This window comes from Cannabis sativa, chromosome 3 (assembly GCF_029168945.1).
Source record: "Cannabis sativa cultivar Pink pepper isolate KNU-18-1 chromosome 3, ASM2916894v1, whole genome shotgun sequence".
NCBI lineage: Eukaryota > Viridiplantae > Streptophyta > Magnoliopsida > Rosales > Cannabaceae > Cannabis > Cannabis sativa.
In genome coordinates this window covers 45,959,687-46,103,865 of record NC_083603.1, presented here as the reverse complement: position 1 = coordinate 46,103,865, position 144,179 = coordinate 45,959,687, and the positions used below count along the sequence as shown (strand labels likewise).

At 32.5% G+C, this 144,179-nt stretch overlaps 8 protein-coding genes and 1 pseudogene across 9 annotated transcripts; 4 read left to right on the top strand and 5 right to left on the bottom strand.

Annotated features, from left to right (window-relative positions):
- The first annotated feature begins 50,651 nt into the window (after positions 1-50,651).
- LOC115709915 (large ribosomal subunit protein uL15x) lies at positions 50,652-51,391 on the top strand. Its single transcript, XM_030638170.2, has one exon. It carries the CDS (start codon positions 50,785-50,787, stop codon positions 51,223-51,225), a length of 441 nt encoding a protein of 146 aa, XP_030494030.1. The 5' UTR covers positions 50,652-50,784; the 3' UTR covers positions 51,226-51,391.
- Positions 51,392-52,558: 1,167 nt separating this feature from the next.
- LOC115709485 (DEAD-box ATP-dependent RNA helicase 30) lies at positions 52,559-56,982 on the bottom strand. The gene is made up of 10 exons (XM_030637602.2): positions 56,521-56,982; positions 55,792-56,381; positions 55,503-55,682; positions 55,243-55,404; positions 55,008-55,162; positions 54,544-54,636; positions 54,367-54,452; positions 54,051-54,277; positions 53,055-53,288; positions 52,559-52,957 (listed from the first exon to the last, which is right to left on the bottom strand). Exons 1-10 carry the CDS (start codon positions 56,574-56,576, stop codon positions 52,851-52,853), a joined length of 1,890 nt encoding a protein of 629 aa, XP_030493462.2. The 5' UTR covers positions 56,577-56,982; the 3' UTR covers positions 52,559-52,850.
- A 9,044-nt stretch (positions 56,983-66,026) lies between these two features.
- On the bottom strand, positions 66,027-74,909 carry LOC115708770 (uncharacterized). The gene is made up of 5 exons (XM_030636783.2): positions 74,135-74,909; positions 67,284-67,402; positions 67,061-67,176; positions 66,770-66,969; positions 66,027-66,363 (listed from the first exon to the last, which is right to left on the bottom strand). Exons 1-5 carry the CDS (start codon positions 74,538-74,540, stop codon positions 66,350-66,352), a joined length of 855 nt encoding a protein of 284 aa, XP_030492643.2. The 5' UTR covers positions 74,541-74,909; the 3' UTR covers positions 66,027-66,349.
- A 7,622-nt stretch (positions 74,910-82,531) lies between these two features.
- Positions 82,532-85,703, top strand: LOC133035767 (ferric reduction oxidase 8, mitochondrial). 2 transcript variants are annotated; one of them, XM_061111969.1, is made up of 8 exons: positions 82,532-82,762; positions 82,865-82,955; positions 83,053-83,238; positions 83,325-83,562; positions 83,641-83,968; positions 84,064-84,322; positions 84,408-85,099; positions 85,176-85,703. In XM_061111969.1, exons 1-8 carry the CDS (start codon positions 82,606-82,608, stop codon positions 85,355-85,357), a joined length of 2,133 nt encoding a protein of 710 aa, XP_060967952.1. In that variant the 5' UTR covers positions 82,532-82,605; the 3' UTR covers positions 85,358-85,703. The 2 variants fall into 2 exon arrangements, with proteins under 2 accessions (XP_060967952.1, XP_060967953.1); XM_061111970.1 differs by lacking the exon at positions 83,053-83,238 and having other exon boundaries at positions 82,543-82,762.
- A 918-nt stretch (positions 85,704-86,621) lies between these two features.
- LOC133035390 (L-type lectin-domain containing receptor kinase S.1) lies at positions 86,622-89,092 on the bottom strand. Its single transcript, XM_061111258.1, has one exon. It carries the CDS (start codon positions 88,834-88,836, stop codon positions 86,794-86,796), a length of 2,043 nt encoding a protein of 680 aa, XP_060967241.1. The 5' UTR covers positions 88,837-89,092; the 3' UTR covers positions 86,622-86,793.
- A 3,220-nt stretch (positions 89,093-92,312) lies between these two features.
- Positions 92,313-92,717, bottom strand: LOC133036107 (agamous-like MADS-box protein AGL103). The gene has a single exon (XM_061112593.1). The coding sequence runs from the start codon at positions 92,715-92,717 to the stop codon at positions 92,313-92,315; it is 405 nt and encodes a 134-aa protein (XP_060968576.1).
- A 2,827-nt stretch (positions 92,718-95,544) lies between these two features.
- Positions 95,545-97,898, top strand: LOC115719185 (serine/threonine-protein kinase STY13-like; annotated as a pseudogene).
- Positions 97,899-98,538: 640 nt separating this feature from the next.
- LOC133036106 (uncharacterized) lies at positions 98,539-99,852 on the bottom strand. Its single transcript, XM_061112592.1, has one exon. The coding sequence runs from the start codon at positions 99,850-99,852 to the stop codon at positions 98,539-98,541; it is 1,314 nt and encodes a 437-aa protein (XP_060968575.1).
- Positions 99,853-115,057: 15,205 nt separating this feature from the next.
- LOC133035389 (protein PAL OF QUIRKY) lies at positions 115,058-116,340 on the top strand. The gene is made up of 2 exons (XM_061111257.1): positions 115,058-115,349; positions 115,468-116,340. Exons 1-2 carry the CDS (start codon positions 115,196-115,198, stop codon positions 115,899-115,901), a joined length of 588 nt encoding a protein of 195 aa, XP_060967240.1. The 5' UTR covers positions 115,058-115,195; the 3' UTR covers positions 115,902-116,340.
- The last annotated feature ends 27,839 nt before the right edge of the window (positions 116,341-144,179 follow it).

The window sequence follows — 144,179 nt, the reverse complement described above, 5'->3', positions numbered from 1 at the left end:
GTTTAATGTGTATCTTATTTCCTTATTTATATAAGAAAACTTTGCTAGAAATCTCTCAGGCACAGTAAATATATTTGAACCATCCACAGTTTATTTGAACAAATTTTGATTTTTCTTTTTGGAAATATTTTTAATTTATTCTGTGATTATTTCCTTACTTGTAAAGCACGACCTGTGGTGTATTAATTGAGAATATATTGCTACTCAAGTTGTACTTTTATACGGTAAGAATAAAATGTTTCATTATAAAATAAATATTATATCTATCTATGGTATTTATTTATAATTAATTTGTTTTATTAAGTTTCTATTATGATCTACATTATTTTCTCCCGCTAGCATTAATTCATAGTATCCAAAGAAGAATTATTGGGATGTACTTGGCTTTAATGAAGTCTAGATTCACAATGCTGACTAGACAGATCAAGATTTTGTCTACACCACTTTCCATATCTGTTGAGACAGAATTTTGTCATTCATTGGGTTTTTATAAAAAAAACTAATTAATGACTTCTCTTTGTATTCATACATTTTGAGCTCAATTTTGGGTACCATTTATCATTATAAATTTGATCTAAACCAACAACAAAAGGTTGAACTCTTCTGTTTTTTAATTTCTTATAATTTTAAGAAGAGTGTTTTTTAAAGGATAGTTGTTTTGTTATTTTTAGAAAATTTGTGTCTTTGTAATTAAAATTGTGTCTTTGTGATTGAATTTTATGTTCTTCACTTTAGTATATTTCTGATTTATCAGGTTCGGATTCTATTAGAATAGATTTTAATTCTATTCAAATAATTTTATAATAATTACACATTAATTAAATTATTTATTAATTTCATTTTGTAATCATAAAAATAGAATTTCATGTGTGTGTGAGAGAGATTTGACATATCAGTTAAAAAAAAAAATCGACCAACCAAGAGAAACCAACCCAAAAAAATCATTGTTTCATATATCTCTATATGAAAAAACAAAGTAGAATAATTTCGCATGACATTTTGATTATGTTATCTTCTTAAGTAGAAAAACATGCATTGCATTACATGTATTCCCTTTGCACAAGATCTAAATGAATGTGATATCACAATCACAACTAAATATATAATAATAAAAAGTAAAAGAAATGCTTTGTTAGTAATCATCAGAATCCTTGAATCCCTTTGGTAAATTATAAAGGTAGACTCTCATAAGTCAAATTATGATAAGTTGCACAAAAAGCATGTAAATTAATTAATTAATATAATCCGTTTACTAATTAAAACAAATGGTAATAATGAAATTTATTAATAGTGTCTAAATTTGTTGATGGTGACACACTCTCTTAAGTCCAATCAACATAGGCTTCATTTGTAGTGGAAAGTATAGTGTGGTTGTGATTAGATGCCCACTTGATCATCATCATGCTCATTTTAAATCAAAATCTGACTCATCACCACCTACCCTTTTTTTTCAATTTTTTCTTTTTTTTTTTCCACAACCCAAAAGACAAAATTAGTCAAATAACTAAATTACATTTTTTTAAAAATTTTATTTTATTTATAATATTTTTTAATCAATATGGATCACAATAAACTAGTTGAGCAAATTAACATGACCACAATAAAACATCACATGTAAAAGTCAAATCTAACTCCAACAAAAACAAATAATGAGCTGTTTTAATATTTATGTATTTTCGTTTTACTTATATTTTATTAAAATAAATGTCCTAAACTTTTTCTTCCACTATTGTTTTTTTAACTGATATTTTGGAACGGTATACATTTTCAATAAAAGCTTTGTTCATTGTTATAGAAAAAATGAAGAAAAAAAAAATTGGACTTTTACGGTTTGCATAATTGTAGACTTCTACTATTTTATCGACCATTTAAAATATAATAAATAAAAAATTAATTTCAATATATAAAAGGAAAAATATATAAGTCCGTTTTAAATGAAAATTGATTCTTTTTAATTAATTAATTTATTTTCAAAATAATAATTGGAAAGGTGATTGAATTTTAAATTATAAAAGATGAGAAAATAAATTTAGAATATTTATTTTTATTTATTAATTAATTAATATAAAATAAGAAATGTAAACAAAAATAGAAAATAGATATGATTGTTTAGAATGTTTTTAGACTCGCTATCACCGTCAAATTAAAAAAAATAAAAAATTAGTTTATATTAATAATTATTAATTGATTAAAATAGATTAAAAAATGATAGAAAAGATAAATAAAAAAATATAGATTTAGTGAGAGAAATTTCATTTATTATTTTTTAACAAAAATTCTTATTACAAAAAATACCCCTAATTATTTTATACTATTTTATCCTAATAATTTTCACTTTACCCAAAAAAAAACATCCTTCCTATATTTCAAAACCTAAAAAAATCTCTCTCTATATTTCCCTTCTCATCAGATACCACCTTCCCTCCTCTCCCTATTTCTCCGCCCAAAGGAGTCGTTGTCGTCCTCCATTGAAGCCCAGACCCCTACCTCCTGTCTGTTGTCCCTTCGTTTCCTGACCGTCGAAGACCTGATCCGCACCACCTTCTAATTGAAAGTCGGAGCTCTTGAGTTAATGAGTAAGTATTTTTTAAACTATTTTATTAAAAAATTGTAAAAGTATAGATCTATGTAGTTGTTGTTTGTATTAATTTAGTTTTGATATATTTTTTGTTGAAATCGTGATATCTAATTTTTAGGAGTATTCTATGTGTTCGTATTTTTGTTGACGCTTTTTTAATACGTTCTCGACGGGTTCTCGATGCAAATGTCCCAAGGTCAGAGAAGACCTCTCCTGACAGTTTTTTGATGGGTTCTCCATTATTTATCAAAATGGTGAATGATTTTGCATTAGCAACCATTCTTGACATGTTATCTACGTGTTCTCGATTATTTGTCGATAGTTTTTTGATGGTGTATATATTTGTCTTTTCAAACTTCCTTGCCCATGTTATCGACGATTTCTCGACTGTTTATCGATTGTTTCTCGACGATTGACTGTTTATTATTTCAACAGTTATCAATTACTTTTCGACAGGTTTTCGATTGGTTCTCGACTGTTTGTCGACACTATTTTCCATTATAATTTTTTTGTTATTTTTGTTTTTCTAATTTAGTAGTTTCTGGTTTGTATTGAATTGTAAGATCGCCCGTCTTTTTGTTGTATTGTATGATAGTGTTTGGAGTGTTGAGGGATTTTATTGGGTGTATAAAAGGGAAGGAAGTATGATGTTAATGGTTGAAACTGACACAACCTTACAAAAAATGCGTAACATTTTATATGAAGAGTTAGAGGTTGACCCATTAGAGTATGATTTGAAATTAGTGATAAAATAGTAACACAGTCTCAAAATTGAGGCAACTATGGCGGTTCGGGCCACAACAAAGCCACATGAAAAGCCCATGTTTGAGGCATAGCTCAATTTTACTTGGGGTCCAAAAATATTTAGGTTATATTTAACGCTAATAAAAATTACTATGGTAAAATTTTTAATATATTCTCGATGTTTTTTTCAGCACTTTTAATAATTTAGCTGAAATGCGTTTTTTGATGGCTTCTCTATGGAAAATTGATGTATTCTCGATGATTTTTTGATAATATTTCATGTGAAGGCTCTAGATGCTATCTTTGCAATTTTAAAATTTAACGATGGTGTATTAATATGTTCTTGATGCTTTGTCGATGATTTGTGCGGTCCTTTACAAAATTTAATAAATGCATTTTATGATGTTTTTTCGATGGAAATTTGATGTGTTCTCGATGGTGTTTCGATAATATTTCATATGGAGGCTTCAGATGCTATTATTATATTTTTTAAAATTTAACTATGATAATAAGAAAAAGTTACACTAATTGTCTCTAAATGTATAAAATAATACGAAATATTTTCTAATACAAGGATGTTGTTATTTTAATTTATTCTACTACTTTTTTAGTCTAACTTTTGAAAACATTAGGGTCTTGGGTATCATATTAAGGATGCATCTCATCGACACCCATTTCAATCACTATCTCAACATCATTGTAAGTGATTTTTTTGGCATACGCTTCTTCATATGGGCAAAGAAATAAACCTCTAATAATAATCAACTGCTGTTAAAGAAAGAAAATAGAACAAATGTTAGAATCCTATCAAAAATATATCGACAACTAATCAAAAACCTATCAAGAAATAGACACAGCACAACAGAGGAAAAAAAAACACACCTTATCAATGATATCAACAAAATTTAAACAATACAATAATAACAGAAATAAAATGCAAACTTGACAACAAAAATACAATACTAAATCCTATCGAGAACCTGCCAAAAACCTATCGATAGTAAGTTGACAATCACCAAACATGAAAACTAAAAAACTAATAATTGATCCTATCGAGAACCTGTCAACAATATGTTGATAATTAAGCAACAATAACCAACATAACAACAACGAAATAAAATTTTCACTCTTATCGAGAACCTTTCAACAACCCACTGATAATCAATCGATAATAACTAAATTCTCAAATTTTTTTAGCAAAACTTGAACTATTGATAACATGTCGAGAACTTATCAATAATCAAGCAATAATAACTAACATAACAACAACAAAAATAATTCTCACTCATATCGATAACTTGTTGTTAACACATAAATTCGTTAACAATAATGAAACATTTTTAAATAAAATTAAAATATTAATTATGATTAAATATAAATAAGATAAAAGGAACTTTTATGTGGTTTTGTAGTTAATAACCTACATACTCCATGAGTCAATATTATTTCTAATTATTCTCTTATAGTGTTTCTGAATATAAGATAATATTTCTAAATATTTACTATACTTAATCTGTCAAAGTCTTCTCTCCAAATATCCTCTCCTCTCTATAGGTTCTGTCTCTATTTATAAAATTTTTAGCAGGGACAGTTATGCCATTTCGATCTTATTTAGATAAGTATTCATGAAACATGAACAATCCTCGCGTTTTATGTTTACAACATGTGTAAACTAGAATAACTGTTAATAACGCCCATTTGATCTTATCTAAAAAGTAGTTTCTTTATCGAGATAGGATACCCAAAAATTTGCTTTGCATTCTTTAGTGATGTTAAAAATGGCTAGGCGTATTTTACGAAATGCTAATTTAAGTATCTTCCTCGCTCTTGTCTTCTGAGATGAGTCTCTAGATAGCACTTAGGATTAAATCTTTCGTGTTCTTTAGAGTCAATTATCTCACATCGTTTATGAACATCCCGAGATGGGTCATCTCTTGCTCATATTCCTTAGTCTTTCAACATAATTATGAGTATGTGGATCAATGAGTTGCAAGCTCTTAAAAAACTCGTTATCTACCATTTTCACTCAGCTCATTTCTTCGTGTTTTATACACGCCCTGTTTGCCTCGTTTAAGTTCTGTGATTGCTTATAATGTTGTTATTCTTGCTAATCACTGTATTTATAATGTTATTGCTTTTATTTGATAGCCATAATATAATACAATGTGAGACAATGCCTCATTAATTGTGGCACATCCCGAGGTGGGAAACTTACTTTCATTCCTCACATTTATAGTTTTTTTCAATCTTCAAGACTTATATCCACATGTCATGTTCATATTTAATGTTCGAAATATGGGCGTAACAATCACCCCTTAAAAAGTGTTTTTCTTTTTTGAAAAAGTCTTTTTAATCATGATATCTATTTTTTTGTGTACCGAATAAGTTTATTGAATTTCTTCTTTTGGCAGTTTTGTCTTCCCAATAAAGGGTTAATCATGAGTTTTGCAATAAATATTTATCTTTTCAACTGACTCGTAAGTTAATTACCCTTGATTCAATTCCTATTTAATCAAACGGTCCTTACAATTCAGTTAAAAGGCTGGCATTTTTATCCCTCAGTACCATTTCTACCATTATTGTCCAAGAGAAGAAGAACTTTAAAAATTAGAATTCTCTCCTTTTTCAATTCTCTACATATGCCATATTTGTCCCTTTATTATTATCTTCATGTTACTGAAATCATTCATTCCTAACCTCGATCACACTATATCCCGAACGCTTGGTACCAAAATTTTTGAGTGAGAAATCGTCAATGCCATCAAAGCAACCCAGAATTCGTTGAGTTTCTATTTTTAACCTTTTTTCTCTTTTTTTTTTTTTATTTTCCATGTTCTTGCTTTACATGATTTTGATTTATTAAGACAGTAGGGTAATTATTCTTAGGTATTTTTTATGTAACCCCTTTCCCTTTTTGAATCAAACTCTTTCCATAATTTCATAATCCTTAAGGAATTTCTATTTTGTGACAAAAAATGCCCCTGTTTGATTCTGATTTGAATTTCATGAGTTTTTAGAACATGAAAGCCTAGAGTATCACATCACCTAATCAAGCGAGCCCGTATATCACATTCATAGTATCATTACATTGTCATTGTTTAACCAATCAATCTTTTTATTATATAACAATATTAACTATATCTCAATCTCAATATTAATCAATTCATAACACTATTAATTGTATTACAATACAACGTACTATGCAGAACAATATACTTTTCTTACCTCAAGTTCTGGCTCAGGTATGTTGGCCAACCTACTTGGAGTACGATCGATGATCACAGGCCCTCTGTCATAACAATGATAAACCAATAAGTATATCCCAAAACACTACTTAACAGTTGTAAAGGACAACCTTGGGTTTCCTACCAAATACTATAGTTCAAATGCACTAAAATAAAACTTATATTTTGGCTCTAAAATATACACCATATGGTAGAGCTCATTGCAAGCTTTGAAACAGTATATAAAACCTCCAAAACGGACATTTGAGTAAAAAGTTATGGTAAAAATACGATTCCTGAGTTCTCGAGGCTGTTCGAAACGATAAACTGGTTGGCCAGAACCAGTTGACCGATTTTTCAGGGGTAAAAATGTGATTTTCTAAGTTTACGCACTCACCGAAACGCTACTGGTACGTGCCCAAACCACCCCAAACTTCATAGGGCGCATATATATCATACATACTAATATACTTACGCAATAGAAACTAAAATCGAGCCCTTGATTGGCAAACACCGCTAATGTTCGGACTTTAACTATAAAAAGTTCTAAACTCAATTTCTACTCCAAAATTACCTCAATTTCAGCAAGAAAATATCAGAACTAGTCCCCTGACTACCCGAGATCAATTCTATAAGGTCAAAACTTTCATAACTATTCTAACTCACAAACTCCTATATGAAACCGATTATTTTAAACTTAAAATAGAATTGAACCTTACCTTAAGCTATCCTGCTCTGAGAATTCGCTATTTCGCTACTACCGGAGCTTAGATTGCTAAGTTTCAAGTTGAAAATCAAAGAAAATAGATATAAGGGGGAGAGAATTTCGACAGAGGACGAGGGTTTCGTTTTCGATCGTAAGTTTTGTTTATAAACTTATTATATATATTGATAAGTTTTTACATATATAATAATAACATAATATAATAATAATAATAATAATAATAATAATAATAATAATAATAATAATAATAATAATAAGATTAATAATAATAATAATATGATGATATTAATAAAAAAAATTATTAATGGTTATCCTATTATTTTTTAGCCACTAAGAAATTTTTATTTCTAGGGCATTAAGCCAAATCCTATATACTCCTAATTATCCCAATACCTATATTATTAACTCATCATAATATTCTCATCAATTATATCAATTAAACTCATTATGATATTTTTGGCCCTCGATCGGGTCTCCAAGGTCGCCAAACCAAAAAATATTTTTATTCCACATATAGCTCATCTTACATTCACACATACTATATAAATCTTCGTAATTTATAAATTACGCTTATTTACTCACTTATAGTGAATTTAAAATTTATATTAAACTAGATTAGTAGGATCATAATCCCACTTATTATCTAATTAACCTATAATATAATTATAAACCTTAATTATTTACCATTAGACTTATCACGATATTACACTTGGGGTACAAAGGGCCGAGTTTTACTTGGGTGAATAAAAGACAAGGTATTTCACATGTCCAAGAATAACTAGATTGCTTTGTGTGCAATCAAGCTTGGTCTGAGTTGTATCCTTTAGTCTGAGTGTGTCATGGTAATTTTTTTCTTTCTGATCATTGTCCTATAGTCACTAAACTTGAGAATGTTGTATTACGGAGTCATGAGCGAGTTAAACGACAGTTTCGCTTTGAACCTCATTGGCTTAAAGACAATGATTGTCGATCCATTGTGTTGGAGGCATGGTAAAGATATACGTTAGATGTGGCCGACACTTTGGGACTTCAGAACTCTCTTGAATACTGTGCAAATCGCCTTTCAACTTGGAATAAGTTAAGATTTAGGTCATTATCTAAGCAAGTAGTGGAAACTCAGAAGGAGATAAATAATCTTTTGAATGCTAATGCTCTCAATGTGCGAATGGATGAGGTGAAAACTCTAGAACTTAAATTGGATGATCTTATGTGTTGGACACCACAACACGTGAAAACGTAATTACTTTATTATTGAAAAAGTAATTACACTAAGACTTAGAACACTTTTTATTAGACCACAATACACCAAACACTTACTCTTTTATTTTATCACTAGACACCTTTACTACACACTTTGTGTATAACTCACACTTTTGAAAGACTTTAGGGACACTTTAGAACACACTCCCACTCTTTTGAACACACTTTGAAGACACTCTTGTTGGATGCACAACTTGAAGACCCATGACCCCTATTTATACTACTCAAAAGAAACTAACTATAATATTCTAGATAATTCTAACTAATTGTGTTACTAAAATATTCTTAAAACTTCTAATGACTATTACTCTCTATGATTCTAGAAAATTCTATAATATTATCAAAATGATAGAAAGTTCTAGATACTTGTAGAGTAGGTGTTAATCTTTAAAACTCCCCCTCAACACTGACTCTTCATACTGAGTTGGTCTCTCAGCTTCTGAAATCTCGTTGTGCTAAGTCCTTTAGTGAATAAGTCTGCCACTTGATCTTCGCTCTTCACTTGGTGCATCTCTAATTCTTCCTGAAGTACTTTATCTCTGAGAAAATGGTAATGCACCTCCACATGCTTTGTTCGAGCATGAAATACTGGATTTTCTGCCAAACGAATAGCAGACTGATTATCACAATAAAGTGGCACTGCAGAATCTGTGGATTGGTGTAAATCCTTCATTAGTTGCTTCAACCACGTACTTTCTTGAGCCGCCATTGCTGTTGCTCTATACTCTGCTTCCGTGGTTGACAAAGACATTATTGGTTGCCTTTTGCTACACCAGGACACTACTCCAGATCCAATCTTGAATACATACCCAGTAGTTGATCGTCGGGTATCATGATCTCCAGCATAATCAGCATCGCAGTAGCCAATGATCTTAACCTCATCCCCTTTTTTATAGGAGAGACCATAGTTAATGGTATCTTTGACATACCTCAGTGTTCGTCGTACTACTTCCAAATGTGGCTTCTTTGGTTGCTGCATATATCGACTTACTACTCCAACTGCATAAGAAATATCTGGTCGAGTCAATGTAAGGTAGATTAGACTTCCCACCAGTTGTCGATACATTGCTCCATCTTGCAAGTCCTTCCCAGCATGAGCACATAGCTTAGCATTAGCTTCCATAGGTGTTGAGATGGGCTTGCACTCGAGCATTCCAAATCTTTGCAGCAAACCTTTAGCATACTTTTGCTGACAGAGAAATAAGCCTTCCTCAGTTCGATCAACTTCTAATCCAAGGAAGTGTTTCAATTCTCCAAGCTCCTTCATTTGAAAGCGTACTGATAGGTTCTCTTTTTTTTGATAAATTTCTGCATCATCATCTCCAGTGATAATGAGATCATCGACATATACCAGAACAATTGCGATCTTTGCTTCCTTTACTTTGACGAATAAGCTTGAATCTGCATGTGCCATGGAATATCCGCTTTCTACTAAAAACTCAACAATCTTTCCATACCATGCTCGTGGAGCTTGCTTTAATCCATAGAGTGCCTTTTTCAGTTTGCAAACATAGTCAGGATGTGCTTTATCCTCAAATCCTCTAGGTTGCACCATATATATCTCTCGATCCAGTTTTCCATGTAGAAAGGCATTCTTCACATCCATCTGCCATAGCCTCCAGTCTTTACTAGCTGCAAGTGCTAACATAACTCGCACTGTTGTAATTTTAGCGACTGGGCTAAATGTCTCATCATAATCTAGCCCATATTGTTGAGAGAATCCTCGAGCAACTAACTAAGCCTTGTATCTCTCAATTGAACCATCAGGACGAGTTTTTACCTTGTAAACCCATTTGCACGAAATGGGTTTCACTTCCTTCGGCTTTGGCACCAACTCCCAAGTCTGATTCTTTGCTAGCGCACTTATTTCTTCTTTCATAGCTCCTAGCCACTTGGAGTTTTGGTATGCCTCTTCATATGATTCTGGTTCTTTGAACTTTTCTTCTTCAGCTACAGCAGCATTAGCATATTTTGGATTTGGCTTTCGCGCTCTTGTTGATCTCCGAAGTTCTGGTTGACTATCATCATGTCCTTCTCTTTGATGCACCCCTGTTTGCCATGGATTCTGAGGTGCCTCATCCTCGGTGTTTTCTTCTTCATCTGTATCTTGTGTTGTAGGTAACTCAACAATTTGCTCCCCCATTCTCTTCTGCAATTCGTCTTCCATTTCTTTAGAATCTGGTAATGCTTCCTTTTGCGATGACCACCATGATGATGCCTCATCGAAGACCACATTCCTTGATGTATAACACTTTCCAGTTGTAGGGTCGCAACATCTCCACTCTTTCCGTTGGCTGTCGTATCCCACAAAGATACATCGTATCGCCTTCTTGTCAAATTTTCTACGTAGGTGGCTTGGCACGAATACGTAACACACACAGCCAAATACTCGAAAGTAACTTACTGCAGGTTTACAACCCCACAATTTTTCAAAGGGTGAAATGAACCCTAACTTAGCCTGGGGAAGCCTATTGATTACATGAGCAGCTGTCTTCATACCTTCAGCCCAAAATCTCCCTGAAACATTCTTCGCATGTAGCATGCTTCGACATGTTTCTGCAAGATGGCGATTCTTCCTCTCGGCTACTCCATTCTGTTGTGGCGTATTTGCACATGTAAATTGATGGTGTATGCAGAATTCTCGAAGATACTCAGAAAATTCATCTGAGGTATATTCGCCACCGTTGTCTGTTCGGAGGCATTGGATTTTCTTGCCGACTTCTCCTTCTACTATTTCTTTAAACTCTTTAAATTTTGAAAAAGTTTCAGATTTTTCTTTCATAAAGAAAACCCATACGTACCTTGAGAAGTCGTCGATGAATGTAACCATGTATCGTATACCGCTGATTGATGGTTGTTTGACTCGCCCAAACATGTCAGAATGGACCTGCTCCAATGGTGCTTTAGCTTTGAACTTTGAATCTTCATACGGTAATTGATGCGCCTTACTGTATTGGCAGCCAGCACATACGGTCTCTGTTCTGACCTCGAGTTGAGGAAGACCCTTCAGCATAGACTTCTTCATCATCACCTTGAGTTTATGATAACTGACATGTCCTAGCCTTGCATGCCACAAATATGTTGTTTCATTCTTCCTAGTCTTGTCTACATAAGCAGACTCTGCTGACATTACATAAACAGACTCTAAGCGTCGTCCTCTCATCATCGGTGTTCCAGAGATTTCAAGATCCTGGTAGATCTTGACATCTTGAGGACCGAATATGACATGGTGACCTGTCGTCGTAAGTTGCGCCACTGATAGCAAGTTTTTCTTCATCCTAGGTACATGGTAGACATCCTGGAGTGATACTTCTTTTGGGCTGAATCTTGGCGTGATTGTTGTTTTACCGATGTGCGCGATCGGTAATCTTAAGTTGTTGGTTGTCACCACTACGCGACCACCTTTATATTCTATCATGTCTTGTAGTTTCTCTTCGTCTCCTGTCATATGATTTGAGCAGCCAGAGTCGACTATCCAATCGTTATTGTAGTCGATCTTTCCTGGAACAGAAGCTGTCAAAGCTAATTCTTCTTCCTCCACGGCGAATGATGCTTCTGCGTCCCATTCTTCATCGCTTGTCCTTTCGGCATTTGATGTGGCTGCATTGCCTTCTGCAATTTTCTTCTTGAACCAACAAATTTTACCACGTGGCCATACTTGCCACAGTTGTAGCATTTTCCATCAAATTTATTGTTATTCTTTGATTGACCACCCCGTTTGTCTTTATTCTGAGCTCCCCCTGTTTGGGAGCTCCCATGATGACTATCCTTGTCATCATGTTTTCTAGTATTTCTAATAGTATTTGGTCGGGGTCTTCCTTTCTTATCTCTACTAAAGAGTGATTCTTCGTCACTCTTTAATGAGACTCCAGACGTTTGCTTAGCTAACGCTTCTTGGTCAGCTAGCAAGTTTTCTAACTCAACAAGAGAAGGTTGGCTTGGCCAACCTTGTATTGCAGCAATAAAAGTTCTATATTCTGGCCTTAATCCGTGAATAATAATTCTTCTAATTCTAGCATCTGACATGCCAGCACCAGAGTCTAATGCAGAGATTTCGCGACAAAAAGATTTTACCTTGGTGAAGTATTGGTTGATCGTCATGTCGCGCTGCCTGATTGAGAGAAGCTCATTCTCCAGTAGCTGCAATCTTGTATCATTCTTCTTGGTGAACAGCGATGCAAAAGTATCCCATGCTTCCTTCGGTGTCTTTTCCGACCTGATGTGCTCCAACATCTCATCTTCGACTGTGGTCCGAATCGCAAACATGGCTTTGCCCGCTTTAATCTTCCATTTCTTTAAAGCGGGTGCATCCTCTGGTTGTGTGACTTCATTGCCACCAACGATCTCCCATAAGTCTTGGCCTTGGAGATATGCCTCCATGTGCATCGACCACGTGTTGTAATTTTGGTTGTTAAGTTTCTTAATTCCGCCGACCACTTGAAGGTCACCCATCGTGCAAACTCTATAGTACTAAACCACACACGATCACTCTAAGAAACTCAACAAAGGACTCTTTCGGAACGAACTCGATCCGGCTCTGATACCACTTGTTGGACACCACAACACATGAAAACGTAATTACTTTATTATTGAAAAAGTAATTACACTAAGACTTAGAACACTTTTTATTAGACCACAATACACCAAACACTTACTCTTTTATTTTATCAGTAGACACCTTTACTACACACTTTGTGTATAACTCACACTTTTGAAAGACTTTAGGGACACTTTAGAACACACTCTCACACTTTTGAACACACTTTGAAGACACTCTTGTTGGATGCACAACTTGAAGACCCATGACCCCTATTTATACTACTCAAAAGAAACTAACTATAATATTCTAGATAATTCTAACTAATTGTGTTACTAAAATATTCTTGAAACTTCTAATGACTATTACTCTCTATGATTCTAGAAAATTCTATAATATTATCAAAATGATAGAAAGTTCTAGATACTTGTAGAGTAGGTGTTGATCTTTAACATTATGGATAGAGAGGAACTTTATTGGAAATAGAGATCGAGCTCAGAGTGGATGATGATAGGTGATAGAAACTCTAAATACTTTCATAACAAAGGATCAGTGAGGAAGAAGGAAAAATGTTATTACTAAGATTATGACAGAAAATAGCAAAAGTTGTGTGTTGAGTAAGAGATTGTTGGTGAGAGGTATTTTACGAAGATTTTTCAAATAGCCAATCCGACATATGAGCGAATCCAGTGTGGTACAGATGTGGTTATTTCACATATTTTGGTGGCTAATAATGAACGTCTTATGGCACCATTCACTCGGGAAGATATTTACCATGCTATTACGGCCATTGGCTCCACTAAAGCTCTGGGACCAGACGGATATCATGCTTTAGTTTTTAAGAGATTTTGAGATATTAAGGGTGTGAGGGTCAGCTGAGTATGCCTTGTAATAATAAATGAGGGTGCTTTGTTGTAACAATTTAGTAAGTCAAATGTGGTGTTGATACCAAAAGTAAAAAAACCAAGATTGGTTAAAGAGTATCGACCTATTGCTTTTTGTAATGTAATGTAATGTATAAATTGTTACAAAAGCTTTATCACTGAGGATGAAAAATGTTCTTGGCCCCCATCTCTTCTTTCTAAAGTGCATTTGTCCCAGGATGCTCGATAAATGGCAACATTATGGTTAGTTTTGAGCTACTTTATTCATTGTTTAAAAGAAATAACTCCAGAAGAGGATTTATGGCGCTCAAGCTTGACATGAGTAAAGCATGTGGTTGGGTGGAATGGAGGTTCTTAGCCAGTATGATGCGACAATTTGGTTTTATTGAGGGTTGGATTAGGGTTATTATGGACTGTGTGACGACACTAGAGTAAACTTTTTTAATCAATGGTCGTCCTAAAGGTTGAGTGATTCCAACAAGAGGGTTACGAAAGGGGTGTCCTTTATCTCCTTATTTATTACTTTTTTGTGCAGAATCATTGTCCTCGTTGTTCTATAGAGGCCAGATCTAATCTGATGGAATTTAGGTGTTCTAGGATAGGACCTCGAGTTACTCACTTGTTTTTTGTGGATAATAGCCTTGTGTTTGGTAGGGCTAATAGAGTTGATACTGGAATTATAAAGTGTATCCTTCTAACTTATGAGGTTACATCTAGTCAGAAGATAAACTTTGAGAAGTCTACTATCACTTTTAGTTCGAATGTACAACAGGTGTATCAAGATGGGGTTCTGAGAGTATTAGGGTTGACATCAATGACTACTCATGATAAGTACTTGGGATTGCCTACAGTGATTGGTAGAAACAAAAAGCGGGCATTTGAGGGGATCTGTGAGAAGGTTAGGAAACGTGTTCGCGAGTGGAAACAAAGTTTCTTTTCAGCTGGTGGGAGAGAGGTACTTATCAAATCTATCCAACAAGTGTTGTGAAAATTGTGTACGCAAGTATACGTAGTCAAACAAGTAATAAAGTGATAAGTAAGATCGTCTCCACGGGTATTGCAAACAAAGTTTGATATAAAACCAACTAATTTCAACTTAAAGTAAGAGGAAATAACATGCAAATGGTTGAGTAATGATTCAAAATTAAAAATGACATGAATTAAACTTGCTAAATTCAAAACTACTGCTGCTAGAAAAATTGCTTGCAAGATAAAAAAAAATGTAATATTGTAAAAATGGCTTGAATAGCTAATTCCTTCTAGTCAGGTTTTTTCCTAGGTGTTACAGCATTGGTTCAGCATTACTCTAGCATTCTGCACAGAGATAACAAAAAAATTCCTCTATGCTTGTGAGAATTTCTAACACTCACAAATTTAATTCTACCATTTAGCTCAATATATTCCTATATCAAACCAGCAAGTAGAACACTATTCAAACATTAATTTTGTAAGTTATGGAAGGTAAATGAAATATTCCTATTCTACTTACAAAGAAAAGCCTAAATCTAGGTTTTCACTTGCTCCATTCAAGTTGAACTACTAGATCTAGCCCTTCCGGAACAAGATCTAGCTTAGCAAATTGTTATTAATGGCCAAGAAACAACAATCAAATAAAAATGAAACCCACTTGAATGAACAAAGGCAAAAATACTAAAGTAAGCTTAAAAATTAATCATACCCAACATAGAAGTTCATAGCCACCTCAAAAGTCTAGCTCATATTCAAATCAAAAAATAACATCCAAATTCGAAATAGTTCAATCATGGCTGCTGCCTCTTTTTAGTTCAACAAGTTTCTTCTAATTGCTAAGTACAAACACAAAGAAAAGAGAAGAGAAAGAACAATATTAAGAGGAAGTAAAAGAAAATTCAAACGCAAAAGGTTGGTCCAACTCTCTTCTTTCTTCTGCTGTGTACTTGCTGCAATTACTCCTCTTCAAGAAATATGGCAGCTGCCCGTCCTTGAGGATGATGGAAGATGGAGATGTACTTCCCTTCTTTTCTCTTCTTTTAGGTGTTGGGTTTTTAGGGTACAAAATTTCATACCCCAAAATAGAAGCCCAATCTTTTCCACTTTGGCTCACTAGGTTTAGTCCCTCTCCTTCCACAACAGCCAGCTGGTGTATTTTGAGTGACTTGGCCGAATTTGCTGAGGTGGATAAGTGAAACTCGTGTTTCTACGCCACTGCCAGAATGCTGAATTCGCTTCAACATTGCTTCAGCAATCTGCCTCAATTTCAGCTTATGTTCCACTTCTTCCTTGCTTCCTTTTTCAACAACAAACAAGCACAATTAATTGGAAAATCACACCTAACAATATCAATATTTACAAGACTTGAAAGTTAGCTTACTAAATAGAAAATAACACTAAAACTAACTAAAATTAAGCAAACAAACACATTTTCACTACTCTTCTCACAATACTTTTAGTTTAAAGCATAAAAAATAACTCTGTACCATAGAGTTATCAACAAGCTATTCCAACTTATATGATGAGTGTCTTTAAGCTCCCGACGACAACTTGTGAAAAATTAAAGTCTATTATTAGACAATTCTGGTGGGGTTCATATGGGGATCAAAGAAAGATTTCTTAGATGAAATGGAAAGAGGTATGTCAGCCTAACGCGATGGGCGTGCTAGGATTTTGGGATTTTCAACTTTTTAATCAATCTCTGTTGGCTAAACAAGTGTGGAGATTATTTCTATACCCAGATTCCTTGCCTGCTCAAATTTTTAAACATAAATATTTTCCAAATTGCTCTATCCTAGAGGCCACTGGAAAGAATGGTTCGTCTCATCTTTGGTCAAGCTTGATCTGGGGAATGGATTTGCCTAAATACGGTCTTCAAAGATCCATTGGTGATGGAACACAAGTTTGGGCATTCAAGGACCCATGGCTCCCGCATCAGATGTCTTTTCAGCTAATAACGAGGAGGATTAATGATGCTTGTCACGTGAGTGAATTTATCCTTCCCTCTGGTGCTTGGGATGTGGTGAAGCTTCAACAGGTTTTTTTGTCAATGGATGTGGACATAATTCTGTCTATTCCATTAGCGAGGCGAGAGGTAAAAGATGGATGGTACTAGCACTATGATCGAGACGGGGTTTGTAATGTTAAGAGTGACTACTCATTGGCGTGGTCGCTCTAGGTTGAGGAGGGAGTTGCCAATTTAACCATGCTAATTCGTTGGTGGAATGGAGTAGGGAATCTTGCTATGACACCAAAGGTGAAAAATTTTGTTTGGCGTATGTTCTATTTGGTGTTATCAGTAGCAACACAACTTATCTCCTGGAAAGTTCAGGTACCTCTTTGCTGTTAACAATGCGGAGAAGAAACTGAAACTCCCGAGCATGCTCTTTTTTCCTGTTCGGGTTTGATTCCAGTAAGGCATCGGTTGGGGGTGTGGTCAGTACTCTGTCGATGTGTTCATGGACCAATGCAAGAAATTCTCCTATTTCTCTTTGACATGCTATCTCGTGAGGCTTTTGAATTGTTGATGACAACTCTTTGGTGGCTTTGGTATGATTGAAACTCAGTAGTATTTGGTCACAAGCAATCGAGATTAGATGTTGTCCCAAAGTTAGCCCATAATCACATGTTGGAGTTTAAGGAATATGGTAGACAAGGCCTTCATTTAGGATTGGGCCTTACAAACCCAGTTACAAACCGACCTACTCGATGGATACCACCACTGCCTGATTCCTTTGCTCTAGCGACTAACTTCGGTGGTACCAGAGAGGGGTTTTGTCGGATGGGGGGAGTGATACGGGATGTTGCGGGTGTAGTTTGGGTGGCGTGTTCATCCGGTGTGTTAGGTGATTTCTCTGTTAATGTGGCGAAGCTACTTTCCATTCGTTTGGGCCTGACTCTTGCGCATTAATATGGTTTCAATATCTCCATTATTAATAGTGATTCTACAGTGGCAATTGGTTGGATTAATAAGCTTCACATGAATTTTAGTTTTCAATCTATTTTATTAGATATCTATTTTTTATTAGCTGATGTTGGTGGTTGGTCTTGCAGCGCCATTTCGCGTTCGGCGAATGGTGTTGCCCACACACTGACAAACTTTGTTACTAGTTTAGGGGATTATGTTTGGACAGATGCTTGTCTACGATTTTTGAATTCTTTTATGATAGTGTATTTATCTTAATGAATTATGTTTTTCTAAAAAAAAAAAGGAATTACCCCATATATTATTTTTTTTATTTTTTTTTTAAACTTACGGTTTGAGTTTCTAAAATGGTTGCAACGCTAGTTGCAATAGGAGTTTCTCTACGATTTTTTGTTGCAATTTAGGTTGCAGCGCTAGTTGCAATAGGGGTTTCAATGTAGAATTCTGTAAAAATACAAAAAAAATGTTTAGAAGTGTAAAAATGAAAAAGTTCAAAAAAAAAAAAAAAGTGTTACAATTATTATTTATTTGAGTGTTGGGAATAATTTTATGTTTTGTAAATAAAAAAGATTATTCTATCATAACTTATGTTGTTTTTTAATTTAGGGCGGATTATACAACTAGATTTGACGTAGATTCTAAATATTTTTAATTAGAGTGAATGAGATTTGGATAAATGTTCCAAATAAAGAGGGAGTCATGGACGTTTGTTTTTTATTAAATATACAAATTAATGCTGTCCAAACACATGGACAAAGCTACTTATAACGTACATTTATACATATTTTATACAAATCAATGTCACATACTCACATAGTCACTATCACTAGATAGAGTAGTGGTTGGGTTGGAGAATAAAATACAATAATTAAAAACAGGTTCATAGCTTTGGAAATTTTATTAATTTTATGAGATATTATACTTTTTCTGTATTCAAATTATTATACACTATAATCTATAATATATAATTAAATATGATGTAATTTTTACTTAAAAATTATCATTAATATTAAATAATTTAAGTGTATAAGTTGAAGGTGTGTTCATTGTTAATTTTTCTCAATATATTATTATTAAGGGTGGATAATTGGATAATAAAATGGGAGAAATAGAATAAAAGAGTGGCATAATGGAGACAAAAGCCCTCTAGAGTTGGAAAAAGTCTATAACCAGCTGGAGTACACACATAAAAGATATAGGTTTCTATCGTACACCATTACCATCATATAATTTGATTCATTTCAATTAGGGGTGAGCATTAAATTCAAAAGAAAAGTGAAAAAATCGTTCAAACCGACCTACCGAACACCGTTAGAATCGAAACTGATGAAACCAAAAACCGAAAAAACCGCTAACGAATAAAACTACCATTAAACGGAAAAAACCGAAACCGACCGTCATACATATATATTTTAATTTATTAAGTTTTTTTTTCATGTATTATAGTTACTAATAATATAAAAAAAATACTATATTTTTTTTTATTAATATTAAAGTTAAAAAGAATAAAATAATTAGTTTTTGAACAATTAATTTGTATGTTTATAGTTGTAAAATATAGAATAATATATTTATAGAATAAATTAGATTATTTTTTGAAAAAAAAAAAAATCGGTTTGGGCGGTTTAAACCGACCAAATCGAGGTTCAAAACGGTCAGTTTTAATATAGGTTCTGGATTGGTCAGTCAGTTTTCGGATTGCACCAATCCAAACCGAAAACTGAATTTTAGATTTTTATATAGAAAAAAACCGACCAAACCGACCAATTCTCACCCCTAATTTCAATATTTTTCTACCTAATAAAAGAAACATTCAATAATTAAAAACACCGTAAACAATCTTAATAGTTCAAGGGAAATTTTTAACGGCCAAAAAAGTTCAGGGAGCACGATTTAGTACATGTCAAAGTTCGGGAAAAAAAATTGATAAATTAAACAATAAATTACGCCAATACAACAAAGAAAAACATGCATATTATATATATAGTGAGATATATAATTAATAATGATAGAGAGTAAATGAGTAATGTACTATAATTTTACTATATCACTTTTCATATTTGGCCACCAGTACAGGACTTTTACATCTTGATACATTTTAGTTGTCCCTGGATGTAATAAGTATGGCGTGGTATGAGATTCGTCTAGAATCTCCTGTTTAATACTATCGTCAGCTGGTACACAAACCCTGCCTTTATACCACAATAACCCATCTGATGAAATTGAGAAATCCTTTGCTGACCCAACTTCAAGCTTCTTTTTATACTCTTATAGTTCTGGGTCACTTTAATGGTTTGTCTAGATTCTCTCCAACAAATTAGACTGTAACGTAATATTGGCTTGTTTCCCAACTACAAAATCAATCTTTGCTCTGGTCATATCCTCTGCCAACTCTGGTGAGATCTTTTTCAGTTCATAAACTTGTCCTGGACCTTTTCAACTTAGAGCATCTGTTACCACATTTACTTTTCCAAGATGGTAGAAGATCTCGCAGTCATAGTCCTTAACCAATTCCAACCATCGTCACTACCTCATATTCAAATCCTTCAGAGTGAAAAAAGTATTTGAGGCTTTTGTGATCCGTGTAAATTTCGCATTTCTCGCCATACAAATAATGATGCTAAACTTTCAAAGTGAAAACCACCACTGCCAATTAAATATCATGTGTGGGATACCGTTGTTTATAGTCCTTCAGTTTCCTAGACGCATAGGCAATAACTTTACCAGACTGCATAAAAACACAACTTAACCCTTGTTTTGAAGCATTGCAATAAATCAAAAATTTCTCATCATTGATTGGCAAGGTTAGCATTAGTGCAGTATTTAACCTCTGCTTCAACTCTTGGAAGCTACTTTCACATTTATTAGTCCAAACAAACTTACATTCCTTTCAGGTTAATTCCATTAAGGGTGTAGAAGTTTTGGCAAACCCTTCAACGAACCTTTTGTAGTATCCTACTAATCCCAGGAAACTTCTAACTTCAGTGGCAGACTTGGGTCGAAGCCAATCTCGAACCGCTTCAATCTTCACTTGATCCACCAGGATAGCATCCTTGTTCACAACATGACCTAGGAAGCTTACTTGAAGCAGCCAAAACTCGCATTTCTTAAATTTAGTATAAAGCTTATGCTCCCGAAGACGTTGCAACACCATTCGAAGATGTTTCTCATGTGCCTCTTCTGCATCAGAGAAGATCAAAATGTCATCAATGAAGACAATTACAAAATTGTCTAGAAAATATTTGAAAACTTAGTTCATCAGGTCCATAAATGTCGTCGGAGCATTAGTTAATTTAAAGGACAGCATCAAGAATTCATAGTATCCATATCGGGTACGAAAAGCTATCTTGGGAATATCCTCCTCTCGAATCCTCAGCTGGTGGTAACCAGATCAAATATCGATCTTAGAAAAGACGGTCTTTCCTTGTAACTGATCAAACAAATTATCTATCATTGGCAAAGGATACTTGTCCTTCACTGTCAACTTATTCAATTCCCTATAGTCGATACACATCCTCAATGTTCCATCCTTTTTCTTTACAAACACAACTGGCATACCCCAAGGTGAGGTACTCTGTCTAGTAGATTTCAAGTCCAACATACCTGGTAATTAAACCTTCAACGCTTTCAGCTCTGCAGGTGCCATCTGATATAGAGTTTTAGATACAGGTTTTCCCTCTGGTATCAAATTAATTTCAAAGTCAATCTCCCGCTTCGGTGGTAACCCCAGTAGCTCCTCTGAAAAGACATCTAGAAACTCTTAGACCACCAGAACATGTTCCGATCCCATCAATACTTCCTTCGTGGTGTCCACCACACTGGCTAGAAATGCGACACATCTATTCCACAACAAATCTCTTACCTTAAGCGCTATGATTATTAGAATTTGGGATCCTTGAACCCTGCCCACAAACACAAATGGGTCCTCACCCTTAGGTTCGAAAGTTACCATCTTTCTTTTGCAATTAATGGTCGCGTGGTACTTTTCTAGCCAATCCATTCCCAGTATAACATCAAAATTTTCTAAATTTGATTCAATTAAATTGACTAACAATTCTCTACCTTCTACATACACTGGAAACAAGCTCGAGCTTGATATTCACCCTGATGGCGTCTCTTGCACCTCGGGCACTCTGGATAGGTTCTCCAGTTTTCGTTTCCACCTCGTCGGAAACCTTGATTACCTTAGAATCTCTTGTTAGGACCCGTAACTGGTGGGTCGTTAGGTTTTTTCTTACAATCATTAGAGTTAGCACCCTTACCAGAACTGACATTAGATGTTTGTTTCCACAAATCTCTTCTCATACTGTTTCTCTTCCAAATTTGATCCTCTGCACCCTCAGCAGCAAGGGCTAGCTCAACCACCTGAGCATAAGTTCGAACAACTCCTGGTCGTTTAGCGGCTACAACTACATCCCGAGTGATATGCTCTTCCAACCCCTGAATAAATTTGGCCTTTCTAGCAGCCTCAGTGGCCACTTCATTAGAGACAAACTTTGCCAACCAATCAAATTTGGTGGCATGCTCTGTCACCGTCATGCTGCCCTGAGTTAGCCGTATAAACTCTTCTGCCTTAGCCGCTTGAATGGTTTCATTATAATATTTTTCAGAAAATAAAAATCCGAAAGGCATCCCAGGTCATGTTAGCTAGATTATGATCCTGAGATACTAATTTCCACTAAATACGGGCATCCTTGCACAACATAAAGATAGCACATCCAACCCGATTGTTACCCTTAACACGCATAATGTTAAAGATGGATGCTATCATTCCCATCCATTGCTCCGCCTTAAGTGGATCAACACCACCTTCAAACACTGGCAGATTTTACTTCCTGAACTGCTTGTACAACGGCTTTAGACGATTTCCCACATCATGTGGCACTACTAATGGTGCTAGAGGATTAGGATTAGGATTTAGAGCAGACCGAGCTTGCTGCTCTCTACATTCTCTGATCTGTTCACCTTGTTTTTGGATGGTCTCTTGCATCGCGATGTACATTTGTTCCCAATTTTGCAGTAGTGGTGGATTTGCACCCTCACCGACAACCCCGAGCCAAGAAAGCTCGCGATTGACCCTACTAGATCGCCTTGGGTGCATAATCTAATACACCTGTGACTATAACTTCCCAATATCTAGTATCTTCCATACCAAAGTCAATGCTAATAAGCATTACCGTACATACATATACATATTTAACAATCTTTATCAAAGCCGACCATAACTCATACATTTTGAGTAAGCAAATAACTCAAGCAATTAACAAATAATCTAGTAATCAACTAACAATTGACACTTACTGAACCATGAGTTGAACGAGTCTTCGCAGCCAATGTACATATCAAGCCACTTTTCAAGATTTTTAAACCTTGGTCGCTCTGATACCATGTTGTAACACCTTATCCCGCAGGGACACCGTGTGTGTATTTTTATTAATTAGTTTATAATATTAAACTAACAGTTTTAAAAAAATGTGATTTAATTAAAACTTTAATAAAATAACTTAATTGCATAACTAAAACTTTTCTTACAAAATACTCGAGTTTCGGGAATCCCTTGGTTTATAAACTTTCACAACTAGTTGCAAAACAACTGTTAAAAAATAATGTTACACTTTCAAAATACAACCAAAAGATAAATCATATCCACTGAGAGCCAAACCACGACAACTGATATGTACATTGCCGAGAGACCTCTGACTCATGGCTGGTCCAGCTTTCCTTTACTCTTACCTGCACCATAGAGCACCCGTGAGTCACAAGGACTCAGTAAAAAAAATAAGTAAAATTCAAACATCACATAAAATATAATATCATAACAATGCACAACTTATGAACGCATCACACAGTATAAGGAATTATTCATTTCATAACCAATATCACATAAATAATTATTTGTCTTATATGACAAACCGACTTTGATGCTTCATAAGGCATCATTACCACTCATTGCCCACGAACTACGTATATCACTATCGTTGCCCAATAAAGCAATCGATAAGTAAGAAACCTATCTTTGATTTCAAACGAGTAATTACTCATTCATAATAACGGTAATGACCGTATCTCCACTCATTCTCAATAACGGTAATGACTGTATCTTTACCTGGATCATAATCAAGCCACAGACGATAATAATCATTTCTTACTTAACGTGCTTAGCAGTGCAAATAGTTTTTTATCTCAGTCCAATAATCTAGTGTGCGGGCCAATCTGAGTGGAACAATGTTCGACAATCCAGGGTCCTATATCACTACAACGGTACATCAATAAGTGCTTACTCCAAAACACCGTCTAATACCTGCATATAATCACCTAAAATTTTCTACCGAATCTTATGGTGAAAACATCCTAAAATAAGATACATATTTTTGCTCTAATTTATGTTTCATACAGTAGAGCTCTTCATAAGCTTCGAAATTGTATATAGAATATCTAAAATGAACACCCGAGTGAAAAGTTATGGTCAAAATACAAAAATTGGCGATTCTCAAAAAACTGACCAAACAGAATTCTGGTTGGTACAGCCTTGTACCATCCAGAATTCCAGTTCACTATAACAGAAACTTGAAAAAATTTCAAAGTCCCAAAACTTGCTCCAAACCTAACCAATTGTTCTCAAACTTCACAGAACAGTTCTATATCACAAATACAATGTATTTAAACATTCAAAACATAGAATCACCCCAAAATTACAAATTCACCATAGATGAGTGAATTATTGAGTTCTTGAACTCAATTCACTCCAATCAAACTTAACCGTCAAAGAATTACTCAATACACACTCAAACAACCTTGAATTAAAACTTAAAAGTATGCTTAAACTCTAAAAATTCTTATAGACCTGAAATCAAATAAGAACTCATCAAAACTTAACCTACAACCTAAGAAATCAAAAGGGAAGGATATAGAACTTACCTCCAATCTTGTACAACCCCTAAAGTTGGTTTAATCAGCTAAGGATTGACTGAGTTGTGATGAAAAACTCTGGTTGCAGCTAGGTCTTTAGGGTTCGAAGGTGAGAGGAAGGAAGAAAGATAAAGGTTTTGGTGATAACTCTTATTTTTGTCTTTGTTGACTAACCTTAATTATCAATTTAGTAAATAAACTAAATAATCAATCTAATATTAATAACTTATTTCAGCTAGAAAAATTCACATAAGACAAAAATTTAAAATCTTATCAAATGATTATTCTACCCCTCCAACAATACATAAGCTATAATATAATGTAGGGGCATTTGGGTCATTCATGTGACGCCCCAATATTTTGCCTTAACTACTATTGGATTTTCTAAAATATCAACCATCTGTGGGTCCGCGGAACATACATCCTTAGCCCCCACCTCTATTGGTCTTTCCTTTCACATTGATTTTAACTGATCTTCTAGTTATGTTTGACAACATTAAGTTTAGATATGTGCATGGAATATGGGCCCAATGGAGGCTTGAAGCGGGGACGTTACAAATGGTATTAGAGCCTTGATCCAGCCGGAAGTGTGGTCAACGAGGACGTCGGACCCCGTAAGGGGGGGGGGTGATTGTGACAATCAGTAGTCCTGTGATCCGTAAGGGGAAATACCGGGTAAGCTGTGCAATCCTACACCGCCTGGGGAAGGCCAAGTGGGATGATTCTGACACTGTGTAGGTATGGGACTACACAGTTGAAGCTGGCTTAAATGGATTGATTGGTACTACCTATATCAACAAGGTGCATCTTGTTTTTCGGTAGCCCATCACGAAAGAACTCCACAGTTAAGCGTGCTTGACTTGGAGAAATTTTAGGATGGGTGACCTCCTGGGAAGTTTTCCCAAGATGCGTGCGAGTGAGGACAAAGCACGCTGGAAACACTCGTGTTGGTCTGTAGGGTCAGTCATCAGTCCATGAAGCAGCCAGAGTGACGTACTCGTGTATAAGAGCCATTCGTTCTGTGGGTGTAAGGCCCAATGGAGGCTTGAAATGGGGACGTTACAATTCACTAGCTATCCCGATTAAACCGACAACTCAACTTTCTAAACTAGTCCGGTATATTTCCAATGTATCACATTCCATTGTTGTCGTAATATTTCTTACCAACCCGTCGATTTTCTACGATCGCTAAACCCGAAAATATTTTATTTCAAAAATAGTATATAAAATACCCATATAATCTGATAAAATCTCCACAATTAATAAATTATGTTTTATTTATTCATTTACTCAATATTTCACTAATTAACTCATAATTAGCTTAAGTTAGATCATAATTCTACTCTAATGTCCAAATATTTACATATTTAATAAAATATGTTCAATTAAATATTATTATATCTTTTTGGGATATTACACTCCATTCACTACTAGTTCGGCCCAACACACAATCTTCCAAACAACACAACAAAACTCTTTTCACACTTCAACTTGGCTCGGCCTAATATAGCAATTCAACCAAAGAAAATAAAGGAAGCCCTAATCACTTAACCCTAGATATATAAGGTAATATTTCTAACCTTGAAGCTCTTCTTCCTACAATAATCACTCTTTTCTATTCCAAGTTCAAATCTTTTTAAACTTCTTCTCTATCAAATAGTCGCTCCAAAAAAAAAAAATTAGGGTTAGGGTTCTAATGATTTCTTGGGTTTTATAATGTTTCTCTTCTTCTTCTCATACTCTTGTTGCCGATTCTTTCTAAGGTTGGGGTTCTAATGGTCTCTCTTATTTTCTTTTCCTCTAACAATAGTTGCACACAAGGGTGAGGTTTCTAAGGTTCTCTCAGCCACGGTTCAAAAACTCAACCCGAAAAAACTCACTCACGGTAAAACTCAAACCCAGAAATACAAGGCCACTCAAACCCAAAAGCTCACCCCTAAACTCTCGACAAAACACAATGAACCTAAAAATTTCTTCGCCGAATCTCACCACACCAAACCCAAAACCAAGAACAATAATACAAACAAAATATCAGAGAAATCAAAAAGTTAGGGTTATGAGAAAACAAATAGTGCAAAGACAACACTTAAAATTATTCTAGGAGTTCGCCCAGTAATGGCTACTTCTTCATCAAGCTCTCCTCAAAGTAGTCCTTATCTTCATTCATCAACATATCAAGTAAAGATTACAATTTTGTCTCTTTTTGTTCTCACTGTTTTTCTCTCATTTTACAAGTTACTAACTCTCTCTTTTTCTCTCTTTTGCAAATACACACTGAGAAAATAACACACAAAGTGTTTTCTCTTTCTTACAATGGCTCTCTACTGGAAAAGCTCTCTCTCAACGGCTCTATGTTACAAACTGAAAAAGTGTATCCTTTAAGATCTGTGAACTTATCTATAGCTGTAATTATTTGAGCCCTAGAGATTTCTTATTGTAATTGTTTTTGTAACTGTTGTTTCTTGAATCTGGTTGAGAATGTCTTTGTAACTGTCTTTATGTCTTGTGTTTCTTTTTTGTTGTAAGATGTAATTTGTTGAGGGTAGGTCTGTAATTTCATACTCAAGAATTTGCTTATAAAACTTAGGTTATATTAGAGGATCTAATTTTAACAAATTGGAATTGAAAAGTATTATAGTACGAATTTTTTGCCTAGAAACTCGAGATCAGTCTCCTATAAAATTGACATGTGGATCCAATCCTTAAGGGATGGATGAGCTATTAATTAATGACTTTCCGAGAGTTGGCCTCGCTTAAACAAAACTCGCGAGATGATGCAGCCTTGACAGGGTCTAGTCGCATACTATGCCTTGCGTAGTATAAGATAAGTAGGACCGAGAGGGATTTATACAACCTGTGCATATATCAAAACATATGCGATGACTAAGTAGCCTTCTCCTGCAACTAAGTAAAGATCGCTTCTTTACATAACGATTGGTCCAAATAACGAAACATGTTCGATAAATCGATAAGGACTTGCGCGTCTCATGTTGTCGACACACAAGATGTCCGTCAATGCGACTTAGATAGAATGCAAACATCCTAGTGAGAGGCTCATTAGCCCTTTTAAGAATATAGAACGCACCCAAAGCCTGCGAGCTTGTGCGAGAATATGAACAGGCAACTGGCACCCTATAGGTCGCATACGTTGCTGCATTTATTAGAACGGATTAAATTGTTCTTCATTTATTCTTTTACATTTATTCTGATTTAATATTGTTATTTATTGTAAAACAGTTCTATAACCAATCAGTTATGTATAACTAAAAGGATACTTGCATTCTATATAAAGGAGTGATCCAAGATGAATAAACTAAGCAGACATTATTTACAACAGTAGACTAAGCAGACCGAAATCTAACTAAACTACTATATTTCTTGTGTTTATTTTATTTTTTCAATTGTTCAATTGTTTTAGCAGTTTCCTTTGAATACTCGCCATTCTAAGTAGTAGAGTATTCGTTGTTTCTCTTTTATTTATTTATTATTTGCATACCTTTGGTATTATCCAAATTCTTCAAACTATAAAAAACGTTTACATGTACATATTTGCACATACAAATGAAGTTCTTTATATATAAATAAAGTTTGATATAAAATAAGAATTTATTATAGTAGTGTTCGAAATAGCTACCTTAATTTTTTTTCATTCTTTTGGGTTTTGAGAAAAAAAATAAAATAAAATAAAAAATGCTGTGGTGTGTTGTGTTGTGAAGCTTTAACTTTGTATTTGGGTAACTAAAAGGCGAACCAGGAGCCAGACCCACACCCACCCAACCACCACCCATAATCATCCGCATTAGTCATGGCTGGTCCTGTCTCAGTCTCTATCACTATCACTAACCAACCAAACTAGCTACTAAACATATATGTATATATATATATATATATATAATAAATTGACATATATAATTTCACAAAATTACAAACCCTTTGCTATTCTATGTGTAATAATCTCTCACATTTTTGTCCAAACCTATTACTTTATTTTGTTTTTGTTTCCTAACTCTGTTCCACTGCATGATTTTACTCATTGTTAAGCTATCATTATCATTATCATTGTTTATTGACAGTGATATTTTGACATATTATTATTGAAATTATAATAAAATACCAACTCTTCTTTTTTTTTTTTTTGCAAGAAAACAAGTTCTAATAAAATACCAACTTAAAGGATACATCTAATATCATAATTGCAATGTTCTTGTTGTACTTGTATGAATGTATGATGATTATATAATAAGTTAGTACGTACACAAACATTACTTATCAGTTATCACTTTTGCATTTCACTATAAGTTCAAAAAAAAAAAAGATTCGTTTTTTGTTTTCTTTTTTATTTTACTAGCTCTTTTAGATTCCTACGAAGCGTTTACTCTTTTGTGGTCCAAAACCAGAACCCAACTAGCTTTTGAAAAAGAGTAATAATCAAGGCAGACAAAAAAGTCATTATCTTCATGAAAACTTTAGAAGTTTTCTTCACGGGCCATGATCCAAGGCCAGAAGGCCCTACAAAGCCCAATAATGGCCATCAGAACAGTAAAGGTACAAGTTATGTTTTTTAGTCCTTCTAGTGGGGAAAAGAAGTATTAGTCTTTTTAGTTGTGTCACTTCTATAACACATGTCATAATTTTCTTATAGTTTTAACTTTTTGAATTATGAATCACTGCCTATTTATTTAAGGTAATTTTATACACTTGTGGCATATTGAGAAAAGAGAAAATTGCACTTTATTTTTTATTTTCTCTTTTAATTTTTATTTTATTATTTTTTAATTTATACCCAATTTTATAATTTATATTTCTATTATGTGTTTTTGAGAACTCTAATTTTAATAAGGTATATAATAAAAAGAAAGTATTAATCAATTAAAATTATTTAGAGTTATATTTAGTTAATATGTATTAAAAATAGTAATTTTCAAATTATCCCTATTAAAAAGAGAATAGTTTTTTTTTTTCTAAGGGGCACGCTAACCACCGCCGTACATGGCACATAGTTGTTGGTAGTAGGGGTGGTAATTTGTTCGTGTCGTAGGACTTAGAATTATAAACAAATGTTAAATCTAATCTATTTATAAATTGTATTGAAAATTAAAATCTAATTAACCTAACGAATTTATTAATAGTTAACCTGATCAAACCTATTTAATCCACTTATAAAAATAGAGAAAATTACACTTACTATGGAATTTTAAAAGTTCTTAATAAATATGACACATTTAAGTTTGACTAATTTATATGGTATTTTTTTGTTTTTAGGTCTTTTTGTGGTATTTGATATGCTATATATATGCAATTAGATTTTCAAATCTCATATTTAATATTTTTATTTGTTTAGGAAGTTTTATTTGTCATTGATGCCGAGAAAGTCATCGGAGTTTGCTGTCGGTGCCGGAGAAGTCGTCGGAGTAGCAGTCAGTGCCGGAAAAGTCGTCAGAGTTGCTGTCGGTGCCAGAAAATTCGTAGAAATTGGCATTGTCGCTGGAAAAATAACTGAAAAAATCACCAAGAAACCGGTTTCTTCTTTAGAAACCGGTTTCTTCTTTGTGATTTTTCTGTTGACAATGCCAATTCTAATAACTTTTCTGATGCTAGCAGCTACTCCGGTGACTTTTCCGGCACTGACAGCAAATTTCGAAAAGTCGTTAGAATTGGCATAGTCGCCGGAAAAATCACCAAAAAACTGGTTTCTTCATCAAGAAATTGGTTTCTTGACGAAGAAACTAGTTTCTTGGTGATTTTTCCGGTAATTTTTCTGACGACAATGACAATTCTAACGACTTTTCTGGCGTTGGTAGCAACTCTGACGACTAATACACCATCAGCTACTCTGGTGATTTTTTCAGTACCGTCAGTAAACTCTAGGAAATTCGTCGAAATTGGTATTGTTGTCAGAAAAATCACCAAGAAACTGGTTTTTTTTCTTCATAAAGAAACCAATTTCTTGATGAAGAAACCAGTTTCTTGGTAATTTTTTTTGTATTTTTTTTCTCTATTTGGTTGATTGATGAAATTGGTTTTAATTATTTTCATTGTATATCATTTTTGTTTTGTTTTGTTTTCATAATCTATATTATTGTTGTGTAACAAAATTAGTTCTTTGATGAAGAAACTACTTTCTTGGTGAAGAAACCGGTTTCTTGATGAAAAAACCACTTTCTTGATGATTTTTCTAGTGATTTTGCTGGCAACAATGCCAATTCTGACGACTTATTTTACACCGGCAATAACTCCGGCGATTTTTCCGACACCGACAACTACTCCGGCGACTTTTCTGGCACCGACATCAAACTCCAAAATAGTCGTCGGAATTGGCATTGTCACAAGTAAAATTACCGAAAAAATACCAAGAAACCAGTTTTTTGGTGATTTTTCCAACGACAATGCTAATTCTAACGACTTTTTCGGCGCCAGCAGCAACTCCGACGAGTTTTTCGGCACCAGCGGCTCCGACGACTTTTCCGGTGCCGGCAGTAAACTCTGGTGACTTTTCTGGCACGAGTGACAACTCCAGTGATCACTATAGTTTTATTTATTTTATTTTTTTAAAAAAATAAATATGAAGGGAATTTTAATATTCTTTATAGTAATTTAATTAAATTTTTATTTTTTATGAATCTTAAATTCAGATTTTTTTTTTAATGTTTTATATGGTTTTTTTATATTTTTAGTTTGATTGATTAGATAATGCCATATTTAGTAGCATTTACTCTTTATGCTATATTTATTATAATCTTAATAATTTTACCCATATTTTTTAAAATAGCCCATAAAAATAATTATGTTTAATTTTAATTATAACAAGCTTAATATATTTAGAGTTCATGACACATTTATAAATAATTTCAAATGTTTATATCATATTTAATTAACTTAATATTATTTGCGTATAGTATAATAAATATAAAAATGTACACATATACTTTTAAATAGATTATTATCGTGTTATTTTTAGGTTATGCATGTCAACTCGAAAATGACTTGTTTAATAAGTACACTTGTTATATTAACCCAAAAATAAACCAAACCAAATTAAGAAAAATCCAAACACATTTATTAATTTTATGTGAGTTTCGAGTCATGTTATTGTGTCTGGTTCATTTTACCATCCCTAGTTGTTGGTACATATACAATTGAATATGTATCACATAATTTAAAATAAAATAAAATATGTAAGACCATCTTCAGTGGATGGTGTAAAATTTATGCTAAATTTGGCTTTAAAAATGAGTTGGTGTTATATTTGGTCCAAATTTTATAATTGTGCTCCAATACATTTGGAATAAAATTATTTTTTTTAAAAAAAAAAAAAAATATAGAATTAAGCCATCTCCAATGGTTGGTGTAAATTTTGTGTTAACTTTGGCGCAAAAAAAAGAGTCAATACTATATTTGACGCAAATTTTACAGTTATGCTTCAATACACTTGCAATAAAATAAATCAACAAAAATATTAAATCTCTATTGAAAAAATATAAAAACTATATTAAATATATAAATAAAAGTATAAAAAGTTATATAAGTGGCAAAAAAGTAAATAAAAAAATGATATTTATTATTGTGTAAAATTTAGCCCATGTTACAGCGTAAGATCCTGAGTTTGAGACTTTCTACATCGAAAATATTCTCTTAAATGAGGGTATTCGTGCTTGGATGGCAGCTCAAGATCAGCCTCATAAAAATCTTATGTTCTCTGAAAAGGTTCTACCCCGTGGAAACGCTCTTTAATGGAACTTTAGCTTTAGCTGGTCGTGACCACTAGAGTTCACTTGGTTCTTTCGCTCCTTCCTCGCTAAGCGGCATACCGGAAAAGAGTTAGAAATTTTTCTCCCCAACGACAAGCAAACAAACATTTTTAGGGATTAGCCCGCTCCCCATTACTCAAGAGAGAAAGGAAGAAAGTAAGACAGGAGGCCCGCGAATAAAATATATAATAATAAATATTTTTTTAAATCATTATACTCATATTCTTGCAGGTTGCGATCTTTTATTCTGGTCAATCAATATACAAGGATTAGTGCCATTCGAAATGAATAACCTTCGTTTACTCTCCATCGGTGGATTGCTAAACTGATGAACAACACCAATACTTCACACTGATCGAATCTTGATTCTCGGTTGATGAGCAAGAAAGGGAGGAAATTAGAACAAAAAAGAGATCACGATAAAGAAAAAAAGAAAGAAATTCTGAAACTTCGGGCTCACTTGAAGCCGGAGAGGCTGCGGCATTTTCTGACTTCTATGTGAGTGCCAACTTGATCTTAGTATCCATTATCTGATGAAAAGAAGACTCAGCTGCCCGAACTACCTGAACTGATGTACAAGATCGTTATCCAGTCAACGAGGAGAAAGAGATTTGCTTCCTCTTCTTAGCCTAGCCGCTTCCAGGTAAGGAGAAAGAAGTGAATCCCAATTTGGTGGGGGAAGGAATTGAATATAACAATAACAAGTAAGACCAATGTATATGACCAAAAAGGTCTCCAATGGCTGGTGTAAATTTTGTGCTAAATTTGGTGCGAAAAAAGAGTCAATCCTATATTTGACCTGAATTTTACAGTTATGTTCCAATGTACTTGGGATAAAATAAACTTTATTTTAATAAAAAGTTGTAAAAAAATCAACAAAAATATTAAATTTTGATTGAAAATATATAAAAATTATATAGAATATATAAATTGTAATATCCCATAAATCTAATTATGAGTTATTAGGATTTATTATATATATTATGGATTAATTAGGTAGTAATGAGTAGAATTATGATCTTACTAACTTAATTTGACATAAATTATAAATTTTGCTATAAGTGGATAAATAAGCGTAATTTATTAATTGCGGGGAATTATTTAAAATATGTGGATATGATGTAAGTTATTTGTGAAATAAAAATATTTTCAGATTCGGCGATCCTGGAGATTCGATTAGAGGCTAAAAATATTACAATAGTTTTAGTTAGTAATATTGATAGGATTATTGGGATAAGTTGATTTCAGAATTACCGAAAGTATTTTGAGGTACTCGGAGTTGACCAAATACTCTAGGATAAAATATTTGTTAGTGATTAAAAAATAGCAAGATAACTATTATAAATAAATTTTTATTAATAATATTTATATTATTATTAATAATAACAAAATTTTAAAACTTATTACTTAAGATATATATTTTTTAAAAACATAAACATACGAACGAAACTCTCCTTCTTTGGTGCGACAAAACCCTCACCTTCACTATCCGATTTTTTTTTAATTTTAATTTGTAACCTAGTGATTCTAAGCTCCGGTAGTAACGGGATAGTAAATCATTGAAGATGAAAAGCTTAAGATAAGAATTGATTTTGTTTTAAGTTGAAAACAATTAGTTTTATATAGTGGCTTATGGAGATTCTAACTTCATGGAATTGTTCTTGAGTAGCTATGTGACTAGTTTCGATGTTTACTTGTCGAATTTGAGGTAATTTTGAGTTAGAAATAAAGTTTAGAACTTTTTATAGCTTAAGTCTAAACATTAATGGCGTTTTCTATTTAAGGACTTGATTTTAATTTCTATTATGTTATGATTCTTGTATCTATGGTATATATGTACCCTGTGAAGTTTGTAATGAGTTGGATAGATTTTAATTTCTATTTAATTTCTTGTATCTAGTGAGTGTGAAATTTAGGATTTTTGACCCTTGCCATTACGAATTGGTCCACCGCTTGGTGCAACCGGTTAACCGGTTTGTTGGGAAGCGGTTAACCGTTTCTAAGAATTTCAAGGAAATTAGAAAACGTGTTTTTGTCATAACTTTTCATTCGGGTATCCATTTTAGACGTTCTATATACCATTTTGAAGCCTGGGACAAGCTCTACAATATGGTGTATGTTTTAGAGCCAAAATATAAGTTTTATTTTATTGTATTTATACCGTGAGGTTCGGTAGGAACCCTAGGTTGTCCTTTGCGAATATTAAATAGTATTTTAGGATAAGCACTTATTGAATTACCGTTGTTGTGACATAGGGCCGAGATCATCAAAAATGTTTCTCCACTTGGATTGGCTGACACGCATGAATCTAGAATAAAGGTAAGAAAAATATATTGTATTGCATAGCATGTTATGTTGCAATGCAATTATTATTGTTGAGAATTGATTGATATTAAGATTAAGACACAATTATTATTGTTACGTAATGAAAAGATTGCATGTTAGGTAATGATAAAAAGGTTGTCTTATTAGGCAATGATGTAAAGATTGCCTGATCAAGCAATGTGACATGCGGGCTCACTTGATTAGGTGATGCGATATATGGATGTCAAGCTATGACGTGAGCTTGCCTGATTATGCAATATGATATATGGATACCGAGAGAGGTATTCAGGTTGTGTCTATGAGGCAACCGTTATAAAGTCATGACTATAAACTGAAACTGTTGTTAGGTTTGTTCCTGTTAACAGTGCCTGATTAGGGACGGGTGACAGTAACATGTGAGTGCCACGATACGACACAGACTGAAACCGTTATTAGGTTCTTCCTATGGCAATGCCTGATTAGGCATGAGCGGCAGTGACATGTGAGTGTCAGGCTATAGCATGGGCTCGTCTTATTAGGCGATGTGATACATGGGTGCCAGGTTAAGGCACGCACTAACTTGATTAGGTGATGCAGTTATGCAATATATGGGTTCCAAGCTATGACACGAGCTTGCTTGATTAAGAAATGCAATACAAGATTATCATATCAAAGCATCGACTTGCCTAATTACGCAGTGTGATGTAATAAAGATGGTTACTTTATGAGGTAACATATATAATTATATTATTAAATGAATATGACTTCTATTATTAGTATAATGGTTTTGTATTACCGAATATCTATATTGGCATTTAATTATGACAGAGTTAGTAATAATTTAGATTTTATCTTATGAGTAATGTGTGATCGTCTGATTCTAATTATCTTAGTATAAATAATGATATTTGAATAATGAATTATATGATTATTGTTATTACTTTTCTAATCGAGTTCTTGTGACTCACGGGTGCTATGTGGTGCAGGTAATAGGTAGAGACGTTTGGACAACCATGAGTTAGGAATCTTCTCCACCAAATATACATATCAACTTATTCGGCAAGTGGTGCTGAGTTGTTAGGAACTGTATTTCAAATATTCTGAACTTTTAAATATATTTTATAATATTATTATGATGGCATGTCTTACAACATTTTAATTAGGAGATCCCCAATCCTAAAAAGGGGACTATGCCATGATTTCATGATTTAAATTAGTTGGTAAAATTTTAATTTATATATTCTTCATTCTATTTTAATTTATATAATGATATACACGCATACACGTGCAATGCATGAGTGGTTGCACTAGTATACATTAGGGGTGTTTGCAGTGCGGGTGGTGTGTTTTTTGACTATTTTTTCAAACCAACTTAACTTACATATATGAATTTTCTAATTTCTCAAACTACACCCGCACCGCAAAACTAAAAAATCATAGAAATCACACCGCAAAAAATAGTACGGTGCGGTTTTTGCAGTTTTTACAGTTTGGACTATCACTAATAATTAAACTATTACAAATACAACAAAGTTTGAGCAACACTTGTCAATAATACAATAATACAATAAAAAATTTGAAAAAAAAACTGAGTTTCAATAATACAATAATTAGTGGGCTTTAGGTTGGACATTCATGGACCTAAATAGATATAAAAATTGATATTTTTATAATGTGCGGTGCGGTGCGGTTTGAACCACATATTAACAATTCAAAATCACAAATCGCACCGCGCGGTTTAAGAAGAATTTAAATTGTGACCGCACCACAAAAAATTTCAAACTACAATTTATTTAGTGGGGCGCGGTATAGACAGTTTGAACGATTTGATGAACACCCCTATATATTGTTGGGTTTTATGCCCTAAATAAAACTCTTTACAATCTGATTAGTTATCAATATAAGAAATTTGAAGTGATTGATGTTTGCATGAATTTTACATGCTAATGGTTTAATATGTTTAATATGTTTATTATGTTCACACACAAAATCAGTTAAATCCAGATCATAAGTTTATTCACAATTACAGTATCGTCAACACAGTGGAATGTGATTGTGATCAGATGAATCAAAAGTTTTGGTCCCTGTTTCATCAGTGTTATTGGATTTACACTAATGTGATAATCAGCGATGATGTGTACTTACACTTGGAGTAAGTGTTATGTTCTTTCCAGGACATTAGTAAAGTATACTAGTTTCGAATGTATGGAGTATACATTGGACTGGACCGATATTGCAACTAAGTTAAGATATTACAAACTTACCGTTATACATATCTTTCCAAGTCAATATCAGTAGTTGATCTTAAGATTAAAAGAATCTAAATCCTGATATGCTTAGGCTCAACTCAGGAGTGCTATTCATGTTCTTTGATTTATTAGTTAAGCCTACTTTTGGGTCAAGGTGATACGTATATTTTGGGAACATGATAGTATGATTGAGTGGGAGTGCTGAACATAAATATGGAATCTATAGCTTCTACTGGTGTATAGAAGTCAAGTGATGATTCTCTTCGAGCTTAGCAAATAGAAGTAAATGGATGAGCTCTTGTTTAACTGACTAATTATTAGATCACTAAACACCATTTACAGGTAGCTAAGTGTTTTAAGGGGCAAAATACATTGAGGGGTGAGAACGGTAAAGAAATCCCATCTCGATGTAGATCATCTATATAGAGGATCTTTAAATCACAATAAGATTATAACAATGGTTAAATGAGATAGTATATTGATATCGTGGAACATACAATATGCTCTATATAAGTCTGAGAGGGCAATTTTAAGTTCTAAGAGTGGATTCAACGAAGAATTAATAAGTAGGAATTTACTTGGTAAATTTAGTTCACTTATTGGAAGCTCAGCATATAGATCCATGGTCCCCATTCTAGTTGAGAACATTCTGCTTGTAAGACTCATTAATTGATTCGTGATTGATCAATTATAATTCTAAAGTTAGACTATGTCTAATTTTATGAATTTTCACTAAGCAGAGGTGAAATTGTAAAAAAAAGAGATTCTAGGTTTATTTATTTATTAATGGACTTTATATGTAACGTCCCCGCTTCAAGCCTCCATTGGGCCCTTACACCCACGGACTAATGGCTCTTATACATGGGTACGCCACTCTGGATGCTTCTTGGATTGATGACTGACCCTACAGACCAACACGAGTGTTTCCAGCATGCTTTGTCCTCACTCGCACGCTTCCTGGGAAAACTTCCCAGGAGGTCACCCATCCTGAAATTACTCCCAAGTCAAGCTCGCTTAACTGTGGAGTTCTTTCGTGATGGGCTACCGAAAAACAAGATGCACCTTGTTGACATAGGTAGTACCAATCAATCCATTTAAGCCCTCTTCAACTGTGTAGTCCCATACCTACACAGTCTCAGAATCATCCCACTTGACCTTCCCCAGGCGGTGTGGGATTGCACGGCTACCGGTATTTCCCACTTACGGATCACGGGACTACGGCGTCACAATCACCCCCCCTTACGGGGTCCAACGTCCTCGTCGACCACACTTCCGGCTGGGTCAAGGCTCTGATACCATTTGTAACGTCCCCGCTTCAAGCCTCCATTGGGCCCTTACACCCACGGACTAATGGCTCTTATACATGGGTACGCCACTCTGGATGCTTCTTGGATTGATGACTGACCCTACAGACCAACACGAGTGTTTCCAGCATGCTTTGTCCTCACTCGCACGCTTCCTGGGAAAACTTCCCAGGAGGTCACCCATCCTGAAATTACTCCCAAGTCAAGCTCGCTTAACTGTGGAGTTCTTTCGTGATGGGCTACCGAAAAACAAGATGCACCTTGTTGACATAGGTAGTACCAATCAATCCATTTAAGCCCTCTTCAACTGTGTAGTCCCATACCTACACAGTCTCAGAATCATCCCACTTGACCTTCCCCAGGCGGTGTGGGATTGCACAGCTTACCCGGTATTTCCCCTTACGGATCACGGGACTACTGACTGTCACATTATATGTCTAATTAATAATTAAATTAAATGACAATATTATTTAATAATCTATTTTAGTTATTAAATAATTAGTTTTGGCATTTAAAAGGTTAGATTGGAAAATTGGCGTTTTTGAGAAAATAGAGATAAAATTTGATAAAACTGCAAAATCAAGTGAGGCCCAATAAACACCATGGCCGGCCACTTAGATTAGCTTTTTCAAATTAATATTTTCATTATTTTAATGCCAAATAATTCCTAACCTAAACCTAGTAGTTGCCTATAAATAGAAAGTGATGGCTCAGTCACAAACAATGCTTTGACAAGTTTTCAATAAGCCTTTCTGACAGAAATTTCTCTCTACAGAAAAACTGAGCCTTCCCCACTTTCTATACCTGGCCGAAACCCTCTCTTCTCTTTTCTCCTTCATCTTTTTCGACCCTAGTGAAAGAGTAAGTGCCCACACACAGCAAGCAGTAACTCAATCATAGATTGGAAGACTGTGAAGGATCAAACTTGAAGAAGAAGGACATTTGGGCTCAGATCTTGATTATACTCTGCTACAGAAAGGATTCGAGGGTTAGAGATCTGAGTGGAAGGAGACATTAATTCCGCTGCATCAATGTAAGGTTTTCTTAACTTTATATGTGTTTATTTTATCGTTTTAGAAAGTTCATATTTAGGGTGTTTAAACAACATACTTGTGAGTAGATCTAAGATCCTGGTAAAATAATTTTCCAACAACTGGCCTCAGAGCCATGGTAATTGATTTACTTGCATGAAATTTGGACTTTAAAACGATTGTTTGTTTGTTTTTGGATGGTATCATGTTGTATTGAGTGTTATTTGATGATTGATTGATGTTTGTAAATTTTCGTGAAAAATAGTTGCGATTCTGTTTCTGGAATTATTTTTATTGGATAGTATGGAAAAAATTAAGCAAGTTAGCCTTTTACAGAACTCAATTTCGATTTAATTTGAATTAGTTATGATTTTTTGAAGATTCGACAAAATCGGAGTTGTGCTGAAATTTTCCTGCGATTGCGAAAACTCTCCGTACAACTCACAATTTTTTCGTTTTTTCTTCGATTTTTCATGCCTTTTCATGGAATTAACTTTCGATTTTTTGTATAGTTTTGTATATATACTATTACTATTACTATTCCTAATTCAATTCTAATTATCATTTTGAATTAATTTAATATTTTTTAAATTTAATTCAAGATATTAGTGTAATTTGAATTTGAATAGAATTAGTATCTATCTTCTTGCTTAAAAATCTATCTTATTTTTAAAATTTGATTATATCTTATCTTATTTTTAAATTTAAGGTCAGATTTTATATATATATTTTTTTAAAATTAAATCTTTTTTAGATATTTTGACCTTATTTAAATTTAAAATAAGATATTTATAATCATGTAATTTTAAATAGATGTAAGATATTTTGCTAACTTTTAAATTTTGTTATTTTATTTATTTAAATTAAATTTAAAATCTGATAAGATATTTCATTTATCTTTTCTAATTTTTATTTTTAAAATAACATTTAATTTTTAAAAGTAGTTAGCAAATTTTGAAATGATATTTAGGTTGGTTGAAACCTAATTTTTCAAAATAGTATGTTTAATTTTAAATATTTATTTTTTAAATACTTTCGAAATTTAAATTTATTTTTTATTTTATTTTCGAAACTAATTAAATATTTTTTTTAAAATTTTTTTTCGAAAATTAAAATATTTTTTTATTTAATTATTTATTTTTTGAAATTATTTATTTAAAAATTAAATAAATCCTACTTCCAACTATCCAGCTAACCTTGTTGCAGGAGTATGTGGTTTTAACTTGTATGTAAGTTTTCAAAAGCTATTATTACTTGATTGCAAATAGCCATGGTTACCTTTTGCCAGATCTAATGATCTGATGGCTCCCTTGGTCAAGTTAATAATTTGTAACAGGTAAATTTTACAATCTTCTTTCATCTGTGTATGACCTAGCAACATGATAGGATTCATCCAAAGTGTGCCTGTGTGAGCCCATGTGTTTATTTTATTATATAGATGCATATAGGTTGTTGCTAAATAAAATGTCATACCATGATAGATTTTATTTAGGTCCATTTAGTTATTGGACCTATTCAATTAATAACAGTTATTTATTTTAAGGTTAAATTCCTCTCTTTTGGGTCTCGTGTGAGAGTTGGGAGCCATAGAAGTGGGTACGACATACTGAACCCAGCACCCCCTCACATGAACTACCCCAATTGTAAAGGCCCATTTGCCTGATTTGAATAACTGTACTAGGTTAATTATATTAGTTTGACCTAATAAAATTGAATTAGCAACATAATTAACTTTTAAAATATATGAAATTTATTTTCATTTTAATATTTTAAAGTTAATTTTAAGAAAAACACTTTTAGTTTTAGATATTATTTCTAGACAAACTATTTGTATTTTTCTTGTATTTAATTAAATATAGAATTTTAACTAACTAAGATTCTTTCTGGAGCTTATTTAATTAAATATTCCTATTTAAGTTATAAATTAGTTGTATCAACTGATTTTTCTTATCTAACTTAAATTTGAATATTTGATTTAAATTTTAAATCAAGTTGAGGAATCCTAGGCATTAGTTATTAAAGATTCTTAAGATATTTTTTAAGTTAATATCTTTTCAAATATTAACTTAAAATGGAATATTTTAGATATTTTTTTTGGTTAATATCTTTTCAAATATTAACTTTAAAAAGATATCTTCAAATTAAGTGGTTACAACTTAATTTTTAATATTTAATTAAATCTAAATTTGAAATTATTTAAGTTTTAGATTTTTTCTATCTAACTTAAATTAGATATTTTTCAAATTTTTGAAAAGATACTTAGTCAAATAAGATATTTTCTATATAGTAATTTCTAGACTACTTATTATTTCTAATATTTAAATAGGAAAATAATATACTTTGTGAAATTAATTATTTAAATAATTAATTTTGGTACAATTTTATTAAGTATATTTTTCCTAGTATTAAACTAAAAATAAATAATTAAGCCTTCTCTACACTTAATTATTATTTCTTGAATTTAATACATTTAATTAACTTGAAAAATCTAAATATCTAAGTTGATTTTCATCATGATACTTAAATATTTATTGATTTTTCATGACACTTAATTAAATAGAAAATTATTTTTAGGTTGAAATTTAATTTTTCAACTTAAATTTAAATAATTTTCAAAATATATATTTTTCTTTATTTTATTAATCAATTTCGAAATTTGCATTTTAATTATGCAATATTTTCGAATTTTTTATCTTGAAAAATAGATTGAGTTGTAAATTAATTATTTATTTTAATTAATTCTTGGACCAACTCAAGTCAATGATTTTTTCATTTAATTGATTAATTTAAAATAAATGAATTTAAAATATATATTATTAGAAATTAAATTAATTAGTCAAAAGAAAATCTAGATAGGTGATATTTTTGTTTGAAGTATTTCTTTTCTATTTTTTTATTATTTTCGAAAATTGTATTTTTATATACTTTATATTTTCGAACTCAATAAATATATTCTCAAAGGAAATTTTTAAGTTGCTAATTATTTAATCTAATTCAACTTAAATTAATTTCCTCAATATTTATATTTAAGATTATTACTAAGATGGAAATAATTAATTTTATTTCAATCACCATCTAAGTATAATTTTATAAATATTATATTAAATTCTTATTTTTGAATTTTAATTCTTAATTTAGAATTTAATGAGATTTATTTATTAGAATAATAAAGAAAATACATTTTAAATAATGAGCTTTATTATTATTAAGATATTCGATCTCCATTGTGGGTTTTACACTGCGTTTGTTTTAGTGAGTAATCCTCCCTAATGGAGGAACGTTCATTAGCAATTTCGCACCGTTTAATCTCGCATGATAAGTGATTTGTAAGTGTTTTATATGGTATAGATCACCCTAATGGTGGCGACCATATTTGACTTGCAAATTGCGAAACAATGGTAGAAGCTCATAAGATAGAATAGCCTTGACTCTCGCCTAAACGGGACAACGCTGGATTCCAATCTTGATCGAATAAAAGGTTGCTAGAATGTTTAACATTTTAGATGAGCTGACAACTCTATTCAATAGATGGTAGCTTTGACTCTCGCCTAAACGGGACACTGATATCAGTTTGTTGAAAAACCTTGGAAATTATTTAGGATTGAATTTTTAAGTATTTTCTCATATCATTCCTACTTGCTATGTGCTTATAATTTCCGAATTGATTTTGTGTTAAACCATTATTAATTTCTATTTGTTGATTTCTATTATTTTGTAGTATTATCCTGTTTTGTCAAAATGAATCCCATGTTATCACTGTTGACTGAAAACAAGCTGAATGGATCTAACTTTAATAAATGGAATGAAAACATTAATATTGCTCTCATAGGAGAAAGTGCCTTGTTTGTTTTAACTGAGCCGTCACCTGAAGTGCCTGGGGACAATGCTTCCAAAGCTGTGAAAGAAAAGTATGAGCGTTGGCAGAAAGCAAATGACAAAGCTTTATACTTTATGCTTTCTAGCATGGTTGACACCCTCAAAACTCGGTTTTCTAAAACCGAGAAGGCTGCTGAAGTTATGACGAAGTTAAATGAGCTATTCGGTAAGGCATCACTCCAGTCACGCTTTGACGCAACTAAGAAGTACATTAATGCACGGATGGAATCTCATCAAAACGTGCGTGACCATGTTCTCCTCATGTCCAGTTATTTCCAAGAAGCCCAGGATCATGGTGCTGAAATGGACAGTGCTACTCAAGTTAGTCTTATCTTGAATAGCCTGACTCCAGCATTTCTACCATATACATCAAATTATGTCATGAATAAGAAGGAAATTGACTTTCATGAATTAGTCAATGACCTTCAAACTTATGAAAATTTGATTGGAGGACCCAAGAAGAAAGGGAGTAAACCTCACAATCCTGGGAATGGTAATGAGACGATAAAACCTGAAGCAAATGTTGCCTCTGCTTCAAAGCCCAAATCGAAGAGGAAGTGGCACAACACCAAGAATCGAACAAAAGCCAATAGAAAGGCTGCTCCTTCCGGTGATGCTACACTTAAAGGAAAGTGTTTCTACTGCAATGAGAAAGGTCATTGGAAACCCCAGTGTCCTAAACTTCTTGCAAAGAAACAAGGTATTTCCATTTATAAACTTTAAGAGTTTTAGTGAATTGTTATCCAATTGGATTTATGATTCTGGACTAACTTTGTTTATTTGTTTTCTTCTTCTGATAGGCCAAGCTACTTGAACTCAATTGAGTTGGATCAGCAAGCTGGACCAAGGGTGAAATCGTCCAGATGAAGATGAAGCTCTTCAATTTTTTGAATTAATTGTTTTAGTTTAAAGACAATTTGGATTTCAAATTTTAGTTAGGGATATTTATCCCTGTTTCTCTCATATTGTTGCAATACATTTTTTTTATTATTAATAAAGTATTCTTTATTTTCGAAATCACCATTGCAACTTATGAGATTGGGCTTCATTTATTTCATCTTCATCAATTATTACCACATTATATTTGTATGTTTGTATGTGTAAGTGTTTTTATTATTGATGCAAATTCTATAATATTTACAACTCTTCATAGAGTTATATTAAATAAACACTAGAAATTATTTCTATGTTTATCAATAATTGTTCATTCTCATACAATTATTAAGAATTTGTTTAATAAAAGGATCTTTTGATCTGATAGGGGTGGAGAAAAGTTAAGAAAACTATGCAGTTCAACGATCTTTTATATCTAATGAACTCTGGATAGTAATCAACTCCACATAAACTCTATCACACTAAGAGAATCATGATCTTTACAACCTTTAGGGGTGGATCATAATCTCTATATACTTAGGGGTGGAGGTTATCCACAAGTACCCTATATGTATATTCTTAGGGGTGGAGTCTATTCCACAATTCCCTATGTAACACATATCTTCTTTAAACATGGAAGTAATATAATGAGTCAGCTATTGTCAATATAAATTCTTGATCTTGATTGTATGTTCCATTTCGATTTTACTGTTGTAAGTAAAAGTTTGATACCTTTGAAAGTTCTTTGTTAAAGTTTCACACTACCTTAATTGAGTGGGAGAATTTTAAAAGTTCTATACCCATCTTCATTAGGTTGATAATTGTGATAGGTACTTAAGAACACTACTGAAAAGCAAATCTAACCATTCACATGGATAAGAATAGCTTATCAGAATTATGAGAATAAGATAAAGAACTCTAGTTCAGTCCATTCGAATGACTTGAACCAAGAATTCTAAATTCTCATAAAATTTTATGGTATCTTATTTTTGATTACTTTATCTCTGGCATGTATTTTTCACTTCAAATACTAGTCTGCTATGTTGATGACTTAGTCTTGACTTAAAGTTTCAGACTAATACAAAAGTCACAACTAGGTAACTCTCTAAACAATCAGAGGTTACAAGTATTATTTAACCAGACATCTGCTATTGAGTGGGAGCTATCTGAGATGTAATCAAATAGGGAACATTAGAAGATATTCAAGAAAGATTTATGAAAGTGATCTATATGTCAGATATTAAGGAACTGTGTATCAGTTATCCATGTATCTCACCATCTAATTTCGATTTCTATAAGATGGTGCTTACTTTGGGGGTGAAGGAATTATTGAATAATAATTCAAGCTCTACCAGAAAAGAACTATAACTTGGTCCATTCGAAAATACCAGAAAGTTATATTACTGAAGAAAAGTCTACACTGTATTATCTCAATTACATATTTTAAAATATGAGAGATATGTCTTCTGTTAATTCAGATGTACTTTTAAAACAATAAAGATTTCAGTATCCCTTGATAAGTAAAGCATATAGTAAAGGATGTTTCATAAGTGTATTTATGAACTAGTTTCCAGAAGTTTGGGTGGATTCAAATATACTACACTTGATCTGAAGATCAAGACATCAGATTGACCTATTTGCACAGTTTGTTTTATATTAGTGCAAGTGGGAGTTTGTTGGGTTTTATGCCCTAAATAAAACTCTTTACAATCTGATTAGTTATCAATATAAGAAATTTGAAGTGATTGATGTTTGCATGAATTTTACATGCTAATGGTTTAATATGTTTAATATGTTTATTATGTTCACACACAAAATCAGTTAAATCCAGATCATAAGTTTATTCACAATTACAGTATCGTCAACACAGTGGAATGTGATTGTGATCATATGAATCAAAAGTTTTGGTCCCTGTTTCATCAGTGTTATTGGATTTACACTAATGTGATAATCAGCGATGATGTGTACTTACACTTGGAGTAAGTGTTATGTACTTTCCAGGACATTAGTAAAGTATACTAGTTTCGAATGTATGGAGTATACATTGGACTGGACCGATATTGCAACTAAGTTAAGATATTACAAACTTACCGTTATACATATCTTTCCAAGTCAATATCTGTAACACCCTAACTACCTTAGGCGTATTACGTGATTTTTAAACGTACTGTGCAGCTCGTTGCTAATCAACGAGGTTTATGGAATAACGTGATTAATTAAAATTTTTCTTTTTAATTAAACTTATAAACCATATTACAAAAGACTCGGGATCCCGATTATAAAATCATTTACAAAAAGATTTAACTGTTTAACTGTTACATAAAATAAAAGTCGTCTAACGACCAGTTACAAAAATTCAGCCTTGCTGTCCCGAGGATCGTACGCTCCAGGCCTAACCGCCCCGACATGTACAATCTCATAAGCTCGCTCACGGTCCATCAGCTATAGCCTTGCCTTTACCTACACATAAACGTAAACTGTGAGTCGACAGACTCAGTAAGAAAAGCATAATAATACTCATACATAATTCTAACTGCCGTGTCCAACACGATGCGAGTCCCGCCATCGCCGTGTCCAACACGGTACTGAGCCACTACTGCCATGTCCAACATGGTACTGAGTTTTGAAAGTTCACAGGGACGGTACTATTGACAAGTATCCTCACGATCGGTCAAACCGGTCATACTCCATTTCTTGGTCATACTCCGGCACTGTACCGACGGGATAGGTCAATAGCACGGAACCACCAACCAAATGTCGGCTGATCGGTCGAGCCGGTCATACTCATTCTTGGTCATACTCCGGCACTGTACCGACGTGACAGGGTTGGATGGTTCGAAGCCTATATACATAACTAATGTAATCTAACGGGCTTCCTACATGCACGCTAAACATGTAATCTACATATGCATACCGTTATACTAATCTTACGGATTCCGAATTCGTGTGTCTGGCCAACCCGACCGGAACTTAGCTGAGCGGCGGATTACAGGCTCCTAAACCGTAAAAATCACAACACCGATAAGAGACACGCTAAATCACAACGGGGACAAAGGTTCTAAAGCCAAACTTAACCTACTGTAACTTAACACAAAATACCCCCAAACTAGCAGAGAACAAACTGTCTGAAAACCCGAAACTAGCACGAAACGGCAAGTTGAGAAAAACCGGTTTCTCACCCTACTGCAAAATCCGGGTAACCGGTTTTACAAGCAGTGTAAAACCGGTTAGCCGGTTTTACCCAGAAAAACCACAAAAATCAATTCTCCAACCAAAACGTTTCCAAACTCAACCAAACTTTCCAGACCTGCTAATTAGACCCTAATAAACATTTTCCAGGTGATAAAACAAAGCTTCATGCACAGAATCAAAATTCACCATTAAAGCTCAAGCTTTGAGTTCTAAACTCAAACTTGAGCAATTCCCACAATCATGCATTCAAACAAGCTAGAATCTACTAAATCATGCATAAATAAGCCTCTGCAAACAATAGAAAACATCCAGCAACTTCACAGCAACAATTTGAACCATTTCTTTAAAAAATTCATAACTTTTTACATGAAAATCTAACCTACAAGAACAAGGAACTCAAGCATGCTATACAATCTCATTAAACCTATTTATTTCAACATTTAATCAAAGAACAACAACAACAATAATCAGCAGTAACAATCACCAAAAACATCATGCATTTCACTCAACATTTCATCATTTTTTTTCATAATTTTAAGGAGGAAATCAAGAGAAGCTAACCTAGCTTGGAAAAAGCTTAGATTTGGATGAGAATCCACTTGAAAAATTTGAGCAAAACCCAGCTCCAAGCACCCACATGCACAGCCGAAAATAGAGAGAAAAAGAGAGTGTTTTTTTTTTTAAATTTCCTTTCTTTTCTTACTTAGTGATTTTTTTGATAAAAAGGGAAAATGAAATACACTACATACACTATTCATTTCAGCCAAGTACACAATTAAATAATTATTTAATTTCAATTAAACAAGCCACTAAAAGACAAAACATTAATGGGGCAAAAAGACCATTTTGCCCCTCCACCTTAAAACCACATAAATCATACTAAAGGGGTATTTTTGGGAAATTCTAAATTCCCGGCCATTCCCGACATTCCCAATGTCTAAAACCCGTCCCCAAACTACTAACATACTAAGTTGTGATTTCTACTGAGCCAAACGCCGAGTTCCAAAATACCGGGCACCGAAAATGCAAAATATGAAAGCTACTAAATAACATAACATGCATTTCTGAATTCCATAAATAACAGTAATAAATTATTTAAATAGCTATAAATAATTTCATAATTAATCATGATTAACTGCTAATTTCCAAATTAACTAAGCGGGCTTTACAATATCAGTAGTTGATCTTAAGATTAAAAGAATCTAAATCCTGATATGCTTAGGCTCAACTCAGGAGTGCTATTCATGTTCTTTGATTTATTAGTTAAGCCTACTTTTGGGTCAAGGTGATACGTATATTTTGGGAACATGATAGTATGATTGAGTGGGAGTGCTGAACATAAATATGGAATCTATAGCCTACCTGGTGTATAGAAGTCAAGTGATGATTCCCTTCGAGCTTAGCAAATAGAAGTAAATGGATGAGCTCTTGTTTAACTGACTAATTATTAGATCACTAAACACCATTTACAGGTAGCTAAGTGTTTTAAGGGGCAAAATACATTGAGGGGTGAGAACGGTAAAGAAATCCCATCTCGATGTAGATCATCTATATAGAGGATCTTTAAATCACAATAAGATTATAACAATGGTTAAATGAGATAGTATATTGATATCGTGGAACATACAATATGCTCTATATAAGTTTGAGAGTGCAATTCTAAGTTCTAAGAGTGGATTCAACGAAGAATTAATAAGTAGGAATTTACTTGGTAAATTTGGTTCACTTATTGGAAGCTCAGCATATAGATCCATGGTCCCCATTCTAGTTGAGAACATTCTGCTTGTAAGACTCATTAATTGATTCGTGATTGATCAATTATAATTCTAAAGTTAGACTATGTCTAATTTTATGAATTTTCACTAAGCAGGGGTGAAATTGTAAAGAAAAGTGATTCTAGGTTTATTTATTTATTAATGGACTTTATATGTCTAATTAATAATTAAATTAAATGACAATATTATTTAATAATCTATTTTAGTTATTAAATAATTAGTTTTGGCATTTAAAAGGTTAGAATTGGAAAATTAGCGTTTTTGAGAAAATAGAGATAAAATTTGATAAAACTGCAAAATCAAGTGAGGCCCAATAAACACCATGGCCGGCCACTTAGATTAGCTTTTTCAAATTAATATTTTCATTATTTTAATGCCAAATAATTCCTAACCTAAACCTAGTAGTTGCCTATAAATAGAAAGTGATGGCTCAGTCACAAACAATGCTTTGACAAGTTTTCAATAAGCCTTTCTGACAGAAATTTCTCTCTACAGAAAAACTGAGACTTCCCCACTTTCTATACCTGGCCGAAACCCTCTCTTCTCTTTTCTCCTTCATCTTTTTCGACCCTAGTGAAAGAGTAAGTGCCCACACACAGCAAGCAGTAACTCAATCATAGATTGGAAGACTGTGAAGGATCAAACTTGAAGAAGAAGGACATTCGGGCTCAGATCTTGATTATACTCTGCTACAGAAAGGATTCGAGGGTTAGAGATCTGAGTGGAAGGAGACATTAATTCCGCTGCATCAATGTAAGGTTTTCTTAACTTTATATGTGTTTATTTTATCGTTTTAGAAAGTTCATATTTAGGGTGTTTAAACAACATACTTGTGAGTAGATCTAAGATCCTGGTAAAATAATTTTCCAACATATATAGGGGTGTTCGCGGTGCGGGTGGTGCGGTTTTTGACTATTTTTTCAAATCAATCCGCACATGCGGTTTTTTAAATTTCCCAAACCGCACCCGCACCGCGAAATTAAAAACCCGCAAAAACCGCACCGCAAAAAATAGTGCGGTGCGGTGCGATTTTTGTAGTTTATGCGGTTTGGACTATCACTAAATAATTAAACTATCACAAATACAACAAACTTTGAGCAAAACTTGTCAAAATACGATAAGACTTGAAAATAAATATGAAAAAAAAATTAAGTGTTAATAATACAATAATTAGTAGACTTTAAGTTTTTTTTTTGAAAGAATAGTAGACTTTAAGTTGAATATTCACATATTGGACCTAAATAAATATAAAAATTAGTATTTTTATAATATGCGGTGCGGTGCGGTTTGAACAACATATTAACAATTCAAAATCGCAAACCGCAGCGCACCGCGCGGTTTAAGAAAAATTCAAATCGCGATCGCACCGCAAAGAATTTTAAACCGTATTTTTTTTGCGGTGTGGTGCGGTGCGGGCGGTTTGAGCGGTTTGGACGGTTTGATATATGTGAAGGAGACAAGTTAGACCTAATTTGTATGAGGACACTTTTACAACGTTTTTGAAAAGCATTAAACAATGGGCCACAGTATGGTCCAACCATTCATGCCGAAAGCAAAAGCCCAGACTACAACGAGCCCAACATTTTCCCTATAAAGTTGAAAAACCCTAATTTCCCCATCCTTTGCCGCATAGGGTTTGGTTGCAGGAGGGTTCGAAAATCTTGAGGAGAGGAGAAGATGACTACCCGATTCAAGAAGAACCGTAAGAAGAGAGGCCACGTCAGTGCCGGGCATGGACGAGTGGGTAAGCACAGGAAGCATCCCGGAGGAAGAGGTAACGCCGGAGGTATGCACCACCACAGGATCTTGTTCGACAAGTACCATCCTGGGTACTTTGGAAAGGTCGGAATGAGGTACTTCCACAAGCTCAGGAACAAGTTCTATTGCCCCATTGTCAACATCGACAAGCTCTGGTCCATGGTTCCTCAAGAGATCAAGGACAAGTCCACCAAGGACAACGTTCCTTTGATCGATGTATCGCAGTTTGGGTATTTCAAGGTCTTGGGTAAAGGTACCCTCCCAGAGGATAAGCCCTTCGTTGTTAAGGCCAAGCTCATTTCTAAGATCGCAGAGAAGAAGATCAAGCAGGCTGGTGGCGCTGTCGTTTTGACGGCTTAGGTTGTCGTTTTGATTGCCCTTTCCCTTCGTCTTCTTTAATGTTTTTAATTTTGCTATTTTGAGCTTTAGTATTTTCACATTGAATTAGTTTAAAATTTGAACCTTTTTGTCACATTTGGACCCGTTATTGATAACATATTTAATGGGAAATGTTATAGATTTGATACTTTTATGGGTTTGTTTTTTCTTATTGATATTATTTTAGAATCTTTTTGAATTAATTATTTCTTAATTAAGTGGTAGAGGAAGGCTGATGAAAAGCTTTATCTATAAACATACTGATTGAACGTGAATCTTTAGTTGTAAGAATATGGTAGGGTTTTATGCTTGTAACTTGTAAGAAATGTCTTCTTTGTGCCTATATAATTTTGGTTTTGGTTCCATGTCCAGAAGATTTGGAATGTTCCCAACTTCTTTTTCAAGAAAATAAAAATAGAAATGTAGGTATTCATATTCATTTAGGTCAAATAATTTAATTTTACGAACGAGTGTAGATGAGGTTCTGGTTTGCGTGAAAGAAGCTATTTGTTTTCGTTTATATTAGTGAAGTTTGTGAATGAATGCCTTGTTTAAAAATTCAGTTTGCTGCATCTGTAATTTTAAAGCAACTGTACAAAATTCAAGCAAGTATTCATTGCAGGATTGATGCTAGAAAGTACTGATAAACCTAATATTGATAACCCTAATTTTAATGCTAGAGGTTCCTCGTAGCGGTGTTCATCTGTACTGCATGTATTTGATATTTTGAATTCATTTTTAAATTGTATGTTAAAAAAATATTTAATTTTATCTAAATTATATGTAGACAAAAAATATGCAGGTACAATTCTGAAATATATTAATTATTAATTTTATGTATTAGATTTTTAAATTATTAATTTTTTTACATTAAAATAGTAATTGCATATTGAATTAAATTGGTTATAAGTGTAGATTTTAATCGGTATAAGTGTAAAGATTTGAACTTTAGATTGATTTGGCACCATGTACATTTTGATAAGAACGCATTTAAACTGCTAAACAAAATAAAATCCATGTCATTTCTGACTGCCAACCTCCGGTTTTGGCCCTTACTACTCCTCATTGGAATATTTCAAGGTTGTTTGCACAAGCTCAATCTTTACTGTTCTCTTTTGCTGTTTCTCCTCTTTGGGCACCTAGACTGTCCAATAGGGCGGCTCTCATGTGCTGGCTCATTAGGGATTGAATAATGATTGTAATGGCTTTCTTTAACTTTTGGAAGGTGAGTCCCTATGGACTTACCAATATCGTTAACTCGGCTTAATGGAAGCAGTGTTTTCTTAGCAACAAAAAATTTTGATACACATTTCCATTGTCAACAAAAAATTCATTTTGTATTGATTTTTATGTCCCTCCTACAAATAATTTAAATCAGATTAGTAGCCTATATGGCACATACTGCAACCTAAAAAGGAACAAACATAACATCTAAGTGTAAAATTCAATGAGTATGTAATAGCTAAATACTAATAGCTACAACTTCGGTAAATAATCAAGTTCTCTTGGAAATGGGATTGAGTGGCAGTTCTCTTGCACCGTCACACAACCTTGTTTCTTTCAGGTGAAAAAAAGGTAGCTGTTAGCAGCTAGACTAGACAACAAAACTACCATTGTCTTCTATTTCCAAGAGGGATGGTATTTGATCCGGATATCAAAGATCTATTGCCAAAGCCACCACCTCGTCCTCTCGAGCGGAAGTTTCCTCCTGAACCTAGCACACCATAAACAAGAACAGATAAGCAAGTTGCAACTTTCAATAGTATAGCCCAGAGCTACACTCCAAAAGAGAGCCGGTTTTAGCAAGTCACCTCCATGGCCAGAACCAGATGATCGGGCCAAAGCAGACAATGCAGGACTCACTGTCTGACCTGCTTCCTGCAGGATCTTTATCAATTCCCGAGCATATTTCACATTAGCTAGTGTGAAAAATGTGAAGGCTGTTCCCTTAGCTCCTGCACGACCAGTTCGGCCGATCCTGTGGACATAATCCTCTAGGCTTGAAGGAAAATCATAATTGATCACAAATTTTATGTCCTTCACATCTACAACCAACAAAAACAAGGGGTTAGGAATAACAAAATAAAGGCTTTAAATCTCAAAAAAGGAGAAAACTGCAAACAACCTTATCCCTGCACCCTAAGATCTGTTCAAATTTAAGATAACACATTCATCACACAAATGTGCCCACCTTAACTTTGCAGGGATAAGGAGCAGCTTCACCACCGACAATTCCATATCCAAAAACTCAATAAGCATGTGTGAGTCAACCGGGCTGCAGAAATAACCAGCTCCAAACAGTGGATGGGCACCACGAAGTTTATTTTATCTAAACACTTTAGTATCAATACCATCCAGGCTCCTCCGGAAATAGACTTAAATCAAATTCATAAAGGCAGCCAGATCATAAACCACCTTACAACAACCGACTTTCCTTATGGCAACTATAACTATGGTAATATATGGCCTCAACATTGCTCAACGCAGAAAAATCAAACTTTTCCATCAATGAAACATAAGAACACCTTTAGATATGCTAGCACTGGAATATGATAAAGTTCCTAAAAAAACAGGAGAAAGTCATACTGCCTCCAATGAAACTCAATAGATTGCTTGCTCAGGTTAAAAGCAAGGTGCCATCAGATGAACAAATATATAAGCAGTCAGTTGTCGTATATAGATACCCTGCCTTCGCACCCAACCACAATTTATATTCTCAGGAAACTGGAAAGCAGCCGGCGACTCGCTTATCTTGGAAAATCAAGACTTAAATGAAACATAAGACTCCTAAAACACATTGATCCTACCAAGACCCCGCGCAGCCACATCAGTGGCAGTCATTATAGGGCTTCTGCCATTCTTAAATTCAGCAAGGACCCAGTCCCTTTCTGTCTGGTTTTTGTCACCATGGATGGACAGAGCAGGCCACCCATCCATTCTCAATTGCCTTGTTACTTGGTCACATCCTTTCTTTGTCTCAATAAATATCAAAATCTTACTTCCATCCATCACTTCTTTAAGAAGTTTTATCAACCTGCACAAATGAGCAAGTTTCCATGAAAACAGCGAAGGCTAAAACAAGAGCCTTTTTATTGTGAAGCGTTGCCAGGTTAAAAGACAAACCTATTGTATTTCTCCATGTCGGTCATAACTTCAACAATTTGGTTAATAGACTGATTTGCTTTCAAGTGTGTTGATCCAATGACTACCTACAGAATTAGAAAAAAAAATCAACAGACATCAAAGAAGAGTCAAAACTAGTACATGTCCTGTCCAAGTTAAAATCAACATTCAACAGACCTTATAAGGATTACGCAGAAACTGCCTTGCTAGGACTTCAACCTCCCTTGGCCATGTGGCACTCCAGTACAATGTCTGTCGATCTGGCCGGATCTGTGGTAAAAAGGTTAACTGCAGTTTAGAAGATGCTCACGTCCTAGTGGAAAGTGGCACAACGATCTAAGCCTATACTATGAATTAATATAAAAAAAATTTAGAGCCATGCAGTCCAATCTATATTTTCGTGATTCTGATTTCAATTAGTTTGATCACTTCATCGGCAACATGGATCTACAATATTGCCACTATAGCAGCATTGAAATTGTTCATTACATACTGAAAGGTAAAAGAAGGGTTATAGATTTCTATTTTCAGTCCATAGATTAAGGAGGGGAAAAAATTATTGACTCCTACGAACTATGGTAATGTAGATAAGACTTAAAAAAACTCTTAAAAAGCAACTATAAAAATGAATAAAGCCATACTTGCGCCACAATTTTCCTTATCTGAGGCTCAAATCCCATGTCCAACATCCGATCAGCCTCATCCAATACAAGGTAAGTCACTCTTCGCAAATTTGTGTGCTGAGCTTCCAACATATCAATTAGTCGCCCAGGTGTAGCAATGACAATCTCAACCCCTGAATAATGTTAAGAGTCATTATGTTCAACTAAGAGTAACATTTCACAAGTTCCATAATCTGCAATATGTTAGTGTTACCTCTTTTAAGATCACGAATTTGAGGTCCTTTTGGAGCACCACCATATATGCAAGTACTCCTAACATTGGCACGTAAACTGAACTTCACAACTTCTTCTTGAATCTGAACGGCTAATTCTCTAGTAGGTGCTATTACTAACACAATAGGACCTTCACCATAAGCTGAAAAATGTACAGAAGAATAATCAAAACATATAATAAATTACTTAGTAAATTCAAAACGCATATACATGCACAAGATTATGTAATGAATTCTTTACCCAATCGAGGTTGAGCGCTGACATGAACCAAAGCTGGCAGCAGATAAGCCAAAGTCTTACCAGAACCAGTCTCAGCAATGCCAATTAAATCCCTGCCCTTGAGAGCCATAGGCCATCCTTGAGCCTGAATTGCAGTTGGTTCCGCAAAGCCCAACTTTGCAATTACCTCAAGACAATAATCTGACATAACAAAAAATATGCATATCAATATATAAGCCAAAACTATAATCACAAAAAAGTCGATACTAGCAAGAAATATAACACAATGGTATTCAATGATAGAAATTACCAGGAATATTAGCCTCCTCAAACATCCGAATTGGCTTCGGAATATCGTGCCCTTCAACAGTGATCTCCCGCCTCGAACGGTAGAGCATTACTTCATGCTCTGACATTGCCCTGACTGAAGGACTCTCAATGTAGAAATTCTTCTCAAACGGAACCAAGTCTCCAAAATCCTGCCTGGGAAGGGCCACGTTATCCAATTCCCCTTTTGAAGAAGCATTAAATCTGCCTCCTCTTCCACCACCACGGCCTTCGAAACCTCTCCCACCACCACGCCCACCAGAAAACCCATATCTTTCACCACGACCACCACCATAGCTCTTACCCCCAGTCCCGTTGCCATCAAAACTCCTACTTCCTCCAAATCTATCACCACCTCGACCTCCAGAGTCAAAACCTCTTCCCCGTCCTCCGCCACCTCGACCCATATCAAACCGACTGCCAGGTGGCTGAAACGGCGGATACCCATTGAAATTTCCGGCATTGGATCCTGGTCCAGAAACCCCTCTTCCAGCCGAACCTCCGTACGACAATGGACCTCCGGGGCGGCCATAGCTTGGTCCCGTTCCCGCCTGAGTCGGTCCAATAAGGTCACTACACAAAATTCAAGATAAATGATTTAATATTGTACATATAATTTAAGATAAAAGAGTAAGCAATTTGAACCGACTACCATAAAAAATATAAGGAAGTGGAAGATCTGACTCAAAGCTAGGTTCATAGTATCACGTACCTTCGCCGGTCTCTGTAGGAGCTCGGATCTGCGAGTCTGTGATCGTAGGGGTTCATCGCTTTAGGGTTTTGGCTCTGCTAGGGTTTCAGAAACCTTTATATATTTTCTTTATTTCTTTCTCTTTCAGCAAGCAAGTTCTACAAAAAAAGTTCTTAATCCCCAATTACGTAATCTTATATGTAACTAGAAACAATGAAAATATATATTACGAAGAATTGAAGTTATATCGTATATCGTATTAAAGATAGGTATTTTTTGGTGTGTTTGGTTGGCCGGAAAATAGTTTCCCGGCTGGAGAGAAACGAGAAAAAGAAAAAGAAAAAGAAAACTAAAGGGAAGGAAGGCTGTTTTTTGCCCGCGCATTTGGTGCTTACTGCTACTTTACTGTTAATGGGCCTCGTACATAAGTCGGTTGCCCAGGTCCGGCCCACTCATCTTCAGTCCAGTCCAGATCCTTTTGTCAAAATGACACTGTCTACATTCGGATTGGACTACAAATTTGGTCACATTACCACGTGTGTTTTAGTAGGGTTTATGAACTAGAAAAACCCAATGCAAACCGAAAAACATGCCAATTTTTTTGGAATTATTTCAAAAAATACATAAAAATAACAAAAGAATTACAAAAATACGATTGTATGAAATTTTCAATATTTTTACGGTTTTTTAGATTTCATTTATATAAAATACGATCTTTTGATGTATTTTTGTGTTGTACTCTTATTATTTTGTTATTATTTTTCTTTTTTGTTATTTGTATATTGTTTTTTTTAATGTTGTTTAATTGTTGTTTTTTTGTTATTTTTATGTAGTTTTCTTGTTATTTTTATAAACACTGTAAAAAAAAATTCGTAAAACAGTAAATCTGAAAATATTAGTTTATGTAAATTTCCCAATTTTTTTACAAAGACGAAATCTGTTCAAACTAAAAAGGAAAATTGGGAGCAATAGAGGTGCTCCCTTCTCTTGGAAAAACTTGGCTAGACCACTTAGCAATCTTAGCTAAACCATCAACTAAATCATTAAAACAATGACTAACATACAACAAACGACAACTTTTAAAGTACTTAATCAAATTTAAAACTTTTAAAAACAAGTTCCAAAATCTCCAATCAGGTGGACATCTAGAGTTGTTGAGAGCCTTCACCACCACTTTAGCATCCGAAAAGAGGGTTACTTCTTCCATCATCTCATTCTTTGCCCAAAGAAGAGCTTGAAAAATAGTGTGAGTCTCTGCTTCCATGGTCGAGGTCGTGTTACTCTTCAGCAGCTTAATTGCCCAATGACCGTTATTTCTATCAATAAAGACTGCTGCAAGACCAGCAACTCTCTTGGACCATGAGACATCTGTTATCAAGAAAGGCTTAACAAGATTGATATTAATAACAGTTCTACCATTTTCTAAACTCACAACAATTGTTGACTCCAAAAATTTGAGAGAACTCTTAGAACTTAGAATAGACCCTGCTAACAATGTCTTTTATTATATCAACCTTACATGATAATCTTAATTGGTTTCATTGAAACTAGATTTCATTAAAAGCACAAGATGCAAAATTTAGAACCTTAATTTTCTTCTTACCACTCAAGCCTTCTAAAATGGCTTCAAGGATGTAATATCCGCTAACTCCGAAAGGATATTTTTGTAATTTTATTTAGCTGAGAATATTTTTATTATGTTACATATTTATGGATTTAAATATGTATTAGATTATTTTTATGATGATATAATATTTAATTTTATTGGCATGTGCATAATGCCTAATAGATATATATATGTCTGGATATTGTTATATGGGTATATTTTTAGGGAAAAAAACAAAAAAATACAAAAAAAGAAAAAAAAATTACAAAAATACTTTGGGCCGGCCCATTAAACATTTATACAGTCCACATACAAATATTTACAAAAATACCACATGCACTAAGCCTTCAATTGCAGAAGCGAACCATGAAGATGAAAATACGCGCTCGTTTCAAAACCGCAAAGCAACCAAAATGAAACCAAAACGAGAAAAATACAACTATTAATTCTGGCAAAATCAACTGGAAAAGAATACCTGCAATGATCTAAACTGAAAATGACGAAAAAAAAAATCAGAAAAACTGTGAAGAAACTGAAATTACACATTTGTTTTCTGTTTTATTCGATCAAAACAACTCCCCCTAATATCGAAATCAAGATTCATGAAATGTATATCTGTAACAAACAGATCTGGACCTCCCACCAAATTCAAAACAATGTATGATGTGAAATTTTTTAAAAAAACCTCATGAATAATACATCTACGTTATATACAGTTACATTTTGATTTATTTTTTGTGTTGGTTGCCTTATAGTTGCATTATCGTTTTATGATAGTTTATATATTATGCAAGAATTTAATTTGATGGGGACTAAGAAATAGTAGTTATACATAGTAAGTTTTGTGCAAATAGTTGCATATTAATTTTATAGTGAAATAACATATGCAAGTAGCAAAACTATAATAAAACTACAAAACAACTGTATGCAAGTGCAAATAGTTGCCTTATAGTTGCATTATCGTTTTATGATAGTTTATATATTATGCAAGAATTTAATTTGATGGGGACTAAGAAATAGTAGTTATACATAGTAAGTTTTGTGCAAATAGTTGCATATTAATTTTATAGTGAAATAACATATGCAAGTAGCAAAACTATAATAAAACTACAAAACAACTGTATACAAACTAAAATACAGGAAAAACTCTTTGAACATCAACATCCATGATAAATCTCATTGTTACCCATTGATGATATAAAAATGGACAGGAAACAACTAGATAAAAAACATATTAAAAAAATACATACAGAAGGTGTAAAATTTCAAATATGGGAGAAAACCAAAAAGAAACCGAAAACAAACCTCGGTTCGAACATCAGCACCAACATTAGCTTTTTTCCCAGAAACGTTGACAATGAAATCTCTGCACACTATTCTCTAATATTGTTGCACGTGAATGTTGTATATCATCAGTTTTTTCAATAGCAATGCTATATATGTTCATCACTCTTTCAATAGTGATTTTTATTGACTTAATTAGACACACTAACATGCGCGTTTTTAATTTGTACAAATAATATTAGACTGATTTTGAGATATTTCAAAAATAAAATCTTAGAATCGTGGTGCTGTTGGTATTGGTATACCTAATTTCCTAATATCTACTATATATGTTGACAATAATATCATTGTGTACGTCTCAAAAATCTTCACTACGTGTGCATATCATATATGTATATATATAGTTCTCCCTTGATTGATAGAAGTCAATCCTAGACCTAAGCAACAATATATAAGAAACTAGCTTTACAATTAAAAATTAAAAATAAAAAGAAAAGAAGAATTGTTATGGAAAAAAATAAAAAATTAAAAACTGAAAATAAAATTAAAAATTAAAAATTAAAAACTGAAATAAAATTAAAAATAAAAAGAAAAGAAGAATTGTTATGGAAAAAAAATTAAAAATTAAAAACTGAAAATAAAATTAAAAATAAAAAATTAAAAACTGAAATAAAATTAAAAATAAAAAATTAAAAACTGAAATAACATTAAAAAGAAAAAGAAAAGAATAAAAAAAGAGAGTGAAATGATGGATTGATTGATAGAAAATGAAAAAAGAGATGGAAGAGAGTAGGATTTGATTGATGATGGATGGAATGATGACTAAGTGGTATTTGTGTAATAAAACCAACTTTGTAAGTAAAAATGTAGACATAGGCGTGTATGAGTAATTTTGTAATAAATTGTGTAAAATGGATTTTTCATGTAAAAATTTCATATTTTTATTATTATTATTATTATTATTATTATTATTATTATTATCAATGTTATTACTATTATTATTGTTAACAAGTTGTTGTATATGCGATATATATGCGCACGTTCGAAACCGAACCGAGATTTTAGTGGAATGAGAATCGTTCCACTTCGGTTCAAAGCGATCTCTCTGCTTGAGTTTAAACACGATAGAAATTAGGTTTTGAGCTCTATTTTCGTACACCAAAAACAGAGAACGAACGAGAGAGAGAGAGTGAAATATACGGCGTATACGATATCGAAAATTTTCGTTTCTTCAAGCGGAGCGCAACCTGGGTGAAAGTGGGGGTTTGGGATCGCTTATATATGACCTAAGGAAGCTTTTTAACGTGGTATAAGGGGCGGAAGTCGTCGTTTTAAGATTCGCCATTTTTGAAGCTTCAAAGGTGCGGCTTGGTTACGGACTCGAATTCGAACGTGTTGAAGCTTGTTCTTGGGTCAAGGGAGGTTATATTTGAGTGCATGAGACCCTAAGGATTGTTTTTGACGTAAGAAAACGAAGCTTTAACGTCCAAAACAAAAATCCAACATTTTGACTCCATTAAAGACGGTACACCGCCAACGAAGAAGACAATCCCGATCTGCCTTCTCGGACCACTCTTCTTGATCGTTTTGAGGTCCTGAGCACTGTGGAGAGCTTCCCCAATCGGAAGGACGCTTCAAGAGCAATCGGAGACAAAGTTACACTTTACCGGCGACGAAACCGATGAGAACGCCGGCGACCGCGTTCTGACCGTTTATGAGGTGTTTTTCTTAGATATTTTTATATATTTTGATTCCTTATTTTATTCTAAGGTGCTTGGTGAAGTTTCATAATTTTCTGAATTTATTTGGAATTATTGTGAATTATTTAGTATAATTCATAGATTAATTATGAAAAATACTTAGGTTGCTCAGAAAAATCTAGATTTATTTTATATGATGGGCTATGATATATAAACTATTATAAAATTAGTAGATTGAATTTTCAGGCGATTATGTATTTTTCATGAATTATTGATGTTATTTCTTATTTTAATTATGAAAAATACCTAGGTTGCTTAGAAAATTCAAAGAAAATTATTTATGACTTAGTACAGATTATAAACTGTGTTAGAAGAGTTAGATTCAGTTTTTAATCAATTTTGGTATTTTTCATGAATTTACTTAATTAATGCTTAAGTTAATTATGAAAAATAGATAAGTGTTGTTAAAATAGTAAAATGTATTTTTGTAATACCATTTACTGCCTACGATATCAAAAGAAATAGGTTTTGTTATTTATTAGTTGCTGTAGGTATTTATTATAATTATTGGTGATTAATTAACTATTTATTTGGACTTTAATAAGAATAAATAGTATTTTAGTAAATTTTACGTAAAAATGTGTTGTATGAATTCATGTTTTACGTTAAGAATGTTTGTTTGAGTCCATGCAATATGTTTGTGTGAATCAAAATAATAAATGCTTATGTATGGTGTGTCATGCAAGTGAAATGGACCTATGTGTTACGTATTTTTACGTAAGTTTCTGTATGAGTTTAGAGATTCATACTTGAATGTATTTTGAGTGTATTGTTGTGTTAATGAATGTTTAGGATCTTGTTCTCAACAAGGAAATTCGTTGAGGTGCTCGAGGTAGCAAGTGTGGTCTTAGCAACTGAGGTAAGAAGAGTGGACATCCGTACACAGGGTGTATGTTATGCATACAACTTGGGTTGGTTTGTTATTTAATTTGATTGTGTTGTGATTTCCTTATATTTTGTGAGTATCGTTAGCATGAGAATAATATTAGGGTCTTGCTGCTTGTGTGAGCATAACACTTGCAGGTTATAACATTATCATGGGTGAGTACAACTTATGGTAATTAATTGCCCTGTTGGATGCCAAGTGTGAGAATAACACAAGGCAGGGTAGGTTACCTCATGACTGATCAACATGAGAGAATAGTTGATTATCGTATGTGAGTATAATGTGCGGTATGAGACTTGATGTGTGCATGTGAGAACAACATGCGTTGTGGATATATTTATGGAATGTGAATTATTGTTGATTAATATTAAAGAGCAAATTATGTCAAGTAACTAGTTAGGAGGGTTATGTCCTACATAGCTCTTCTTACTGGGCGTTAGCTCACGGGTACTCTGTGTGCAGGTAAGGGTAAGGCTAAGCAGTGAGAATGAAGAGCTCGAGGCGTGGACCGCATGTTAGGGGGCTGGCACAGTATTTTGCTTTTAATGTTTTTAACTGCTAAATATTTTGGAACTATTATTTTGACTTAACTAGTTCTTATTTAAGTTTACAGTACTAAAAGTATTTTGTTTTAAACAATGAGATCTCATGCTTGGATATTTTTCAATAAAGAAGTATTTGATTGTCTTTATCTTATTAAATTGTTTTATACGGACTATCCTATGTGACATCTCGGGAAATCGAGGTGTTACAAAGGAATTCACACATGCTATAACCTGGGAATTGGTGTAGAAGATAAGGATATGAACCTGAGAACTAAAGAGCCTTAACCAAAGAACATTCTTTGAAGATGCGTAAACAAGTCTCTTCGACAGCCTCACAGAAGAAACACTATTTGTTATTTAAGAAAGGAAGCTTTGACTTCGACTTGCTAGGGATAATCTCATTGATTGAGCACCAATGCATCATAGCCATACAAGGATGAAAACCAGGCTTTCAAATCCATTTCTATTTATCCTTAACCTCTTTAAAACGATGGTTTTGGTCTAAGACATATGCATTCTTGACAGAAAACTGCCCATTTCCATTATTTTTCTAGACAATGCAGTCTTTTGAAGATAACAGTGAGGAATTTCAAGAATTTTGTTTCCATTTTTCCCCAAAGACTCTTTTGACAACATCTTCATTCCTAACATTCTCGATAAATAGCTCTGAGACCCTAGTTAAAGAGAGGTTATTTAGTCTACAAACTGTCATCAACTCTTTGAATTCACCCAAAGTTATCCATGGAATCCAAGGCTAATTCCAAATGTCAACTGAACTTTTTGACGAAAGTAGCTTGCAAGATCCCATAACCACAATGTTTCAAGAATCAATTTTTTTTTTCACAGATAGGATTCACCACTTCTTTGTTGAACTTTCCAAAAGCTCTAGTTTCTTTAGTATTTTGGAAGCAAACAATCGACCCAAGGCTTGTCCTCTCTTTCAGCTAGACTCCAGGTACTTTTGCAAGAAGCGCACAGTTCATATCTTCAAATCTTTTAAAGCCCAAACCATCTGAAAACTTGGGTTGACAAATGATATCCCAGGATTTAAAGGCCATGAATCTATCCTTTTCGACATTACCCACCCTGCCACCAATATTTCCTAACCAAAGCGTCGAGTGCACGACAAGTAGAAAGAGGGATTCTATTGGTAGACATGGCATAAATGGGCATAGTAGCGGCTACCGAAAAGACCCATATTTTTCTGTGGCACAATAAGATAAGATATGTTTATTGAAAAGCACGAATAAATATGTGTTGGACTAACACAACACGCACAAACTTACAATAGTGGGATTTTGTGCCCTAAATAGAACCCATTTCATTAGATTTAGTAATTAATAAAAAACTAGAAATCATTTTATGTTGCATGGTTCATATGATTTATTTCATGATTAAATGTTTAATGTATAAATTTTATTAAATTCAGAACATATAGTTATTCATGACTATAGTGTTGTCAATAGAGTGCAATATAATCATGATTATATGTTTCAAAGTTTATGTCCCATGATTCGTCAGTACACTGAATTTAGACTGACATGATAATCAACGATTACTTACACCTTGGATAAGTGTTATGTCTTTTTCAGGATATTGGCAAAGTATGCTAGGATCGGATGTATGGAGTATACATCAAACTGGCTTGATATTAAACTTCGATTAGGTATCATAAACTTACCGTTATATCTATCTAAGTTAACATCAGTTAGTTGATCTTAGGTCAATATATATTAATCCTTATATGGTTAGGTTCGATCTCAACTGTGTTGTTTATGTTATTAGAGTTGTTTGTTAAAGTTGACCAATGGATCAACCCAATACTTACATCTTGGGAATATAGTAGTACAATTAAGTGAGAGCGCTAATCATAGATATGAAATCTATAACTTCTATAAATATTTGGAAGTGAAATGATGATTTCCTTGAGCTTGCCTTAACAGAGATATATGACTGAGGTCTCATTTCAATAATTATATTAGTTTATTGAAATATCATTTATAAGTAGCTAAGTATTTTAAGGATAATTTACATTGAAGGGTAGAATTGTAAATTTGTCCCTATTCGATGTAGATCATCTATAGAGGATCTTCGATTATTTAGATTGAAACAATGGATAATTCAAATCACATCTATTTTTGGTAATAATGCGTTCTATGTAATTAAGAGTTCAATTCTAAATGTATAGTGACACAAGGAGATATTAATAAATTAGGAAATTTATATGATAAATTTTAGATCTACTTATTATAAGCTTGATTACATAGGATCGTGGTCCCCACACTAGTCGAAAAAATACTACTTGTAGACTCAGTTAATTAGTTTTAATTAATAAATTATAATTCTAAAATTAGACTATGTTTTGTTTATAATTTTTCACTAAGCAAGAGCTTAATTGTGAAGAAAAGAGGTTTTGAGATTTATTTGTTAATTGATAGACTTTATAAGATCTAATTAATAAATAAGATAAATGATAATTTTATTTGATAATTAATTATAATTATTAAATAAATAGTTTTGACAATTATAAGATTGAAATTAAAAAATATATGACATTATTGAAAGAAAAGATGAATTATAAAAAAAAATAGTAAAATTATAACTAGTGAGACCCACTACTATGATCAGCCACTTAGTGATGATTTTCGCCTATTATTTTATCTTTTTTAATCAATATAATTAAATTCTAAACTCTAGTTAAAATACTGTAAAAGGAATAAGATGCTCTCATTCTCATCAAACTCAAAAAATTACCTAGTTTTCATTCTTTGTCAGACAGCTAGAAATTGAGAGCCTCCTTCTTTTGTATTTCAAATCCTCTTCTATTGTTCTTCATCAATTTATAAGTCTTTAGTGATAGAATACCATGTCCACTCATAGCAAGTCAAGTACTCAATCATAGTGTGGAAAATTGTGGTTAACCAACAAACTTAAGGAGAGAAGATCTAAGTTTAGATCTTGATAATGCTCTGCTACAGAAAGGAATTAAAGGCTAGAGATCTGAACAGAATGAGACATTATATTCCACTGCCATCAATGTAAAGTTTTCTAAACTTTATATGTGTTTATTTCATCGTATTAGGATATATTCATATCTAGGGTGTTAGATGATAAATTATAATCAACATACATGTTAGTAAATTTAGATCATGATAAAATAATTTTCAACAACACACAAGGTCAGTCTAGCGTTGCATGATTGGCAAAATTTAAAGAACAATTTAGTAATATAAAGCTCACCTTCTTATCAAATAAATAAATAAATAAATCTCTGATATTTTTCTAAGTGAAAAAATACTAAATTTTGTAAATATCTTATCTAATATGTCAGGCAAAGCATACCAATGACCTTCCATTCTTCTATGTTTTTAACAATTTAATTTAGCCTTGACATGCTTAGTTGATTTTCTTTTTAAATTTTATATTAGTATAGTTCTTGAATAAAATTTAGGTTAACTAATCATTATATTATTTAGTACATTTTTACACTCATCAAAATGACAAATTTCATTAATTAGGTTATAGGGAAGTCAATTCAAATCTGACACACTTATAGTTAGGTTGACACATGAATCACATGACTTATCACCCCTTCTTCCATTCTTCTTGTAGCCTTGGTCAAGTGATGGACTTTTCATCACCTCTTTATGATGTCATATATTCTTTCTTTCTAGGTCCAAGTTCTTTACCATATTACCAGTGTTCCTCATTGTAGGAAATCGATCCACCATTCCATTTGTTGCATTTTTGCAAGTTTAAGGCCTCCATTTCACCTTAAACATGCTGTTAGAGAAAAGAAAAGAAAAAAGTAATCCATATTAATTTTGAACATGTTTTCACAAAATAGTATCCGAACTTGATTTTGGTCACAATAACTTTAAATACATTTTTATCTTCAGTTATCTTTTTTGCTGATGACCCAACAATTGATCTTATATTTGAAAACAATTAAGTTTGAAGTATTTTGATCCGTTTTGCAAAAAATTGGGATATAATGTAATAAAATGTAGAGTCTAATAAATAGGTAATTAAAGGCTAAAAAGGTATTTTAATGCTGCCCAACCCAATTAAAAGGTTGTTTGAGCCAATGTGGCACCTTCCAATTGATCCACAGTATACAAAAAGCGATTGCCAACCAATTCAAGATGACATGAGACTAATAATAATTAGGTGGTTTAGAATAACTTGCCTGAAAAACATGCACACATAAACAAGTTTCTTTCAGGGTGGCCATTAATATGATGATTAGATCTCCCTGGATCACTTGATGATGCCTGTTGATTAGTTGAATGGATAAGTCTTGTTTCATTACTAACAATGGTTACTTGACAAAATTCAGGGGCATTCTTCTTCACATATTCTCCTTTAGATACTTTTTTCTTCAATATCCTGAGATAAAGAATTATTAGCCACACTTATATAATTACCAAAACTAAAATATGTCTATTTATGTCTGAAAAAAATCAGGCATAAAGTGTACCTCAAATTAGGTAGCTTTTTCCCTATAACCAGATAGTTAATGTTATGTATAGGAATGAGATCAACAATTGCTTTTGCTGTTGAATTGTGCTCAACTAGTACTGTGTCAACAGGTACCTGCCACAAAACCGCAACCAAGTAATCTCTGTTAAAAAAAACATGGCTAAGACATGAACAAAGTTTTTGCTCACTAAATTTTTATTAATTATTCATATTAATCGTACCTTAGCATCATTGCACAAATCAATGTACTTTTTCAACATGTTCCTCCTCTTATTCTCCTCTTCATTTAAGTAAAACCTCACTTGTTCTTTGGCCAACTGACTTCTTGCCAAGTTCCCAACTGTTGACAAATACAAACAAGCATGAGATAAGACTTCTATTTGGCTTGATTATATTTTAGCACAATAAATAGTTAAATTACTCATATGCACAATATTTTTTGTCCTAATCAAATGAGCATTTTCATTACACCATACCAATTGTAAATAGTCAATAATTTTTCATAAAAATATGAGGAAATGCTATAAAGCACCCATAATGTCAAATTTAGTGTTAAATCAACACTAACAAGATACTATTTCAATACTATTTTTTTTTTCAATTCCAACCATAACACTAAAAATTACACTAAAAAATATATTCTTTATTATCATATTATTTTATTAAATTATCTCACACTATAATATGTATATAAATATAAAATTTAGGCTAATTATGATTTTTTCTCCTAGAACTTTGACATGTACCAAATCATGCCCCCTGAACTTTTTTAGCCATTAAAAATTTTCCCTGAACTATTGAGATTGTTAGAGTTAATGACTTTTGTCTAATTTCATTTAATTTTACTATTTCAGTGATTGTTTATGAGCTAAATTATGCTCTCCGGACTTTGATATCTACCAAATCATGCCCCTTGAACTTTGATATGTACTAAATCATGCCCCCTGAACTTTCATCCATGTTAGAATTTTTTTCACTAAAATTTGACAAAAGTCCTTAAATTTAACAATCTCAATAGTTAAGGGGGCATTTTTAACGACCTTAAAAGTTTAGGGGGCATGATTTAGTACAAAATGCAAGTCTATTTCAATGTGTTTCGTTTTGGCATGAAACACACAATTAGATGCTAAAGATCCAGCTCCAAGGTTGTCACACCATAAGATTGGACAATTGAGCAGAGAAGTGGATAGTTCAGACATGAGGGATTGAATCCAAATTACTTTTGAAGTAGCAAGAGCTAAATCTCTATATTCAGATTCTGTGCTAGATCGAGCAACAACTTGTTACTTTTTGGAGCACTAGCTTATAAGATTGTTCCCTAAGAAGATGTTGTAACCAGAAGTGGACTTTTTGTCATCATGACACCCTGTCCAATCTGAGTTTGTGTAGCCTTAGAGTTGAAGATTATGTGATGGTGTGAAGACAAGGCCAAGATGCATAGTACTAGCAAGATATCGAAGCACCCTCTTGATAGCCCCTAATGTTCTAAAGTTGGAGATTGCATATATTGACTCAACCTGTTGACAGCAAAGGATATGTCAGGCCTTGTGTGACACAAGTATTGGAGAGCCCCTATAATGCTCATGTACTCAGTTGGATTTGGTAGAGGAGTGCCTGAAAGCAGAGACAATTTTGAGCTTGAGCACCTTGGAGTTGATTGAGGTTTAGCATCAGTCATCTTGGTTCGAATTAGTAGATCCTTGGTGTACTTGTGTTGAGTGAGAAATATTGTAGAGTTGTCTTGAATTACTTAAAAACCAAGGAAGTAGCTAATAAGACCAAGTTGCTTAAGTGAAAATTGAGTTTCAAGAGCAGTGATAACTTGCTGAATTCGATATGAATCAACTCTTGTTATAAGTATGTCATCCACATAAACAAGTAGGAGTAATAGCGACTTGTTTTTGTTCATATAGAATAAGTTGGCATCTGATTTTGAATTACTGAACCCCCATTGAAGCAGAGATGTTTTGCGAGTGTCAAACCAGGCCTAAGGGGCCTGTTTGAGACCATAAATTGCCTTGTTGAGTTTGCAAACATGAGTTGGATATTGAGGGTCAGTGAAACCAGGTAGTTGTTCCATATAAACTATTTCTTAAAGCTGTCCATGTAAGAATGCATTGTTGATATCAACTTGTTGAATATCCCAATTGTAAGTGGCTGCAAGGGTGAACATGACCCGAATTGTGCATGGTTTGATGACAGGGCTATATGTCTCAAAGAAGTCTATCCCAGGTGTTTGTTGAAAATCATTTACAACCAATCTGGCTTTGTGCCTTTCCACACTGTCATCTGCATTATATTTTATTCTATAAACCCATTTATAGCTGACAATGGGAGTGTTTGGTGGTTTGGGTACAAGCACCCAAGTTTTATTTCTTCTTAAGGCAACCATTTCAACTGTCATAGCAAGGTTCCAAACAGGAATGACCAAGGCAACTTTGATAGTGGTTGGCTCAAGATCACTAGATGAAGTGGCAAGGTACACTTTGGGTTTAAAAATTCCTACTTTGGATCTAGTGACCATGGGATGCATACTTTGAGAATTAGTGCCTCCTGGGCCAGTAGGATTTTGATTAGAGGATGAGGATGAAGTAGGGGTTGGAGAATGATTATGTGTATTAGGTGATGAGTTGTTTGAGTGAATGTGAGAGGGAGTGGACTATGTGGTGGAATGATGATAGAAATCATTGTTCAAAGAATGGGGAAGTAATGGTGGTGGCTGTGGTGTTGTTGCTGAAAGAGGAACACAAAAAATCATTGCTATCAAATATGACAGTTGAAGATGAGGTGTGAGATTGCTTGGAGTGAAAAAGAGAGTTGTTAGGAAACTCATTTTCATTAAAGGTAACACTCCTGGCAACATATATTCGACCACTAGGGTGGAGACACTCATATCCCTTTGAGGATAGACGTTACCCCAAAAATAGACAATTAGAGGATCTGAATGACACTTTATGATTTTCATAGGGTCTAAGAAGTGGAAAACATGAGCAACCAAAGACTTTGATGAGGTTATAATCTGGTTCTTTTTTGAACAATTTGGTGTATATTATTTCATAGTTGAGATTGGGTATAGAGAGCCTACTTATGAGATAGGTAGCAAATGTGAAAGCTTCCCACCAAAAGTGGAGAGGCATTTCTGCTTGAGCAAGAAGAGTTAGGCCTACATCAACAACATGTCTATGCTTTCTTTAAACTCGGCCTTGTTGCTTATGTGTGTGGGCATGCGTTCCTTTTGACAATTAGGGTTGCACACGAGCCGGATTTTTGGGTTTTTGGATGGTTGGGTTCGGGTGTTTAGATTTTGGGTATTAAAAATGTGCAACCGAACCCAATTTATGGGCGATCGGGTATGTCGAGTTTGTTGTGGTTGGATTCAGATTAACACCCGAATTAATATTTGCATAAAAAAAATTATGTGTGTACAGTTTAAATTTATTTCTGGAGCACTGTAAAAGAAAATAAAGCAAATAGTTCTGTGCATGTTTCACTCTGATATGAAAAGTACAACTAATAATATTTTTTTCTTTTTATTTTGATGAAGCATATATTTTTTTAGGGAAGAAGAGAGAGAGAGAGAGAGAGAGAGAGAGAGAGAGAGAGAGAGAGAGAGAGAGAGAGAGAGAGAGAGAGAGAGAGAGAGAGAGAGAGAGAGAGAGAGAGAGAGAGTCATGGCAGATGATATGAAAATGGTAAAGGTTAGCCAAAAATATATATATATATATTTGAATAGGCATATGGAGTATAAATGCCCACATGGTATGTAATATTTATTCGGTGACAGAGGTGAAAACTGTAAAGACAGCCACGACCTCTCTCTCACACTTTCCAATTTTAAAATAAATAAAAAAGTATATGTCTTTTGACTTTCCTAGCACCTAGCACGAAAATTTGTGCTTAATTTTCGGGTTTCGGATTTACACCCAAAATAATACTTATCTTACTTTAAAATCCGAACTCGACACCCGTGTGGAGCACTTTCAGGTTAGATCCGACCTGACCATACAGGTTTTTAATTTTTTTGGCTTTTTTTAGCAGCGGGTCGGGGCAGGTGGTTGGGTTTTTGGGTTTGCGGGTCTAAATGTTCAGCCCTATTGATAATTCCTAGGTTAGCAAACAGTTTGTATAAGGGCTCATACTCCTTGCCTAAATCTAATTGCACACTTTTTACTTTTAATTGACAAAATATCTCAACATAAGCATTGAATTAAACAAACAAGGATGCAGCTTTAGATTTAGATTTCATGGGAAATAACCACAAAAATCTTGTGAAATCATCTACAAAGCAAATGTAATATTTGTAACCATCAGTAGAAGGGTAAAAAGATGGACCCCATACATTAGAAAATACCAAATCAAATGGTATAGATGTTTTATTAGTAGTTTGTTTGAAACTGAACTGGTGTAGTTTGCCTATTTGGCATGCATTACAAAACTCAACATTATTACATTTAATGTTTGGAGACACTTTGGTCAGAACATTCTTGGAGGGATGTCCTAACCTGTTGTGCCAAGTGGGAACAATTTTGGATCTATCATGAACAAGATTGGAGGTGGTGGTGAAGTTGAAGAGATTTAATAGAAATTGACTGTAGTGGATTGAGTTGGAGGATCACTTGGTGAGTTGGAGCAGGGCTCTTGGAGTTTGTAGATCCCTTCATGGATAGTGCCCCAAAGAAGGTCCTGCTTGGTTGTCTTGTCCTTGATGAGACAACAAACAAAGTCAAATTCAATAATGATATTGTTATGTGAAGTGAACTAAGATATGCTAAGTAAGTTCTTGATAAAGGTGGAAAGATGTAGAATATCTTTGAGGACTAAAGATTTATTAGCAGAATTAGTATGAAGAAAGGTATTGCCAATTTGATTTATAGGAAGAGTAGAGCCTTTACCAACCATTACTTTTGCTTTGCCCTTGTAGTCAGTTGAGGTTGTCATATTGTCAGAACTGTTGGTTATGTGATGTGTTGCTCCAGTATCAAGGTACCAGGCTCCAGACATATCTGTAGTGGCTGGAGATTCTGTGAGATTTGCATGTGGAGAGTTAATGGGAGGGGCAGATGAAGAAGAGGCTTCTTGATTTGGAGGAGGGCCAATGAATGTAATGTCGAACCTATGGTAGCACTTCAGTCCAATATGGCTAGCTCTACCACACAACTAACAAATAAGTCAATTTCCTCTTCCTCCTCTATTAGAATAGTTTCCTCTTCCTCATTTGCAACCACAATATCCACAGCCAGAGTTACCTTGATATGCACCTCTAGTATTGGTTGTGTTAGCAAGATTTACTTGCACATTTCTGAGAGAATCAGAGGTGAGTTGATTGATTCTCATTTCTTGACTATGAAGCATGAATTGAACTTCGTGTAGGGTTGGATTTTCTGCACGAGAAGTTAAGTTGACAATAACAACTTCATATTTAGAGCCAAGACCTCCAAGAACAAAAATAATTAAATCATCATTTGATAAAGGTTCGCGCCTGCTGTAGCAAGAGCATCTGCATACTACTTCATCTTTAGAAAGTATTCATTAATGGAAAGTGATCCTTTCTTTGTGGATTGTAGGAGGCCACGAATTTCGAGAAGTCTTGCTCTCGATCTGGTGCGAATATTTGAGTGAAGATCGTCTAGGTCTCAACAGAGGTTTGGCAATTTATCACATAACCAAGCATTGGTTCAGTTATCGAATTCATTAGCCATGCATGATGAACTGATCAAGTAGAAGTCATTGTTGAAAAGCAGGATTAGGACTGTTACCTGCAAAATTTTGTGGAGGTTGTGGAATTGTGCCAAGAAGATATCCATCGAGATTGTAGGCAGGAACAACAGAAAGCACAAGTGATCTCCACAGTATAATTTGTTCGATCGAGTCGGATATTGAGCGGGAGTAAGTTATTGTTTGGTAAGGCAACTTCTTGAACTTGTACTAGAGCAGCTAGTTGAACATTTTCTAGAGCTTGTGGTCAATTTGAAGCCATAGCTCTAACACTATGAAAGAAACTAGGTGCAGATTATAACAGAGTGAAATAACGAGAGAGAAAAGGAAGAATTAGATGGAATGAAAAAGCTGCTTAACTAATCTTGTTGAGGCAGAATCTTAATTATAGACATGTCATCACAAAGGGATCATACAACCAACATATAACTGACTTAACAAACTAGAATTAGTTATAACAGAATTTGGACAGCTGGCACTCGTTTCTTGTTGATCAGTTTGTTGCTGGTTTGTTGGTTGTTGGTCGACTATTTCTATTGGTTTAATAACAAGTATTGTAACAAAAGACACATTTAGTCACAATAAATTGTGATTTTTGTGAAAAATACTTTTAGCCACGAAACTTTATAGTGACATCATCGAAATGATGATTTTATAATTAGTCACAAGTTTTTTATTTTTTGTCACAAATTTTGTTGTGACTGAAAGTAAAAAAATTTATGGTGTAAAGCCACACTTTATTGTGGTATTAGTCGCCATGAATGTCTCATTACAATCCTCTAAAATTATTTTTAATGGGTGGGGTTTAGATTTTAATTTTCAACTCTTAAATTTTGAGTGTGAAATATTCAAGCCTCAACAGACCACAATAAATACTAATTGCCACTCTACTTTTTAACATATTTCTATAATCAAATACTTTTTTAAAGCTGATTCAACATATACACACATAAATATATTATCTCTCAACTTTTTAACTGTACTCTGCTGATTATCTTGCTCCACTAATCATTACTATTATAAAATATAAATTTCTTTGAAAGCTAACATAGGTGACAACATGTTCCTTAAATTAGTTCACTCACTACTCTTGGTCTTCAAAACCAAATAAAGGAAAAAAAAAAAAAAGAAACAGAAGAAACTTTCAACAGAGTATAAACAACAGACAAGAATCTAAGGATGTCATAATTACATGATAAAAATAATACTCATCAAATCATTTTAATTAATTTATTATATCCTTAGAAATACATTAGTTATAATCCAAAATATAAAATTCCAAATAATTATAAAAGCAAAAGTACTGATAGGCAGTACATGTATATATATATATATATAATGTAATATATATACTGACCAGGTGTAGGGATGTAAGTGACAGGAGGATAAACATGGAGGAGATAAAGGCGAGCAGCAGAAGAAACGACGTAGTTTAGTGTCCATTTCACAACATCACAGTCATCCTTACCCACGGCAACATAAACGTCGTCGTTTCTCCCCTCAGCCACATGGTTGTTTGTAACTGTAAGAGTAGTACTCCTATTCTCTTCTTCTTCTTTTAATTCCACTATCTCCAAACACAAACTTGTTGGTACAACAACAGGGTTCTTGTTAATTTTACTATCATCTTTATTATTATTATTATTATTATCTTCTTCTCCTTCTTCCACTGCTACTATATCTGGTTCTGGAGACAACTTTCTTAGATTATCATAGTAATCCTTAGCAGATAATGATGGTATATTGTAATCTTCATCTTCCATATTTTCCTCTCTCTCTATCTACTTTTTCTCATAATTAGAAATACTAGCTATGGACACGTAAAAAAGAAAGAAGAAAGAAGAAAAAGGTAAGTTGAGAGTAGTGATGAAAGTAACAAGATTGGGTTTTAGTGGGTTGTCTGCTAATTCACAAAGGAATAATAAATAAAGTGGTTATTACCGTCAATGTCATCAATGCCTAGATTATTCAGTCGGAGAGAAGAAAAAAAAAAGAAAAGAAAAGAAAAGTAAAGAAAGAAAACGAAAGGATAGGGATAGAGAGATTCTTTTTTTGCAGGCTAATCTATATCTAGGTATGGTGCACCTTAGGATTTCTTTTGATATATCTCATTCTCGTTATGTGTTGAGTAACAACAAGAATATCATGTTGCATGTAACAATTGGCTATATAATCAATGAAAAGTGCTATGTACATCAACTTTGAGGTCCATTTTGAGTTTTAGCTTTTAGCTTCTAAGAAATCTTTTCACAAAAAAACTACTAAACTAAAAATGATTGGTTAATTACCAACTAAATAGCAGTAGAAATACTTTTAGAGTTTCCGAAATCTAAAAATAACTTTTAAAAACTCAACCGAGCCACAATCTTTCAAATTGGAGCAAGGTGTTTTTGCTATTAATTAAACTTTAAAAATTATGTTATATTATTCCTTGAAGAAAATAACCTTATGTATTCTAACAATTTATTTAAGCAGTTATATTGGAACGATTATTCATCACAATTATTTTCAGTAAGAAACATGTTCCTACCTTAAAAAAAATAAAGGAGCCTTAGCCATATATATGTAATAGTTTTTAGCATCCTATCAATAATTCAATTATAAATAACATATATATTACATCTTGTTTTTCCTCCCTAATTTATATATGTATATATTTTTAAATTATTCTGCTGGAGAACTAATCATATTTTATAAGACAATATTATTGTGTACGTATTTGTAGTTATTGTAAAAGTCGAACTAATTAGTCAAACAAGTCTAGCTAGCATTGCATGATCTGAGCTCCGATTTCAAACGAATCACTTTTAGATAGCATTTGTAGGAGTACATATTCAAAGATATATAGTACCTCAATTTCTTCAACTATATGTTTTTGCCTAATTTTAGCCAAGAATTTCAAAACAAAATATATTTTTTTATTTTCAAAGATAGTATTCAATTTTGTTACTTCCTACTTTGACTAAGTCTTTGTCTAAGTTATAATTTGGTCATAAAAGGTATATCTCTCATTATGCAGAATTTATTAAGTAATTTTTTAATTTGCATATATACACTCAACCAAGTAATTGGTTCAAATTTGGCAGGTTCATTTTATCTAAATTGACCAGGTAGCTAGCTAATTAGAGGTTTTTTCCTAGAGCAAACACATTGGACTTATGCTATATATAATTAATATCTTATAAAAATAAAATAATAATTCGATAAAAAATTGCAATTGATATTCCTTTCCTAGTTCTTGTTATGATCGGAAATGAAAATACATATCTTAAAGAGAAAAAGCTTAATAAAACCAAAGTTAGTTAATATAATTAGTTTTATACCTTGATGTTTCCTAACATATTTACAAACCTTTCTTGTAAACACCCCAATTTTTTCATTATTGGAATCTGTTTTGAAAACTTTGTTAATAATTTGGTGAAGTATTTTGGTTCGATGAGCTTGCTAGTAAGGATTCATTTGTCCCAATCCCTCTCAAATTTCTGACTTTTATATAATCACTACAACAATTATGGGTTTTAATTAGAGGCAGTTTTTTCGATCCATATTATTAAAAGAGAAGCTAAAAAGTGTAAAAATACTCGCCTGGTTTGAAATTGATATTTAGAGGCGGTTTTTTAGTAAAAACTGTAGGTATAAAATTTAATTATATCTATGCCGTCGGCTGGGGGTTGGGGTAAAATTAAGGATTAATAATTAACCCTATGGCGTCAGTTATTTGGTATTAACCGACGCCATAGGTGCAACCGTTATTCAACACGTGGCACCTATGGCGTCGGTTAATACCAAATAACCGACACCATAGGATTATATATCAGACCCCTACAGTATCGTCTTCCTCTTTTCACAACTTGCTGAACGTGAAGAACAGCCAACCATAGCAGCCCTAAATTCATGAAAAAACTCTCGCCAACCACTACTAAAAAAGCCTCATTCTCCCTCATTTCTTCACAATTTTACCCAATTTTCGTTTGAAAATCTTCTATTTTTAATACCTAAACCTATACTGTAAAAAAATTTGGTTTTTTCCCCTCTATCCCTATAACCGAACCTATTATAAAAAAAAGGTGGTGGTATAACTCCGGCCACCGATTTTAGCGGAGAAAACGTTGAATCTCAACGTCCATTAAAATATTAATTTGATTTCTATTCATTTTATTAATGTACATTGGTATTATTTTGTTTTTGTAAATTTTTTTCGGGATTTTTTTTATTTTATTAATATTATATTGTGTGTGTGTTATAGTGGCTGGATTTTTGTCGCAATTTTTCGTCGGATTGGGTTTATAAGGTAAATATTTATTAACTTGATATATAATATTATATATGTATATATTTTGTGTTTTATAATTGAATATGTGTTTGTATATATTGTGTGTATATACTATTTGTGTATTTGTGTAATAATATTAATTGTATATATATTTGTTGTGAATGAGAATGATATAGTATGGATTTAATTAGTTTAGAAATAAAATTTTTAAAATTATGTTAGTGTGATATATAATTGATTATATATTTATATGTATATGTTATTTTTTAAAAAAATTAACTATATAGAATTTAGTAACTAGTAACTTGTTACATTTTTTAATAACTAGTAAGTAATTAAATAATTAAAATTTTAATTTGGTTGTATATTGCATTATATTGTAGGTTGTGAGCTAATTTTTGAGGTTCGACATATTTCGGTATTGATCGGATTTTAACGTGCTATAGGTATATACATTCACTAACTTTTTGTTATTATAATTAATTATCAATGCATGCTTAGTGGAGTTTGAATATCTTAAATATTCATTCGTAGTGAAGTAGGTTCTGCGAATACATGTACTGCGGTCGGATGGGTGGATAAATTTTGTATTGTTTATGTTATTTTATTTGTTCTGTATTGTTATATTTATTTTGTTTGTTACTTTAGGCACTTTTAAAAATTTTAGAAACGTCCAATTACAGTCGTTATGCTGCCGAAGTTTCGATAGAATTATAATAAATTTTACCAAAAAAATATAAATATTACAAGAAAAGTACATAATATAAACAACTAGTTAATTACTCACTAGTTGTAAGAAATTAGGTGACATAACAAAATTACATAAACTTTTCAATTATAAATGACAAACTAAACAAATGAATGGATTCACTTAAGGAAAAGTCATTCCAATTCTACCAACATTCCAATCAACTAAACACTACTCTAGTTAGTTAATTATAACCTTTACAACTTATATAACTTAATAACATGAACCAAACTAAAACAAGAATTTTAGTAATATATAAATTAATATGAATTAATTGTGAGAAACCTAGTTAGTTACATTGTGTAAGTAGTAACTAGTTATAATTAGTTACTAAATACTGAATTTTTTTTGTTAGGATATTTTTTTTTTGTTAGTTACTAGACACACTGCGATTTCAAGTAGGGTTCGATGCATTTTTAGAGTTTGCCTTAAAGTTTTCTAAAAATCCTGAACGTATTCATTGTCCATGTGTAGATTGTTGTAATGGATCTAAATGAAATATTACAATAATTAAGGACCATGTGTATTTATACGAGATTTTAATAAAAGTTATACTACTTGGTATTCCCATGACGAACGTTTAGCTGATGATTAATATCCTTTAGGAAAGCAGGGGGTAGATGATATCGAGGGTAATGATTTCGATGATCATCCATTGGACTTGCTTAATGAAGCACATGAGGAATTTCTTAATGATCCTAAAAAATTCGATAATTTTCTAAATGATGCTGATAAACCCCTGTTCAAGATCCCCCACGCCACCGTATTTGGATCAAATCTCAGACCAAGAGAATAAAACTTGTCACTGATTACGACAAGGAAATTGTCGAAAAGATAGTAAGTATATATTAATCTTTAATTGAGTACTACTAATGAGTTAGTATATATAATTAATATACTAATTGCTTGAATATGTACATTAGGCTCAATTAGAGGAGCAACTTACTCAAGGACAAATTCAGGTCCATGGACAAAACGATATCCTGACGCAGGCGCTCAGGACACTAGAGCATCCTGGACGTGTCAGGGCTGCTAGGTATGCTAGTACTTGAAATTTTTTTTCCTTAGTTATACAAAAAAAAATCATAGCTAATTTTATTTCATGATTTGTAGGTTCCTGACCAGGACATCTAAACTGTTTGGCAAGAAAAAAAAGGAATTTTCTGATGTTGTGGCTCGGCAATAGAAGGAGATTGATAAATTAAAAGCCGAAATCCAATCCCTTAAACAGAAGAAAAACACTGCCCAACTAGAGGAAGAATGAGAGGTGGATGATCATGCATATGTTCCACAACAATACGCTCGTGAGGATGAGGGGTTGACCACAAATCTATGCCGAAGAGTTTGTTTCCCTCAACGAGCCACCTCTCTTGTACAGTTTCGATGACCAGAGGGCCCTTGATCAACAAGTTCTGACAATATCGACAATATTATGGCCCGAGCGTATTTGTACGAGCATGAGGGTCCAATCAAAGTTCACTGCAAGGACTACGATGATTCACATGCCCGGAATCTGATTTCGAAAATGCTGCAAGAGAATACTAAAATCTCAATCTCAATTGAAGGGTGCAAATATGTTAGGGAAGTAGCAAACATGTTCCTTCCTTGGCCTAAATACCTAATTGCAACACCCGATGTAGCTTTTGTTATATTTTTATTTTCAAGATAGTGACGATTACAAGTGAGATACGGTGATGACAACAACTTTAAATGTAGAGACGAGTAAGATATCATGATGACAATAATTTTAAAATTGATGAGTTTTCTATTGATTTGTTTATCGTTATTTTTTTTCCCAATTCTATTTTTATATATATAAATTTAATCACACCAAAATAATATTTATCCAATTACTAAAATTCTGTCATGTTTTGATTTCAATTTAATTTATGCCGAAGATATATATTTTAAAAACGAACTTTATAGAAATATATGTCTGTCTACAATAAATTAATTAATAATTATAATTTATTAAGTTTAAAATAATTAGAAAAATCAACTCTAAAATATTAATTTATTTTTCTTGTGTTATTAAGAGTTAAAAAATAAAATTTGAAATAGGTACTCACTATTAAAAAAAAATTATACAAAAATATTAAAATTAAAAATTTGATATAGTTTTATAATTTAATTATCATTTAAATAGAATACAACTACACAAAACGCGGTTTGTTTCCTAGTTATAAATATAATACACAAAATTTAATTATAATTTCATATACCAAAACAAAAAACGTTCCTATTCATAAATTTTTCATATAAATATAAGTTCATTTATATATAGCTGCATATATATATATATATTTTTTTTTTAGAAAAAAAAAATCCTATATATTTGTATTTACTACAAAAAATTTTATTTTTAGTCATAACAAAAATTGTGGTTAAAAATAAAATAGTTGCGACTAATTACAAATACTATTCTTATGTTGTGACTAAAAAGTCTGTGGCTAAAAGTATTAGTCATAAAAATTACAAATTGTTGTAACTAAATGTATTTTTAGTTACAATACCTTGTTGCGATTAAAACTAAATTAGTGACAACTTATGTTTAAATACTATGTTTTAGTCACAAGTAATTTTTTGTTGTAATTAAAAATTACATTTAATCATAAAAATTTACGTTGTGAGTAAAAAATTATAAGTAGCTGTTTTTTGTAGTGCTTAAATGAAAAGAACAGCTGATATGGTTAAATGAATTATAATTTTTATAAGTACAACTCTAATACAGGTGCTAATGAGAGGTAGGTGTCAGAAAATGAAATTAAATGTCAAAAAAACATTGATTTTTCAACTTTAAATATAAAGTGTCTAGGTGCTGTTGAGTACTGCTGTTCACTTTTTTTTTTCTTCAATTGTTTAATTTATTAATATTCTACTTCAAAAATAATAAAATAGAACTAGCTAGCATTGGAGCTGGGCTAATAGGCAACAGTTGTAGATGTGAGGGCATGCATGTTGTGTATGTGTTAAAAATCTTGACAGAGCTGAAAATTGAGAAATCCAAAGCACTCTTTCAGTCTAGTATACGTACGTGGCTTTACATTTACATTCTTTTTTTTTTTTTTTTTTGAACGTAAAGACCCAAACGTTACAAAAGAAAAGGGTAGGGGTCTTGGCTATTCCAACTCCATGTGTTATCTAACCTTATGGACATTTGTGCCAATTATGAGCTGCTGTATTCCCTTGCCGCCGAGTGTGGTGAATGATTACAGTGGAAAGCGAAAATAGCATCTATTGAATAGCATTGATGATGGTTCCATAGCTTGAAAGATTTTCATTGGTTGTTTAAAACCTAAGAAAACTAAAAACTCAGATTTCTCTCAGTTTATCTATTTGCATTGCTCATAATTTTTAGTTTTTGACATTGTATTTTTACAATTTTTTTGGGCATTATATAATTTCGAGCAACCCTTTTTAACATCTTATCCCATAACCCATTAGGACCATGATACGAACCTTTGACCATATATCAGATAATACAAGTTTTTTTTCTTCCTGCCTTTTTCTTGTTAATGATATCTATTTAAAATTAGATCATGCATATCGTATCGCTACTGTTCCTCCCACTTTGAGTGAACTATATATCTTAAAAAACTTGTCCATGATTATTCTCCCAAAAGTTTTCATCTCCCTCATTGAGTGGTTGTTGTTATAAATCTTAATAATCTTGATGATATATTGATTTTTAGATTAACCTATGTTTAAAAAACGTGTGTGTGTAATATATTCAAGAAAAATTATAGCAAATTAGAAGAATACAAAGCAAAGTCAACTTAGTTAGTACTTAATGCTTAATACTGATTGCTCGAAGAATCAGAAAAAACTCATCATGCCAGTACTGATTGCTAGTTATACGTGGCTCCTTTATTAGCTGGATTCCATGCCATTAAATGAGATTAATTATTTTTGGAATTATCCTCCATATTATATTAGCTTTTCTTCTTTTTTATGAATATTAGTTATATCAACAAGAACCACCAAATTGGACGAAATTTGATGATTTTAGAATTTTCTTTTAGGATATTAAAATTTTATTGCAAAGTTTTTTAGGGTATTTTATTGGAATCTTACATATTTAAATTTAATAAACTATTATGAATTAACCAATTGTAAAACCCATTTCTAATGATCTTGAATAACATTGATACTTAGTTGGAATGTTTTTCATTTTAGAGTACAAAATTTGCAATAAATTGGTTCTGAATATATGATCAAGACACAAAGGGAATAATTGGAAAAATATGATTCCTAGTAGGATGGACCAGAATTCCAATATCTTAGACTGGGCCCTATGTATTGAGTAAGAGAAAGAAAAAAAAATGAAAAAGTATACATAATACTGAAATGATAGCAACTTGTATGTATACACAAATACATAATGGAAAAAGCTTATAATAAGTGATTTGTGTGCATATATTATTACTCAACGGTTTAGAGTGATAGGATTACAATCCATTATTGCGTTTTTGCTAGTTACAAACTAAATTTTTTTGAGTAATTTTTCCGCAAATATCTCAAAATGATAATAGAAGGTTTTGAAAATGGAGTTGTTTAGATTTTGATCCACAATCAACCCAACATTTCATATATATATATATATATATATTGGAGTTTGCACTATGATGTAATTGATAGGCACTTTTGAAATCGTGGTGGGCCAACATTTGATGTCACCTGAGTGGTGTCAACTGTCAACCTTTCTTTCTCAAGAAACTATTAAAATTTATATAAAATCCGTTCTGTACTAGAAAAGAATTTAAAGAAAGAAAAAACTCTTTCTCTTTCTCTGGCAATAGTACCAAATATGGCTGAAACTGCTCTTCTTACTGTTTTGAAAGTTTTGATGATTGTAATATGTGCTTGTTGGGTTTCCCTTTGGATTTTGAAGCCTACACAGATGTGGACAAAGAACTGGAAAGAAGCTGAAGATAGATTAAGGCCTACTGTCTTTGGATATTATGGTATTTAACATTGACCTTTTCATTCACTCAGTTTTTTCTTTTACTTTTATAGGTACTTACTTTTCAGAGCTGTGATGAAACACTGTTGTTGATATTTTGCAGGACTTAACTTTGTTGTGTTCACATTTCCTGTTATTGCTCTGGCTATAGTTGGATCTGTCTACTTGAATGTTCAGCAAAGGAAGCCCAGAAGGTAATATGAATATGTTGTTTGAAACTATATCAATTACCAACTTGAAACATTTGCCAATTTTTCAAACCTTACTTATTTGCTCAATTTGGAATTTTAGACTAAGGAGAAAGGCATTTCCTGGTGCCTCAAATCCAGTGGTTGTGAACACCCTTTTGGGCACTCTAACTGCTCTGGAAATCTTAGCAGCCTCCCTCTTTATCCTCCTCTTAGTATGGACTTTTTATGCTCGAATATCAAACGATTTCAAGAAGCTAATGCCAGTAAAATCACTCAAATTGAAGTTGTGAGTAATCAATATGTTCTGCAATAAAAAATACTTATAACCCCTGAAGAGTTTCACCAAAAATGTTGCTTTTGATTATGTCTCAGATGGCAACTGCAGTACTTGAGGGTGGCGACTCGATTCGGTTTGTTAGCAGAAGTGTGCCTAGCTCTACTTCTCCTTCCTATATTAAGAGGGTTAGCCTTGTTCAGGTTAATTGGTATCCAATTTGAGGCTTCAGTGAGATATCATATCTGGCTTGGAACTGCTATGATAGCTTTTGCCTTTCTTCATGGGGCAAGTACATTGTTCATTTGGGGAGTAAGCCACCACATTCAGGAAGAGGTATAATTCACTCATTTTCTTTTGTACTTTGACAATGTGAAAACTTGTAGTTTTTTTCAATGTACATTTTGTAAACAGATAGGAAAATGGCAAAGAACAGGCAGGATATACTTAGCTGGGGAGATTAGTCTTGTTACTGGTTTAGTCATATGGATAACAGCACTTCCTCAAATAAGAAGGAAAAAGTTTGAAATCTTCTACTACACACACCATCTCTACCTAGTCTTCCTTGTATTTTTCTTATTTCATGCCGGAGACCGCCACTTCTACACTGTTTTTCCTGGAATTTTTCTCTTTGGCATTGATAAACTACTTCGCCTTGTACAATCAAGACCGGAAACATGTATTCTTTCTGCAAAAATCTTCCCCAGCAAAGCTTTAGAACTTGTTCTACCTAAACACCCAAGTAAGAAATTTTACTTCAACACTGAAAGATAGCATAAAGAACATTTTTGACTTGGTTTTCAAAGCTTTGTTTTGTATAATTTGTATTGATTTCAGATCTAAAGTATACTCCAACAAGTGTAATCTTTGTGAAGATACCAAGTATATCAAAATTTCAGTGGCACTCTTTTAGTATAACTTCAAGCTCAAGTGTTGATGACCACACAATGTCTCTTCTTATAAGATGTCAAGGATCATGGACAAGTTCTCTATACAACTTGATAAATACAGAGCTAAAATCAGGTTTTAATAAGATGAAAACCATACCAATTGCAGTTGAAGGCCCTTATGGAGCTTCCTCAACAGATTTCCTTAGGTTCTTCACTTGAATTTTTCATGTCAACAACATTTGTTCTACACATAGCTTAGTTTAAGATTGTTGTTTTTTTGATCCTTTGCAGGTATGACAGTTTGCTTCTGATTGCTGGAGGAGTTGGGATAACTCCATTTCTGAGCATCATGCAAGAAATCACTTCAGCTTGGCAAAGTGGGAACTACAATCAGTACCCCACAAGAATACAACTCATATTCATAGCTAAAAAGTCCCAAGATATTTGTTTGTTGAGCTCAATTTCAGACCTTATTCTAAACCAATCAGATGAACAGTTTCATCTCAAGTTAAAGGTATTTGTGACTCAAGAAAAACAATCAGTTACAACAGTAAAAGAACTACTAAATGAGTTTACACAAGGCGAAACAGTCGATTTCGGTACAGATAGTTCAAGCTATGCAATACATGGACTTGAATCTTTTCTTTGGATGGCTGCCATAGCTGGACTTTCCTCTATTGTATTTCTTGCCTTTCTCATATGTTTCAGCCACATTTTTATTCCTAACCAGAAAACCAAGGCATCATCAAAAGAGAAGAGTCCATCTTGGGTTGCAGATATAATCATATTATCTTCTTTTGTCATAGCAATAATTTGCAGTACTTTAGTTGCACTTGTAGTAAGAGGGAAAAAACTTAGCAAAGAAACAATCCAAACTTCAGAAAAACATGTCAAATCATGGCAACCAAGTTCCAGTGAAGCTGAATTAGGATTTGCTACTGAGAAACATGAGATTCATTTTACAGGAAGGCCTAAGTTTCAAGGTTTCTGTTTTCTTACCCCAACTTTTAATTTCATTTCAACTATTTTTTATGAACTGTTCTTACTTATATGGTGCAGAAATATTGGAAAAATTCCCAACTGAGACTGGTGGATCTGATATTGGAGTCCTGGTATGTGGACCTGAGAAAATGAAAGAGTCAGTGGCAGCATTACTATGTAGCCATAACTCTCAATGTTTCAAGAGTGGTCCTCAGAAGAAAACAAGCTTCAGCTTCCACTCCCTCAATTTCACTCTCTGATTGGCCTGGCTATACATATACACTAATATGTATATATATAAATATATGAAGAGCACAGGTTTGATTGGTAGATACAAATCTCTATAAACTAAGACTAATATAATATATTGTTTATAAGATAAGCTTATAAAATATGAATTTAACATGTAATTGGTCAATGTCGTGTAATATAATAAAAATAGGCTTTTTTTTTTCTTTTCAAAAGGTCAGCTCTAAATCTAATTACAGCTAAAGTTTCAATTAATTATGGATTTGTGACCACAAAATCTGGGTGTATTTATCTAAACTATTTGGAAAGCTGTAGCAGATGGTTAAGGTTTATTTAAAGACTTACTCAGTTTATCTATAACATGGGCTTTGACTATTATTCCTGGACGAAAAATCTACATGGGTACTCATAGATGCGTACACATGTCGAAATCATATTATATATTTTTAGGCCACATCAACATCAAATTACAATCTTTTCTCTTGTTTTCATATTAGGCTGTTTATTATGTTCTCTAATGGCTGCCATAGAAAAGGGATATTGTTTGATAAAAAATAAAATAAATTCTTTTAATATAAAACATTTTTTAAAATAAGTTAGGATTTATTGTTTCTAAAAAAGATTTTTCAAAATTAATTTTTTTTAAATAATTTCTAATTTACTTATAAAATATATATATTTTTTTAAATGATATCTAAATATTTTTTTAAAAAAAAAATTCTAAATATTTTTTATTAAAAAAAATTTATACAATAGTTGTAAAACTATATAAAAGTCTATACATTTATCTTATAATTTTCAATATATTTCTTTTGCTATTAGGGGAGTATCCAATGTCTGCTATTAGGCACAATAACAGTCAGTGCTACGAGTATTCCTATTGAGTATTAATAGTGTCTAATATGTCACTTTACAATTGACGATATTTCTCAAAAATTATTATATTAAATTATATTAAACAAATTAATAAGAATATAATATAAAAATTCATTAAAAGATTATATTTTTTGTAAATATAATCATAAAAATATTTAAAATTTTATTTTTTTTAATTTTTTTTATTATTTTTGGGATTTATGAAATAATCCCAAACAAATATAATGCAATTTGCAAACCAGTAACTTGTAGTTACAAACTTAAATAATAATAAATAGAAAAATAGAAATTTCTATCTTTATTTTCAGATGAAACACTACTTTTTCTTAATAACAATTTTCATCGTGAAATATATCTATCATAAACAATGTGTTAATGGGAAAGAAAAATGTAATGATATGAGAGAAACAAAAGCAGTAAAGCAATTCATTTAGAATTTCATCAAAGTGGTATCCTAGAAAAGCAAAAATATAATTATGAAGCTAACCATTAAATATACCTGTAAAGTTAAAATTTAAATAAAATGAGACCAATAATAATAATAATAATAATAAATTAATAAAATATATATTTACAGAACCGGTGAAGGAGATGGAGCCAAAGCCACCTCCGGCGATTCATTATCTTCACCACTATCAACGACAGCTCTACTATCATCACCTCCAACCAAAAACGACAACACTTCTACCGGTGCCGTCGTTGTCGTTTGCTCCCCAACAAGCACAGCCACCACCTCTTTCATGCTTGGGCGGCGCTGAGGATCAGGGTGGCAACAAGCCAAACCAAGCTTCAAAATCACCTCCATCTCCGCCTCTTCATACTCTCCACTAACCCTCTTATCCGCCGCTTCAACAACCTTACCTTCCAAGTACAAATCCCTCACCCAATCGATCAACACCACCTCCTCCTCCGCCGCCGCCCCAAACTCAATCGGCTTCCTCCCACAAGAAACTTCAAGAACAACCACACCGAACCCATATACGTCACTCGCCGAAGTCGGCGCCGCTACTGTGGCCAGCTCCGGTGCCAGGTAACCCAAAGTCCCAACGACCCGAGTCGTGTTTGGGACCTCGCCGTGTTGGTAAAGCTTCGCTAGCCCAAAATCGCCGAGCCGGCCACGCATATCTGAGTCGAGCAATATGTTGCTCGACTTAATGTCTCTGTGAACCACAACTTGATCCCAGCCATGGTGGAGGTAGTTTAGGCCCTCGGCAACATCTGCTAACACCCGCCGCCGTTGTTCCCAGCCCAGAAGCTTCTTGGGCTTGTCGAAAATCCATTGGTTAAGGCTACCATTGGGCATGAAATCATATACGAGCATGAGTTGGTTCCCTTTTCTACACCATCCTCGCATTTTGACTAAGTTCTTGTGTTGAAGCCTTCCCATGCTTGAAATTTCAGCCATGAATTCTCTCAACCCTTGTTTTGAATCGTGGTTCACGCATTTAACCGCGATTTGGGTTTCGTTTGGTAAAGTTCCTTTGTAAACTTTCCCGAACCCGCCTGCGCCCAGAAGTTGATTGTCGGAAAAGCTTTCGGTGGCTTCATCAAGTTCTTCGTATGTGAATCGGTGAGGCCAATACTCGAGTTCCCAATCTTCAATATCGTCATCTTCTTCTTTGTCTTTCAGCTTGCTCTTCCGCCAATACCAGAAAACCCCGATTGAACAAATCGCTACAAAAGCAGCACAACCGATTACAATCCCAGAAATTTTCCCGGGAGAAAGCGACGAAGATGACTCCGGTACAAGAAAGACCGGCAAATTCGTCGTGTTGATCTCTCTCAAAACTCCTGTGTCGCTAAAGCTCCAAGCTAAAATCCTCTGCGCTTCGATCCATTGCGTTATCGAAGCCGAAAACCCAATAAACATTTCATCGGAGATGAAATTCGCTATGTTCCTGTCTCTGTAAGTGAGTGTAGGTTTAACCGGACGAGGAACTCCAATGGGAGCAACAGTGACGTTGATTTCGAAATTGGTGCCATCGAATTCGATCCAAGCTCTGATGTTTCTCCCATCTCGCATTGGAACTGGGACGAAGGATCCAGTTGAGTTGTAATATCCGGCGGGGTTCCACGTCTCTGATTCAATACTGTTGAGATTGATTCCGATGTGGTTCCCATCCAGGTCACCGAATTCCGGATTCCGACCCGTATCGAACTTAATGGCTAACAGGGGAGCTGGTGTTCTCACCGTAGCGTTGGTGAATAGACCGAAGTACTGACTGGCGATGGCGCCGGGAGGTGAGGTGTAATTGGTGAGGACGAAGCAGAGACCAAAGCCAGGGCTGGAGCTTATAACTGGCAAAACAGAAAAGACAAAAGAGGTGGAGAAAGAAGAAACAGAGGAAGAGTTTGAGTTTGAGCTTCTTCTCATGGTGATTTTAGATGGGTAGAAAGCTCGGCCGACGGAAAACTGGTCGATGAGGGTTTCATTAGTTAACCGAATCACCGATGAGTCGAAATGGGCATCGTTGACTAAGGTGACGTTGGTGGAGTTTGAGGTGCCGGCGAATGAGTTAAAGAGGAAATTGAGGGCGAAAGTTGGTGAGAGAATGAAGAGGATGATGATGATGATGAGGAAGGTTGTCATGTGAAGGGAGTGGCGGAGAATCATTGTGTTACTCTCCAGCGGCGATGAGTTTGGTCAAAGCTCAGTTATCCATTGTAGAAGGAAGGAAGAGGTTTACTAATGGTTTTTCTAATATGGTTTCGTTTTTATGACATTTTTGGCTCTTTTATTTTCATGTTAATAATTACTTTTGATCGTCCTCATTAGGTAGAAATAATAGATATTATCATAAACAAAATTGTTTGTTTTAAGAAAATGAGAAAATATGACATTTTTTTTCTAATAAGTGAATTATGAAAGAGACATTCCATAATTTCCATTAAGCCTAAATACTCATTTTCTAACATAGGATAAGTTAGTAAATCAAAATTTTACTCAATTATATATAACATACTAACATAGGATAGTTTATACGAGATCATTTAGGATTCTTCTCGGAAGACATATTACACTACATACTTACATAGTATATTATTAAATTATATTTTATGTAGTATTAATTTTTAGGGATTTTTTCATTTTTACACTTTAAAATATTTTTTTTTTTGTATTTTTACGGAATTAGGCATAAAAACTCTTATTGCAACTCGCTGCAACTTAAATTGCAATAAAAAATCGTACAGAAATCCTTACTGTAACTACCGTTGCAACCACTTTAGAAATTCAAACCGTAAATTTAAAAAAAAAATTAAAAAAAATAATATATAGGATAATTCCCCTAATTTTTATAAATAATAATTTGATATAAATTAAAATTTTATATAATATTATATAAAAATATAATATATAAATCATCTATCCAATAAGATTGTAATTTTTTTTTTTTTTTTAATATTTTGTGGTATTTTTAGATTATAAAATGCACAAATAAATTAGTAATAAATGTAGTAGAATTTTAAAAAATATATACTTAAGGTTTTTTTAAAAGTTTTTCTTTATACAGCTATATTTACTTTTTACAATTTTAATGCACAAAATAGAAATATAATTTTCTCTCCTTCTTAATATTATTATTCTATATTTTCTTGGATTGAATATTTTTATAATTATTCTTCTAAATTATTATATTTTGATAGTTCATAAACAAATTAGAAGAAAAATATCCAGTAGAAAAAAATAATCATACTTTCATATTTATTTTATGTAATTTTTCTTTAATTAGTGGTAAAAATAATTCAATTAATTAAAATAAAAAAATTAAAAAGAAGGATAGAGTGAGTAGAGTGACCTTTTTATCCATGTTTTTTTTTTCTTTATTTATTTGACCTTTCATTCTTAAATAATTATTATTTTTATTGATTTTTTATATTTTTACTTTAATTTTCTCCTATATTGTTAGTTTAATATATGATTAATGTTTAAAGTTCAATAAAAATAATAAACACTTTTAATTTATTGTGGTGTATTTATTTTTTTCTTTTTTCTCTCAATATTGGGACAGAGGCTATAAATTTTTTTGCTATACTTTCTCAATAAATACATAAATCGGTATTTTTTTTTAATTTTTTTAAAATAATTACATTTTTTATAATCTATAATAAAAAGAAATCATACAATTCAATATACTCATCTTTTAAGTGGTTTTTTAGACCTCAAAAGCAACATGTATTTACATTTTACAGCTCTATTATTTTATTGTTGCCTAATTTATAGTAAGCTAAACGCTAATGAATATTATTTATTTTAAATTATATTTTAAATAAAATGTAAAAAATTACATTAAAATAATTAAAAGAATTATAAAAGTGAGGTCGAACCCGCGCGAAGCGCGGCTTAGTTCCCTAGTTTAATATAATATAGTGCAATCTAATTTAATATGAAATACAACACCGGGTATGAAATAATTATGTAGCCTTGCACTAATAATCAATGTCTTTCTCCATTCAAAAAAATTAATCAATGTCATTTTTTTTTTTTTTTGACATACTTTGCCTTTTTTCAGATGAATAAATAATTATTTCTAACATATAAAATAACAACACATAAATTTATGATAATAGTTACCAAATAAAAATCATCAATTTTTCATTTCTTTTTGTCCTAATGTATTAGCTATTGATATATTAATACAGAGGATACAATTTTTTTTTTTTTTTTGGCTTAATAAAAATACAAAGGATATAATATAAAGTAGAGAATGTTAAATTCTGTTTCAAAAAAAAAAGTAGACTGTTATGTTTGCATTTAAATTTTAAACAAATTAAAATGGTAAATAGTGTAATAGTATCATACAAAAAATCCAAAACCTATTTAAGATTCAAGAGAAGCTTTGTTTATTTATTTCTTTTCCTTTTTATTATTTATTTATTTGACATCAAGAAAGGGAAGAATTAAACTTGGGATAAAATTTAATAAACAACTTGTAGTATTTTGCTCACAATTTAAAAATAAAATTTCCAATAATAAGAAGGAATGTGGTCCCTTTTACTACAATAAGAATTTAATATCTTGGATCGATAGTGTAAATGTGAACACCAATTGATAATGAGAAATGATAAAGGGCACCAGTGGTGCCTACCACCTTCCTATGTGTCAATATCGCTATTCGTACAACTAAGTATCGGGTTCCATATAATTTAATATAATAGTTTTTAGGGAGTATCGCTAGCTAATCGCAACGCGACATGTCGCAAAGGTGCTAGGCACCACTGGTGCCTAATAGCAATGCTCAATTGATAATGGTTAGAATAATATTAAATGGCTTTCTTATAAGCTGTGGTTTTGACCAAAAACTCGTTTTTCACATTACTTTATTTATATAATTTTCATTGGGTCGTGTGTACCATTTGGACGGCTACATGGCTTAATATATTAATTATGGAACGATCATTTTCTATATTATACATTACAATTTCAAATTGGTGATGCCCTTTTCTTCAACTTTTAATTTTAATAATTATTATTTCATAGTTTTTAAGAATTATAATCAAACTATAGTTCAGTTTTCTAATTGAGTAGCCCAATTGAATGTCTATTTGTGAGACTGGAGTTTTACTGTGTATGAAAAGCTGCATAACGTAATAAATAAAATCTAAAGACAAGACTCTCTTAGCTAACTCAAAATGTGCATGTCAAATATATATAGTTTTTTTTTTCTTTGGAAAGATGCCTCCTTAGGAATAGCTAGGAAAGCAGCCTTTTTCAGAAGATAATCTAATATATATACTGTGTTGTTTACAAACTTAGATCCGTTCGACTCTTTTTTGTTTTTTTGTTGATGAATAATGAACTATATCAATATTTTCAGATAATTGCAAATTGAAAACATCAAACATATGTATTAGTATATATTCCAGATATCATTTTTAATATAAATTTCACAAACAATGAAAATCTGAAAATTAAAAATTGTTATATGAATGAAAATTGAAAAATAATATATAGTATATTACTGAAAACCAATGATAGATTATGGAATGTCAAATTCCACTTGGCTGCACAGAAAATTGTTGGAAGTGTGAGCAGCTGCACTGAAGGGGATTGGAAATTCTTGGCTTTTTGTGTTGAGCAAAGCAGAATCTTCATAGTAGGGTTTGTAAAATTGCTTGGTCTTTTCCTTTAACCATGTCAATCTTCTCATCCAAAACTATAATCTTAGCCTTTATGCATTGTGCCATATCCATCAACGAATTTTTGGATAAAACAGCTAATTTTTCATCCCAAATCAAGGGTACTGATGAAGCCCCATTAACAGTAGAAGTAGTAGTAATAGTACAACTAACTTTTTCTTCAAGTTTTCTCAACTTTTTCTCCAACACATTAGAGAGACACACTTCATTATTCTTTCTCTTCTTAGACTCTAATTTGGTGTAGTAGTTATTGATGATAGAATGAGCTTCCGTGGAGTCCTCAGGCCACACATCTAGATTGCCTTTGGGATCATAGATTACTAAGCACACCTTAGAATTGCACAAATCAGTAAGCATTCTTGCTTTTCTCTTCAACGTAGTTTTTCTCTAAAGAAAAACCTTATCATTCTCCAGTTTTATTTTGGAGAGAGTTATCTACATAAAATGAGTATAGTAGTTCAAGATAAGTAATCCGATTAGAGTAAGTAGGAGATAGTAAATGTATTCTTATATGTTGGATATTTACCACAGCTTTTTATCCCAACACAAATTTAAAGACACAAATTAATACAAGAATTGTAAAAATGGTATTTTTCTAATTTGATTATTTTATGCATCCACAAAATTAATTAGTATTATTAAGAATAACAGTTGCAATATTTCAAGCCCAAAAACAAAGAACCCAATTAACAAAACAATGTGACATTCAATGGGGGGGGTAAGTTGAAAAATGCCCCTTTTATTGATCAATTAATCAAATTTATCTCTAATTTTATATTTATTTGAAACATACCTCTTTTTATATGTATTGTACCCAAAATACCCTGATATAAGAGAGTCACATAGAGAGTATATTGAAGTGACAGAGGCAAAATTGGTACAATATTTAAAAAAAGAGGTAAAAATGATAGACTTTAAAAAAGAAGGTAAAAATAAAAGAGGATAATATAAAAAAAGGTATAGAGTATAATTTCCTCTTCAAAGAGTCAACCCTCTCTCCAAGGACTATTTACAAAAATATGGGAAAATGAATATATGTTTTGATATATATGGCATAAAAACTTAATTACCCTAAATATGACATATTTTCAAAAAAAACTTACAAATATGGGAAAAAGTCATGAGGAATGCCATGAAAAACTTTAAATTTGTGTTTCTTTTTATTTTATTTCTTTTTTTAAAAAAAAAAATAAAACACTAAAATAAATAAAAAAAAATGATCTCAACTGTAGATGTTGTCTTTTTTCTTTTTACAGAAATTAAACATATTTTTTTATTTAAAATACTGTTTTTTTTTTGTTAAAAACTAATTATTTCATTAAAAGCAGCAGAAAAAAAAAATCAGTTTCATCAACATCATCCTGAAAAAAAATAATATAAAAAATATAATCTAAAAATAATACAAACTTTAAAAATCAGTTTCATCAATATTGAAAGAAAACTAATAATTTCACTAAAAGAATAAAAAAATAGTTTCATTATGTTATTACAAATTTTTATTTTAAGTTACTTTTTTATTATTTTGTTTCTAGGTTCGAAACTTACACTTATATTTTGTTTTTAACAATTGTATGCATGGTGTGTTGTTTTGATTATATTTGTGATTAGTATTTTTTTTTTTTTGTATTTTTGTGTGTGTGTATTTTTTTTTATTTGATTGTCTGATGAAACTGGTTTCAGTTACCTTTATAATTAACATTAATATTTTGTTAAGATTTTTTATAGCATCAAAACTGGTTTTCACAGGTTTTAACTGTTCTGTAATGGGGTTGCTTCATTTTTATGATATTATTGTATTTTTTTTAGTTTGTTTAAAACCACTTTTATTATTGTATGATATTTGAGCAAAAAATTTTATTTTATTTTAAAACACACATATTATTTTATTATTTTCATAACTGGTTTTTTTTAAGTAACTAGTTTTCATAACTGGTTTTTTTATTGTTGTTCATAATTGAGTTTTAAGTTTCAATTTTTTATTTGATTATTTCAAGAAACTGGTTTTTATTTGTTTGTTTTTATTTTGGTTGTTTTACTAACTGGTTTCTCACATTCCACTGTTTTTTTTTTGTTATTCTTTATGATTTTTATTGCATTTTTGTTTCTTTAATTTTCTTTGTTTCTTTTTTTCTCTTTGATTTTAATTTCTTTTTCTCTTTGTTATATTTGCTACATAATGTATGTTTAAATCAATTCTATTTTTTGAGCAAGCAAATTAAATGCCAAAATAAAAAATAAAGTTAGAAAATTGGTTATTAGGTATTGATATAAAATTTATATGTTCAAAACTGGTTTTTAAATTTAGTATCGTTTGTAAAAGTTTAGTTATTAGGCATTATGTATTTTTCATTATGTTATTGATGAAAGTATTTTTTTTTTTTTTTGCCTCTTTTAATGAAATAATTAGTTTCTTTTAATATTGATGAAATTAGTTTTTAAAGTTAGTATCGCTTTTAGATTGTAATTTTTTTCATTATCTTGTTGATGAAACTATTTTTTTTTATTCTTTTAATGAAATTATTAGTCTCTTTCAATGTTGATGAAACTAGTTTTTAAAGTTTGTATTCTTTTTAGATTATTATTTTTTATATTATTTTTTTTTCATGATGATGTTGATAAAACTGGTTTTTTTTTCTGCTGATTTTAATAACATAATTAGTTTTTAACAAAAAAAAACCTATAGTAGTTTAAATAAAAAAAAAAACCAGTTTAATTTCTGTAAAAAAAAATGAGATATAAAAATGTACACTAATTATATTACATATAATATATATAAAAAGAGAAAATAAAATAGTTTGAGAAAAAAAATTAAAAAAAAAAGAGAGACACAAAGAGAATTAGAAAAAAAAAAGAAAAAAGAAAATTAGAGAGAGAGAAGAGAAAGAAAGAAAAAAGTTAGCAACTGAAATTATAAATGTTATGTTTGAAAAAAAAAAATAGTATTTGGTGTAAATTTTTCAAATTGAAAAAAACCCTAAAATGTAAATGTAAAATAAACTAAAAAAAAATAAAACTAATTAAGTTAGAAACAAAAACATGAAATATGGGTTTGGATAATAGGTTTACAAAAATATGGCATATCAAATACCATAAAAAGTCTTAAATGTGAAAAAATACCATAGAAGGGTGGCAAACCTATAAATGCCATATTTTTGTAACTTTTTTACAAAATCCCATATTTCGGTCAGCCTAGCAAGAATGACACTCTTCATTTCCTTCTCAAGTTTCGGCCCAATAACAACCAGCTTCAGCCCAACAAGTTTCATCCCAATAACAACCAGCTTAAGCCCAACAAGTTTCAACCCAAGAAGAAACTAAATCAAACCCCAAAAGATGTATTTAAACCCTAAATCACTACACACACGGCAGTCACAGTATTACTTCACCAAAAATTCAAACTTTTTCAAATGTCTTCTTCTCTCTAACGGCACTGCAGCAGCACAACAAAATTCTAGGGTTAGGGTTTTCTTCTTCTTCTCTCAAGAACACAATAGGGTTCCTAGGTTTCAAAAATTCTTCAAGCTTCTTCTTTTTCTCCTTTAATGGCAGCTAGGGTTCTTCTAATATTTTTCTTTTCTTCTTTTTCCTATTTCTTGCTACAGCCGAAAACACTAATTTTGTAACTGTTTTTCTTTTTTATTCTAATGGCAGTAACGAACCGAAAAATAAACCGAAACACAAGAACACAAACACACACAAATACAAATATCAGAAAAATAAGAGTGAGATGAAAGAATACAAACCGTGATGAAAGTAGGATGAAAGTAGGAGAAGAACACCAACTTTGATCTCGGAGTTCACCCAAAAAATTTGATCTTTTACAACTTTGATCTCTCTTTTGTCTTTCTTTTACATGAATAATTTCTTTTACATGAACTAATGAGCTATATATATATCTGTCTAGGACTAACGGCTAATTTCTTTTGGTGAAATCTGTTTTTGAAGTTGCTTTGAGATAAAAAGCTGTAAATTTTGGTAAAATCCCAACATTATATATATCTTGTTTGCAACGGCTAAATTCTTTTTGCTAATTGCAACGGCTATTTTTTTTTTTGCCACTGCAACAGTTAATTACTTAGTCACCACTCCTAATATATTTCTAGCAGTAATAAATCCCAACATTATATATATTGTTGCAACAACTAATTTCTTTTTGCTAACTGCAACGGCTAATTTTTTTTTGCTGACGGTTAATTACTTAGTCACCACTCATAATATATTTCAAACAGTAATAAATAGGAAATAGGATATATGTTCATTACTTAGTCACCACTCAAGATAATAAGCTTTCTATAAATATAGAGGTGAGTCACTAAAGCCCATTAAAAATAACAAAGTCTAATAGGTTTTACCAAATAACAAACTCTACTTTGAGAAGATTACAGGTGATTACAGCACAGTACTTTGTATGCTTTGAATATGGCTAGAGGGTTAGTTTTAGTTATGATCACTTCTTACTTCTTCAGTTCTGTTTGGTTCTTAACATTAGTATTTCTTTTGCTTCTTATGTTTGCAGTCTAAGTTACCTTCATTCAAAAAGTATCATACACCGCGATGTAAAAACCGAAAATATGTTGTTAGACACTCATAGAACTCTTAAAATTGCTGATTTTGGTGTTGCTCGAGTTGAAGCTCAGAATCCTAATGATATGACTGGAGAAACTGGTACACTTGGCTACATGGCACCAGAGGTACTAATTGAAATTTTATTAGTTTATTTTTTGTTTTTTTTCCTTTGTTTGTTTGTTTTTTTTCATGAACAAAGTTAAGTCTAAAAAGAAAACTTGTGCTGGTGATTGATGGCAAACCATACAATAGAAAGTGTGATGTTTATAGTTTTGGTATATGCTTATGGGAAATCTACTGCTGTGCCATGGCTTATCCTAATATGAATTTTGCTGAGATGTCATCTGCAATAGTTCTACAGGTTTGTTCTTATGCTACACGCTCTCTAAGTCATTAGTTTTTTGTGTGACATAAAAAAATGACATGTTTTTTTTTTTTTTTTTTTTTTTATCTTTCTATGTACTAATGACTCAAAAACATTTATTGCAAAATGGCAGAATCAGCGACCTGAAATCCCAGGATGATGTTCGAAATCTTATGCAAGGATCATGAAATAATGTTGGGATGCAAATCCAGAGAAATGTTCTGACATGGCTGATGTAGTTAAGCTGCTAGAAGCAATTGATACAAGGAAAGGTGGTGGCATGATACCTGAAGACCGCGCTCCTGGTTGTTTCTGTTTTGGCACTCCTCGCGGGCCGTGATTCTTTCTTTCAATTCTTGTTTAGGAAAATTAGGTAGTTTAGAGCTAGAATTGAGGCCTAGTGTTTTTGAAAGAAGGGTCCATAATTCTAGATGTCTTTTCAGGATTCTTTATAGTCATTTGGAAGGTTAGATGACTCTCTGCAATGAGTTATGTTTCTTAGCTCTTTCCTTTTGAGTTTTTTAACTATTATAAAAGGAATTTATTTTATGGCCTTTGAATTAGAGAAGATTCACCTAATTAGATTCAGGAGGCTTTTTTTTAACTTTGAGATTTTTGGATTGATGATTGCTTTGAATGTCTTTTGGTCTCTTTTACAAGTACTTAAAGCTACTTTCTGTGAATTTTATTTAGGAATTGAAGCTTTTGATCATTCTCTGATGATTTTCTTGTTTTGAAACTTTGGGTTTGAAATTCCCGAACATAAATACATTAGTTTCTGGTTTGACCGAGTTAATTATGAAAAGTATAGATACAATTATCATAACATATGAAATTTTGTGTCAACAGTAGTGTACTTTTAGAGTTTTTCTGCCCCAGTTTACTAATGGTATACCTTTAATCCTCTCTGAACTCTGTCATGGCAACCAAATTCAATATTGAGTTATATTGCAATAACTCTTGTCGTCTCTTGTAGATAGTATTTGTCCTCATTATTTTATTAATGAGTATTTGATATTTGTCTTTTGAAAAATTCAATTGCCCTTTGGCTGCTTTGCTTAAAGATGCTTCTGCTGTAAGTGGTGTCCTTTGTCTTAGTGGAAATGGGATTTTGAGTTTTGGAATTGCTGTGGTTTATGTGGTACTACTTTCTCTAAGTGTGGCAGAGTTTGATGATGATCGATGGATTGGGTTATTTGGATGATATTGTATGAGGTGTTTTTTTTGAAAGAACTCAAGGTTCATTAACTAAAGAAAAAGGATGGGAATAACAGGGGGTACTCCCTCCCCTTGGTACAGAACATCATAAACACTAGAAAACCTAGCCTTCTTGGCTATACCATCCGCCTCAGCGTTTAAACTACGATTAATAAAGATAAACTTACACACTAACAACCTTCTAGATAAATTAAAAACTGAAAAAAACAAATTGGCAATCTTCCAATCTGGACACCCAACTTTGGAATCAAAAGCAATCACGGCTGTTTTGGAGTCTGAGAGAATGAGGACTTCTTGACAGCCATCTGCGATTGCCCACTGCATCGCCATTTCAATTGCTCTAACCTCAGCCTCCAGAACTGAGGCAGCTTTTGATCTTCGAGCTTTGACAGACCAGGTTCCATTAAGGAGATTTATCCTTATGGCAGCAAGGCCGGCCTCCCCCTTATCCCAAGAAGCGTCAGTGAAGAAAACAAACAGGACTTTCTCTTTGCAGAACTTGTAATCTAGGTTCTGATGGTAATTTCCTTCAGGAATAGAAGATAATTCATCAGTCACCTCAAAAGGCTCATCCACCAACATCTTAAAATCCCTTAGAGCCTTTCCTACATTGAGTAGAGCTGTTGCAGGAACTGCTAAAACAGATCGAATGCAAAGAGCATTTCTCTGGTTCCAAATCTCAATGCACATACATCCAAAGTAGTTAACAAAGTCATCTCTATTGACATTAGGGAGTATTGAGATTAAGTTCTCCAAATAACTTGCCATAGAGTCCCCTGGGATATAGTCTATCCTCAAAGGATACAAACTTCCCAACCATAAGGCCTTTGCAAAGCCACAATTTCTGAAAAGATGCAGAGCAGTTTCTCCTTCCATTCCACAAAGGCTGCAATCTTTGTTGACAACAAAAGGCAGTCGGTCCCTAGTTGGAATTGCTTCATTCAAGATTCTCCAAAGGAAAATCGATATCCTAGGATGAATCTTCCCATTCCAAATCCACTTCCAGATGCTACGGACTGGACCAAATCTCCAATCCTGATCCACCACGTAGGCGGATTTGACTGTAAACTTACCATTCTGGTTATTCTTCCAATAAACTTGATCAGTAAACGGCCGAGGAATTCTAGGGATGTGAAGGATCCTCCCCCCAAGTTCTTGACCAAAGATCTGAAGAATCATCTCCGCATTCCATTCATTTCCTACCGAGACATCTGCCAGGCTTCTTATGGTATACCTTTGGGTTTGAAGCTGTTGCATCAGCTCACGAAATTCCCTATATTCCATCCAAGGAATCCAAGGCTGTTTCCAGAAATTTATTGAATTTCCTGAAGCAGCAACTGCCATAGAACCTCGAAGAATCACCTCTCTCGTGCCCAAGATACTCTTCCAAAGAAAAGAGTCACTTGATCTTTGGTTCACACACCAAAAAGTTTCATGTTGTACTTGTATATTTATTACTAGCTAGGTACGTGTTATATAAATATATATGTGTGTGTATGTGTGTGCTTCTTAATTTTCGTCTGTGTTTAGTACTTATGAGAGTTAGAATTGTACTGCTTTGAATTCATTTTATTGGGTTTGTTTGTTTTGATACCTTAATAATTCATAATTAATTTTTGGTTAATTACGATTTTTTTCTTCTAAATTTGACATTTAAAACTTTTTCAGGTTCCTTCGATTCGGTTTAATTTTACCAATGTTTACAATTTTGACATGTCTTTAAATATTGGTGCCCTAAAAATTTAATATTTATCAAATTGTATCCCAAATTTACGTTTACTTTAAGCACCCATCAATAAAATTAAACAGAATTGGACCAAAAACTTTAAATCAAATAATTGCTTGGTCGTTTCTTTCCTTTCATCTATTTCTAACCAATTGACAAGAGTTTCTTATATTGAACATGGAATTGTTGTAAACTGTTGAATTTTTTTGTTGCATGGCCATGGGAGAAGATTGTTCCAAGATGTTAAGATTAGTTTTTTTTTTTTTTTTGGTTCCAAGATGTTAAGGACCACTGTTCATTTGCCACAAATTCCAGAGTGAAAAACTGTCGGAGAAAGACTGAGAGTGACGGTGGTCGTGGTGGCTCAGGCATCGATTGGTGGTTGAAATTAATCTGATTTCACTTCTAATTTTCCAAGAGGATGATGCTTCATTGTTGGTATGTATCTTAGTTTGTTTTTTCTTACTTAATATTATTGTCACCTACCAAGTGTTTGAGAAAATGTTTGTTAAGGTTAGATACTTATTGCTAAGCTTAATTTATACAAATTTCAGTTATGATACTGGAAACAGAGTTTGTTAGTTCTTCAATAGCTCATGCTCTTTTGCTTTATTCTTTTTCAAAGAATTTTTTGAAATTACAACTTAATTGGAGTGGTTGCTCTGGTTTGATGACCAACATAAGTTTTAGCAATAATGGAAACTTTTTATTATATCATTACTGATTTCACTTACGGGTGTTTATTCAATCCAACTCACACTATTTTACTTATAGTGCATCCAATTTGCACTAAGTGCGGATTTTATTTTTTGGATCCAATCTAATTTGCACTAAGTGCAAAAGTGTAGATTGGATCGGTTATTTTAGATTGGTTACTTTTTAATATTAGATTATTTAATATTTATGAAAAAACTAAATTTTTTTTACAAAACTAGTAACAAAATAAAATAATATTATAATTATTTTATGTCTCCAACAACACATTAAAATAAATAAAATAACAAATAACAAATTTAAAGGAAAAAAAAAATTATATGTATAAAGAAATATTTACTTTTATTTTAAATTGCATGTAGAAAAAAATTATATATAAGAATAGAATATACATTTAATCTATTAAGTTTTGAAATGTAATTGTATTATAAGTATTAGACTTTTAAATTACTATTTTGTTTACATTAAAATATTATTTATAATTTATAAATTTTTTTTTATAAAAATGCGTGGATTAGATTAGATCAGTTACTTTTACATGTCAATTAATATCTAATTCGCATAAGTACGGATTTTAAATTTTCCAATTCATTTCAATCCGCACAAGTGCGGATATCTATTTTATGTTAATATAATATTTTATGTGTCTATGTAGACTTGGTTTGATTTGATTGATTTTATTAGTCGTTGGGATATTGTAAACCTTGTATTTTGATTATATAGTAATGTTAATTATAAAAAAAAAATTCAAAAAATTCTTTGATTAACAAAGATTTGTACAATAATTTCTTTTTTAAAAAAAGTATTGTAACGCGTCTAAACTAATAGGGCGTTACAATATATCACCCTCCATGCAATGGAGGCAGTTGCAAGGATCAAAACAATTTCCACCATTGAGATTGAGAGGTGGATGAGGACATATATAATCAATATCAGCAAGGAAGGTAGCTAAATAATATCCTGATTTCACTTTATAAGTCCTGAGTAAGTTATGCTTAAAGAAAAATTAACTAAATTAAATTTGAGGTATTCCTTTGTTCACTTTTACAAAATAAAAATCTACTTTAACAAAGATTAGAATAACTGAATTATAATTTTTTTTTTTTTTTGCAAAATACAATATTTAATTTTTTTACGGCCTTTCACAAATTTTTGTATTATTTTAGTGTATAAATATTACTTCCATTATATGTATTTATATTTTATATAAAATATTTATATATAATCAGTACGTATCCACGAGGTGTTCACTCATTTTTTAAAATAATAAAATAAGAATTTTATTTTGAGTTTTGATCAATATTTTAAAATTTATTCGTTTTTTAAGAATATATTTGGTATTTTATAATTATTATAATCAATACAAAATTAAGTGTATTGAAACATGCTTGTAAATTGAATATTTAAAAAGACAAATGATAAGCTTTAAAATTAAATTTTGTATTTCCACTAAAGATAGTAAAGGTAGAATGTTATATATAAAACAAACCTATAGTTTTATTTTCTTAAATATGGAAAGAAGATTCCACAAAATCTTTTAGAAGAATTATGAATTATAGAACTTCATTCTCTTATGGTTGGCCATTGACTATTTGACTGTGATTAGTCAACACAATGAAAGTTTCAAGGAATATGAGCTTGCACGGTGTGCCATTCCCACAATCAATGTCAAAATGCATTTATTCTTAAGTTAAATTACTTGGATTTAGTAAACTTAAATTATTTAAGGAAAAAGAACTATATACAACGTATTGCACAAAGAAGTACAATTAACCATGTTGTTCCTTTCCCCTTAAAAATACAAATATCATCAAATATTCAAACCTTTTTAACGAGAATACTCTTATTATTATTATTATTATTATTATTATTATTATTATTATTATTATAAATTAATATATTTACGTGATTCTACAATGCACTCCTTAAAAAAGATGTACTGATATACTCTTTTCGGCATTCATAAAATTTTCTTAATCTAATTTTTTTTCATATTCATGTACGTTATAACTATTCAAGATAACTTACAAAATTTTGAGAAATTCTGAATAATTTACAATATAGAAAATAATGTTCAAACAGTTTATTTTACACGCGTATAAAATAAAATAATCACGCGTGCAATCCACTGTTTGAACGTAGTTTTTGACGTGTTAAACTTTCCAACTTTCTTAAAATTTTACAAGATGTCTTAAATAACTATAACGTACATGACCATGAGAAAAAATTTGACTAAAAAATTATTTCGGGTGCTAAAACAGATAAGGGTGCATCAATGTATCCATTTTAAGGGGGTGCATTGTAAAATTTCCCAATATATTTTCATCTATTATTAAAAAAAATTGCAGTAAAAATTTCTAAAAAAATCACTTTGATATAGATAAACCTCCAACCTCAAAAAATAGTGATAATAGTCTCCATGCTCGAGATTCTTGTAAATCTATTAGTCTTCTTTTTAACAGATCTATTAATTCCTCCTTAAATATCTTGTGTTGGTACTAAATTACAACATAAGTCCCCAAAAAATTTACTTTAATACAGATAAGTCTTAATCTCAAAATTTTTTAGTTATAGTCTTTAAGCTCGACATTCTTGTTAGTCCGTAGGTACTTAATTTAACGACTTCATTTGTAGATCTTAACATTTTCACGTGTCAAAAATTTATTAGTTCACAACATAAAAATTATTTGAATAATAAAAAAATATTAAAAACATTTCCTTTTATTAAAGATTAAAAATATTATATATATATATATAAAAAAAAAAAACTTTTACTATTCGCCACCCACCCCTTCTCGGTGGTGGAGACTTGCTCCCGACAAGTGTAATTCCTTTATCTCTACTTTCTTCCTCGTCCCATCCCACGATTCCATGCAGAGAATCCACAAAAGCAATTAAGTAACCAAAAAAAAAAAAACAAACAAACAAACAAACCCCAAAAACCTTAAATAGCTGCACCTTACTTCAATCCTCTCCCTGAATCTATTCTACAAGTCCCCATCTTTGGTAGGATGGTGGGTTTTGGTGGCTACTTTTCTTATCTTAGCTTCTTTGGTTCAAATTTTACTTAGATTTTCTTTTTAGAGTGACCCCTCTTGCTAATACAAATTGGAGAGTTTTAGTAGAATAGATGGGGATGTTGGACTAGGAGTGAACTAGAAAGAAAGATAAAAAAACATAAAAGATAAAAAAAAATATTAATTAATTAGTTTTAAAATAATTTATTTATTTATTTGTTTATTTTAAATTAATTTCAATTAAATTATAGTTTGAACCAATAAAAAATTAACACGTGGTGTTTTTTAGAACAACAAATAGAACAGTTAAATTAGGTACCTACAGACTAACAAGAATTTTGAGTTTGGGGGTGTTGTCACAATTTTTTGAGATTAAGAACTTATCTGCATCAAAATGAATTTTTTAGAGATTTATGCCGCGATTTAATATCAACACAGTGATATTTTAAGGATGAATTAACGAATCTGTTAAAAACATGACCAACAGACTTACAAGAATTTCGAGCTTGGGGACTATTACCATTATTTTTTGTGATTGAAAATTTATCTGCATCAAAATAAACTTTTTAGAGCTTTTCTACAATTTTCATTATTATTATTATTATTATTATTATTATTATTATTATTATTATTAAATACAATATTTGTCCAATATTACCAAAACACTGGTTAATTTAAATTTTAGGGGTGCAACAAAGAGGTCATATATTTTAGTACTATTCTCGTCTAACATGCTTAATTGTACTGGAGTTGTAATGGGATTAGTGCATTAATGCTAGTATGGCTACACCCTATTTGAATTATATTACTACTACTTAATCATGTCTACTTACCCAAATTTTTTGCGTTGTTTTAAATTCTCATTGAATTATTACCACTGTTAAATTGTATCAGTTTGTCCGAAAAAGTTAACGTAGAAAATTAACTTTCATTATTATAGAATTGTGCTACTTGAATTATTATTTAATTGCAAAGTTGTGGTTGGTTCCAATTTTTTTGAAAAAATGGTACATTTTGATAGTTTTAATATCCTTGGAGAATTTGAAATAACCTAAAAAGATTAGAGATACCATCAAGTAGTGATTATAGTTCAGTGATAAAATTTTTGTTTATTCTACTATTTTATTTAAAATAATTTTTTATTAATGATTAATAAATAAAAAATAAACTAATTTTTTTTTTATTAATTATTGATAAGAAAAAAAATAAAAGAAAAGAAGAAGAAAAGAAAATGGATCTTTTAAATTTAAACTAAATAATAAAGTGCCATTGATGTGCGATTATATGGTATTTGTAAAATAATTTAGAAGATACTATTTAGTAATAGTAATAGTTCCAAATAATTTACCCAAAGCATTATTTTTGCCAAAATTTTAATATTTATATGGTCAATTTTTTTTAATTACAATTTATAATAGGGAAATTTGATTTTCTATACTTAGAAAATCTTAAAAAAAAATTCCTAAACCAATAATTTAAGAAATTTTTACATTAAAAATACAAAATATTAATTTTATTACCAAAAAACCACTACACGGTTACCCAAACATTTATACCATTTTCTTTTAATTTTTTACATTTGTACCACATGCACACACAATAAATGCTTTCTTGATTGACACGTGAGATTGATGTACCACATCAATCTTTCTATATATCATTTCTCTCTTTTTTTTTTTCTCTTCTTTTTTCTTTTTATTTTTCATTTCTTTTTCAGTTTTTTTTTTTTTTTAAATATTAACCTCCATAGCTAAACACTTCCCCCTCCACAATCCCAACTCGATTTCCCTCTTCTTTTTGTTCTTTAATTTTTTTTCAACTCCCATTACCGAATCCCATAACTGTAATGATTAAGATGACGCTCAGGAAAAAATTCATCAAGATGATGCTCAAAAAATGATTAAGATGGAGCTGGTCTTCGATCTCAGGTTTGTTTTCGGTTTCTTTTTCGTTTCCCCCCTTTTTGAAATTTTTTTCATATTTGACATTATTGTGTTTTGTGTTTATCGATTTTACTATTTTAGGTTTTTCATTTTAACATTTCTTTTAGTTTTGTTTAGTTTTTTAGGGCTTTTATTTTTTAGTTTAATTTATTTGTTCTTTTTATGAGTTTTTCATTTTCGTTTGTTTAGTCTTAATTTCTGTTTTTTTTTGTTTTTTTTTTTCTGTTTTTGTTTTTTCAGATGTTTTATTGTTTTTCATTTCAGTTTCTTCATTTAATTATTTCTCATTTTTTAATAGTTTTTTAATAGTTTTTTAATAGTGTAAACACCTTCTGTACGTATTTTTTTTAAATATGTTTTTTGTCTAGTTGTTTCTTGTCCATTTTTATATCATCAATGGGTAACAATGAGATTTATCATGGATGTTGATGTTCAAAGAGTTTTCCTGTATTTTAGTTTGTATACAGTTGTTTAGTAGTTTTATTATAGTTTTGCTACTTGCATATGTTATTTCATTATAAAACTAATATGCAACTATTTCATTATAACTACTATTTTTTGGTCCCCGTCAAATTAAATTTATGCATAATATATAAACTGTAATAAAACGATAATGCAACTATAAGGCAACCAAAACAAAAAATAAACAGACTTATACGTAACTGGTTGTACCTTAATTCGAATTTACTCTTCTTATTGTGTTTCTAAAAAAATATATTTATATTGGAAACCAGTAATCAATCAAAATGCAACTGTATATAACGTACATGTATTATTCATGAGGTTTTTTTTAAAATTTTCACATCATACAGTTTTTTTGATTTTTTTTCGTCATTTTCTGTTTAGATCATTGCAGGTCTTCTTTTCCAGTTTATTTCGCCAGAATTAATAGTTATATTTTTATCGTTTTGGTTTCATTTTGGTTGTTTTCCAGTTTTGAAACGATCGCGGTATTTTCACCTTCATGGTTCGCTCTGTACAGCTGAAGACTTAGTGCATGTGGTATTTTTGTAAATATTTATATGTGGACTGTATAAATGTTTAATGGGCCGGCCCAAAGTATTTTTGTAATTTTTTTTCCTTTTTTGTATTTTTCTGTTTTTTTCCCATAATTTAAACCCTAAAAAAACTATACATTTTTTTTCAAAACCCCAAAAATACCTTCAAACTCTCACAGCATCTCTCTTTCTCTCTCTATCTCGGCATCCCACACCCCAGGTCCGATGGTCGGACCATGGGGTCCGATGGGGTCCGACCAATCGGACCCCATGGTCCGACCATCGGACCTGGTTTTTTTTTTTTTTTTCCTTCTTCATTCGATTTGAGAGAGACTTAGAGAGAGGGGGTCCGATGGTCGGACCATGGGTCCGATGGGTCCGATTGGTCGGACCCCATCGGACCCCATGGTCCGACCATCGGACCTGGGGCTTTTTTTCCTTTTTTTTTTTTTGCTTTCGATTTGATGGACCGGCGGTGAAGAGGGGGCCTGGGATTCGTGGGCTTCGACCACCGGTGATGGGGGGCCTGGGATTCGTGGGACCGGCGGTGAACTGGGCTTCGACCGTCGTTCGGGTTGGGGTTGGTTTTCGTGGGTGAGGGTGGTTCGGGTTGGGGTTGATCGTTGGTGAGGGTGGTCGACGACCGTGGGTGAGGGTGGTTCGGGTTGGGGTTGATCGTGGGTGAGGGTTTTCGTGGGTGAGGGTGGTTCGGGTGAGGGTGGGCGGTTGGGGTGAGATAGAGAGAGAGAGAGAGAGATGATGCAGAGAGAGAGAGAATATTGTGAGGGGGGTATTTTTGGGGTTTTGAAAAAAAAGGTATAGTTTTTTTAGGTTTTAAATTTTTGGTTTAGGGAAAAAATTTTAAGATTTTCTAAGTATAGAAAATCAAATTTCCCTTATAATATTCTATAAAAAACAACATCAAATCAACATAAAAAAATATAAATAATAAGAAAACAACAATAAAATAAACAGAAAAAAATATAAAAATATGAACAGTCCGTGTTGGGTTCTAACTTGAATTCCTCACACAACTCAAGATACAAATCAAACAGATTAATGCGAAATTAGAATAAAAAATTAAAATGACAAAAAAATAGGGTAGAAGATAGTATAGAGATCAAACACATAAATTTTTGACAAGGTTCACCCCAATCTTTAGGCTACGTCCTTGTGAGCTATTCTCAGAAAGTTTAGCTCCTTTCACTATATCCAAGCTTGAACAATTACAGAGGTGTTGGAGATTTCATGTCACATTCGTTGACAGATAATCTCTATAACCTCTCTCTTTACAAATTGTTTCTCCTCATTCTCTTGTAGAGAACACACAAAGAATAACTATCTCTCTCTCTCTCTCTCTCTCTCTCTCTCTCTCTCTCTCTCTCTCTCTCTCTCTCTCTCTCTCTCTCTCTCTCTCTCTCTCTCTCTCTCTCTCTCTCTCTAACCTCTTGAGCTTCTCTCTCTAACTTGAGGAGAATTCATGCTCTAGTAAAGAGTACTCTTTCTCTCCTTCGCCTTGTGTGTTGTTCTTCGTGTTTATGAGAGTATTTATAGACGTTGAAGATGAGATCCTTAAGTTGGTCGTTTGTAATTGATTTCAGTTAAATTTGTTACACCTTAACAAACTCCGATAATTGAGATCTCCACGTCAACATGCAATTACAAAGTTACTCTTAATGTGAGAACACACTTCCTAAACTAAGCGAGGCGTGTTCTTGGAAGGATGAGAAAAGGCTTCCCTGAGGCTTAGATCTGGGATCAAATAGGCTTCCACGACTCTTTTTCCCAAAGGACGACTAGCTTCTCTAAAGCCTCTATCGAGGAAACAACTAGCCTTCCAACTCCCTTTCTTGGAGGATGACTAGCTTCCCTGAAGCTTTTATCCGGGGAACAGCTAGCCTTCCAAGACTCCTTTCGTGAAGGAAGACTAGTTTTCCTGAAATCTCTATCCGGGGAACAAACTGAACTTCCTGGAACTCTCTTCTAGACAACATCTATCTTCTGTGAAGCAGCTTCTGGAAACCTGAAGTTAGAGAGATTCTAAGTATATTAACTTTGCTTATGGTAGAGTTCATAGTAACTGTTCGTATTTTTGTATAAAAATAATAATAAAAAATTAAAAATTATAAAAGAATTTATAATTTTTATTTCTTGATTTTTTTTTAATTTTTTTTTAGTTAAATATGAAATAATAAAACATAATTATACCATGGGGTCTAATTATTTTTATCTATGAAGAAACTTATTTAAAAAGAACAAATAATCCCAACAAATTTAAATAGTTCTTTAAAAATTATAGATTATAGAACGTATATTTTTTTTTCCATAAATAGAAGTAGAGGCTAAAAAAAAAGCCGGTGGAAATAAAATAAAGAGTAATTTGTGGCAAAACCTTCTTATGTTTTAATTTTTATACACTTAACCCCCTCATCCTTTTTTTTGTGGCAAAAATTCCTTATGTTTTAGTTTTAATACACTTAACCCCCTTATTTTTTTTTTGTGGCAAAACCCTCTTATGTTTTAGTTTTAATACACTTAACCCCCTTATCTTTTATTCTGGTGGCAAAACCCCCTTAAGTTTATTTTTCTTTGCAAATTTAAAGTTTTAGTTAGATACTACCGTTAAATACTAACTAGATTACTACTCTATCAACTTTGAGGTTTTACCGTTACATATACATAGGTGTATACAGTGGTCATCCAGTTGATATTTAACGGTAATATTTAACTGGTGTGTCAAATTTGCAAAGAAAAATAAACATAAGGGAGTTTTACCACAAAAAAAAAATAAGGGGGTTAAGTGTATAAACATTAAAACATAAGGGGGTTTCGCCACAAAAAAAAAAGATAAGGGTGTTAAGTGTATAAAAGTTAAAACATAAGGGGGTTTTGCCACCAAAAAAAATGAGGGGGGTTAAGTGTATAAAAATTAAAACATAAAGGGAATTCGTCGCAAATTGCTCTAAAATAAATTATTATTTCTGATATCAAGAAAACTCGGTTCTTATTAAGTCGTTGACAGATGTAATTATGAATCCAATGAGTACATTACTTCTATATTTTGAAGTGACACTATGATAGCACATTTTTTTTTATAAACTCAAAATTTTATTGAAAGAGATATAGGGCATTAAAACTCAAAGTTTGTAGTGGCAACAAGGGGTGCCACTTCCCTACCAGAGAACAACTTAAAACACTCATTGGAGGCAACCCAAGTAAGGCGATGAGCAGCATCGAGATTATGGGGAATCCAACACAGCCTAGCATTGACGATACGAGATAAGCTATTCAGGGTAGGGTCAAACGTCCTATGAACCTTCCACACTGAACATTTCCCAGCCAGCAAACCGTGCACCGCCACTTGACAGTCTGAGAAAATGGACACAGTCGACTAGCCACAGTGTAGGGCCCGAAGACATGCATGTTGAATTTCAATCAACTCCGCTTCGAGAGAGGAACCCACCATACTCTTCACTGTGAGCGCCTCGACCACTGCACCTGTAATATTCCATATCATCACGACAACAATCCCCTAATCATCTCGCACTGCCGCATCCACGGAAATATTATGCTCAGACCAATGGAAGTTTCAGACATGAAGTGATTCACTGTACTCGGTTCTCATCCCAACCGAGTTCACAGGAGAGCAACTCTCCACCGAAGCAAGAATTTCATGCTGGATCATCATGACAGAAGGGGAAAAAACCATCATGGAAGGAGTGGTTTCTCGCCCCCCACAACTTATAACAGAGGTGTATAGCATGTAGGGAGAAGGCATCTCTGTCACCAGTATTCTCAAGTGGGATATGCAGGGGAGACACCAGCCATCTCACCAAAGTCTTAAGGTCATCAAAGTGGAGCTGATCAGAGTATAATCCCCACGGTCCAGATCTCTAGAGTTGTTTAGCAAAAACACATTGAAAAAACAAGTGAAGGGGAGAGTGATCACCATCATTACAAAGAACACAAATCTTACCATTAACGAAAATTTGTTGAGTTCTGCTTCCAAACAGAAGAATATCCTTAGCAAGTTTTCAATGAAAATATTTCACCCTTTCATGCACCTTGAACTTTCAAATAAGACCCAACAGGTCATCCACACCACCACAACGAGCACAGATACATGTCATATAAGCATTTTTGACCGTAAAGGAGCCATCAATAGATGCCTTCCAAATCAATTCATCCTCATCATCAATAGCCAGTCGCGGTATATTCATAACATTCTTGCAAAGAGGAGGAGTGAACCACTCCCCAACAACTTCAGCCACCGAGTCCCCATTCCCACTTGCAAACAAAGAATTTACCATCACTCCTCTCTCCTGAATTCTTGGATTGAAGGAAGCTTCTTACTAATCCTAAGACAAACACGGAATCCAAGGAGAATGTCATATATCAACTGACAAGCCATTCCCCACTAAATAGCAGGCTTCATTAAGGATGAGTTCTCTAGTGCACTTGATACCTTTCGCCCCAAAGGACTTTGAATTTCGAGAAGGGGCAGACCAAAAAGTGAGGCCACGCTTAAAATACTTGTCACAAAAAAACTGGCACCACAGAGAGTTGGTCTCAGAGGCAAGTTTCCAACTAAGTTTAAAGACCAAGGCCATATTAAACTCTTCAAATTTCTTAAAGTCCAGCCCGCCCCACTTCCTTGGCACACAAAGGGAATCCCAATTAATAAGGGCAACAAAATGACTCTTATCTGCTGAACCTATCCACCAAAAACGGCGAATCATTTTATTCATTTCTAGACAAATGGATCTTAGGACCAAAAAAGTAGACATAGTGTAGATCATGGTGCTCAAAGCCACCGATTGAATCAAGGTAGACTGCCCCGCCTGGGAAAGGAGCTTCGTCTTCCACCCCTCAATACGCCTAGCCATTTTATCAATGAGAAAATTAAAGTCAATGACTTTGCTTCCTAAGAAAAGAATCGGGTTCCCCAAGAATCCATCAATTCCCACCATGTCGCGAAACCCTTAAAACTCCTTGATCTCAAGTTTAACATCTGTGGCCACATTGGAGGAGAAAACTAGAGCCGATTTGTTAATCGCTGTCCTGACATGTTGTAGTAAAGGTTTACCACTGAACTTCCGTAACATTCTCCAAGTTAGCTTCACAAAAGATAAAGGTGTCATACACATTTAGTAGGTGAGAATCTAAACCATTTAACAAGCCATTTTGTTCAAACTTCATCAATAAACTGCGAGAGCATTTCACTACACATTATAAACAAAAACAGGGAAAGCAAATCTCCTTGTCTAAGTCCCCTAACCGGTTGAAATTGCTTCAAAGGACCCCCATTTAAGAGAATAGAGAAGAACACTGAGGACACACACTTAGCCACTAACTGCCAAAACTTAGCACAAAATCCAAAAGTGTCCAAAGTTCAGTCCAGGAAACTCCACTCAATTCGGTCATATACCTTAGATATCCAACTTTAGGCCAACGTAGCCTTTATGACCTTTCATCCTCTTAAAAGAATCCAAAACCTCGTGAGCAATGATGCCATTTCCACAATCCACCTTCCCAGAACAAATGCCGATTGGACAAGTGTAACGTTCTCACTTTAAGCCTCCATTGGGTCCTTACACCCACAGAATAATGGCTCTTATACACGAGTACATCACTCTGGCTGCTTCCTAGATTGATGACTGATCCTATAGACCAACACGAGTGTTTCCAACGTGCTTTGTCCTCACTCGCACGCTTCCTAGAAAAACTTCCCAAGAGGTCACCGATCCTGAAATTACTCTAGGTTAAGCACGCTTAACTGTGGAGTTCTTTCGTGATGGGCTACCGAAAAACAAGATGCACCTTGTTGATATAGGTAGTACCAATCAATCCATTTAAGTCCTCTTCAATTGTGTAGTCCCATACCTACACAGTCTACAAATCATCTCACTTGACCTTCCCCAGGCGATGTGGAATTGCACAGCTTACCCGATATTTCCCCTTACAGATCATGGGACTACTGACTGCCACAATCACCCACCCTTACAGGGTCCGACGTCCTCATCGACCACACTTCTGGCTGGGTCAAGGCTCTAATACTATTTGTAACGTCCCCGCTTCAAGCCTCCATTGGGTCCTTACACCCACGGAATAATGGCTCTTATACACGAGTACGTCACTCTGCTGCTTCCTGGATTGATGACTGACCCTACAGACCAACACGAGTGTTTCCAGCGTGCTTTGTCCTCACTCGCACGCTTCCTAGGAAAACTTCCCAGGAGGTCACCCATCTTGAAATTACTCCAGGTCAAGCATGCATAACTGTGGAGTTCTTTCGTGATGGGCTACCAAAAAATAAGATGCACCTTGTTGATATAGGTAGTACCAATCAATCCATTTAAGCCCTCTTCAACTGTGTAGTCCCATACCTAGACAGTCTCAAAATCATCTCACTTGACCTTCCCCAAGCGATGTGGGATTGCAGAACTTACCCGGTATTTCCCCTTACGGATCATGGGACTACTGACTGTCACAACAAGAGAAATAATTATGGGTAGTAACTTTTTGATTCTATTTGCAAAAAGTTTAGAAATAACCTTATAGAAGTTACACAAATTGATGGGTCGAAAGTCATCAAAACTAGAGGCATTATCTTTTTTCGAAATGAGGATAATGAAATTTTGATTCAAAGTACGAACAAATTCTCTTGTTTGGAAAAATTGGATGATAGTCCCATAAACGTCGTTCCCAGCGATATCCCAATGAGCTTTATTAAAGTGTCCAGGCATTCCATCCGGCTCCGGAGCTTTTAGAGAACCCAAAGACCAAACAACTTTCTTGATCTCGCTCGGGCTAGGAATATGCACCAGCTCTGAGTTATCAGAGAGAGCAACTTTGGAGGTGATACCTTCAAAAACTGCCTGATTCTCAACAGGGCAACTCGAGGAGAACACATCCAAAAACCTACTACAAAAATACTGACTATATTAGCACGACCTGTAACCCGATCGACACCATTGTCTGAGACCGCCCCCACAAAATTACATTTCCAACCACTATTCTGAGATTTTTGTTTCCAAATCTCTTATTTTTTCTTTGCAATCTCATCCAATTCAAGAAGAATATCAGCCTCAGTCTTCATATTATCTTGGAAAAGAATGCACCCTTGGATTTCCACCAAAAGTTTATCAAGCAAGGCCACACTTGAATTTTTTATTTGTTATTTTTTAATTTACTTTATGGGGATTATGAAACACCATCTTGTTTGTCTCTACCATACCAAGTATATTTGTATTTTTTTTTTATTTTGTTTGTTTTGGTTAATTATGAAAAATCTTAATAAAAAATAATTCAATTTACGTATTTATAAATTCAGAACAAAACAATTTTACAAAAAAAAAAACCTTATATACTTTTAGGTGATTCTAAAATGCACCCACTTAAAAGGAATGTACTGATGCACCCTCTACTTGTTTCAGAACAAAAAATTAGTCTATTTTTTTCATATTAAAGTACGTTATAGCTATTTAAGATATCTTATAAAATTTTGAGAAATTCGGAATAATTTACAATATAAAAAATAATTTTCAAACAATGTATTTTACATGCGTATAAAATAAAATAGTCACGCGTGTAATACACTGTTTGAACGCAATTTTCGACGTGTTAATTTTTTTTTGAATTTCTTAAAATCTTATAGAATGTCTTAAATAACTATAATTTACATAATCATAAAAAAAAAATTGAGTAAAAAAAAATTTCGAATACTAAAACAAATAAATATATATCAGTGTATCTTTTTTAAAAGAGTTCATTTTAGAATTTTCTTAACAAATTTTTTAATGAATTTCAAAGTATAGTTAGAGTGAAAAAGAAGAGAGAGAGAGAGGAGCTACATTTTTAAATGCCAGTTGACATGTTGGGCCGGGTCTGGGTACTCAGCCCACTAATAAAATGGGACCCTTAAGCCCGAACCAAAAGGAAAAGTAATATCCGAATCTTAATGGGAATCAGCATAAGAAACGGTTACTCGCGCTAGCTTCCTTTTTCATTTTCCCAAAGTTATACATTTTAAATTTAAAAAATAATAAAAAAATAGAAAAAGTATTATTTTTTATTATTTTTTAAAAAAAGTATTTCTAACGCGTTGGGAGACTCAAATTAATTTTTCCTATAAATACTAGACGAAAACTCTCCACATGGTTTGCAGCCAAAAGAAATCCCTCCAATTCTTTTCTTCTCTCTCTCTCTAGAAGTTTCTCTTTCTTTCTCTCTCTCTTCTTTCTTGGCTTATTCAAACTGAACCATAACCAGTACAGTTTCAACACAGTCATGATCAACCAGACCAAACCCACCAGTACTGAAACCCTAAAGTTCTTTTGCAGCTACGGAGGCAAGATTCTCCCTCGTCCCGGCGATGGCCAGCTCCGTTACGTTGGCGGTCACAATCGAGTCCTCACCGTCGATCGTTCTATCTCCTTTGCAGGTTCGTTCGATGTTTTCCATTGTGAAAGTTTCTATTTCGTCATCTACTTTCCATTCCGTATCGGTGTTAGATATTTGAATACTTGAGATTGATTTAGGTCTGAATATTTTGTTTACAGAGCTAATGGTGAAACTCGGAGAGTTTTGTGGCTTCTCCCCTGATTTGAAGTGTCAATTGCCAAACGGAGACTTCGAGACCTTAGTTACGATCAAATCCGAAGAGGAATTGACGAGTCTGTTGGAGGAATACGTTAGGGTTTCGTCGCGTGACTCCACGCGCCACCTTAAGATCAAGGCGGTTTTGATTCAGCGACAATCTATTAAGAAAGTCTCGCCACCACCTTCCGTTGTACCTCGCGGCGTAGAACCTCTGTTCCGTACAGTTAAATCCGTTCCGAGATTCTCGTCGCCGGTGAAATTCGCTGGCAGCGGACTCCAGAAAGGGTATGAAAAAATGAGCTATAACAGGCATTGTCCTGTTTTCCTGCATCAGCATCAACACCATCACTTTCTTCATCATCAAGAAGTTCCTCGCTGCTATTACTGGCAATGATTCTTGGAAGAGCTTGAAGAATCTTGAAGATTTCAACTTTCAACCAAAGAAGAGCGATTTCAAAATAGGAAAGAAAAATACACAAGTGTAGACTAGAGATTATACAACAGACAAAAAATTAAAAAAAAAAAAAAAACCATTCAAAATAACAATTTTGTTCTTTTCTTTCTTTTTTCCATTCAAAGTAAATACAGAGTGGATTTTGATTGAACTGTGAATATTAAAGGATTTTTTTTTATTTCATTTTTATGAAATAACAGTGAGCTTAATTAATGATTAATTTTACCTAAACGAAGGTTTACTCTAAAAAAATAATTTTCTTCAACTGACTCCTTAAAACTTCCGTTTCATGTCAGGAATGTAAGTTATTAATATATATATTTATATTTATATAATTGAAAAAATAAATGTAAGTATATATAATCAATTGTTTGGTCAAGTAATGCGAGTTGTGTGATTTTTATTTTTGGAATTATTGAATGACGTTTGTTTTAATTTTCTGAATTTTTCAGGTCAAGCGCTGAAAAGAAGAGAGAGGACCAATAAGAAACTTCATTGGCATTGGTCATGCGGACCCTTTCAAGGGAATATTCTCAACAAAATAACGCCAATATTAAGAAATTTTGAATTTGATAAATTAAGAAACTAATTCAAATTGGAATTTGAAGGAAGAAAATTATAAGTTATAACACAAAAAATGGACTTAATCAAAATTAATAAATTTATTAATTATGAATACCTAATTTGCTACAAGTGGTTGAAGGAATGGGCATTTTGGCCAGGTGGTCGATGCCAATTTAAAATATACCATATTTTGTTTTGAACAATTAAAAGATATACCATTTTAAATGAGTGGGTTTGTTACCTTTTGAAGGTTTCGAAAGCCCACTTTCTTGTGCAGCCAGGAACCAGGAGAAGGCGTCTTAAATTAATATATCTTTGTTTATAAAACGCCATTTAGTTTTAGACAAGGATTTGCATAAAACGTGGCCTAATTTGGGTTAAGCATCTCTTTTTTTTAGGAGATCCTAATATTTTTCTTCTTTTTTTTTTTTTTAACAAATTAAGATATCTTTTTTTTTCTTTTCTTTTTTTGACAAATTTAGAGATCCTAATTTTTCGTTAAAAAGCAATATTAAAAAATTAAATTAAATTTACATACAATTATGTTAGGAGTGTACCTGGTTTTAATTGATTGAAGTGTGTTTAGGTGGTGGCAACAAATTATATTTTCTTGTAGCTATAAAAATGCTTCGGCATATATGCATATTTGCCAAGTTGGATGTTGATGTGGTGTGAGTGAGCGAATAAAAATAGTGCTATTCCAAAAATGTGAGTATAGTACAAGAAGTTCAAATTAAACTAATTAAGTGAATATTAAGGTGGACAATATGATTATTTGGAAACTTGTAAATTGTATGTGATTGTACATGAAAATATTTAGTTAGATTCTTATTAATTAAATATGATATTTGTCCTCTAAATTATGATTTTTTTTTAAAGTTTTGTCAATAATTTTTTTATTGTGAAAATTTTTCTCGAACTATACAAATTATTGAAATTATATCCCTCCAATTACATTCTACTCAATTTTTTTAAAAATAAATAATTTGCTTATGTGGCTAACTTTGAGCTACTAAAAATCTAATTTATTGATATTAAACATACAAATATTAGCTCTATATTAAAGATCGTTATATTTGTTATTTTCTATTACAAGTTTGTTTGTTAATTGTAATGTAATCCTTCTTTATATAAGGATTAGTTCCTTGCCATTGCGAATTGAATCATTTTAATGATAATAATGAAAATCAGTTTTTTCTTTATTTTTCTAATTAATATGGTATCAGCAGAAACAACATAGCACTTCAAGAATTCAATTGAAGCTTCATCAAGAATTCAATAATGGTGCGCACTCGAGCAATCACTTCAGCTACCACCACTGATTTAGATCATCCAGTGGTCGATGCTTCTATTGCTCCACCACCATCTCATAATTTCCACGACACTCTGTCTCGAAGTGAACCATTTGTTCCATTTTCACGATCAGAATAAATCGATCGCCCTACGTATGAAGACATTAGATCTCCATACTATCTCTGCAGCGCAGAGCATCCTGGCCTGACACTCGCAACACTACTTCTCACCGATTGTAATTCTTAGCCATAGAAATGAGACTTAAACTCTCCATTGGCACGCAAAATAAAACTCCTACCAATCCCTACTGATTCTCTTCACAGTTCTTGGACAAGGTGCAACCAAATGGTTATGTCATGGATTCTTCATTCTGTGTCTCCTGAAATCAAAAGTAGCATACTGTATCTTGACACTGCTGCTGAGATGTGGACAGTGCATAACAATATATTCAATCAAGGAAATGGTCTAAGAATCTTTGAACTCAATAAAATCTTGACCTACCCTCATCAAGGTGATGAATTTGTGAGTGCATACTTTACCAAATTAACAACAATGTGGGACGAGATTAATCAACTCGGGCCTTGGATTAATTGCACTCGTGCTGCAGCAACTCAAAATCAAGATCACCTTAATCATGATCAAGTTTTGTAGTTTCTCAAAGGATTGAAAAAATCTTATCACGCCATTCGTGATCAAATCTTGCTTATCTATCCTTGTCCTCCCCTTAACAAAGTTTTTTCAATGTTTATTCACCAAGAAACATAAAGAACTTTGGGAAATCGCATTACACCTCCACTTGTTGTTGCTACAACACCTACTATCCTTGATGTCAATCCCATAGCTAATCAAACTTCAAGAAATAAAAGGCATCGTCCTTATTGTACTCACTACTAAACGTCAGGTCATTATAAGGATAAATGCTACTTTCTTCACAACTTCCTACCTGGTTATGGCAAACCAAGATCAAATGAGTCTTCTGCTTTGAACAATCAAAAACCAGAGACTGGATCCACATCTTGCAATGTCCCACAAACTTTGCAAGTCTTTATTCCACCAATTGATCCAAACACTCCTCAATTAACTCCTGCTCAATGTCAGCAATTGATCTCCATGATCAGTCAACAACTACAGCTTGGTCATGATGCTTCCACATTAGATGGTCCAACCATTAATAATTTTTCGGGTATCCTTGACCCTTTATCTCCTACTTCTTAGATTATAGATAGTGGTGATACTCACCACATTTTTTTTTTGCAATATTAGATGTTTTTTCTCAATACACAAATCCATTACAAATAAATCTGTCACATTACTAAATGCTACAACAGTTCAAATTGAACTCTTAGGCACTGTCATACTAAACTCTGCTATAACACTTTATAATATTTTATCTCTGCCTAAATTCAAATTAAACTTACTATTAGTTAGCATTCTAATAGATGACAACACCAATAATGTATTATTCACATCTAACACTTGCTACATTCAGGATCCTTCTCAGAGATTGAAGATTGGGACAGCTAAAAGGTTTGGCAAACTCTACTATATTTAGCAGGATCTTCACATGTTCAAGCATTTAATTTAGTTTTTTGTAAGGTATAATCGACTAAACACCAATGATATACACGCCTTGGTCATCCTTCTGTACTTATTACAAACAAAATTAATAAATAATTGAATTTTTCTCCTGATAATCATAGTATTCACAATTGTCCCACTTGCCATCTTTCAAAGAAAAAGAAATTACCTTTTGTGTCTCATTATAATTTCTCCAAAGTAATTTTCGATCTAGTTCATTTAGACTTTTGAGGACCATATCACTTACCTTCCATTAAAGGATAAAAATATTTTCTAACCATTGTGGATGACCACTCTAGGTACACATGGTTATACTTACTTTGGGCAAAATCAGATGCTTCAACCATCATTCAAAATTTCTTTACTTTTGTAAATGTTCACTACAAAAGCAACATCAAATCTGTTAGAACAAATAATGCAAAAGAATTAACCCTTACTAGCTTCTATGCTCAAAATAGTGTAATTAACTAAAACTGATCATGTGTAGAAAGACCCCAACAAAATAATGTAGTGGAGAGAAAATACCAACACATACTAAATGTGGGTCGAGCTTTAGCATTTTAATCCAATTTACCCTTATCCTATTAGAGTAACATGATCAAAACTGATGTCTATTTGCTCTATAGAACGCCCTTTGTTCTCTTACAAGATAAAGCCTCTTATGAATTAATGTATAAAAAATTACCCACAGTATGCTCACCTCAAAAATTTTAGGTGTTTATCATATGCTTCCCATGTTAACAATCCACACAAATTTGCTCCTCGAGCTAGAGCTTGCATTTTCATAGGATATCCTGACCATATGAAAGCTTACACACTTCTTGATATACAAACAACTACATCTTCCAATCAAGGGATGTAGTTTTCTATGAATCAATTTGTCCTTTACAAACTAGTACTCCTAATCCCAACATTGATACTTTCTTTCTAGATAGTGTTCATAAAGATCACCCTTAACATGATCACAATCCTAACACTACACCAGAACCCCCTCCACTATCGAGCAACAACAAGCAGTACTAGTGCTAGCCACTAAATCAGGCAGGACAATAACCAAACCTACATATTTGCTCTACTGTTGTGCCATCAAAACTCAATTCACCAGCACGACATATCTAATAACAGATTACCTTTCTTACAAAAAGCTCTCACCACGATTCAGAGTAGTTGCTCTTACCATCACTCACTTACTTGATCCTACTTCCTATGCACAAGCTTGGAAAGATAAAATTGATAGGATTTATAAAACACTCAACAAAATATATAAATCACAGATCTAAACATATTTTTAAAAGTGCTTTAATATAGAAAACCCTAAATCATAAATCTTAAAGCCTTTGCTAAATTAAAGAAGAAGAAGATGATAAAATATTAGCGGAAGCACTAACCTGAAGCCATTGTTAGAGATTGCAGAGAAGGTTTTGATCTTCCAAGAATACACTATTTTCTTAAATATTTTCTCTGATGGGGAAGGAGAGAATACAGAAACCCTAGTGTTTCTTGGGGACCACTACCTATTTATAGAGTCATCTTAGAATAACTCTTGGGTATTTATAATTTGGCCCCTCAACAAATTATAAATTAACTTATGGTATCTACACATTAATTCCATGACACTTTAATACCCTTTTGATACCCATAACATAATTGGTCACTTAATTTTGTATCACACTTTATAATAGCATATACATTATACATATGTGCCCACAAAGGATTTTTTTTTTTAATCCAACAATCTCCCACTTGGGAAACATATGTTACCTGATAAATGTATAACCTTATGAGCTCAAAATTTGCTATTATGTAAAGGTATTCACAACAATCTCGTCCATCAACTATACCCATATAGGATCAAAGCGATTTTCGTCATATCAATCATGACTAAACCCATCAATGGTCACATATACAAATATAGCCAAATGACATAGATCAATCATGGATGTGTAGCATGGAAATTACATGCAATGTGAACCGAACATGCCTATTTCCAACTGGTCCTCCTTAAACCAAAGTGAGGTCAAACTTAAACATAACAAAACAGAGTGAATAAACTGAAAACTTTATTTCTGATCAGAAAATAACCAAATACATAAATGTCTTAAACAAACATAAAGCAAAGAGAATACAAACTCCCACTAAATCATGATATCCTCAAGTAATACTACACCCATATGAGCAGTGTGCTCATGAAAGACCTTGGGTGGTAATCCTTTTGTGAGCGGATCCGCTATCATGGAGTTTGTCCCAATATGCTCTATGGAAATCTGTCCACTCTGCACTCTTTCTTTCACAACTAGGAACTTTATGTCAATATGCTTTGACTTGGATGAGCTCCTATTGTTATTGGAATACAGCACTGCTGATTTATTGTCACAGAATATCTTAAGTGGTCTTTCAACATTCTCCAAAATACGCAGCCTAGTGACAAAGTTTCTCAGCCATATTCCCTGATTTGATGCCTCATAACACGCTACGAATTCAGCTGCCATAGTGGAAGAAGCTACAAGTGTCTGTTTGACACTTTTCCAGGATATAGCTCCTCCAGCTAACAAGAAAATGTAGCCTGATGTAGACCTTCTGCTATCTTGGCATCCAGCGAAATCAGAATCAGAATACCCTACGACCTCCAAATGATCCGATTTCTGTATGTGAGAATGTAATCTTTTTTTCTCTGAAGATACCTCATAACCCTCTTGCCGCTATCCAATGGTCCATACCGGGGTTGCTTAAATATCCGCCTAACATCCCAACAATGTACGCAATATCTGGACGCGTACATACTTGAAGATACATTAGACTCCCTACAACTGATGCATAGGGAATCTTTTTCATTTCTGAATTTCAAGGCTGCTTTTAGGGCATTGTCTAAGGCCGAATTTGTCTCCTTTAGCAACGGGGTATCACCTGGTCTACAATCTTGCATGCCAAACCTTTTGAGTACTTTATCGATATAGCTCTTTTGTGATAATCCAAGAATACCCCGAGAACGATCTCGACGTATTTGAATTCCTAATACAAAAGAGGCGTCACCAAGATCTTTCATCTCAAATTGCTTAGATAAAAATCTCTTGGTTTCGTGCAATAAGCCTATATCATTAGTAGCAAGCAGTATGTCATCGACATATAGAACCAGAAATATGTACTTACTCCCACTGAACTTGTGATATACACAATCATCAATAATATTCATCTCAAAACCAAATGAGATAATTACTTGATGAAACTTGTGATACCACTGACGAGAAGCTTGCTTGAGTCCATAGATGGATTTCTTTAATTTGCAAACCATATTCTTTGGGTCACCAACCACAAAGTTTTCTGGTTGCTCCATATAAATTGTCTCATCAATGTCGCCATTGAGAAACGCTGTTTTAACATCCATCTGATGTAACTCAAGGTCAAAATGAGCAACAAGTGCCAATATTATCCTAAAAGAGTCTTTCGATGAAACCGGAGAGAAAGTCTCTGTATAATCAATGCCTTGTTTCTGAGTATAGCCTTTTGCTACTAGACGTGCCTTAAATCTCACCACATTACCATATTCATCCTTCTTGGTTTTAAGTATCCACTTACAACCAATTGGTTTTACACCTTCTGGTAATGGGACAACTTCCCAAACTTTATTGTCTTGCATAGACTTATTCTCTTCATCCATGGCATTAATCCACTTTTGAGAGTTAGAACTTTTCATGGCCTGATGTAAGTTGATTGGATCATCTTCCATCATTCCAATTTCATCCTCATGTTCTTGAAGAAATACAAAATAGTCATACGAAATAGCATTTCTTCTCTCTCTTGTGGACCTCCTTAATGGCTCTTGTTCTTGAGGGTGTTGAATTTGTTCTTACGGAACAATAGCCTCATTTTGATTTGGGAGTTGTTCAACATTATCTTGTTGAGGTTCCGAATTCATTTCTTGATCAATGACGGGTGTGGAAGCACGAACATTGTCTAAAATGATAGTAGGAGCGAGTTTGAATTCAATTCCTCCTCAAAAACAATGTCTCTAACCTTATTTCTCCCCCCAAATTCAACATCCTCAAAAAATGTTGCAGTTCCCGTCTCAAATATATTTCTGACAGTGGGATCATAAAACTTATAGCCCCTAGATCGCTCAGAATAACCAATAAAGTAGGCTAACTGCTTGTTTTGGAGTCCAATTTATTTTCATGTGGCCTATAAGGCCTTGCCTGTTGGACATCCCCAAATGTGGAAATGCTTTAGACTAGGCTTTCGACTCCGTCCAAAGCTCATAAGGTGTTTTTGCAACTGCTTTACTTGGTACTCTATTCGAATGTAAGCCGCCGTCTTTAATGCTTCTCCCCGTAGGGACTCGGGTAAGGTAGAATGAGCGATCATGCTCCTTACCATATCCTTAAGAGTCCTATTTCGTCTCTCGGCAACACCATTCATGCTAGGTGATCCTGGCATGGTGTCTTGTGGGACAATACCACATTCCTCTAGGAATTTAGCAAATGGTCTGGACGTTGTTCACCCGAGCCATCATATCTACCGTAGTACTCACCACCACGATCGATTTGACGTTCTTAATCCTTTTGTTGAGTTGATTCTCAACTTCAGCTTTGTAAGCTTTGAACACGTCCACAGACTGAGATTTTTCATGAATGAGATATAGGTACCCATAACGTGAGTAATCGTCTATGAATGATATAAAATATTGTTGACCATTCCAAGATGCCGTAGGGAATGGCCCACAAATATCCGTGTGAATCAATTCTAAGACTTCTGAAGCTCTATTGGCACCTAATCTCTTAGTTTTGGTCTGTTTTCCCTTGATACAATCTACACAGACATTGAAATCTGTGAAGTCAAGAGACTCTAAAATGTCATCAGACACAAGACGCTCAATTCTACCTCTTGAGATATGACCTAAGCGTTTATGCCATAATGACGCTGAATTTTCTTTATTTAATTTGCGTTTAGTACCTCGTGATTCCACATGCAAGGTTTCATTATAGGATGCAATTGTTTCTAACAAATAAAGATTGTCATAAGTATTCAAATAACCAGTTCCAATAATATTTGAATTTAAAGACAAAGTAAACTGATTGTTTCCAAATGAACAACAATATCCAAATTTGTCCAACAAAGAAACAGAAACTAAATTCCGCCTAAAAGACGGCACAACAAAAGTGTCTTTCAAATCCAAATAAGAACCAGTTCCTAATAACAATCTGAAATGCCCAATTGCTTCCACTTCCACTTAGATTGACCATCGCCCACAAAGATGTATCTTTCACCATCACTTGGCTTTCGGTAGCTCGTGCAACCCCGCATAGAAACACTTATGTGAGTAGTAGCACCGTAAATCTATCCACCAAGTGTTTCTAGGTACCGAAACTAAATTAACCTCGTAACGAGACCAAAGCAAGATTAATACCTTTCTTTACACGCCATGCGTGATATTTGGCACAATCTTTCTTCACATGTCCGGAGTTGGTCACAAAAGAAACAACCCTTAGAATCCTGTTGTTGTTTCTTTTGAACTGGACCCTTAGCAGCTTCATTCTCAAATTTCCTTTTCTTGCCCTTATCCTTAGGGGTAGTGGCTAAATGAGCACTTTCGGTTTTGTCCTTTTTCAACCTTTCTTCCTCTTGCACACAATGAGAAATAAGCTCGTTGAGAGTCCATTTCTCCTTTTGACAGTTGTAACTAATTTTAAATTGGTTAAACTGTGGAGGAAGCGTTAACAAAACCATGAGTACAAGTACATCATCCGAAAGCTCAATCTTAAGTGTCCTTAATCTTGAGACAATATGATGCATTTCCATAATGTACTCCCTTACATTTCCTTGACCCTTATACTTCATGTTCATTAAAGAACCAAGAAGTGTTGTCATTTCAACCTTATCGTTTTTAGCAAAACGTTCCTCAATTTGTTCAAGGAAATTCTTAGCCATAGTAACCCCTTCGGATTCTGTGCCCCAAAAGGCTTCTGGAATGCTGTGTTTCATAATCATTAGACTCATGCGATTTGAACGATCCCACCTCTCAAATTCCCTTTTATCATCATGGGAACTTTCCTTAGTGAGAGGTGCAGGTTGTTCATTCCTTAGTGCATGGTCCAAATCCATACATCCCAGAACTATAAGTAGGTTCCTTTTCCAATCCTTGAAATTGGTCCCATTAAGCATAGGAATAGAATTAATGTTAGCAGATATTGAAGCAGCAGAAGATGAACTAGCTGAATATAGAACAAATAAAACAAGCTCACATTAATATGCATAATTAAACAATAAATTCAAAATTTGGTTAATCCCATCTCAAGATACCAAACACACATTAATATCAAGTCTTTGGACAGTAATATTAACTGTAAGCGGTACTCTTGGTGTAGCAATCAAATATTGACAATAAAACTGTGTCAAACAATAGATTAATCTTTGGACTAACGTATTGCTCACACAAAATACCTTATAATTGTCACACATTTATCGCCACAGGTATGTTTGAAATCTAGCAAAATATTCACTTACCTTTGGGCTAGTCAATATAAGCATTAATTACAAACATACAACCATCCTAATATTTAAATAAATTAATCTACACAAAAGAGGTCACTTTGGCGACATATTGTTTCAATTAATTTACTCAAAATATTAGTCATAACCCAACACCAAAATTTGAATTAAATTGTTCCCAAAATATCTTAATTAAAATAAATTGTACCGTAGCATATATACTCTAAAGCATACCCAAAAAAAAAAAAAAAAAAAAAAAAAAAAAAAAAAAACGATTGATCTCAAAACAATATATAATCGTACAATATAATATATCAATCTCAAAACAATATCTATACCTATAAGCCATAATCGGATTCCCATTCAATTAATATATAATATGTATCTTGTTTATATATAATATGTATCCAAAACAAGAATCAAATTAACTGCTGGTATAAATAACTGCTCATAAGTATCCTTTAAAACAACAAATGAAAGGATATATATGCACAATATGAAATAGAAACATAAGATTGGCAGTGACGCCAATATTATTTGGTAGCAAAAAAAAAAATATATATATATATATACTTTACTGAATCATGTACAATAGCCGAACCACTAATATAATGCACATAAAATTATATAATCTGAAGCTTTGGCTGGGCTTTAATTCAGTTATGATAATTAGAGGCATATATATACTGAAGTCAAAAAAAAAAAAAAATAATAATAATATGGGAGGCGTGTACGATCATCACAATTCAATAAATTCAATATTGTCTGAAGCCATATCAAATATATATATAACAGTAATAATATTAATTATTATATACCCGGTACTAATCACCAATCTTGAATTAACAAAGAAATAAACATATATACATGTATATGTACACACCGAAATTAAGAAAATATCATACCGACAAGAATAGTATTCAATCATCAGATCAAAATATACCATATAGATCAAAATCTAATTGCAAAATTCCCAAATTTCATAATTAATAAAATCATCGGATCTTCAATCAATTTAGCAAAAGATGGCTCTGGTACCACTTGATAGGATTTATAAAACACTCAACAAAATATATAAATCACAGATCTAAACATATTTTTAAAAGTGCTTTAATATAGAAAACCCTAAATCATAAATCTTAAAGCCTTTGCTAAATTAAAGAAGAAGAAGATGATAAAATATTAGCGGAAGCACTAACCTGAAGCCATTGTTAGAGATTGCAGAGAAGGTTTTGATCTTCCAAGAATACACTATTTTCTTAAATATTTTCTCTGATGGGGAAGGAGAGAATACAGAAACCCTAGTGTTTCTTGGGGACCACTACCTATTTATAGAGTCATCTTAGAATAACTCTTGGGTATTTATAATTTGGCCCCTCAACAAATTATAAATTAACTTATGGTATCTACACATTAATTCCATGACACTTTAATACCCTTTTGATACCCATAACATAATTGGTCACTTAATTTTGTATCACACTTTATAATAGCATATACATTATACATATGTGCCCACAAAGGATTTTTTTTTTTTAATCCAACAAAAATGTGAAATCAAGTAATGGACACAAAAATTGATGTATTGGAAGCAAATGAGACTTGGATAGTTATTCCACTTCCTCCAAGACAACATACCATTAGCAACATATGGGTTTATAGAATTAAATACAACCCAGATAGCTTTGTAGAATAATTTAAAGCTCGATTAGTAGAAAAGGCTACACACAACAACAAGGTGTTGATTATTTTAAAACCTATGCCCATGTGGCCAAATTTAGCACAATTAAACTCTTACTTGCTCTGTCATCACGCAATGGCATCTACACCACATGGATATAAATAATGCATTTATCCATGGTGATTTACATGAAGATATCTACATAAAATTTCCACAAGGTTACACCCCTAAAGGCATTGTTCCCAAAAATGCAGTCTGTAAATTGAAGAAAATCCTATATGACCTCAAATAATCCTCGTGGTATGTGAAACTAAGCAATACCATATTGCAACAGGAATTTATTCAATCCAACAACGATAAGTCCCTTTTCATAAAACAAACAACAGACACTTTACTTGTCTTATTAATATATGTTGATGATATCATAGTCGCCACCAATAGTAACTTGGCTCTTCAATAATTCACATAAACTCTTGATGCTTATTTTAAACTCAAAGAGCTTGGTCCTTTCCACTTCTTCCTAGGTCTTGAAATAACTCGCTGCAATAGAGGGATATTAGTAACCCAAAGACCCTTTACCTTACAGCTCCTACAAGACACTGGCCACCTTGGCACGAAACTAGTTTCCACACCAATGGAGCCTAATGCCAAGTTAAACAATGAAGTTGGACTACTGCCAACTAATCCTACTCAATACGGAAACCTAATTGGGAAGCTAATCTATCTCACAATCACACGACCCGACATCTCGTTTGCTATCAATAAACTAAGCCAATATCTCCAAGAACCACAGGAACCTCACCTTAAGCAGCCAATTGCATCCTTCACTATTTCAAAGGCACTACAGGACAAGGGTTATTCTTTTACGCCACATCATCTGAACCACTACACCTCCAAGCATTTACATATGTAGATTTGGGAGCTTGCTTAGACACAATACGTTCAATATCAGGTTATTGCATCTTCCTTGGACAATCACTCATCTCCTGGAAATCTAAGAAACAGCAAACGTTGTCGCGATCCTCAGCTGAAGCCGAATACAGGGCCATGGCAAATGCAACATGTTAACTAACTTGGCTTCACTCCATCCTTCGCAATTTCAACATCAATATTAGACTTCCATCTACTCTGTTTTACGACAACAGTGTTGCACTCCACATATTAGAAAATCCAATTTACCATGAACGCACAAAATACATCGAAATCAATTGTCACCTCATTCGAGAGAAAATAAACAATGACACCATCAAAACAAACCATGTTCCATCTAAATCCAACACCCATGGACATTCTAACAAAGCCTCTCTTCCTTTCTCATTTTCATGAACTCATTTTCAAGATGAGTGTCAAAAATTTCTACACTCCATCTTGAAAGGGGCTATTAAAGATCATTATGTCTGTTATTTTTTGTTACAAGTTTACTAGTTAGTTGTAATGTAATCATTCTCTATATAAGGATTAGTTCATTCCCATTGTAAATTAATTTTTTTTTTTTATAATAATGAAAATAGTATATATCTCTGTAATTCAACTAATATTCTAAGAATGCACGTGTATTTTCATAGTTTATGAGACACTGTAATTTATGCATTTATTTTTAATCTAGACTCTTAAATTTGGTTAAATGAACGTCACATTAATTAGTGCTATATCAGTAAATTGTTTAAAGAAATAAGTATAATGCAACTACATGAGATATTGCAATGATTTTTATAGTTCAAATGGAATTTTTTCAACAGAGAAAAATTCACGAGACGAAGCTTTACAAGGGTCCTAGTTCGAGAGGAATAAATCTTATTTATTCTTGAATTACACATTATTTGGTAAACAGACAAATTTTATACATTATTTTAAAAATTAATATAAAATTTATTAATATGTGTTATCTATTGTATTATGAATGATGAGTATGTTTAGAACTATTTTTAAAAAGGATTTAAGATAACCTAATAATCTTATTTCTAAAATAATAATTTTTGACATTTAAAAATACAAAAATCTCGTAATAACAATCATATATAATTCAAAGATTCAATTTCCATACTATAATTACATTATACTAAACAATCAAGAGTAAATTTAAATAACAATGATTATTTTACATTATTATACTAAACAATCTTAAATATTTTAAGGTGTTTAATAACAATGCTAAATAATAATTAAATTATATAAATAATCTTAAAGTGTCCAATATAATTGGTAGGGGTGTTCATTGGATCACATCCAATGCTTTTAGGCCTATCCAGATCCGATCCAATTATATATTGGATGTTAGATTTTACCATCCGATCCGATCCAATTAATTTCATCATCCAATCGATCCAACATCCATTGGATGTTGGATTGGATCGGTTCTATCCATTGGATGTATTTCATATATATTTATTTATTTAATTTGGGTTTATCCAATATTTTAAACCTAGTATTTTTTGGATCGGATTGGATCCATCCAATATTTTAGATCCAGTATGTATTGGATCAGACTGGATCCATCCAATCCAAGAAAAAAAGAGTAAAACTTTAATGTTAATTTTCATATATACATATAAATTTGACGTATAACAATATAAAATCTAATTACTCATCCAAACTAAATGAAAATACTAATTAGTTCGATTGGATGTTGGATGTATTGGATTTTTAGACACCCCATCCACCATCCGATCCGATCTAATTGGATATTTAAAAATAACATCCAATCCGATCCGATCACAATTGGATATCCAATGTTTGGCGGTCGGTTGTAATTGGATCGGTCGGTTCTCATTGGATTGGATCAATTTATGCACACCCCTAATAATTGGTATTGTTATACCCAATTTTTAGATTATTTAATAAAAAAGTCAAATTGAATGTCACGTAGCATAAATAATAAATTCTCACAATAAGTACATTGTGGGACAGATCGAAAAAAAACTCAAGACTCAACTTGTGAGGTGATCGATCTCATCTAAATAAAGACCATAAGATTCATGAAGTGAGGTATTTCATCATTGTTGGGATGTTATTTTGATAAATATTCAACATCTCGCAACAAATATCTTGTAGTTGCTTGTAATACAAAGATCTTGTAGCTCCTCGTAATACACAGCAGTGATTAATCACCTCGTAATACACAACAGTGATGAACCACCTCGTAATATACAACAGTGATGAATCATCTCATTATACACAACAGTGATGAATCACCTCGTAATACACATCAGTGATGAATCACCTCGTAATACAGCCAATGATGAATCACCTCGTATTACACAACAGTGATGAATCAACTCGAATTACTCAGCCAGTGATGAATCACCTCGTAATACACAGTTAGTGATGAATCACCTCGCAATACTTGATTAGTGATGAATCACCTCGTAATACACAGCATTGATGAATCACCTCGTATCAGTGATGAATCACCTCGTAATACAAAACAACAATGTATTACCTCGTATTACACAGTAGTAGTGAACATGCTCTCAAATAACATGATCTGACCAAGTCAAATACTACTTCACAGACCACTTTTTTATATTTTAAATATAAAGAAGTTATTTATACTTATCTAAATATTCAGTTATATGTGAAACATGAAAAGTAACCACCCATCAATTGTAACTTTTCACTAAGATAAGATTGAGTAACTACCATCCTATTCCTATAGATAGGGGTTCACTCAAAGGAAAAAGGAAGGAGCAATTCTGAATTACAGAACTTCGCTAAATTGTAAACATAATTAAAACTCAAAAATAATATGAACTTGTGCAGTATGTAGATTTTAACTACAAAATTACATAAAAATATATGGTGTTATTTATTATTATTATTTTCTGTAGTGTGTTATTGCAAAAAGCCTATTTATATTATAGTTAACGAAAAATCGCATCATCAGGTATCATAATTTGTTATTGGTATTACACTTTAATTATCCTATAAGTGAGGGTACCATTTTACACTCCTTGTTTTGTAAAAATTATTGATTAGGCTCTTTGTTTTGTTAAATAACAATATAGACCATACATTTTTAAAATAGTATAAAATAGACACAAAGCTTAATTTTTATCAAATTGAACCTTAGTAATAACCAAACTTGAATGTGTTACGACAAGATCGGTTATATATATATTTTTGCAAAACAAGCTTCAAGTTAGTTATTTTAAAAAAAGATAAAAATTGAATCATGGTCTAATTTTTATTATTTTGACAAATACAGTATTTAAATATTATCATTTAATAAAATAGATGATCTCCTAATAACTTTTACAATTACAAAATTTATTATTGTATGTATCATAAGAGCAATGATAGCATCCTTAAAGGATGCTAAAAGTTACACATCATCTTAAAAATATAATATTTTATTTTATCTCTCTTTCACATTATTTTTGGCACTCTTACTTCTAAAAATACCAAAATACATTAGCGCTCTTTAAAAATATTATAATTATGATCTCACACATTATTATTTAATATATATCTTAATTTTTAGGTACAATAATTTTTTAACTTTAATTTTTTAGTAAAAAATATTGAATAGCATTGATGCTTCAACATAAATGATTTCAGGAACCACATTACATTTTTTTATTAAAAATTAATCCAATTTAATCATCCAATCACATTAATCATATAAACCTCCAAAATAACATTCTCCTTAATAAATTTACATGTTTTCTCAAAGCATGCATGTGAGCAGAGATCGTTTTCACGTGATAACTTGCGGCTGCTTGGTCTTTATCGCATACATAGCGCATATAATATTGGCTAATTAATATGGTTTTCTTCACAAAATTGCCTTTTTGTTGCGGAATTTTGTATTAAAGGAAAATATATATATTATGCGTGTCTGCGTTTTCCATGTCGAAAATATATAATAGATGAATTAATGATGATTAAAAACAAAATAAATCAACAGTCATTTTTTCTTTATAGATTTCAATCACACACAACATTTATCAAATTATTAAAACTATATTAAATGATTAAGAGTTTGTAATTTGGCCAATATTGCCTGCATGTATATACTAAATCATATATGTGGCTGATATTAAATTGCACCTCATTGTGTTAGATATTAGTGCCCTTTATCAATTTTCTTTATATATTCACATTATTTTTCTTACCCATTGTTGTCATCTGAACTAAATTTGTTCTCACATATGTCACATTAATTATTAATTATTAAATAGAGGTAGATCTATGCTAGTTGTTGTAGTGATGTGTCTATCCATTTGCTTTATAATGTTTATTATTATTATTTTGCATTATTGAATAAAGGATAAGTGCAACACCTTTATACGTAAACAACTCCAACACACTTGCATGGGTTTATCCTATGCAACGGAAAAACTAACTAATTAATTTGTATGGAAAGAAACTACAAAAACAATTTATAATTAATTCGTATGGAGGAGAAGGAACCAAAAGTACGAAAATAATTTATTACACTTGTAGTCCCTAACCCTTACAAATTTATCATGTAGGTCCAACTTTTAATGGAAAATCTTAGAGCTGGTTTGGCTGGGTTTTTAGTTTTCAGTTTTTAAAATAGTGTTTTTAAAAGTGAAAATAGAAAACAATTTTTTGTCATTTTAAAAATTTAATGGTGTTTGACATAAATTTTTAAAAACTGTTTCTAGATTTTTTCTTATGAAAAAAAATTAATATTTTAACACCATACCATGACATTAACCCATTCGGGTCTAGGTTCGGGTCTAGAATCCGAGTATGTGAGCAAAATATAAAATATAATATGTTAGACAAAAAAAATTATTTTTGAAAATTTAAAACAACATTTTGATGTTTTTTGTCTTCTAGTTTTTTAAAACTCAATTTTTAGAAAACAGTTTTTAAAAATTTTTGCCAAACAACTCCTAATAGTTTTTAAAAACTGTTTTCAGTTTTAAAAAACAAAAAACAGTTTTTAAACTGTGAAGCCAAACAGCCTCTTATTTTTCATACTTGAAAACCCTATTACAAAAAAGAAACCCGTAATTTTCTATATCATTAATTCTACTAATTCCTACACTTACCCAAAATACCTTCCTCATTTCAAAAATACCCAGAAAATAAAATTCTCTCTCTCTCTCTCTCTCTCTCTCTCTCTCTCTCTCTCTCTCTCTCTCTCTCTCTCTCTCTCTCTCTCTCTCTCTCTCTCTCTCTCTCTCTCTCTCTCTCTCTCTCTCTCTCTCTCTCTCTCTCTCTCTCTCTCTCTCTCGGAGAAGCCAAAACAACCAAACCTTCTCTCTCTCTGTCGTACGTCGACCCAACCCTCGCCTTCATCTTTGCTGTCACCACCACTATTGACCCACTCGTTATTTTCTCTTGCTCCACCATCGACATGAACCCCCGCAATGCGAAAAACTGCCTGAGAAGCCCCAATCTTCCCTACCCAAGAAGGTGAACCTCCGCCTTCGTCTTTGTCATCGCCACAGCCAAATGCCCAAACTGAAATCGAAAGGTACATTTTTTTTTTTAAAAAAAAATACATTTTAAAAAATATTGCTTTTGTTAGTGATTATTTTTAGATTGGATGTGGATTTGTGATTATTTTTGTGAGATTTCTTTTGAATTTGTGTTTGTTTAAGACCTTAGATGGTGGTGGTTATGGTATTTTCTAGGACTGAGCATAAAATTCAGAAAATCAAAAAAACCATTCAAATTGACCTACCGAACACTGTTAGAATTGAAATCGACGGAACCGAAACCGAAAAAATTGCTAACAGTTAAAACTGCCATTGAACGATCGGTTTTTTTTAAGTAAAAAAATAACCGAAAAAACTGAAACCAAGTGTTATACACATATATTAATTTATCAAGTTTTTTTTTTTGCTTTATGTATTGTAGTTACTAATAATATATTATTATTTTATTAATATTAAAGTTAAAAGAATAAGATAATTAGTTTTTGAACAATTAATTTGTATGTTTGTAGTTGTAAAATGTAGAATAATGTCTTTATAGAATAAATTGGATCATATTTTAAAGAAAAAAAAAAGAAGTTTGGTTTGGGCGGTTTAAACCGACCAAACTGGGGTTCAAAATGGTCGATTTTAAGATAAGTTCTGGATTGGTCAATCGGTTTTTGGATTGCACCAATCCAGACCGAAAATTGAATTTTAGATTTTTATTTAGAAAATAATCGACCAAACCGACCGATGCTCAGCCCTAGTATTTTCTGGCTAATTCATGCTTATCCATAGATTATTAATACTTTATTGATGGTTTTCATCTGTGCGATACCTTTTTTCACATTTGGTATTTTATCGATAGGTTATTGACAAAATGTCCATGGTTTATCGATGGTATTTGGTTTACCTCTATTATTTTGTTAATTTTAGTATTTATCGAAAGGTTATCTACACAATATCTATTATAGATGGTATCTAGTTATTTACTTAAATTATTTTGTCAGTTAAGAATTTATTGATTGGTTATCGACATAATATCTGTAGTTTATCGAAAGTTTCTGATTTGTCTTGATTATATTTGTCAATTATGTATTTATATTTATTGATAGGGTATTGATAAGTTATCAATTAGGTATTTATTGATAGGTCATCGACTTAATATTTATAGTTTATCGATAGTCTTTGGTTTGTCTAATTTATTTTATCATTTTGTATTTATTGATAGGGTATTAATATTTTATTGATGGTTTCCCATTCTTCTTAATTATTTTGTCAATTTTATATTTACTGATAATGAATCGATACTTTATCGACGCTTTTTACTTTGTTGTATTTTTTTGGTCTAATTGGTATTTATTGATAAATTATTGATAATTTCTCAATGTTTTGTCGATATTTTTTTATTTATAGTAATCTTTTTAATTATCGATGATTTGTTGATAGTTTTTTGATAGTTCATGCTAACTGTATTTTTTTGTCATTTGCATATGCCTCCAAACCTTATATAGTTCCATCCCCAGAGTATTTTACAGGTCGTGTGATGTGACATATAGAGGCAACAATGTATTTATAGTCAAATTGTAGCTTGATAGATTCAGTTTGACTGATAGGGCAAAGGAAAACCCTTTCAGTCAATTTAGGAGGGCTGGTACTTTATTCTTTTCTTCGGGGTGTCATTTCACTGATTGATGCTTCATAAATAAAGCTTGATGTTGAGAAGGTAGAAGAAACACAGTTTTACATTGGGAGGAACAAGATCAAATTTGGGGTGGTCGAGTTTGCACAAATCACAGGCCTCAACTGTTGGAAATTATTTTACCAGGATCTTAGATCTACTCACAAGTATGTTTATTAACATCCTAAATAAGAACTTTCTAAAATGATAAATTAAACACATATAAAGTTTAGGAAACCTTACATTGGGTGCAGCGGAATAATATGACTCCTTCCGTTCAGATATCTAGCCCTTGATTCCTTTCTGTAGCAGAGCATTATCAATATCTGAACCTGGATCTCTTTCTCTGAATCTTTGATGCTGAAACTCCTTTGCTGATGATCTTTCTTCACGATCTTCCTCACTATGATTGAGGTATCACTTGATGTGTGTGGGCACTACTCATACACTAAGGATTTCAAAATTATCAAAGGAAGAAGAAAGAGAGTGGTCAGCTAAAGATAGGGAGAGAGAAGGCTCAGTTTTTTCTGATTCAGAAAGTCTGAAGAAAAGGGTAATTTTCCTGAACCCTTCACTATCTATTTATAGCATTCCACTAGGGTTAGGTTTGAATTATTTGGCATTAAAATAATGAAAAAATGAACTTAAAATAGCTACATAGGTGGCCGGCCATAGCATTAGTGGATTGGGCCTTGGACTTTGCAATTTTGCAATTTTAACACCTTTTGTATCTGATTTTCTCAAAAATGCCAATTTCCTAATTCAAACATTTAAATGCCAATTCTAACTATTTAATAACTATAAATAATTATTAAATAATATTGTCATTTATCATATTTATTAATTGAACCATACAAAGTATCATAATTAACAAATATGCCCCTATAAACTCTTTCTTTACAATTTCGCCCTTACTTAGTGAAAATTTTACAAATAGACATAGTCTAACTTGTGAATTATAATTGATTAATCAAAACCAATTACATGAGTCTTACAAGCAATATTATCTCAACTAGTGGGGGGACCATGGGTCTATATAACCGAGCTTCCAATAAGTAGATCAAGAATTTAGCACTAAAATTCACTAACTTATTAATTCTTCGTTGAATCCACGCATAGAACTTAGAATTGCACTCTCAGTATATAGAATGCTCTATATGTTCCACCATATAGACACATCATTAGTTATCCATTGTTATAATCCTAATGTGATCAATGATCCTCTATATGAATGATCTACACTGTAAAGGGATTAGATTACCGTTACACCCTACAATGTATTTATTCCTTAAAACACTTGACCCCGTATAAATGATATTTCAGCTTATGTGAAATGAGTACTCCACCATTTATGTTCGTTTGGTCAAGCTCGAAGGAGATCATCCTTTGCTTACTATTCGCCAGATAGAAGCTATAGATTCCATGTTTATGCTAGCGCTCCCACTCAATTGCACTACCGTGTTCCCAAAATGTACGTATCACCCTGACCTAAAAGTAGGCTTAACTAACAAATCAAAGAACACGAATAGCCTTTCAAGATTGAGCCTAATCATAACAGGATTAAGAACATTTGATCTAGGATCAACTAGGCGATATTGACTTGAATAGATATTACGGTAAGTTTAATAAATCTAAGTCAAAGTTCAATATCGGTCCCTTCCGATGCATACTCCATGCATCCAACCTGAGCTTTACTTTAAGCAATGCTCTGGAAAGAACATAGCACTTCTCCAAATGCAAGTAAACTCTGTTGTAGATTATCATATCAGTAAAACCCTGTGTCTGATAAATCTAGGAAACTTTATTCACATAGTCATGTTTACTTTCCAATGTGTTGACGGCACAATAAACAGGATCAAGTATGTGAAAAGGGTTTCAGATGAATTTATACATTATGTACATATAATCATGAAATAAATCATGTGAACCATGCAACATTAAATGTTATTTCTGATCTATATTAATAAGTAAATCTGATTATATTGAAATGAGTTTTATTTAGGGCATAAAACCCAACAAACTCCCACTTGCACTAATATAAAACAAAAAGTGCGTTTCAAATAATCTCAACACCTTGATATGCAAATGAAGTGTAGTAGTAGTAAACTCCTCGTAATAGGATCTGAAAGGTTGAATTAACCACAACCTTTTCTCCACTATTACTCTTCCTTAATCACAAAATCATTGATAATGTGAAATTCCTCTCTACATGTTTACTCTCTTGGGATACTGGATTCTATATCTTTGGCAACTACTTTTGGTTAATCAGGAAATTAATACTAGTAGTTTAAGGCAATTTGGAATGATGCCAAAAATGTATAGAACTTTCCTTAGACTGAATAAGTACCTTTCCTGCAACCTTAACATTCAGTCCCTCTCGGGTAGACCTAGAGACTTCAGATAGGTTTTTACACTTCTCCAAAATCACTATTCCACCCCCAGAGTAATCACCATCTTATCAGAAAGATTTACTAGCACAAAGGCAAATTTCGAAATCTGATATGGTGTAGTCTAAGAGTTTTAAACACACCCTTGTAGACTAACATATAGTTCCTCTTCTTTATCTTAAGATTTACTTGATTGTCTTCCAATGTTCTTCTCCTGGATTAATATGATACCTACTCATTACTCCCACTCAACAGCAGGTGTCTGGTCTAAGGCATACAAAAGCATATCTAAGACCTCTCACTGTTGATATAAGAAATTCTTTCATGGCTTTATCTTTTCTGGAATAGTTAAGACTTTTCCTTAGATAAATAAAATCTATACCTAAGAAGTTGTGAAGCTTCTATAGATTGCCATTAGAAAGAAAATGCTTCAGCATCTTACTAAAGTAAGTTGCTTGCATTAGAGTAAGTAATTACCAGGTATACCACAAGCCATAGGTTTAGATAAACTCAAACCTATAATACTAGGAACAGGAAGTTTTGTTAAGCCCATTGAATGGACTTATAAACGAAAATTTTCTTTTATGTCCTTGTAATAGAAAACTTTAGGTTACTCCATGTGAATGGATTAAACCATAGTTCTATTGGCTTTCTTCTTATCTTGACAATCCATTACTTGTTTAAACTCACAATGGATTTTAATCACTAGTGTCTCCCAAGTCATAAGAAGGTGAGTTCCTAGAAACTCTCCCACTACGACAAGGCACCGTGAATTATGTCTAAGAAAACTAAATGGTATTGATCTCTTCGGTTGTGACAAGACAACAGAGGCAGTGGGATCATCATATGTTATATAAGATGATAGAACACTTTTGGAATCAAGAATTAAATATCTCCTTTATTTGCTACTTGTTTTCAGACTTAGTCATTATCTTAGAAAAGTAGTATTTGTTTGAACAAACACTTTCTTATCTATTGACAATGGGATGGTCCACCCCTAATCACTTAGAATAGCTAACAAACCATGGTTAATGGTTCTAGCTTTTCTTAAGATTTTGATTAGGTCATCCATGAATCTAGTAATGATTTACATTAAGTATACAACCATTACATCATTCTGAAATTGTATTACCATAGAAGGAATTAGGCAACGACTAGTAACTAATCATCAACATGCAACTCGAAATTTCTGGGGAGGTAAGTTTGGATATAATTCAAAAATCAATTTAATGATCTTTGAACTGCATATCTACTAACTATTTCTCCACCCCTATCAGTTCGCAAGATCTTTAACCACTTACCTTAATGGTTTTAACCATTGCTAGAAATTAATGAAATTTTTCAAACATTTCAAATTTCTTTGCTAAAAGGTATAATCTAGAGTTATCGTTTTAAGAATACAACGAAAAACTCATATCCACCCCTGAATGTACATCCATCTGCGAATGAGATGAACTACTTTCAGTAGATATAGGCATATTATCTCTTTGCAGAGATTGATCATGTCAAATTCACTATGAACAAGATACAAATGCCATAGATTAAAAAAAATGTGGTAGTGTCTTTTGATGACATAGGTTTAGTTACATCAAAGAGTTCTTAGAATAGTGCAAGTGGATCCTGGTCACAGAATACCTAACTCATATTCCATACAGTTTGAATCCATTAATAAAAGATGGATATTTAAACACTTGAGAAAGTGTAACTGTATTGTATCTGGAATTAGAAATATAAGAAAATTTCTGTTTGGATTCTAAAATTAAAGTCAAAGACTTAAATTCAACCAAATATAATGAGTAATTCTTTCTTGGACCACCACTACTAATACAAACTCTAAGTGAGATTTGCCCATACAAGTAGGAGATTTCTAAGATTGAGGATTTATATCAATTGGGAATAGAATTTCGGGATTATAATCATATGCGTCATTTAATTTCTTAAGAGAAAATATAATGACATGAAATGATTTATAGACCATTCATCCAATGATATGTTTTGAAGCTAATTCGAAATGAATAAGCTAAGAGGACTTAGGATAATTTCGTTTATAAATAAGAATCCAACGATGCTTCGATTAGCGAAAGACAAAGTAATCATATTTATGTAATCTTCTTGTTTCATATTGTAAAAATACTAGTCTAAGGTGTCATCAATTGATGAACAGTTAGATGTCGCATATACAATACTTATCTTTCGAGATCTTACACTATTATGTATGTCTAATGGTGAAAATCCATTAGGGATTTATCTCATTAGAAAAACAAACATGTTAGACCAACAATGAAGATTCGAAATTAAACTACAACTTAATAACAAAAAATAACATGGTTCAATATAAATTCATACACAATTCAGAAATTATAAACATATAGCAAGTAGGAATGACTAGTGAAAATACTAAAACATACAATCCTTAATAATTTCCAAGGTTTTCAACAAGGCGATACGGTGTCCGGTAGGCGAGAGTCAAAGCATCATTTATTGAATAGAGTTGTCAGCTCATCTAAAATAGAAACCATTCTAGCAACCTTTTATTCGATCAAAATAAGAATCCAACGTTGTCCCGGTAGGCGAGAGTCAAGGTTATTCTCATTTCATGAGCCTCTACCATTGTTTCATGTTTCATAAGTTTATCTCTAAGTAGTCACCGTAGGGGAGAGTCTAATAGAGACGAAAACTTACAAAACACTTATCAAATGAAATCTTACGGTGTTAAATGCGTTCAACGAATAACCATCCATAGGGGGACGAAGTCTAGCGTCTCGAGGTTATATTGAAAACATTTAACTTTTGTAAGACCAACAATGGAGATCGAATATCTTAATAATAATCAAGCTCATTATTTAAAGTGAGTTGTATTTTTTTTTATTCTCTTTATTTAATTTATTTATTTTAAATATATATTTATTTAAAATTTCCAATTTAGAATGAAAAATTCTAAATATAAATTTTAATTTCATATTTATAAATTTTACTTAGATGGATATGAAAATAACATGAATTATTTCCATCTTAGTAATAATTTCCAATAAATATTTAGAAAAATATTCAATTTAAGTTGTTACAAAATTAATATAAATTAATTTACAACTCAAATTTAATTTTCTATAAATATATATTGCATTTCGAAAAATTAAAGTATTTAAGAATACAATTTTCGAAAATGCATGTTAAAATAAAGAATTAATCCTGGAAAAATTATTCTAATTTAATGTTGGCCCAAAATTAATTAATAAAATTAATTTACAACAAAAAATATAATTTTCCTATTTAATTAAATATATAAGAAAATTTTCAAATATTTAAGTATGATGATGAAAATCAACTTAAATATTAATTTTCTATTTAATTGAATACACTAGAAAAATACTTCAAGCAAAAATATCATCTATCTAGATTTTCCTTTGACTAATTAATTCAATTTCTAATAATATACTTTAATTCAATTTATTTTAAATTAATCAATAAATCAAAAAATCATTGATTTAAGTTGATCCAAGAATTAATTAAAATAAATAATTAATTTACAACTTAATCTATTTTTCAAGATAAAATTCGAAATTCTAGCATTTAAGAAATGCAATTTCGAAAATTGATTAATAAAATAAAGAAAAAAATATATTTTGAAAATTATTTAAATTTAGTTGAAAAAATAAATTTCAACTAAAAATAATTTTCTATTTAATTAAATGTCATGAAAAAGAAATATTTAAGTATGATGATAAAAATCAACTTAGATATTTAATTTTCAAATTAATTAAATGTATTAAATTCAAGAAATAAATAATTAAGTGTAGAGAAGGCTTAATTATTAATTTCTAGTTTAATACTAGGAAAAATATACTTAAAATAAATTGTACCAAAATTAATTAAATAATTAATTTCACAATTTATAATATTTTCCTATTTAATATTAGAAATAATAAGTAGTCTAGAAATAACTATCTAGAAAATATCTTATTTGACTAAGTATCTTTTCCACAAAATTTGAAAAAATATCTAATTTAAGTTGTATTAGAAAAAAATCTAAAACTTAAATATTTTTCAAATTTAAATTTAATTAAATATCAAAAATTAAGTTGTAACCACTTAATTTGAAAATATTCCATTTTAAGTTAATATTCGAAAAGATATTAACTTAAAAAATATCTAAAGAATCTTAATAACCAATGCCTAAAATTCCTCAACTTAATTTTGAAATTTGAAATTCAAAAGATATTCAGATTTAAGTTGGTTAGTTGTAGATAACTAAATATCAACTTAAATAAGAATATTTAATGAAAAATTTAAATTAAGTTCCAGAAAGAATCTAGATGGTTATAATTCTATATTTAATTAAATACAAGAAAATACATATAGTTTAGCTTAGAATAAAAAATTCTTTAAACTATAATTTTCTTAAATTAATTTCAAAATAAATGAAATTAATTATGTTGCTAATCAATTTTATTAGGTTAAACTAGTGTAATTAACCTAGTACAGTTGTTCAAATCAGGCAAATGGGCCTTCACAATTGGGATAGTTTGTGTGAGGGGGTGCTGGGTTCAGTATGTCGTACCCACTTCTATGGCTCCCAACTCTCACACAAAGCCCAAAAGAGAGGAATTTAACCTTAATAAGAACAACTATTATTAATTGAATAGGCCCAAAAACTAAATGGGCCTAAATAAATTCTATCAATAACTATGATAATTTATTTTAGTAATAACAACCTATATGTATCTATAATCAAATTAAACACATAGGCTCACACAGGCACACTTTGGATGGGTCCTATCATGTTGCTAGGTCATACACAGATGAAAGAAGATTGTAAATATACCTGTTACAAATTATTATCTTGACCAAGGGAGCCATCAGATCATTAGATCTGACAAAAGGTAACCATGGCTATTTGCAATCAAGTAATAATAGGTTTTAAAAACTTACATACAAGCTAAAACCACATACTCCTGCAACAAGGTTAGCTGGATAGTTGGATGTAGGATTTATTTAATTTTAAATTAAAATTTTTAATTTCGAAATAATTAATTAATTAAAAAATAATTTTTCGAAAATTTAAAAAAAAAATTTGAAAATTCGAAATTTAAAAAAAATAAAATTTAAAATTAAACCTACAATTTTGAAAAATTAGGTTTCAACCAACCTAAATATCATTTCAAAATTTGCTAACTACTTTTAAAAAATTAAATGTTATTTTAAAAATAAAAATTAAATAAAAATTAGAAAAGATAAATGAAATCTCTTTTCAGATTTTAAATTTAATTTAAATAAATAAAATAACAAAATTTAAAAGTTAGCAAAATATCTTACATCTATTTAAAATTACATGATTATAAATATCTTATTTTAAATTTAAATAAGGTCAAAATATCTAAAAAGATTTAATTTTAAAAAAAAAAATTTAAAAGATAAGATATAATTAAAAATATCTTAAAAGATTTTATAAATATCTTATAAAATCTGACCTTAAATTTTTTTAAAAAAGATATAATCAAATTTAAAAATAAGATAGATTTTTAAGCAAGAAGATAGAAACTAATTCTATTCAAATTCAAATTACACTAATATCTTGAATTAAATTTAAAAAATATTAAATTTATTCAAAATGATAATTAGAATTGAATTAGGAATAGTAATAGTATAAATACAAAACTATACAAAAAATTGGAAGTTAATTCCATGAAAAAGCATGAAAAATTGAAGAAAAACAAAAAAATTCGAAACTGTACGGACAGATTTGCGATCGCAGGAAAATATCAGCACAACCCCCATTTTTTCAAATCTTCAAAAAATCATAACTAATTCAAATAAAATCCAAATTAAGTTCTGTAAAAGGCTAACTTGCTTAATTTTTTCCATACTATCCAATAAAAATAATTCCAGAGATAAAATCGCAATTATTTTTCACAAAAATTTCACAAACATCAATCAATCATCAAATAACACTCAATACAACATGATATCATCCAAAAAACATACAAACAATCGTTTTAAAGTCCAAATTTCTTGCAAGTAAATCAATTACCATGGCTCTGAGGCAAGTTGTTGGAAATTATTTTACCAGGATCTTAGATCTACTTACAAGTATGTTTATTAACATCCTAAATAAGAACTTTCTAAAACGATAAATTAAACACATATAAAGTTTAGGAA

Excerpts from the sequence above, each read along its gene's own strand:
- LOC133036107 (XM_061112593.1), bottom strand. The coding sequence starts at position 92,717 with ATGCTTACTGATTTGTGCAATTCTAAGGTGTGCTTAGTAATCTATGAT.
- LOC115708770 (XM_030636783.2), bottom strand. The coding sequence starts at position 74,540 with ATGGAAGATGAAGATTACAATATACCATCATTATCTGCTAAGGATTAC. Across the intron at positions 67,403-74,134 it reads CACTTACATCCCTACACCTG|TTGGGAACTTGGCAAGAAGT; the intron begins GTCAGTATATAT and ends ATTTGTCAACAG. Across the intron at positions 66,970-67,060 it reads AAAAAGCTACCTAATTTGAG|GATATTGAAGAAAAAAGTAT; the intron begins GTACACTTTATG and ends TCTTTATCTCAG.
- LOC133035389 (XM_061111257.1), top strand. The coding sequence starts at position 115,196 with ATGATCAACCAGACCAAACCCACCAGTACTGAAACCCTAAAGTTCTTT. Across the intron at positions 115,350-115,467 it reads TCGTTCTATCTCCTTTGCAG|AGCTAATGGTGAAACTCGGA; the intron begins GTTCGTTCGATG and ends TTTTGTTTACAG.
- LOC115709915 (XM_030638170.2), top strand. The coding sequence starts at position 50,785 with ATGACTACCCGATTCAAGAAGAACCGTAAGAAGAGAGGCCACGTCAGT.
- LOC133036106 (XM_061112592.1), bottom strand. The coding sequence starts at position 99,852 with ATGGCAGTTGCTGCTTCAGGAAATTCAATAAATTTCTGGAAACAGCCT.
- LOC133035767 (XM_061111969.1), top strand. The coding sequence starts at position 82,606 with ATGGCTGAAACTGCTCTTCTTACTGTTTTGAAAGTTTTGATGATTGTA. Across the intron at positions 82,763-82,864 it reads TACTGTCTTTGGATATTATG|GACTTAACTTTGTTGTGTTC; the intron begins GTATTTAACATT and ends GATATTTTGCAG. Across the intron at positions 84,323-84,407 it reads TCCTCAACAGATTTCCTTAG|GTATGACAGTTTGCTTCTGA; the intron begins GTTCTTCACTTG and ends GATCCTTTGCAG.
- LOC133035390 (XM_061111258.1), bottom strand. The coding sequence starts at position 88,836 with ATGATTCTCCGCCACTCCCTTCACATGACAACCTTCCTCATCATCATC.
- LOC115709485 (XM_030637602.2), bottom strand. The coding sequence starts at position 56,576 with ATGAACCCCTACGATCACAGACTCGCAGATCCGAGCTCCTACAGAGAC. Across the intron at positions 54,278-54,366 it reads GACATGGAGAAATACAATAG|GTTGATAAAACTTCTTAAAG; the intron begins GTTTGTCTTTTA and ends TCATTTGTGCAG. Across the intron at positions 52,958-53,054 it reads ATCTGGTTCTGGCCATGGAG|GTTCAGGAGGAAACTTCCGC; the intron begins GTGACTTGCTAA and ends ATGGTGTGCTAG.